Source organism: Thermobia domestica, chromosome 8 (assembly GCF_964235325.1).
Source record: "Thermobia domestica chromosome 8, izTheDome1.hap1.1, whole genome shotgun sequence".
Classification (NCBI taxonomy): domain Eukaryota; kingdom Metazoa; phylum Arthropoda; class Insecta; order Zygentoma; family Lepismatidae; genus Thermobia; species Thermobia domestica.
In genome coordinates, this window is record NC_137461.1 from 198,177,802 (window position 1) to 198,321,980 (window position 144,179).

Genomic DNA, 144,179 nt, shown 5'->3' on the forward strand with positions numbered 1-144,179 from the left:
TTGGGTCCGAATATTCGTCTCAGGATTTTGTTCTCAAACGGACTCGGACCTACAAAGCATATATCGCTTCGGGCCCGGTCTGGTCTCGGGTCATAAATTTTTAAAAGTACAACTATATTTTGGGTCTTTTTGGGCCTAACTTTGTAAATACGCTGTATTGCATCATTCTTTCTGGAGAACATTTAGAGCACAACTGCAAAATTAAGAGCCTGCCTTACTAAAAATAATACAAAATTTTCCATTTTTCTTTTGCTTGTTTATTCATCAGTGAAAGGGGATAATGAAATGCAAGTTACCACAACCATAGATAATGCTATTTTACGACAGAAGATATGAACCTGAAGAATGTTCAGTGTTGCAATCCATAGAAATTACAGTGTTGCTAGAAAACAATTCCCAAAAATCTAAGGTAAGGCAGCGAGTAGATAAACGAACTCAACTGCATTTGGTTACGTATCATATTCTTTTGGTTTCCTGTTAACTACCTTTTAAATAATAGTTGTATTTAGTTTGTAAGAAGCAAAATAGTTTTAACATACAGTTATTAAAAGTAAATAATAATGTTAATTAAAAAGTAGTTCACAAGAAACCAAAACAACATGATACGTAATCAAATGCAATTGAGTTCATTCCTCTACTCGCTGCCTTAACTTAGATTTTAGAGAAATTGTTTTTCTGGCAACACTGTAATTTCTATGGATTGCAATACTGAACATTCTTCCGGTTCATATTTTCTGTTGTAGAATAGCATTATCTATGATTGTGGTAACTTGCGTTTCATTATCTCCTTTCACTGATGAATGGCTGGGCTAAAAATTCTGGCTCGTACAGACTTCTAGTGTAGGGGGAACTGGATTCTTTTCGGTCCAAAATCTGTAGATACAGCTCTGGGAATTCAATCAGTGTGTGTCGTGCTTCAAAGAAAGAATATTTCTTTTTCTTTTTTCTTTTTTTTTTTTTTAATGAAACGAGAACAAATATTGTGGTAGCACGATTTAATCAACACTACAAATTTGCAGAAAGTGTGACGAAAATTCAGATACCATGATCGGAAGTACTATACATTTTCCGTAAATTTCTGCATGAGTCAATCGATGCCTACAAATCGGTGACGACTCCAGAGTGGAGTGCCTATTCCCAGGTGACTAACACTAGTCCCTAGATATTTTGAATTGTAATGTAGGTCAAGAAATATAAAAATATCCTTATCGTTACGTAAAAGAAAATAGCTGCCCCCCAAAAATGTATTCTTGCTCCCCAAGAAACTAGCACTCCCATATACGAGCTACCATTTAATTCCTCATGGAACATATTAGTTTACCCATTTTTAAACTTTCGTCACTATTTACGTACGATATTTTAATTCATTATATTTTTCTGTAAATAGTACATAGATCACGATGAATATCAGCTGCCGAAAGATATTCTCCTCATAGTGTTGCCATTTGGTAGACTTTAAAAAATAACAGTCTTAGATTTCACATAAAGATGTACATTACTCGAAAAATCATTTAGTGGGAGAGCCGTAGATCATTGGTAAAATGTTAAACTGTGGTGTGAGGGGTAATAAGTTCTATCCCAGGCCAAATTATTTTCTGGTGGACAACATCGTGTCCGTGAGTTTTCTAGAGATTCTGCGTTTCCCCACATTCTCATTCCACCAATTCGTCCATAATAATCCACTTTTATTACAGACGAATCTTATAGCTTATAGGGCATAAACGTAGAACACTAACAGTTATAAAATTCTTCATAGTGTAGCAGGAATTATAATTTATATACACAAACTTTTACAATAAAAATTACAGAAACATTCTTTCCTTAGCGCTTATATCGGGATGTGTCATATTTCCTGGGAAAAGTGCAATGGATCTATATTAATACTTACAAATATTTACACACGCCTATACTCCGTAGCAGTTGTCTCTAAAAAAATAATAATAAAGCTAATTTTTCGTTTTCTTAAGTACACGCCCGGATCGTTCTTAGGGTTCGAGAAAGATGTACGTCCGGGTAAACATTGGGTCTGGTAACCCTGTTTCCACATAAAGCATATTATTGTACTTTCTTCAAAATTCGGAAGATTTTCTACCTCATATTTCAGTTTGAGCAGCTTTAGCTGCCGAGTAAACTAAAACAGAACCTTATCTTTCCATTGTTCATTCCGTATTGTTCTACTGTATACGGTGTCAAAGGACTTATGACTCTATCTCACATTATCTTTTACATATGCACTAACAGAGTTTTTTCAAATTGCCTACACATTTGAGTACATTAGTCTCGTTAAACAAAATCCCGATTAACTGAATTTCCGGCTTAACAAGATCACTAAACAAATATTAGTCTAATCATAAACAAAAGAAATTACCAACTTTTTTCAGAAGTTAAATTAGACTTCATTTTTTAAGTTGTACGGTTTTAGCATAGTATTGCTCAGTTGTGAAAGCATATGTTAGAAACAAAGTCTTTTACGCTAATAATGTACCAAATATACAGTACTGTATAACAAAAGATCTTAATTGAGATTTAGCCGAATTTTCGTTTAAACGAAACGCCAAGGGTTCTATCAAATTCGATTAAACGAGACTCTAGTGTATATTTAATACAAAACCTCTGGCTGAAGATTTCAAATATTTAATTATGTTTAAGCTTATACGTAAAACTAAGCCTAATATCCTGCAAGAAATCTGTTTTACTCCAAAATGTCAAAGTATACCTACTACAAAATTTGAGTCCGTTCTGTACCAATATTAGGAACGGGTCAACAGTTATATATTTTTAATAAAGTAGTTCTGTATATTTTCATAAAGAAAAACATATTGTAGGTAGTACTTGTCAGAAACCTGAACTACAATCGTATCGATATATAAATAAAAACAATACATCATTAATGCGTGTAAACGTGGGCATGGAGCGTCCTCAGGTTGCGGATCGAGAAGGCCTCTAGATATAGAGGTTAGCTGCGAATATACTGAATAAGCAGTCGCGGACAACCGACTAGAAGTGGTCTTCCAGCTTGGGGGTTTGGGTGAGGCTAAGAACCTCCTCCTGTAACAAAAGCACTTGTTCAGAAATAGTCACAATAGCCCCGGACAGGGACTGATAACTTGGCATGACCTCAGCAAAAGAAAATGGACATGAGATTTGGAACATTAGATTGGAATATTAGATTGGAGATTTGGAATATTAGAAGTCTTTATAGGGCATGCGCTTAAAAATCCGTAATGAGTGAGTTAGAGAAATACAGGATGGACCTAGCAGGAGTTCAGGAAGTTTGGTGGGAAGGAAATAGATCTGTGAATTCCGGAAATTGTACGTTCTTTTACGGGAAGGAAATAAAAATCACCAATTAGGAACAAGGTTTCTCGTTCACAAACGAATATTACCAGCATTTAAACGAGTTGAATTTGTTACTGACAGACTTTCTTTTATTACTCTTAAGGGACGTTGGTGTGATATTGTTTTAAATGTACATGCCCCAACTGAAGATAAGGATGACGATATAAAAGACAGTTTTTTACGAAGCAGTGGAACGAATATTTAACCAACTCCCACGATATCATCTGAAAATTCTATTAGGGGATTTCAATGCGAAGATAAGACGAGAGGATATTTTCAAACCGCTTATAGGGAACGAAAGTCTGCATAAGTAATGACAACGGTGTTAGACTCGTGAACTTTGCAACATCCAAAAACCTAATCGTAAAGAGTAAAAAATTCTCGCATCGCAATGTTCATAAATATACGTGGAAATCACCAGACGGAGAAACACGTAACCAAATTGATCACGTTTCAGTAGATAGAAGAAAGCAATCTAGCATAATTGATGTCCGATCGTTTAGAGAGGGATGATTGCAACACAGATCACTACCTGGTAGCAGCGATAATACGAGAGAGATTATCGTTGAATAAAGGTAATATTCATTGTCCGAAAACGGAGAGATTCAATTTAAAGAAATTAGAAGAGAGCCAGTTAAGAGAGGAATACCAGATTGAAGTTTCGAATAGATTCTCAGCTTTAGAAAATTCGGAGTGCACTAGTGTTGAGGATACCTGGATTGAAATTAGAGATAGCATTAAAAGTTCAGCAAAAGAAAAATTGGGGACACACGGAAATACGTAGTAACAAATCATGGTTCTACCAGGAATGGTCAAAACTAGCAAAGAAGAGAAAACAGGCAAAATTATACTGGCTACAAAATCCGAATGAAATAACTACACAAAATTTCATAGACATCAGGCGGGAAACTTTAAAAACTTCTAGAACAAACAAACGCGATTTTCTGAAAGCTAAAAATTAAGGAACTTGAAGATAATAGTAAAAATAAAACATCCGGGACATGTATAATGGGATCAGCGAATTTTAAAAAGTCTTTCAACCTAGTGCTTATATATTAAAGAAATCTGACGGTACAGTTCTCACTGATACGGAAAGCATCTTAAATAGATGGAAAGATTTCTTTGACGATTTGCTTAACACGCAACCAAAAACTAGTGTGCGTGGACAAAAGGAGATACACACCGCAGAACCGTATATTCCAGAACCCAACTGAATAGAAGTAGAAATAGCTATGAAGAAATTAAAGAAACACAAATCTCTGTGTGTAGATGAAATTCCGGCGGAGTTAATTTGAGCTGGAGGCGAAAAATTGTGGAACAAGATACACAACCTCATTCTCCTTATCTGGAGCAAGGAAGAATTGTCACAAGGATGAAAAGAATGAATCATTGTTTCAATTCACAAGACGACAAAACTGACTGTAATAATTATCGAGGCATTTCCCTTCTGTGAACATCCTATAACGTCCTTTCAAATATTCTATTACCAAGATTGACCCCATACGCAGATGCAATTATTGGAGATTATCAGTGCGGATTTAGACGAAATCGATCAATTATCGATCAAATATTTACCATTCGCCAAATACTCGAAAAAAAAGTGGGAATACAATACCCCGCTACATCAACTATTTATTGATTTTAGAAAGGCGTATGACTCGGTTAGGAGAGAAACATTATACAACGTTCTTACAGAACTTGGAATACCTAGAAAGCTAATTAGATTAATTAAGATATGTTTAAATGAATCCCAAAGTAAAGTTGGTAGAAAAAATTTTGCCCACGAGCTTTCACGTCGAAAATGGCCTGAAACAAGGAGATGCGTTGTCGCCATTATTATTTAACTTTGTTCTGGAATAAGCTATAAGGAAAATCGCAACCAATCCTAGAGTTGAACGGTATTCACCAGGTTATGGCATATGCTGATGATGTAACTTTAATAGGGTATGGTAGGAGAACAATAGAAAAAATGCAGAGATGTTATTAAACGCTTTCAGGAACTTGGGTTTAGAAGTGAATGCAGAGAAAACTAAATACATTGAAGTGCGTCAGGACCGTAATACAGGAAATTATGGATGCGTTAAATTATTAAATAATACTTTTGATAAAGTGGATAGTTTCAAATATCTACGGTCAATATTAACAGATGAAAATCATATTCACGAAGTAATTAAATGTCGACTAAAAACAGGGAATTCGTGTTATTTTTCGGTTCAAAATCTCTTGCCGTCACGAATTCTGTCGAGGAATTTGAAGCTTAAAATACACTAAACGATAATCATGCCTGTTGTTCTGTATGGTTGCGAAACATGGTCACTTACTCTGAGGGAAGAACATAGACTGAAACTGTTTGAGAACAAGATCCTGAGACGAATATTCAGGACCCAAGAGGAACGGGAATGGGGAATGGCGGAAACTTCATAACGAGGAACTACATAAGTTATATGGTTTACCCAACATTGTTAGGGTCGTCAAGTGTAGGAGGCTTTGGTGGGCGGGTTATGTAGCTAGAATGGAAGAAAGTAGAAAGGCTTTCAAAGTCTTGACTGGAAGACCACTCGGAAAACGACCATTAGGAAGACATAGGCGCAGATGGGAGGATAATATTAAGATGGATCTCGCAGAGATTGGAATACAAAGTAGAAACGGGATGCAGTTAGCTAACGATAGAAGTCAGTGGAGAGCTTTTATGAACGCGGCATTGAACCTCCGGGTTCCATGGGCCATAGAGTTAGTTGGTTAGTTAGTTTTTATTACATCATTAATTAAATATAAATGATATAATTAGAACAATTTTATTAGGGCAATAGATGACATTTAAAAAAATTAAAGCCACTGATTCGTTATAAACATTTTCTTTTACTTGGCTCTCTAACATTAACTTAATTTACACTCTCGCTGCGGAGCGAGTTCAAACTGAATTTCCTTAGAAACAATATTTTTCCATGTTTACTTTTCTATAAATTATAATGATTTGTTTAAAATTTTCTCATTATTTGAGGGACACTTATACTTTTGGTTTATTATTCTGTAGTTAAAAATTGTAAAACTTTAAACCTTGTGATTTATTTGTGTATGCGAATTTTAGCAACTAACATATACTAAAACGTAGCAAGTAATATTTTTTTAGAATTAGTGAATGTTTAGTAATTGATTTGATTAGAACGGATTCATCAGAACAAAAGTTATTATTATTGAATCTACTATGTAATATGTGTATTACATTACAACAAATAACAGATATGATAATCTATTATTTCATTAAGGATAGGATTAAACGATTCAGCGATATCATTGGATGGAAGTTTAATGTGGATAGAGAATGGAGATGTCATTGTTAATAATGTATTTCTATACTTACATGTTGGCCAGATAAAGGTACTTTTAATTATTCTTTTGTATATTTACTTACTTACTAGTTGTGTATCAATATTAAAGGACATATCATAACCCTTGCGTACTACTTGTAACCTGGAGCACCTCCTCATAACATTATGAATTCATCGCTTTTAACTTATTTATTCTTATAATGTTAATATTTGAGAATCCAAATTACAATATGCGATTATTGACATTCGTGACATTTGAAATGAAACTGCTTATTGAAACGAATGAATTACAGTGCAATTATTACTCATTTAACTTTTCTTAAAATTTTGCAAGTAACCACATCTTGAATCTGTAATGTGGGAAAAGAAAGTATGTTCTAAATATATTCGCTTGCCATTAAGAATATAGACAGAAAATAATTAAAGACAGAATTGGACTAATATTCTATAAATGTGAACTTGTATTGCACGATACTTTCTCCCGTTGAATTGTATAGGTAAAATTGGTTAATTAACAATTCTAATTGTTCATATCTAATTTTCCTTTTTTACTTCTCGTTTTATTTATTTTATGAACAAACAAACATATAGTTACACAAATATTAAAGCTAGTACATGGACAAGTTAGTTTCGACTTAGATGGAATTTGTTTTCTGTACTTAATTTGCATAAATATGATCTGTAGAACATGTCTCCATGAGATTTTAAAGACTTGAAAACTGTGGAATAAGTAACTAGCAACATGTCAATTTCATATTATTATTATTATTATTATTATTATTATTATTATTATTATTATTATTATTATTATTATTATTATTATTATTATTATTATTATTATACAAGAACGCCAGAATTTTAGAAACGAATATTTTTCAATTAAAAGCCAGCTTTCTTTTAAAAGGATGTAAATTTTGCCTTTCTTTTTTTAAAAAATAACTCATATATGACCTGCTTGTTTAAGAACTACCTTCCTTCCTCTGTAGGGGATCCTATATCAAGAAAGTGCGTTTACACACCCTTCTGGATCTCATGTTCAGTTTGAGGTTGGTTGTCTTCATTGTTTTCAAACTGACGTAATTTTTCCAAACATTTGTAAGAAATTCTATTATCATATCACAAATAGTGTATTGTTTACCTAATCATCTTATCAATTTCCTGGAAGTTATACATCTTGATGTATGTTTTACTGGTTACCTAAATGGAAACTCTCAGGGAAAATAAAGGTATCATAAGGCAAAAATCAGAAATATTTTTTTTTTGTTTTTCCTCTTTCTCTTTTTAAAAATCCTATCTTCCTTACATGTCGTTCTGTGTTCGAGAAACACTTTATCCTGAGCTTCAGAGAATTTAGTTTACAATATCAAAGCTACAAACTAAAGCTTTATCTATTTTGGATTTGATGTTGGCTTAACATCATTGTTCACATAATTATTTACTGTTATATGGTGGTAAAAGATTTGAAATAAAGAATTTATGCATAGTGTTTTAAACGCCCTATCTCTGGAATTTAAGCGGAACCAATAAATGTCACATATAGTTATAATCAAATTTTAATTTATTTATACTTTTTCAATAATACTTTTTTCGCGAAACCTACTATATTTTCAAAACATTTACTTATTGCTAACACCATTAAACTTTTTAGTTAAACATTTTTGTCGTTACTTTTACCCTAATATCTCTATTGACATTTAGTTGCAATAGCAGTATATTCACCGATTTTCACTTTTTCTTTTTTATTGTATTATCGATTTTCTTTGCCTTTTGAATCACTTTTTAGGATTTCCCCTTTCAGAGTACAGTCATTAAATGTGTTTTTCGTGTTAAAATCGGAAAACTAAGTTGGAACGTACATTATCTCTGTACTGTGCTTGAATTATTTGAAAAGTATTTAAAGATATAGCCTAAAGTTTTCCAAGGATATTTCCAAATTAACAAAAAGCCACGAAATAAGACATGCGGAGGATCTGAATATAATGCACTGATATTAACAATAAGATAATACGATGACGGATTAATAAATAACGCACAACAAGTTTTTCACTCGATATCAGACCAATCTGCGATGTAAGAATTTAAAAGGAAGTACTTTAAAGTTCATGTGGTTGGCAGTTGTTCTACAACGTGTGTGCCTAACAAAAGTAATATGACTTGTGAGAGGCAATGGAACCTATTACAACCTATTTGAGGTATAGGTCGTATCTTGTGCACAAAATGAATACTCTAGAGAGAAATTCACTGGAAAATCATCCTCGTGTATGCGGAAAACTATATGGACCGTAGTATCATCTCCAGGCGATGCAAATTGTTTGAAGAAAACCGTGTGAACCATGTGGACTTGGCACGTGCCAGGAGTCCAGTAACAGCAACAAGTTAACAGAATGTCACGGTTATTGAAAAGTCAGTTTGTAACGAACGTCGAATCTATTTTCGAACATTGTTTAACATGCTCAACATTTCTAACGTTATAGTGTATAATTTGATGCATGATAAGCTGAAATTACGTAGTGAGTACTCGGTGGGTACCAAAAAACTTCACATATGTCCTTAAGGGTTAGTGAATGATGTCATAAATTCATGACGAATTCAAAAATGAAATGAAAATTTTGAGTTTTTCGTCCCACGATTATGCCGGCTAGGATAAAGGAGACTGTGAGGATGAGAAATAAGTGAAATGGTGGAATGAAGAAAGGGAGAGGAAACGGGAGAACCCTGAAGATCCCACGGACACATTGTTTTTAGACCACAAAGCTCACTTGGTGGGAGCGGGATTTGAATCCGAGATCTAATGCACCAGAGGTGAACGTTCTACCACTGAGCCACCGTGTCTCCTAAGTTAATTCATGTTTGGATGCAGTCAGTAATTTTCGTTTATATTATGTTCAATGTACATTATGTCAGTATGTACAAGTAACAATTTTAGATTCATTTTTAAAATGAGTAATTATGTTGAGTTTTGGGACTTGAAGATCAAAGACGAAACTTGTAATTTTGTCATGTTTATTTATATTTACATTCGTAAAGTGAGAAACGTGCGTCAAGCTTAAGAAATGTTGCATAAAGTTTACGGTAGTAGTGCTCTACATCAATATTCACAAACTTCTGTTGTGGTTTGTGATCTCAATAACGATGTTTAGTCAAGGGAGGCCCACTGAAGCTAATGATGACAAGACAAAAGCATTGTTGATCAAGTCAAATCTAAATTTTTCGGCACGAGAGATTGCAGAAACATTGAAAATAATTATTTTAGTGTTCACGATTGCTTTAAGAAGCATCCGAGATATGTTCATTAAACATTAGGAAACCGACTTTTTATTGACGCTGATAACTGGAGATAAGAAGTATATTGTTTACAACAATGTGGTGCCCAAAACGCCTCCGTTCCGACGTGATGATTCGACTCAAACATCAATAGTTTTACTAAATAAAAGTTATATTCGAGCGCATAGTTTTGAAAGGATGAGAGTTTCAACGAATAAATCATTTTAACATCCAGAGCACGTTAATTTAAAAGCGTTTTGTTCTATTATGGCAATGCAAAATGTGACACAAGTTTGATCACATATGAAAAATTATTAAAGCTTGAAGATATGTGTAATTCTCTCCATACTCATCTGACCTTGCGCTGTTAGATTTCCACTTGTTAAGCTATCTTTGTTTAATTCACATTAAGGATGTATCAACAACTTTTTTTTTAAGTTTTTCAACGATAAAAATAAGTTCTATGAACAAGGCATTACGGAGCTCACTGAAATATAGGAAAGATTTGAACAAAATACCATATATATCATTGATTGATTATTGTTTTTATATGTATAAATAAGTAATTGGCCATTGAAAAGTATAGATGACATACATGGTAATTTTTCCGATAATCGGGTTATTCAGACGTGCCACTGCAACAACTAGAATAACATACCTTATTATTTTACAGCTTCTAGAATGAACGTAGTTATTGCCTTTTCATTATTTGGTCTGTCCACTCGAACATTCACATCTTGAGATTCTATTACAATAAACGACCTATTAATAAATAAATAAATATCAAATTAGAAGATGGCACACATAATGATGAGAGGCTTAGTTTTTATATAAATATTTTAATAATATTTTCAGAAATCATAGAATGCACTATGTCCTAAAACCGATAGATGTATTTAACTTTATTATGTGCTTACTATGATCAACAATTTCACTGATAACATTTTTCAAACGGGTAGCTACGTTTGTCACTACGTAGTGACGTATATCCTCAGTGACCTCACTGGACGCTGAATGACTTCATTTTGATTTGTATCACATTGTCTGAGTGTTTGAATATCTCTTCCTTAAGAAATTCCAAAAGAAGGAAGTGACAAGGATTCAAATCTGGTCAGTTTGAGCTTACCATTGTCCACAATGTATTAAGTTCGGAAATATATTTAAAAACAAACATATTCTCCGAATTTTTCATAAAAAAAAAAAACAAGTACAACATGTCTCACTAAGTTTAGTAAGTTGTCTTAGTAATTTTAGGCAATACTGTAATTTTATAAGGAAGCAGATTCAAATCTAGTTGTAGGTTTGGTTACATTGAACATCTAGATATTCCTAATGCTGCAGAAAATTTCCTGGTTGACGTTATAGTACATCTTTGTCTTGATGGGTGGTCATGACGTTTTCTGGAAAGCGAAGAACTGTAGGCCGAGGATGTTTGTATTTTAACACTAAACTCTCCCTTTTGAGTGGCTCAAATGGTTTGTTTGTTGTTTTTTTTATCATCCTAAGTCCACGTTGTCCTGAAATGAGAATGAAATCAAGCTTACGTTTGCACAACACTTTGTTTTCATTGAAACTATAACACTGTTTGCCATTTTTTACTGGTTTTCTAGCTGGCATAATTCCACCGAGAACATAAAACAGACGTGTATTAACTTCTCAAGGAATACTACACATTTTACATGCATAATAGACCAACACCAATGAAGCTCAAGAAATTACTTTACCATTTAATCCTCCGATCATTTTATGTGCCACCTGGCTAGTTCCATAAATAACAACTTGTGTTTACGCACATGTAACTACCGTTATTTTAGTTCACAACTGTAAGCAAGGAGGGAATCTGAAATCTATATAATATTATATATTATGAGTAATTCCAAAGGAAATAGTTGTCGACTGATCATTATTAATTAATAGGTGTGATGTTGATAATATCTACTTTTAATTATGATAATATACGAAAGAAATAACAACGTATTTTCTTTGTTCATATAAACATGAATAATGGCAGGGGTATTACTCATGTAAATATCAGAAAACTTTGTCTTGCAAAACTATACTCAATTTGAGAGCGTTAGAAATTCATAAACAGCAAAGTTTCAAGTTTCAGTTATTAGTTCTCGTAAAGCTCTTGTAGGTAAAAGCTCTTGTAATTGAATAATGGTCAGAGTTTAGGAAAGTATGATAATGTTCACAGTAATAGTTACTAATATTTTTACTTTTTAAAGGCTCATTTCAAAGCATCCAACCAGGAATATAATTCAACTCATCTCGGTGAGTAAATAGGATCTACGTATACTCTAGTATTTTGAATTTTATATATATATATATATATATATATATATATATATATATATATATATATATATATATATGTGTGTGTGTGTGTGTGTGTGTGTGTTGTAGCCATATTAAATATCTTTTATTTTGTTTCCTTAAACAAAATGAAAATTGTCTTATGTGTAAATTTCAAAAGAATTAATTCTGTATATTTATATCTGGTAATAATATACTATAAAATTCCATCTAATAAATAAAACTTGTCATTGATATAACTCAAAACCAAACAAATAGATTGCAGTTTTCAATATTTAGGATATAAAAAATGAGGAAAATACAAACATATAATGGATATACATAATATTTTCCACTGTATAAGCTTTGATTTTAAGAGACTTAAGTCTGATTTAAAATGTTAATTGAGCAAAACAATAGTGTCTGATGAAGCCAAGTGAAAAGTTGGCGAAACTCGTAATATTTTTTCCAATAAAGGTATTGTTTTGCTCAGTGAGGAGTTTAGATCTGACTTATGGATATACTGTACGTATATGGTTGAGATACGATTGAAGTAGGACTTATGAGTCCGAGAATACATTCTCAGGGACACGTGTGTATTTTGATTTGCTTCCGGATCACATGTATGAAGAGATAGAAGAGAATAAAAATTAATATACATACCTTATCAAAAATTTACTTTAGTTTGTAGTGATCAAAGATAATCCGCTGAAAAATTGAGGAACAACACTATGTTAATAAGTTACCTTTTAAGTGACATCTAGTCTTTACTTAGTGGAAAACGAAGTAGGCGAGGATGATAAAGGATTTAGTATTCTTCGGGATGAGTTTGAAAAGGCTATATCCGAGATTAGGAATGGAAAGGCAACAGGAATAGATAACATACCAATTGAATTCATTAAAAATATAGGAGACAAGGGAAAGAAAGAATTGTGGCGACTATGCAATGAAATATATGAAACAGGAGAATGGCCAAGAGACTTTCTGAAAACGATTATGATACCGATGGCTAAGAAATCGAACCGAAAGAGATGTGAGGATTATAGAACTATTAGTCTCATATCTCATGCAGCTAAAATTCTGCTCCGAATACTGAACAGAAGGTTATATGGAAGAACAAATAAAGATGTTGAGGAAGAGCAGTTCTGGTTCAGAAGAGGCAAGGGCACAAGAGATGCTATTGGATTATTAAGGGTGATCGGTGAAAGATTTATAGAAAAAGGGAAAGAGGTGTATGTTGTATTTATTGATCTAGAAAAGGCTTTTGACCGCGTGAATTGGGAATTGTTGTTGGGAGTTCTAACAAAGATAGGGTTGGAATGGAAAGATAGAAGACTCATACGAAACTTATACATGAACCAACAAGTAAGTGTTAGGATAGGGGAAGAACTGACGGAAGAGAGTGCAATTGGAAGGGGAGTTCGACAAGGATGCTGCCTCTCGCCAACAATATTTAATGTCTATCTAGAAGAGATAGTGAAAAAGAGCCTACATGATGATGATGGCATTTCGGTAGGAGGTAGAATGATTAGATGCATAAGATTTGCAGACGATATGGCCCTTGTTGCAGAATCTGAAAAGAAAATCAATAAAATGTTAGAAAAAATGAGAAGGGGCTTTGAAGAATATGGGATGAAAATAAATGTTAGAAAGACAAAAGCCATGGTGATTGGAACAAAGGGGTCTGTGTCAAATATAAAAGTAGGAAGGGAGAAAATAGAACAAGTGAATAGTTTTCGATACCTGGATAGTGTCCTTAGTAATGATATGAAATGCGAACGTGAAATAAAAGCAAGGATAGGAATGGCGAAAGAAGCCTTTAAAAGAAAGAAAAGTCTGTTTTGTGGGACCTTGAACAAAGAGTTGAGAAAAAGACTCATAAAATGCTTCGTGTGGAGTGTTGTGCTGTATGGGGCGGAAACGTGGACATTGCGTAAGGGTGACGAAAATCGACTGGAAGCCTTCGAAATGTGGGTGTGGAGAAGAATGGAAAGAGTTAGTTGGGTCGAGCGGAAAACGAATGTTAGAAATGGTGGGTGAGAAAAGATCATTTTTAGATATTATTAGGAAGAGGAAGAGAAACTGGTTGGGACATTGCCTAAGAAGGGATTGCATCATGAGGGACGTCCTAGAGGGTATGTTGGCGGGAAAGAGAGGGAGGGGGCGAAGGAGACTACAATTAATGGATGATATTAAAACAGAAAGATCATACGTGAAGACGAAAAGGTTAGCGGAGGACCGTGGAGCATGGAAGCTTCTCAGCTGCGGCAAGTGACCTGCCAATAAAGGCAGAATACCTATGATGATGATGAGTCTTTACTTAAAGTGCTTCGGAGCAAGTTTTATAATGCTTTTCCCCATTACGTAACTTCACGTTTAAGTATGTGTGTGTTTTTAACTCAGGGTACCTTTAACATTAAAAATCTCAGGATGTATTTTTATACTGATGTTACGTTGCATCGTTATATGAATATTTCTTTTGTGTAAGTATAAGTTTCCGACGATTTTGAGAAAAGAGTAGAAAAAGTTATATTCACCAATGTTCGTTAAGTTTACAAGGGGAACTAGAGAGAATTATGATTATAAAACATTACAAATTGAAGATGCTTATGAAATACCTACACAGTAAATGTATTAGAAATGTCCTAATCGGATTTTATTAGGTATATAGTCTCAAACAGGCAACGTTCAAATGAGGCAGAAAAAGCTAAATGCTTCTTCTTTTATTGTATTTAGCATTTCAAAATCTGTGTTCTGCAAATTTTTGATACTCGACTGCCTTTGACTTGACAGTGGAAAAATGTATTTGAAACTTCTGCCATTCGTAAGATTTTCCTCGTCAGGCGAAAGGGTAGGCTTTTATTTAGACGAATATAATTCATGAATTAATGTTAATTATTTTTTTAAAAAAATATGAAAAATAGCTCATTTGAAATGCATTTAAATGTCCTTTCGTTCGGTATAAGATTTGTTTCAATATATCTCAGAAAAGGAGAAATAACACCATTTAAAAAAAACATCCGACAAAAATTTTCGTTTCCTGATTTTATTCAGTTATAACTTGTCAACACCACCTTGAAAGAATCAAAAAAGAATTGAGACACGCTGCGTTATATTTTAAATGTACTGTATAAAGATGTGTGCATTGTTGTAATCAGGGTTGCTGGAATTTTCCCCAGCCCAAACTTCCACAGTGTGTTTTATTGGGAAAAAACATATGAAAAACAATAAAACCCAAAAAAGTCCACCTCAAAAAATATATTTCAAAACATGGATTGAAACAATAACCTTAATGTGATCACAATTACTGTTTTTAATCGTACTTATTAGTATGTACCTAGTATCAGCATTGGCTTAAAATGTGTGTTTATAATCAGAAGAGAATACCATTGAAAACAAGAAAGGTTTGGTAATCATGCATATCGAATTTTGTTTGCACTGGATCAAATACTTGTAACAGTGTTCAGCTGTTATCTATTATATAAAAATGAAAAGAATCTTGTTTGTGCCCACAGTAACGGAGAAACGGTAAAGCTGTTTGGAATAATTTTCGGATGTAATTATCACGTATCTCGAACTAGGTTTTTAATCATGCTCTACCACGAGGCAGGGTGTCAAAATCTATGTGAAGAACTTATTATCTGACAGTGTTTCCAAATTAGGAAGTTGAAACTATTTCTATAAAATCCTCGTCAAAAATAAGTGGACCCTGTTCCAGCTTTATTGAAATTTTCATTTTTGTGGGGAAAGGGGAGCACTTTCTATAGTTTGAAAGCAATGCTGCCTGTTGTTTCTGTTCGCATTGCGGGAAAACAGTCAAGTGCGCATCCCAGGGGAAGATGGTTCAAAAATCACGTAAAAGATACAGTATCTCACGAGCCCGCCAAGTTAGGAAAATAAAACTCAGTATATAAACTTCTCATTGAAAATGAATGAGCATGTGTCCCAACGTTTTCGAAAAGTTTCGTTTTAAGGGGAGGGAGAATCTTCCATAATTCACTTGTTCACATTGAAAACAATGTTGCATGTTGTTTGTGGTTGCATCATGGGGAAAAGTTTGAAATGAATTACGGAACATAAGTTATAATTATTTATATATTTTGTCACCGATTTTTGAATCTCATTAATTGTTTTAATCAATAAAAGATAAACAGATATTCCAGTATCACTTCGAACCTATAAAACAAACCTCGTATGAATGGAAATTTTTAGAACTCTCTCTCACAAGCATTTACATGTGTGTTCGTCCATTTGTTTGTGCATTTGTCCTTGAGTCGGCCAAAAAGCACCTTATATGGAGGAAAAGAAAGGAAATCGCCCACTCACTGTGTTCCTCAGGACTGCCTCATTGTCGAGCTTAGCTTTTTGTTTCGGCCCGCAAGACAAGAAAATTGGGAAATGTTCCTCTCAAATGCTTTGCTACCCTGGGATTGGCAGACAAAGGACAAGTAATTCGGGCATGTGCTCCCGAACTGGTGAGAAGTGCAGTGTTGAAGCACGCTTCCCACCCTATCATCAACAGTTTAATGGGTTGAGCATCAGAAACAGTAAATTATCTTTAATCTGTATTTACCATAATATTTTGTGTGTGTGTGTGTGTGCTCGCATTTCGAGTAGAAGTCTATTGGTCAAGACATCAAAAACGAAGTTTGTACAGAATTCAGGGTGAGGACTATACCATGCCGGTGTTGAGCAATTATGGACCATAATTCACAGGACTGTTTACGGGAGCCTGCGACTGCTCGTGTTCCAACGCCTAAACAACGATAACTTCAAAGTGGACTTCCGGGACAAGTACTATTGTGAGTAAACAAACACACATTAATTTAAAAAAGCCACCAAAGTATCGTTAATAATATGTAGAAAGGCCGAGCTCATTTAAAGAAATATTAGGTTGTCTTGTGAATTGAAGGATAGTGGATTTTGAATACTATATATTGCTAATGTAGTTTGCATGTAATATAATTTACAAGCACAATTATATGCGTTAAATATTATGTAGTTGAATTTCATTTCCTTGTGAAGTCAGTTTTAACATATTGTTGATGCTGAGGTGATTCTAGCACTCGTCTTACACGTTTAACGATGCTTATATTCATTTCCATCTATACGAGCTTCGGTGGAAATTGAATATAGATGTGGTGGAAGCAATTTCGTTGTGGCAATGATGGGAAAAGAGTGAGTGAGTGTGTGTGTGTGTGTGTGTGTGTGTGAGAGAGAGAGAGAGAGAGAGAGAGAGAGAGAAATAAATAGAAAAATGGAGTAGGCAGTATAACCATATTAGTTAAAAATTTAAGTCACAACGAACAACGCGATTTCAATTTATTGTGTTATTTTGCTTCAAGGTTGCACGGTAATGGAAGTAGAAAGGGTTTTAAATTTCAACCAAAATTATAGTATCTCATGAGCATGTCATGTTAGAAAATGAAATTCGATATATCAATACCTCATTAAAAATAATCGGGCATGTGATTTCCTGTCTTTGAAGGAAACAAAGATAGCGTTTTTCTATAATTTCTTTCTTCAGACTTAAAATAACAATGCCTGTTTGTGATTGCGTCACGGGGAAATGGTTGAGAAGTTTGAAATGAGTTTTTCAACATGGTTACCTACCTCGAGTTGGGATTTCATCGTGTAAAGAGTGTATCCTAAGGGAGAAAGTGCTTCAAAATTCGCGCCAGAATAGAATGTTATGGAGTTTTTATTCCAACCCTTTCATTGAGACGCGTATCGTAAGGAAAAGAGGCGGTCAAATATTTTTTATCAACATAATTCACCCCGTGCAAAGAATGGGCATTTCAGCTACCATATAATAAGAAGTAATGGGACTATACTTCCTTTGTTTTTGTAGTACACACTTGTGTATTAATATAAAACTTAAGTATTAATATAAACAGATAATAAAATATCTTTCTCACGTATCAGTTAATTACAAATTGCAAAAGTTTCAGTTGAAAAAGAAATTATTGAAAATGTTCCTCTATCTTCTCAACACTAACGACAATCAGATCGCGGAATTCGCTAATTCTTCTTGCTTATCTGGTGGAGCACATGAAGCATATTGTAATTTATTGTATGTGACAAAAGCTCCTCAATCGTAAGATCTATTGTAAGAAACCAAATTAACAAGTTTAAATTAGAAAAAAAAAACATTTCCAACTTTTCAGTTATTAAAAAAAAAATCTTTAATTTCTTTTAGAAAAACAACATCCACCTAATAGAGCCATTTTTATCTCTATCTCCTGAACATCAGGTAATACCACAGTATTGGTCTAACGTGCTTTCAGGAAAACTAAACGTATTTTTAGTCAGGACGGCTAGCTCAAAGATTTGAATCATGAGTGTCAGAGGTGATCTTATTCTCATTCTCTATTACATAAAATTATCCACCACTTTGTTACTAGAAAATCGTGTAATTCCTTTCTTCTAGAAATCGAAATATAAGTGAGGTAGGCTAGGATTTAGATTTATGGGCTTTTGGCATCTATGGCCATGTCAGTCCGTTACGTTGTAATGGTCCTGGGTTCGTCCCAGCTGTTCAGGCGTTAATTTTGTAATATGGCGGTGTTCAGCTCCTACCATTTCCCAAAAGGTCTCATATTTACCCTCATTACCAACCACGTTATACAAACAATATATCTGTATTTCAATTACTTACCACTACTGGTCTGCTCAATGTATATCTGTGCAAACCGCATGTAGACCTCGGGATCCGAACAACAGTACCACTGGATTATTAATGTTTTCTCGGTTCAATTTTCTCATGTATGTTCCCACCGAGAATTGAACCTGAGGTCACATGAACAAATGCGAATATGTTAAATCCGGATCTCGGATCTGGGTTCGAAATTCGGATATGCATCCGAAATCCGGATCTCAGATCTTGATTCTTATCCAAACCCACATCCCACCCAAATTGTGATAAACTTGAATATGAAAAATTCATCGAAAGTAATTTCACGAAGTCCTGACAGTGAAGAAGAAAACAGAAAATTAAGACGGATATTGACAAGTCTATTTGTCTCCTTTATTCTACACTAAAGATCAAATGCTTGCCTTACTAAAAAAAAAAGACAAAGAAAAAAAAGAAAAAAGAAAAATATCTGATTTGACCCGGATGAGAACCCGAATGTCGAATCTAGGTCCACCCGGTTGCAGGACCGAGATGAAATACACACATATTTATATTTGAAACCGGAGAATATTTAAAATTTCTCAATACACCTGTTTCATTGACAGTTAAGAACACAAACAGTTAAGACAAGTATTCACTAGTTTTTACGTATATTTATCTTGCTCAGTCTGCTCTTAATATCAAATGTATACTTTACAATTAGATTTAATAATTATTTAGTAAATCACAATATGAGCACCGAGAATAAACTATGAATTTTGGTGCCCCTTATCTAGATTAAATTTCGGATTCATACATAGAATCAGGCTGAAAGATAAATATTTGAGATCTGGATACCGAAACAAGTGCTAGTACCAAGATCGTAGCCGTTTTACCTAGGTAACGCGAGCGGAAGGCGAGCACTAATTCCGCATGTATCGGTACTTCGGGGAACACGAGAAACTAAAAACAGATAAATATTCTTTTTCAGGGGCAAGTGGCGCTTTAACATGACTTTTCATGAGTGTTGTGTTCAAATACGAAAACTGTAATGGCGACTTGTTTGAAATAAATGCCTTTTCTTTTCTAGCAATAAAGTTAGGTACTTTCACATTGAATAAAAATTAGCAAAGCACATTTCACTGATTAGAGTGCTGGTTCTTATGGAAGCTTTCACACTGAACCAAAGATTTCCTCATGTGGGTATCGGATTGCCACAATTCACCTTGCTGAAAGACATGGTTTATCAGGAGGTCGGCCAAGATTCTTTTGGACTTGGAGACCTGTAGACTGCTTCTGGTCTCAATTATTCCCATATAACAAGACTAACCATATATAAAGTTGGTTCGAAATGACTTAAAATATCACTAATTGACCTTAAGGGGATAATCGCGATTTAAATATTCGTAAATCAGAAGAGATGTAAAAGTTAAGCGTTAAAATAAATCTGATAATTCCTAATGCAACCTAATGATAGCAATAAAACTCCTTATGTAACATTTTCAAAGCTAGGATTAACAGTTTTGTTCCTGAAGAGGGTTTATGGCAACACAGAATATTATAAATCCAATTATCATAAGTAGTACCTATGACAGCCCCGCATTTCACATCACCATCGCCCTTCATCCTGATAAGTGGGCAATTTACTTACCCACAATGACTTTTCAGGCATTCCAGTGACATCAATATCTCAGTTTGGGTTTGGGATCATGCTTCGGTGAACCTTGACTATCACCACCAGCAGCTATTAGAGAATCAGAACTTATTTCTCTATTAGACAATGTGGGTAACTATAGCTTTTCGTCCATAGAAAACCGAGAGCGTGCCTTAGGTGCCCGTGGTCATGGGTTCAATTGCCGGAGAAGCACTCAACAACTTCGATGTTGACCCAGCATCGTGAGGACATTTGGGGAGTTATCCTAAGTACGAGGTAGCGGACTGCAGCCTAGAAAGCCGGCATTAGGGACTTCGGGTGTCGATGCGTTGACTACACATCCCCACTTTCAACGTAAGCCCGCTGGTAGGAACCAAAGGACTGTCGTACCAAGAATTTAGTTTGTTTTAATTATAATAAATGGCTTCTTTATTATTAAATTTTATCCAATATTTTATTTTCACTAGTTTGGGAAACTCAGAGCTAGCTACTTGTTTTCTTTTTAATTCATGTTCATAGTTAGCACAACTAATCACTAAGGAAAAACAATCTTTTCACCTCGCGTCTTTGGTAGCTCTAAGTTTAGTTATTTTTAGTTTTCTTTCTTTTTTTTTTTGTCAAGTTGAAGGGCGGTTTATCATTTTCCCCTCGCTTACCCTATTCTTTTCTCTAATTTTACCTATGTTTCTTTGCATGGACATTGCGCCTATACGCACATGCTTAGTGTGTTCCTTTACAAAAGCGGGCATTTTCTTGCCACTATAGAAAGTAAGAATGCACTGTATCAGAGAAATATTAATTGATGTATGTAAGTGAATATATCTGTGACGAAGTCATAATTACTCAGTTTTTGCATCGTACATAGTTTCCTCATCCTTATTAATCTCTTCACTCCCGCTTCCTGAATTCCAGCTCTAGTATTCTTTCTTAATGGGGGACTGATGTCTCATGTAGGCTTCTTAACTATAACATCAGCAATAAAGAAAGTACGGTTTAATTTGCACTAATTTTCAAACATTACGTTAATTAAATAATAATAATAATACGGAGCGAGCTCAGGCTACTTGTTAGGATTCTGCTTCACAATTGGATAATACCGGGTTCGAATTCGGAGATAAGCCATCCAGGAATGAAAGGAGGACTTTGATGATTTTCCAGGGTTGTTCCTCAGTTATACTGGGCAAATGCTAGGTTAGTACCTTGATCTAAGGCTCTGGAGACCTTCCTTTCATTCCTTTTTTGATGTTTTCATCTGTTGATTACTACCGTGATCTGCTGTGTAAAATGGCCTCTGAGGATGTATCTGGTAGCTTATAGTAAATAAACAATAACGACGTAATATATGTTCACGAAACGTGTGGGTTAATTTAACTACAGCCCCAGTCCCAATAGATAGCTAAAGTTTTAAAATCAATTTCCTGACTTTTATATACTATTTTCATATTGTTTCAGCTTTCAATTTTCTCATGTGTGTTCCCACCGAGAATTGAACCTGAGATCACATAAACAAATGCGAATATGATAAATATTTTTGAACACTTCAATATACAGAACACAAAACGCTTCAATGATAAGATGCATGGATATGTTTTGGTTACGTCCTGCAATGTATGATTAAAGAAGCCAGAAGGGTGAAGAAAAAATAACAGAAATCTCTTTTATATATACTCCTTCAACAAATCTCCGTCCTCAGAAGGGCAACCATAAGTTAGGTAATAAAGTCATACAACGAACACAACCATATCGCTCTCCTGAAATTCTCGTGTGTATGTTTAAAAATCTACTCTTGTTCCACGCCAACCAGTCTATATTTTTTGTTGTATATACCTTCGAAGTGAAAGATATTCATTATTACATTTGTTGGTGGTTGGACTTGTGAGTCAGAAACTGGTGACACACGTATCCAATCGCTTAATCCACTTATGGAGACCTCGCTTTTAGAAGTCCACAGAGTATTCATGCCTTGACTTCAGAAGCCATGACTTGCCTTCAGAAAACAATTTCCATCAGTTTTAAAATACTTTTCTTTTGGAAAAGAATTCATGGTTAGGAAAATTAAAGTCAGAAGTTGCAAAATTAGAAGAATACAGATTCTTCTAATTTTGCAACTTCTGACTTTAATTTTCCTAACCATGGGGATGGGAAAGGATTTCAACCCGCAAAATCATAATTCTATCTGGGCAATATCGAGTTGTGATTTATAGCCTTGTCTTAAAGCATACGGTTATATTTGTCTTTCACGTTTCTTGGTTTTGTTGGAATCTCATAATTTCCGTGGGAGTAAAGTGTAATATGTTCCTGTACTTTTGGTACCCTTCGCCAGGAGATCCGTAATTATTACTCCATGCTGCTGCGCCCCCACCCCACAAAAGACTTTCACTATCACTTTCCCGTTGACACGGATATTTGGAGTTGGTGAATAAGCATGTTTTCTTTGCTTTGGCTCAGCCTTACTGTCTGGATCATAATAATGGGGATACGTTTGATCTTGAGTTATTAGTCTGTCAAATATATTCTCATTATTTCTTGGTAAGGGATCAAAAATTCCTGGGAGCAGGTAATTTATTTCTGCTTTTAAAATGCTCATGGATTATTTTTCCACAGATTCCAGATTATCCTTATTATCTTCATCTAAGTGGCGAATGGTTATGCGCCAATCCTTCAAATTGACAGCTTACGTTTCTTTAATATGGTCTTTATCAATGACAGACTGGCGTCACCCTGGAAAGGGACAATCTCTAATGAAATTTAATCAAATTTGAATTGACGATAACAGTGCTTCACAATATTATATGGTGAGGCTTTCTCTCCATAAGTTTGTTTTATCTTTCAAATGATTTATTTGCTGTACGGCTTCTCAAGCACATAAAGTTTATCCCGCTTCGGATTCAACTGGATACATCGTTACACTTTCGTTCAGTTTAGTGTCCGTAATACACATTACGTTAGAAGTACAGTATGCAGCAAAACAAACAGTACTGAAATCACATCGTTGACGTTTATTTATTGATTTGATGTAATACATAATGAAGCATAAGAAATGTTGCCAAATGGATGTCAAGTAAATGCTACTCAACACATATTGTAAATTTAAGAGGAATCGCGCCTGTACATCATGTGTTCAAAAACTTAACCATAATGTCGCATACATTCTTCATAGTGGTCCTGCAGATCGATGAACACGTTAGCGAACACAGTTTGCTGAAAAAAAATAAATGACCGAATCATCTAAACTCCGTTATAGTGGTAGGGTGTTATCTGTTCGGAAAATTGGTTCCTTCAGCATACCCAAAGTATAGGCATTTGAAGTCGTGAGGTCAGGGCAGTGGGAAGGATATGGAAAATCCATTTTACGGGAAATCGAGAGATGTCCAAACTCTTGAGAGCAGAAGGGCAAGTGACTCACTTGCAATCTAAGCAGTAGCTTCGTGCATACACTGTTGTTTGAACGACAGATTTTTGGTGTGGTGAACACCGCGCAAATCATGCAAGAATGGGTAAATAACCAACTGCCGATTGATGTAGCGATCAAGATACGGATGTTTTTCATCATTGAACCATATGTTGTTGATGAAATCTTAATCTTCATATGCCTAATTAACACTACAGAACAATGCAGTAGACGTGCACACTCATCTGCGTTGAGAGACTGCCCAACACCGTAAGAACAGAAAAAGCGCTCGACAATAAACATTTTCTCCTCTGTTGTGGGTAACATTATCTTCGCGATAATTGCACACTACGTTAGTCCACACACAACTAAACACACATGTGGTGCTCGCACCTGAAACCACTTTGCTCCTGCTTGCCATCCGTACGCGAATTTCAGTACTGTTTGTTTTGCCGCATACTGTATAAAGCTGAATTTTTTTCTTAACATCTAGAGATTTGTATCAATATACATGTAAAATTTATTTATAAACTACAATTAAGTAAGGGGAAAACCTTAATGAACGTCCCTGTGCATATGAAAATTAAATTAGACCATTGTATTCTTCTTCAGAATATTAATGCTTAGAGCTTAAGAGACTCTTAATTTTCTGTATCATTACCAGAGCCCGGATTTTGATGACCTAAAATTTTCTAGAAAGTGACCTATAAAATGACACTAAAATTCCTGTAAAATGCCCCTAAAATTCACAAAAATTGACCTTAAAAATTGCGTTTTCTTAAATGTTTATTTCGTAAAACATTGACATTTTTTAAATATCCATTGTATTTTAATTAACGTTTGTCACTCATATTCAAAAAGTTCTGTTTCAGTTAGTTGCAGTCCATTGATCATTTATGTCCGTTGATCAGTCCATTGTACGGCATTGTACGTACTGAAAGCGTCAATTCACTCCCGAGTTGAAACTAGGAAGCACTCTTAAACAATAAAAGTTCGCAAGTGTAGACTACATGAGAATAATACATAAAAACCCTGTTTAAAATCCTTGTACGCCTTCTAGTCCATTTTTAGTTATTCATATGATCACATGTTTTGTGGTCAACAATCCAAAACTATCCGTTCGGGCACCTACCAACCTCCACCTTTCGTCAACCAGCTACAGCTTAGTTTTCATTAGCTTGTTAAGAATGCAGTTTTTCCACCCCAATGGTCAGGAAGCATAAAAAGAGATTTATTTATCTTCGTCTTTTTCACATCCGTAAACAGTGTTCATTTTAAAATTTCCTTATGTAGAAGAAAAAGAATAAAAAGACCCTAAGTGACCTAAAAGTTACCTTAAAATATTAAAAAATGACCTGAAACTTCAAAACGGCAAAAAGTGATCAAAAGTTGACCCTAAAAATATATATTTTTAGCAGCTAGAGTTGATGGATAACGTTTTTATTAGAATTTGACTTGTCTTATGCGTAACAGAAAAAAGTTGACTTGTCAACAAAATCCGGGCCCTGATCATTACCTAATGAAAACTATGTGCGAGTAATTCAAAATATACGCTCGAGATACGTGTTAAATATTTCAATTATAATTTTAAAATGACAATTTTTCGTTATTTATGTAAGTTAAAAGTCAATATGTAGAATGAATCGATCTAACTTGTTTCTCAAATTTTAAATTTTCTTTACAGGTCTCCTCATAGTGAACGCTTTAAAATCAGAAATGAAAATTCCCTTCATAAATGTTATCAAGTTGATCCTAAATCAAAGATTACACGATTTATTCTTGGATGAGAGACCATCGAATGTTTTAGGGGAAAAACAGAAGCGACAGCAGCTTAGGTAATGAACTTTTATAATAATTATTATATTCCTCATTCAGCATGGTTCTAAAGAATGGTGTCTTATTTATGCTTAGCCAAACACGATTTCTTTTCCCGAGGCAAAATGTACTTATTACTAACTCGACCTTGATCAGGCGTGTTTGTCAGTATAATGTATAAAATATGAGCGAGTGCTTCTGTTTTCTCGTTGGGTTGTAAATCCCGTTGAAACTGAACACGAAATCCCGTCGAAACTTTTATGAGGAGTAAGGTATAAAATTGCTAGCTACTCCCGACGAGAGATTAATTAAACAGAGCCAATATTGATAATATGCGCCAAATTATAGCACTAGTAAGTTTGGCACAAAAGAAGCTATTATGAACTGTAACCCAGTCAAGAGTTTGAAAGGTTTTGATACATCACTGTATATGGTACAATTGGACACTATAATGAAATCAGCTGAAGAATAGCTTGTGCAATTACTGAAGCAATTAACATCTTGTAAGACATTAGGTGGGTTCAGACTCTGGAAATACATTCATGGTAAAGATATTAATGTTGAAGACTTGCCTCCGACAAATACCTGTGCTAAGGGACATATTCTTTGCACTTGCTTTCATACATATTTGCAAATTCACTGTACAGAAAAAGGACATGAAAACCTTGATCCTGAAAACTATGGTTTTGAAGTCATTGATAGTGTTCTTATGACATCCAAATACATAGATCCATTTCCAAACGACATTTCTGGTGCGTAGAAATATGTTTAAAGTGCGCAACGTCTCGGTATCAGGGTGTGAAATCTAAAATTTCGTGTTGTATGTGCTGCAAATGCCAAATTGCAGAGGCAAAAATAAATAAATAAATAAATAAATAAGACCGCAGAAATCCCTGTGATGAGTAAATAATATATATTTCTTCCTTTCAAAAATACTTTTGTTAAAAAATACTACTGTCATTTACGTTTACATATATCTAATTGGTAGTAACAGTTCAGCATGCACAAGTCATGACAGGGAGCAAATTCTATTCTTATGCTATACGTATTGAATTTATCGACATGAAAAACATACTCTTTGAACACCAATAAACTTACTATAATCTCCTAATACTCAAAACGCAAGGTGTGTCATTCTCGATGCCATTTTTCAAAATGGTGGTGATTTTCGATTCTAATGCACCTTCAACATTAATAATCTTGGTTCAGAGGACTAGGATACATAGAATTCTGATAGATTTACTTCATTTGTTGGCCGGGGCCGTGGTGGCTCAGTGGTAGAGCGTTCACCTCTGGTGCTTGAGGTCTCGGGCTCAAACCCTGTTCCCGCCAAGTGAACTTTGTGGTGGACAAACGCCGTGTGTGTGGGTTTTGCCGGGGTTCTCCCGTTTCCTCCCACTTTCTTCATTCCTACATTTCATTCATCTCTCATCATCACCTTCTCCTTTAGCCTAACCGGCATAGCCGTGGGACGTAAAACTCAAACATTTCATTTCATTTTTTCATTTGTTGGTCTCTAGGACGTTCCACTTGGATATTTTAAGCCGTATCAGGGTTATCAGGTAGCCATTTTCGATTACGTCATTTCTGAAAAAGTGTGTCGGGTAAGGAGCGTTCACCCAAGATTTTTATCCTTCTTATGCATCCAATTAAAAAATCCTACAATAATTTCCTCCCTGCAATGACTTGCATGGAGAAATGTTACTGGTCCCATGACTAATATGCTATGTATGGAGAAAGCAAACGGCGAAACTCAGTGTGAATATGAAGTTAGAAGTATTGCACTAGCATTAATATTGGAGTAATTGCTTAACTCAATATTGCATTCTCAGAGTATTCCGACTCATCAATGATGGAATTTCCAATCAAAACTTCTACATCAGAGGAAGCTAATTTCACCAAATCAAAATTGTCGCCAATCAAGCTTCTTTTTCTGTTGAGAGACGAAGAAAATAAAAAGTACTCAAACAATCCAGGTTGAGTGAAAAAGAATACAGATGTCAGAAAGAGAAAGTTAGAATTTGCTCGACTGCATGAGCATCCATTGGATGGAATATAAAATCAGAAATTAACATTAATGATAATCATATTGTTCTCTAGAATGAGATTAAATATTTAAGGGATCAACGTATAATTGTCTACTGAAAAAGGAGAAAAGGATTAGACTCTACTAACAATTTATGCTATTCTAAGGCTGGATAGGGAACGTTATTACTAGAGACCGGATGTTAGGCAAAATGCCTATTCTTTAATATTAAAGATATTATCAAAAATAACGTTTTAAAGTTTATATGGGGGTTAAAAATTTCGATTTAAGCCAATTTTATTTGGCCTATTTTGCCTATTTCGACCTTTACTGCCTAAATATATATATATATATATATATATATATATATATATATATATATATATATATATATATATATATATATATATATTAGGTGTTTGTAAACACAAGCACGTGGTACGCTACAATATATATACAGGGTGAACCTCAAAGATATGCACATACTTTGGGAGGTGATTAATGATATCAAAAGAAGACAAAAGGTCCTGTTGTATTTTGTCGAATTCTGTGTCGTGTACAAGTGACAGTGGTGCCAACTTGGAATCGAGAATCGAATCTTGACAATTGGAACGGAACAGACAGATGTGCAAATACTTCGAGAGGTGGTTCATGACATGAAAAGAAGACAAAAAGTCCTCTTGAATGTCACGAATCACGTCCCGAAGTATGTGCACACTTTTATATCTCGTTCCAATCGTCAGAATTCGATTTTCGATTGCAAGTTGGCCCCCCTGACACTCGTACACGACGCGGAATTCCACAACATGCAAGAGGACTTTTTGTCTTCTTTTGATGTCGCGAATCACCTCCTGAAGTATGTGCTAATCTTTCAGGTTCACCCAGTATATATGGTATGCATAACAAGCTTCGTTTTTATATATACAATAAAAGAAGATATTAACAAACAAGTATGTTTCTATATTCTTTGAACATTATCTATGACTTGAATCTATTTTTTAATGTTATTAAGTATTTATCTTCATTATTTGGAGATACATTTTAGTGCCTATTTTACTGCCTATTTTTTAAATTTTTAGTGCCTATTTGCCTGCCTATTTTCCAGGTTTTTAGTGCCTAAACATCCGGTCTCTAGTTATTACCATAGTGTTGAGTCAATGTCATAAGTAATACAATCTGAAAGTCGGTTCTACTATTTTTGATATCAAAGTATTTTCTTGTTGTAATTCTAATTGAATTATAGCTTTTCTACTATTTTCTTATGATGTATGTATAATCAATTCCACAGTAATGTCAAGTCATTTTTTGTAAATCTGAGGGGGTGTGCTGGCAATAATTACGGACACAATGCATTACCAAATACTTGCACATTACTCTATATTGAATGTTTGTTAGGATGGATTCTATACCAACAAATCAAGATGAATTATGAATTATAGGGCTCTTTTATATTTTCTTTAGGTGGTACCTTTAATTATATTAATAGGTATCTGGAGGCTTAGTTGGATCACAATTGGTAACGGAATCTGTTACATGGATTATGGAAGTATGGTACAATAAATATCTCATTAGTAATCAGTGTATTTATGTTTGGTCGTTGTAAGAACGCTTAAGACAAATTAGGTAATTAAGGAACGCCTTCAATTGAATGACTATCTTTCTCTGATTGATTGTGAGTGCTGGTTAATAATCAGTAACACTGTTACAGTTTATTTATATACAGATAATTTACAAATATTTGCAGTTAATTCTCAAACTAATATGGATACAGATCATATTATATAGCCCTTCATTACATAAACGTAATAATATGTTTGCCCAAATTGTCAGAACATCTCTTTTTTCTATTGAACTACGTCAACTAGATGTGTTTACGGTACACAATAGCGTAGGATTATAACGGTGCATATTAGCGTAATGCATTATATTTTATTCTAAAGCACCTGCCAGCGAACAAGTGATAAAATATTGATTCTATGTAAGTTGACAGAAGGACGATTATCTAAAAGTGGATGACTGAACCAGTCATCTCATAAGGAGAAATATAACTAAACAGTATTTCTTGTATTCTTTTCAGAAATTGGGTCTCAAACTGATATTAGAAATGTGTTGTGCTTTACGTTAACTGAATTTAGATTAAAGTATCACAATCCTGAATATTTATTATTATTTATTCATTTATTAGACTTGTCGAATTTGGTCTTGAACACATACCACTAACACCGATAACAAAATGCATTCGCATCTCAAGCATAATTAAACAAATTTATGATAATGAATTTCATAGTATTTTAGACTGGTCTGGGTTCATTAGAACAGATTTTTAGAAATAAAAATAAAGGCATGAGAATAATAAAAAGAATCTTGTTGTCATATAAGAACTTGCTGCATTTACAAACTAATGATCAGTGTACTTGCTTAGGTTGCAAAATTGTTCGTATGTAGGATATGAATAATACTTCCAGCAGTGATACAGAACAGTCAGACGAACAATTTAGGACTTTAAGATACAAAATTAACCCAATGAAAGTAATAATCCCTCCACTAAAAAGGAAACATAATAAGTCTAAGAAAATGCAGAGACAACACAGTAAAGGCCAGGAAGCTCAAAATCCTATTTTTAATGAGTACAATTCTCATTATCCTGTTCAGAAATTTAAACCACACAAAATCACGATATAGCAGTCCTTTGATGAATACGATGATTGTGTATGGTTAAATAATTGGACTGGTAAGATAGCAAAACAAATTATAATCACCGCGTTTCCAGGAAAACTAAACGAACAATTGCGAACTTTGTTAAAGAGAAAGAACATTACAGATGAAAGAACCTATGCGAATTGTAAAGCTGAATTGATTAAATTTTTCAAGAATGTTAGAGATTTGTAAAGTGTTAGAAAGATGCAGTAATCACCTTAATAACATATGTAACTATCCTAATCACCACAGAACCAAGTGGGTGGGCTGGTAGGGCTCATATAAATGATTTGTTAGGTGTATGGTATCCTACGCTCACTGTAGGTCTCGGGGTAGCTGCGCTATGGTAGACGTAGAGTCTCCAGATTTCGGCAGACTGTCAGGCACTTCCACCTCGTTACACATGGGGTCGTTAGGACTTAGGTCTAGTGAGGTACGAGACCAGATCAGAAGGCATTTTCAGAGAACAATACGCTGTGGATTTCTGGGGGCATGATGACGTTCGTTGTCGTGCTGGAACTGGCTGGTCTCATAAAATATCAAACTAAACTCAGAGGACAGGATTGGCGATGTCAAGAATATGCAAAAAAATATATATTTGCCTGTACATTTACGGAAACTGAATCTAGAGATAAAGGTTGTTTACGGTAAATAGAGATCATTACTATCGTTGAGTATCACCTCCCGCAGTTCGTCTCGCAACTACAGTCTGTCCGAATACCACCTATGGCTTCTTGGTGATGAGCAAGTAGTAACTTTGTATGAGATATGCAGTAAATAAAATTTCTTTGTGTGTGTGTTCGTCTTTGCATGTGTTGAAGTGCCAACTGTAGCTTTGATTTCAAAGTTCTCGCTACCTTCTCAATTAAAGAAGCTCAAACGAAGTCTCGAATCAAGTGCTTTTCTGTGCGTTACTTGCGACTGGGTATATATCTTAATGTGGAATCTTTTGCCTACCGTTGCTTACACCGAACTTCTGACCTGTCAGAGCCAACCTTAAGCGACAGTTCTTTGCAACGAGCACCCATCTGCCGTAGCCTCACTATACCGCCGCAGGATAGGCATGTTTTGAAATCGTTGAAGTATTCCAGACAAGACAATGTTCCACATACAGCAACTAAAGCACGCAACTACTCCCGGTGAATTATCTGGCTTCCCACAAACTGCAAGTAATATCTCTCCACAGGCACTCAACAAGCCTGGCATAAGGTGGCAACTGTACCTGGAACTTCGAACTAAGATTAATATGTCCTCTATAGAAATAAATAGTGCGAATAAATGGTGAGAATAGAAATAAATTGTGAAATTTTCATTCAAATCAACGATGTATACAGACATTTTAAAATCACATTGCATCAATATCAACATATAAATATAGATATAGATTAATAGATATCTTTGTAAATATAGATAGATAAAAATTTTAAAAGTATTGACACATGTGCGCAGACTCTTAAAATTGCTTTCATTTGCGTTGGAAGTGTGAGCGACACTGGACGAGCTGGATAATCAATATTCGTAACTAGTTCTTTTATATATAACGTTATGTATTATTTCTTATTGTTCTTTAGAATAATTCCATATAAGTCCTGTTTCTTAAAAAAAACATAATTCAAAAATACAAACGTAATATCATGAAGCAATCGCATACATATTATTATAAATCATACTACAATTATTAGTATTTAATGGAATATGTTAACATTATCAGCAATTGCAAGAACGGAGAGAAGATTAATTTTCTTATCTAATATTCATTCATTCAATGGAGATTATTTTCCGTTAATGCCTTATCATCGAAGTGAATACTTCAACATCTGAGTGTGAGTGGTTGAGAAATATTGTGCAGGTTTATTTGGAATTTGGTCATTAATTATCTTATAATCGTGAAATTAAACCATAATTCTTAGCTACTCAAAGTGTTATCAACATTGCAGCAATTATTAATACGTAAATCATTATTTTACGCTTTTACATACAGAAATGAAGGCACAGTACTTATACGTTAAAATTTCATTTATATATATAACTTTCTTAATTTACGATCATAATTCTAAATTTGAAGAGAAAAACAGAAATGAAAATATGTGCTATTAAGCAATCATCGTAAAGATTCCAAAACTACTTAACAAAGCTATTAAGTTTTTAAGCAGTAATGAATAGTTTGGGGTAGTAACGAACAGACAGAAAGATTTCTGAATCGCTTTTTTTTTCTAAAACGACACATGTCAGAAAGAAAAACAAGTTTAGAGAAGAATCAGAGTTTCTCCAAAAATGTCTATATTTTTTTTTCGAAATCTTGCTATTTACGTATTGCTGATCACCATTTAATTATTTAACATTTTTTTCTGAGAGAATACGCCAACAGTTATCTAAATAATGAAATTTAGTTTTGCAATTAAACCTATTAGTAGAGGATTCATGCAGTTTTACTCTCCAATATAGGTTGTATTAAACTTCTAATTGGTACTTATAACTTTTGATTTTTTTTTCACAGGTGTAGTGGATTATATTTCAGTTTAATACTATTTATACTAGCCCTCTTTGAGGAGGAAATATGAGCCAGTTTTGAAGTCCTAAATCTAATAACGTCCAACTCAGAGAATAGTAAGACAGTTGAAGTGCTGAAGTTCATGCTGATGTTTACTCAACACCTCCAGACCGGCCTGGCTGTGTTGTAACATGTTGTAATTTTAAAAGACTGTTGCTATGAAACAACATTTCTAGCGTAATATGCTTCTTGTAACTGAAAATATTCTCATAATCATAAGTAGTAGTACATTTTTTCAGAATAATAATGATAGCAGTGACATATCATTAAAGTGTGCCCAACCAAACAAAGAGACTAACATTTGACGGTAGGAGGAAGGATGTGCGAAGTATATCCTTCTTTTGGAATGTGCTAAGTATACCTTCAGTCTGTTGCGGGAAAGTAGGAGAAATCTGGCTCATGTGACTATAGCCTCTTCTGATCAGCTAGAGTATAATATAATCTTCAGGTTTTCATCATACTTCCGCGACACCTGCACAGTTGGCCAGATGCAGAATCTGACTTAAACAAATTAGTACTCCACCTATACATGCAATATATGATCACTATACCAGTAAAATTATTTCTCGATGCCATAAGTGACCAAAATATATTCAAAACATCTGAGAAACCATGCGTAACAGAGAAATAATGAGCTAATAGCTAAAAGATAAAAACGACGAAAATAAATTAATCAAACAGAACAATAACGTACTTTACCTGTCAGGATTGAGGGGAGAAAGCATCTAATATTGTTTCGAAGGCCAGAGCTCATCACTGTAGTCTTCGTTGTCGCCGTCTGCATTGTTATTATGATCATCATCATCATCATCATCATCATCATTATCGACGTCATCTTCACCAACATCACAGTTATCACTATCGCGATCTTCACCATGACCTACTTCACCTTCCTGAGACGCTGCACATTTAATAGCAGGTTCTGTAAGCAGGCATAACTTCCTGACATCAGGGGGGAATGAGTTTTGGTTTTTGTTTCGAAAAGAAGATTGACTTGAAATGATTGGGTGGAGCTGAGGAGGAGCATGTGTAATACAACGCGAATGTTCTCTTTTCGAGAAGTTTTTCTTGCCTGGGCTACTCTATCTGCTTTAATGTTCTTATGTGTAACTTCTTGAGCTTTCTCGGAGATCATTCCGATTGGCAAGATGGCTGTCTCTATAATTCTTCCTTCATGAATTAAAATTTTATGAACAGAAACTGGCATGAAGAACCATGAGTATAGACTCAGATACAGTCTGGTAATTTATAATGTGAATGCATCAAATCTTTCTACATTAATTGGAAAAACCACATGATATAGTTCGCAATATAATACCAAATCGCCGAATCAATTCTTCATTAATTTCTGTAATATGGGAGGATTGGGATAAATTTTGGAAGAAATGCAGTGCTCTGTTTCCATCATTCGAACTTGCTACTCCTCCAGGTTAGGCTGATATACAATTAATCCAATTTTCGTTCTTAACTCTTAAATAATTTGCTCCTTTTGTGCAGAGAATTTGACTTTGTCTTCGGGATAACTAACCTGCCATTTGTGAATGTCCAACAGATAATCTATGTGAATTACGCATTCTGTAAATCGGATCCAAGCATGTAAGGGGGATATTCCAAATCTATATCTGCTATTATCTATTGCTTTTGTTTGTAATTCAATATTGTTCATATTCTTAGGAGTAGATCCACATATATAGCACGTTTTAGAGGAAGTGTTTTAACAGAGTTTCATATCTTCCCATTCAACATTGTGAACACAAGTTCAGGGATAACATTTACTTCCTTCTCCTGAATCAGTACATAAATAGGCTTTAAATTACTTATTTCCGTTCCCATTAAACGTATCTCCTTTCTCGGCAGTTTAGTTGTCTCTTTTTGGTACAACAATTTAATGTGTCAACAAAATCTAGGCGATGATGGTCTGGGATTTTGCCAAAAAATTACTTTGTCAACCTCGCCATCTGATGTTGAATATAACTGTAAGGGGACGAAGGAAATTGCAAAATTATCTGAGTCACTATATATACTTTTCGATTCATTTTCTGTTTAAACTTTCTGTTTATATACACTATGACAACTGCTTCCATCGCAACAAAAATTACTTACACACTAATTTGATTATGTGTCCATCTCTGATACACTGTTTAATAACATCTTCCTGTAAAGTCACGATGCGCTCAATTGTCTGATCTATTATTGCTTGTGATTGAACCTCGGCTGACATGTCAATTACTATAATATTCTCTTCTCTGCGATAACACTTTAATTTGCTTTCCGCACCACATTATACGAATATTTTGCCTTAGCCCCTAGTCTCAAATTCGTATACTGTCTCTTAGATAAATTGTTATCTACAATAAGTGTCAATGCTTTATCTATAGAGTTTTGGCGAATAATAAGCATTCTTGCATTTCGTTGCTCTCTAAGGTGTCGTTTGAATGGTTTCTCCTAATACAACTGCGGCATCTCTTTTCCCAGCAGCTCTCAATGACCTTTGGGTAACTAACACTAGCTCTTTCTCAGAATGCTTTGTAACGAGTGGCTTTACAAGCTTTTTTCTTAGAATTCATTCCCGAATCTTGGAAGGGTTTACTAAATCTGACTGATTTGCTTGTCGAAGGCCTATGCTCTTGGCTTCGAGAGATCGTTTTGAAAGCAGTAAACACTTTATCAGAGATCTTAATAGCCTATGGCCTTCCAACAAATCATTATATTTGGATAAAAATCTATCAGTCATTCTATTACATATCTTCCAATGCTTCTCCAAGTCACCTTTGAAGCCACTTAAAGTCACTTTCATACTGAGAAAAACATCCGCAGAAAGGCTTTCCATTCCATATTTGTTCGTAACATAATTATGCAGTGCTTAGTTTGATGATTTAGAACACAGCACCTCGTACAAGTCCTTGCGCGTCACGACAAGCACGTCGGGCTCTCTACGCCTATATTTGATAATAAGATAAATATAAAAATCAGGCAAGAACGGGCAGTAGATCACAACTTTATTTCGAAATACATATATCAAACTACAACATGACGAAAAATCTCGCTGCAGACATAAACATACGTTTTTAAATGTCAATTCGAATTTCCAATAGCAGTTCTTTACTACACAATTACTTCCATTCTCTAGAGATACTTCTACAGAAAAGCAAAATAAACCAATCAAATAAAACTTAAGTCAAACAGCAAGTACATATATATGGGCATACCTTTACTCATAGCTTATTTCGCGAACGGTCCTTGCCTTTTCACATCTATAATTAAACCACAAACTTTAAATTTATACCACCCCAATTCAGTACGCTACAAAGCATATAATGAAGGATAAACTTTGACGTGCTGCGACCACCACTACATGCTGTTATCTGTGTTTATTGATATGCAGCAAGAAACTTTGGTTATCACTTAACACAACTATGTTGTTCGAATGTAGATTCAACATAGTTGCCAAAACTGCTTTTTTCCAGTCAGATTCTGCTTCTGGCCCACAGTGACCTGGTTGGAGCAAGAGCGGGTTTAAAAATCACAAGATCACCATGAACATTCAGGTTATCCAGATAGTTCTAAATGAGGATTGAATTCTGTAGATAGTTGAGCATTATTAGTTAATTTATACTTTATTATAATCGTATTCAAAGTTCTGCAATTTCCCTCCCTTATGACTAGCTTCCTCTCAATATCTCTTAAACTAGTTAATATCTTATTACTTATTCTGTATATCGTAATTATTCCAGACATTGTTGCTCTGGATATATTTAACATGCTTGCATACTACACTTGGTCCTAAAACAGCACACCAAAATTTTCACTGTTCAGAAATCAGAGGGATCTCCCATGTTACCTCAGTAATGTCTACATTTATTACACATGAGGATTTCTATTACAGTACCCCCGTTACTACTTAGTATCACCCAATATTATACTAAGAGAAAACAGTTGGAGTTCATAATATTCATTGTTAAAATTTCACGAATATTACGCGTTGAAGTACATGAGTATTCCCATTACTTTGGTGCATATGCAAAGGGAAAAAAAACTATCTGACTGTTTTACTCCTGATCTAACTGCTTAAGTTAAAAACTAGAAATTACGTAAGAAAGTACATACGATTTATGACGTAAGGTACCACGAAGGAACTTATTTAAATTAGACGTACAAAGGTTGAAATAGGTTTGCAAATGTAAGATGTCTATATCTCAGAATCCCTTTTGTTGAGAGACATAAAATTTGGTATATAGATTTTGCACTTAAACTAATTAAGATAATCTGTCTGGGAACAAAGAACATCATTTATTACTTTGATATAATGGGGTATGTCTAAATTTAATAGTAACCTTTCAGAACAAAGCGTTATTAATTATTATGTAAAATTAGTGACATGCTTATACATTACAGAAGATATATGTTTAACATTAACGTTTAATTATTATTATTATTTAAAATATTATCAACATTAATAAGGATGTTTCTACCAAACCTTGTCGAAATTATGTATATATTGGCGTACTAAGTAAGCCATCGTCTCACGTAACTAAATATGATATGTCATTCAATGGTAACCGGTACATACAGTTATGATAAGATTTGTCTTCTTATTTTAGGTGAAATAACAATTCTTAATTTCGCTAACCCCTATTTTTCGTGAACTAATGTCAAGACAAAAATGCTGAAATAAAACTAAAGGGAATTTTCAAAAGAGGAAGAAGAAAAAATAAAAATAAAAATTAAGAAAAGGTTCTACAATGAGAAACATTGAAAAATAACTTTGTTATTAATATTAATTTCAGGATTAGTATATTTTTTATTTTATAAAAATTGCAAGCTCTATTAGCTAAACTAGAGGAAAATGAGAGAGCAATTAAGTTTTTAATAATGAATAACCTATTTCTCATGAATAACTCTCGAACTTCAAATTAATTATTCATTTAAAAATGAACAAGTTGATTCAACAAGTACGCACCTCGCTAAACTAACCTTCCAGGCGAATGAAATATGACAGCGAACGGACCGGTGTTCACTTCTAGTGGGTGAGGTTTCTGGTTCGATACAGCTAGCGTCAAGTGGAATTTTTGGCGAACAAACACCTCGTGAGTTTATTTTCTCAGAGTTCTCCCGTTTTCACGTACTTCTTTATTTTAGCATCTCGTTCATTGTCATCTTTATCGTTTCTCTTAGCCTGGGAGCACAATTATGGAAAATTAAACGTTATAACGTAGAATGATATTGAAGTTTTCTCTGAAGCAAGGTTTTCCCACGCCTGATGCATCTTCATGCTTTAACTTGTATTTTGTGCATTCGTATGTAGTTTTAATTTCCTAGAAGGTTTGCTTCCAGAAGCTTGAGAATTTGCTGAACAAAACGGATTTTGTCTTCTTGGTTTCAAATGTACCAGGTTCAACTGGTCTGACAATTTTGCCTTAACTATTTGCAATTGTTGCTAAGGAAATTTGATAGATGTTGCTTTGTAAATAGGATTTGGAAACTTCAAGTTATGTGTGTTCAATAATTGGCGTCTGGTGTTTTCATTGATTACTCCAACGACAATTTGATTTCGTATGTTGTCTTCTAGGCAACACCAAAACCCAAAATTTGATGCCTGTTTTCTTCAATCCACACAAAGTTCTTGATGGTCTGGTGCTCTTTTTGCATAGCAAATGAACTATATCGTTCGTGATTGAATCTTAGTTTGCGAATCTAATCGTTCTTTAAATAGATGCAGTAATTGATCGAACGACTAGGAAGATGCCAAAGCTGACCAACACATATCGCGAAGTTTTTCATACGCTTCTTCTCTAACTGTACTCTAAAATGTTGGTATCTATATCGATTCTGGGATTTGTGACTGAATGTATATATGTTCTAGTCTTTCCATATAAGATTGAGTATGTTTCCCAATAATATTGAATGAAAAACATTCAAGTGTGCCATGTTTGGAGCGACCTTATGTTCTTGAGCCAACTTTACCAGATGATATCTATCTTACACCTATAATATTAGTTTCAGGTTTAGTATATCAAATTTTGAAAAGAAGGCTTTTGTAACTTCATGTTTCAAGATGAGTATTCCAGCTTCTAATACTCTTAAATGTCAACGCATCTACAAGACCTTTTATGCTTTTACCGAAACCAAAAAAGCATTTTTCCATTTAATTCTGTATTTGCATAGAATCAACGCTGTCTTTGTGTACAGTTTGTAGGTAACATTAGTTGAATACTTCTTGTCAATGTTTGCACACAATGCTCAAACTTTCTTGGCAACATTCCAACAGTTATATATCCACTACATTATAACCATTATAACCATGAATGTAACCTAGATAGTTATTACATTATAGTTTTACTGTATGTTGCAGAAAAGCAAGGATTAGTAATGACCAGGGCCGGGATTTTGTTGACCTAAGATTTTCTAAAAAGTGACCTATAAAATGACACTAAAATTCCTGAAAAATGACCCTAAAATTCACAAAAATTGACCTTAAAACTTGCGTTTCTTAAAACGTTTATTTCGTTAAACATTGTCATTTTTTGAATATCTGTTAGATTTTAATTACCATTTCTCATTCTCAAAAGATTTGTTTCAGTTAGTTGCAGTCTATTCATCAGTCCATTGTACGGCATTGTACATACTGAAAGCGTCAATTCACTGCCGAGTTGAAACTAGGAAAGACACTTAAAAAATAAGTGTTCGCAAGTGTAGACTGTATACATGAGAATAATAGATAAAAACCTCGTTTAAAATCTTTGTACTTGTTCTAATTCATTTTTAGTTACTCACGTGATCACATTCTTTGTGGTCAATAATCCAAAATCATCTGTTTGGACACCTACGAACTCCTACCCCTACTCAACCAGCTAAAGCTTAGTGTTCATTAACTTTTTAGGAATCCTGTTTTTCCACTCCAATAGTCAGGGAGCAGGAAAAGAGGAAACTTCGTATTTTTCAAATCCGTAAACAGTGTTCACTTTAAGATTTCCTTATGTAGAAGGAAAAGACTAAAATTCCATAAGTTACCTTTAAATATTAAAAAATGACCTGAAACTTCAAAACGGCAAAAAGTGACCAAAAGTTGACCCTTAAACAATATACTTTTAGAACCTTGAGTTGAAGGATAGCGTTTTTATTTGAAGTTGCCTTGTCCTATGTGTAACAGAAAAAGTTGACTTGTCAACAAGATCCGGGCACTGGTAATGACTTATAATTTTCTGGTACTCAACATACCTATATTTCTTATAGTATAATTAAAGCAGATTAACATTCAAAGTATAGCCTTTCGTATTAGACTGTCTATGATCACCTACGTGCCGGTTTCTCAATTCCACGTCGATAACAAGTCTATCCTTAGAGACAAAGAAGTTAGTTACTGTTATATCTTCCTTCGTGTAGTTGGTGAATCATCGTGGTTTATGGTAGTGCGCTACGGATCGAAACAGATATGCAATCTCAGGTGGGCATCAGTTCGATGTCATCAAGTTTCTGAACATTTTTGTTGTAATTTTTGAACCTTGTGGTTTTGTGTTATGCTATTGCAATAGGGTACATGTTTAGTTCAACACGATAGAATTTTTTGGCGTAGTGTGACAGACTTACATGCAACTGTTCGGATTGAAGGTCGGAATTGGTGGTATGACCGCTAGGAACGAACTCAAAGTGAATCACACTATCATAATTCTACCACGCACAGAACACAACTTATCGTCAAAAGAGTCTTATTTGATAACCTGCTCTGAAAGCTTACCCTTGCTCAACCATTGTTTTTGAACAGTAATAGTTCATACATCAAACGTTGTTAAACACTCATATCACTCACACTAAAAACTGAGTTAAGATACTGACGGAATGGCAGCCTTACCAGGGAAGGGTTCGAATAGGGTACTCGAGTTGCCGAACGGCATGTATCATACATGAAAGAGGGTGTGAAACTATGTACATATGCAAATTTATAGCGGCTGAGGGCAACATGGAAAAGCAGGAGAGCCGGAAGAAGTATGGCCAACCGTTGGGCCTACCAACACAGGAAGCTAAGGAATCATTTGTTCTACGCGTCAATGGCCACAGAAATTAAGGTCAAATGTTTAGTAGTATATGCATAATATCTACTATATGTAATGAACATCATTGCCGCCATATTGAGTGGTCATCTTGAATTTGGACTCGCAATGTAAAAGAAAAATTGGGTCATGTGGCATCGGAAATAACACTCTAATTTTGCCAGGAATTCATTGGTATTTACCATTTTGTAGTAACTTTATTGTGAATTGAGAAGTAACATGCAAGAAATTGGAGAGGGGATATTTGAAGAAACTTCGGAATAACCTGTCAGAATAATGTTGGCGCATGATGCACATCTAGAAAAGAATTACAAAGAGCATTTGCGCATGCAAAGAGTGGTAATATTGCAGTGTTAAAGATGGATGGTTGTTCTCACGTTAAAACACCCGACAGAAAGGAAGGCTGGAGACTACAGGTACAATTACGATGTGGTTTCTCTCAAAGTAAATAACATATCATTACATAAGCAAGTATTCTGATATTCTGATATAGGTACATACCAATCTATGAAGAACAGTTGATGTGAAGAGTATCTTTAAGAGTGCGATGAAAACAGAAGAGCTGTTCTCACCTGACACTCTATCATCTATCTCTAACGTTTGATATTCTGAGACCACTCAATCAATATTCAGTAAAAATTACATTTCTGATCTTCTGCACAGGTATTATTGTCGCACGTCACAAACTAAAACACTAATAATGACACAATTACCTGAAGATTAATATTCATTTCCACAAGCAAAATAACTTTTCCATATGATGAATTAGAATATACCTTGTCACTTTCTAGCACTTCCTCAACAGTGGCTCATCGATCAAGGGCACATTTACTTTCCCACCAACAACTCTATCTTACTTGACTACTTCACTGAAAACTCAGATAATAGCTAATGAACATTCTAGCGCATTTCTTGGCTGCAAACAGGACATACAGTAGGTGGCACGGACTCACCTTTGATCTCTTCTTTCTCTTCCGTCAATGACAATCTTTCCCTTACTCGCAACTATTCTGCATGTGAACACTCGTTTCCTTTGGATTGTATACAATCCAAGGTTATCCAAGCTCTAGCTTTTTCGTTATGGTAGTGAGACTATCCTGGGTGGATTTCATAGCTCTAGGAGCTCTGCGCACTCCCTGAAATCACCATTGCTGCATACATTAACCATATAGCCACGAGTAGTCCCTAAAATATAACACTTATATGATAAAAACTAATATGTAGCTAATAACCAACTGTTGCATTAGAATACGTATTACGATCTATAATAATTATTGCTTCAAAATACACTTATTTTTGTAAATTATTACTTTTCAATCTAATCAATGATACTCAAAGATAGACTAGTTTCTCTGTAATAACTCTAACTGACCAAAGCAGTATATATATTTTAAAAGTATATATCTGTGTTACGGTTTCGGCTATGTAACATAGCCTTCCTCAGATACAATTACCGTAAAAGGATTAACATGAGCTATTAGGACAGGTATACAATGGAGAACACCAGGTGGACAATAGTGCACAGAAAGTGTAAGTGACAAACACTTAATTAAGAGCTTAGTTCTTAAAAGTTTCATAACAGATATAAAAGGTTATAAACGATGCACAAAAAAGTTAGAAAGTGACATCTAAATAAAAATATACTTTTAGAACCAATTAAAAGTTTACGTTTTGTAAAGAGAAAGGGGGCCTGTCTTGCATTCAGATTGTAAGATGTCAAAATTGGATATTTCTCTTATAATGTTTCTGACGAAGGCTATGTTACATAGCTGAAAGTGTAACACAAATATCGACGGCTTAGGTTTTTTTTTTTTTTTTTTTTTAGATACGAACATTTCTGACATTATCAGAGTTCAAATGTTTCTTTCTGTAAAATGATTATAAGTTAAACTACGTTTTAAAATAGGGTTGATCAAATAAACATCATTTTGGATTATCAAAAACTAAAATCAAGTACAAAAAAAATCTCTTTGTGATTCTGAAAAACTTCTTGTAGATACGTACGTTCCTATGACACTAAGGCGTGCTATACACTATAGGATAGATCCTAGGAAATCTCTTACGATTTCTCCTAGACTCAAAATCTCAACGTGTATGGCATCAGATCTCATGTCATTTCCTGTGTTCTGAACGATCCTATGAGATTACTCTTGTTTAGAGCACGCTCTATTTCTGGAAGAAAATTCGTAAGATTTCGGTTTAAGCGACATCAGGTGAGAGAAAGTGAAAACAAAACAAGTGAAAACACAACTGATGAGGTATCGTCTGATCGTACAGGTTAACTTTAGATGTACCACTCGAAATAATTGTTGAAAAATTATAATTTATCACTGTTTCCTAAATGATTTACGTTAACCGACATGAAAATTATTCACATAACATAAATAAAATCTCTCAAGAGAACCATCACAAGCAATAGGTAATAAACTACAATTCTTTTACGATTTGCGTACAAATACGGGGTCCGGATATATAGCATAAAATCTATAGTGCAAAAAAACGCAAACCAAGTTGTGCTTGGTGGCCGCTGGAAACTACGAATGCTATCTAACAGTCAGGGCAGGGCGAACGTCAGTCAGGGGGTGCAAGCGAAGGAAGCTGGCGCGTCAGTTAATGTAGTGAAAACGAGTGGGTTTCGGCAATGATACGATTTTGAATAGCAATTGTCATGGTATCGTGGTGGTAGCGCTCCACTTGTAAACATAAACTATAGCTTCTGTAAACTATACAGAAATAAACCAGCGGTGGAAAATAGTATCACCGGTCATCTTTCATATGCATTCACTTAGGTAAATGTTTCGCAGAAGGGGTCCAAAAGTAGGCAAAACATACAACATTTACAGGAGAAATGGAAGATGCAAGTACTTAGACCTAACCAAATCTAACCTAATGAAATTAACTAACTTAAACTAACCTAATATTAATAGAAGTATGCGAAATTCTGTTACTTTTAGAAAATTAGCTGGAACCATATACCAATATAATCTAACGTAACATAACCGTAACTAACCTGAACCAGCCTAAACTAAACTAATGTAAATAGAAACTACCAAAATTGCAACATTTCTTAGAAAAATTAGCTGGACCCTTTCTGCTAAACATTGTCTCTCACCTATTTTATCCGTCGTTCAAACATTTATAATAGTTTTACTCTAATAACCCTACAATTGTAAATATAAAATACAGCTGTATTACTTTGTATTTAATTCTATTGTTTGCAGAAATTTGATCCTTATAAATATATCTTTCAATGCAAAGTATTAAATTTTATTTGTAAATTTTGTAACAAGTGGTACACCAAAAGTATTCCAGCGCCCTCCTGACATTTATGTTCTTTTTTTAGAGGTATCCAATGTAACAATATAACGCCTGTTATTAATATCAGTGGGATGTGCAGTATGGTTAGCATAGTAATTCTTCAATTTTGTACTTTTGTTAAATAGAACTATTTCACAATGTTGATAAACGTCATTCGGCCAGACAGGAAAACTCTTCACGTGTATGGCACAAAAAGGGTAGGATTTCCTACAAGATATGTCATAACATTTTTCCGAAGATAAATCGTAAGATATTTCCTAGAATTGATCTCGTGGTGTATAGCGCGCCTAAGCCGTCGATATATACTCTTATACAGGGGGTCACAAAATTCTCCTGACATAGGGTAACTCTGTTATTATCAGAGTTACAACAAAACGTAAGAGGGAAAACCGTCTCCAAATATGACATTTTCAATCTAAAGTGAAGGACTTTTTTTTTTAAATCGGACGAGCCATTTGGGCTGTACACTCTTTATGCGCCCAATGTTAAATGAAAATGCAACATTGATATTTACCTGGACCCACAACATAAGTAAATGGAACTACTGTTTGAAATGGGGGCTGGCCATCGAAACGTTAGCGTAAAAGATAGTAACTTCATTCACTTATATTGTAGGTCCAGGTAAACGGCAACGTTATTTTCAATAACATTGGGCTCATAAAAAGTGTTCAGTCAAAACGGTTCTTCCAATTTAAAAAATGATTCCACTTTAGATTGAAACCATCATATTTGGAGAAGGTATTCTATCTCACATTTTGTTGTAACTCTAATAATAACAGTTACCCTCTGTCAGGGGACTTTTGAGAAACCCTGTATATATACATACTGCTTGGGTCAGTTGGAGTTTTATTAGTAATCTTAAATTTTCTAAAGCTGCAATAAATAATTTAAAAGTAAAATTTCTCAATAGTGCTTTCCCTAAATGCATTATGTAGTAACGCTATTTTCCGGACGATGGCCGCCCTCAACGGGAGAATAGGAAGCAATTACCCTCTGGAATTTTGAAGAATTCTGTTCTTCGAAACATACATCAAAATACATTAGATATGCTAATCCACCCACTAGAGTATTTAATATGATATATTTACTATAATTAATTAAACTATACAGTGTGAGTAAATAATGTTTAACATGAAGTATTATGTGCATCAAGGTGTGCGTATATATAAGTAACTTTGTTCGTGTGTTTGTAGTATGCCCCCTTGAGAAAAATCCTCGGGGCTTTGTTCTTTGGGACGAAATTATTCTTTCGTTAAATATTTAAAATTTTGATTATAGTGTATTTGTTTAAACAATGTTGACAAGCGGAAGTGAAAAGCATCTAAATATCAAATTTCGGATTGCATAAAAACTTCGTGGACCTTAAAGTCGAACAGCCTTAAAATTAGTATTTCTCGTCAATTGTTCGCTCATAGTTGTTTCTTCGATTGCCAGTTACTCCCATCATAACTTATGAGGATTGTTGCATGTAAAACAGAAAGTCCCAAATTTCTCACACTTTATTTTTAGTGTTTATTATATGATTGAAAATGCACAAATTTTAATTCTGAACCATTTCTCCCAACTTCTTTATTGCCATTGCAATCAAAGACGTTATAAAATAGAGGATATGTCCATATGTACCTTCATAATATTAAAGCAATGAAGCCCAAAAAAGGCCGAGCATCGGCACGTCTGATTCGCTACTCTTCGTTTGCGCCATGAATGTTATCTCAAAACACTGCGGTCTTATTGGGTGGAGTGAGCAAAGTGATTGTGGTGAAACTGTGACGTATGGTTTCACGATTTTGTTGTATAGGCAGATCCTTTATTTTATAACATCCTTGACTGCAACTGTAATGTTTATAGTATTTGGAAATAAAATAATTATAAAATTACGCTCTACTTTTAAAAATAATTACATATAACTAGACACAATTTGTGTGATATCCATGCAGTCTATAAGTTTCTTACACTTTTAAATTTACTCTGTTTTTTTTTTTTCAGAATAGATGTAACAAACCTTAATTATAATTTACACGCATTAATAGACAACTTTGTTTTTCGAGCCAATAATGTAAGAAATCTTGATCCAATTGAAATGCTTGACCATGCAAGAGGTTTTGCAGTCACAGTAAGTAAATAATAACAACCATTGATATATTGATCTTTTTAAATAGCACTAAATATCGATATAATGACGGTAGATGTACAAAAAATTTTAAATTTAATTCCAATGTTTCAAGTTCCATACAATAATAGAATAATAGAATGTAGAATAAAAGATTTTCAATGGAAAGGCAAAAATAGGAACTGGAATTTTCTAAATAAATACTGAAGGAAATCTAATAAGCAAATCATTGAAAACTGTAATTGATTTAGACGATGCTTTTGTTATAAAATTAGGTTTCTTGTTAGTTAACACATTGTTCGAATGTAAATAAAAATTAGTAACATTCGAGTTTGTTTGAAAAGAAAGAATTTTGATTGCTTGAAAAAGAACACCACATCAATAACATCTTCATTGCAGTGCTTTTTATCGCTGGTTTGTTTAATCAGTTTGTGAGGAATTAGTTTCTACTAATACAGGCCTAGAACTATAGAAAAACATACACACAGTTCCTTTTGTAAATAAATTATACCTAGGGTCTAGGTACATTTTTAATGTAAAAAATCCTAAACATAAAGATGAGATCTCCACATGAATTGCAGCGTCCTACTTGTCATCTATTGATAACTAAGAATAAAATACATTATTCTGGAAATGTGCTTCCGAACAATAAACAATATTTGATAAATATTGTCAATTACACATACCTCGACAAAAAGAGACAGAACTTTCTTGGTTACCTTTATACATGCTGGGTGAGAGAGAAATTTGAAAATGTTCTATCATTTTGAAATGACTGAAGTAAATTCGACATTATCTCGAGTGGTGATTCAGTTTATTCATCTGCTTGTGTGTTCACGGTTATATGGGAATATATCGTTATTTCTGCCTAAGTATTAGTTTTGGTTGTATGATCTAGAAAACAATTTAAAAAAAACTAAAGGTATTCAAAAGCAGGACACAGTCTCAAGCAGAACACAAAGTGCAATTTCTTCAAACTTGCTAGTTGGAAAATCTGAAGCGAAGTCTAAACTTGAAAGGTTATATTCGTATTAATAACAGAGACTGTGGAAAAATATGTGTTCAGTGTGTAGCTAGTATTTCTTATTGTTTCATTCTCGTTACAAACTGCGGAGTGGAAGAGCATTGGAAACTGAAATCAACAAAATAGCCTACAGTAAGTATGAAGGGGAGTGGAGTCGGTGTTTGTGACTGCAGAAAAGCATCCGACGCGGCGAACTCGAAGACACATAGAAGAAAGCATGTTTGTTCCTTCTACAATCATCCCGAATTTCGCTATGTGTTCTCTGGCTTGAAACTTTTGTTGACCACAAAGGATTTAAAATGTAAAACATTATGAAATGTTTTATTTAAAAAATATAATCAAGCGTCTAAATCGTATTACTTATTTGTTATTTATACAGACAAAGTTACTTTTCAAAGTCAAAGAGGCAGTTTATAAAATGTTAAAATCGAGCTGCAGCCCTACAATTTTGGAAAATGCCTTCTAAAGAACTTTCTTTGTGTCAAAACAAAGAGTAAACCAGCACGAAAAAGTATAGTAAACCTGCAGAAAAATGTATTATTTTATGAGTGGGCTTGTTTCTATGTTTTACATACTTAAAGTGATTTCCATATGTTATGTTTTTTGCACGTGTATTTTGCGTGTCACGTTGTAAACTTTTTTGCGTGTAATTATCCAACACTGGGTGTTACAGAAGTGAAAATATAACGCTATTGCTGTTAGTAAAAATATAGTGATTACTAGATTTATTACAGTAAAACTACCAGACCTAGGGTACCAAATCTGTTCAAAATTATCATTGGATAATACAAAAGTTTATTTTATTGTTAGCCAATGCAAATTTAGGGATTCAATCATAATCAAATTTGAGGCAACCTAAGGTTGTAGTAGTTCACCCAAATCGAGCATCTATCCTTAAATTTAAGTGTTAGTATTAAACTGTGATTTTACTTTGTCTCTAGAACATCAAAGATATGCTTTCTTGTGTGAAACGAATGAGAAGAGTTAAGTTGAAATATCCACTTCATCTTAGCACTTCGGAGTTCTGTCTTAACAGAATTTTTTTCTCATGCATGAATTTTCTCAGCATTGAGACAAACATAATTTTAATTAACTTTTACACTCAATTAAATAACGATTATGAATGAAAGTTTGTTGTTTCGATAATTAAAGAGTAAGTTTAGCTTATAATAAATTCTAAGCGGGGCGATGATGGCATGATTAAAGACTCTTTGTACTAAGAAGCCTCATAGCACCACGTAGTTTCTCGTAAATGGTAGAGAAAGGAACTATTGTAACACAAAGTAAATATTGTTGACATTAAAAGGATCATATGACCACATAAAATATTCAAATCACAAAATACATGAAGCAATCAATGCCTTTTTGCCCTCGCATAGCGAAATTAAAGCTAGAAGTTTGAAACTGACGGCTGTTATTTGTTCTATTCCACATTGTCATTGCTCGAAGTGGCACACTTCTCCAAATGGTCTTTCAAATTCCACAGGCATTATACGTAGGTGGAAAATAAAGTGTTCTACAACAACTGTTCAGCAGTCGAACGAACATCCGAAGGAAAAAGAATTCATTTCAGTGATTGTTTTATTTTGGAATCAATAAGTTTTACGTCACAAAATTCAGGATAATATGGCAAAAGGGAAGTTAACTGGTAACCAAAACTTTTCAAAGCATTCAATAGTTCCTGAACTTTGTGTACAGGATCATTATCGACTAACAAGTGGGCAGCTTTGCTGAGTCTGTATCGGCGCTTTATCTTTATAGCGTCAGAAAGTTTATGAACCCGATCGCAGTCACCTTATGTCCAAAGATTTGGCAATCATTCAGGATTACATACATAGAACAAATAATTACTTTCATGGAAGAAGGCTGTACACGAACCGTTCTGGATGTAAAGAGTGGGAATGCTTGAACTGTTCATTCATAACTTAAGTCTCTGGGTTAGGGTGATGTGCCCTTCATTTGTGCATCGTCACAAAATGATCGTAAAAATCGCTCTTATTGGCTACCTAGAGGGCCAACACTTCGGATTTACAATCAATTAATTGCTGTTTGAGAAAAGGGATGAGCATAGTTCGACATTTTCGTTTATTCGAGTCATCATAATCTCGAACCTTTTCCGTATAAGAACATGAAAAATATATATTAGTATTGTAATACATAGGTACTTTTGGTACTTCAGATATATATATATATATATATATATATATATATATATATATATATATATATATATATATATATATGAGTACAACACTTTCCTTAGGAGAACAAACAATTCTAACGTCTAACGTATAATGAGTTAATGTAAAACTGTATGTCCTCTAACAGTATCTACTGTTTTTTTTCTTTATCTTCTTAAAGTAATGTCGATATTCAGTTTGAATTTGCGTTGTTGAGTATAAAGATTGTGGATGGGAAGATATGATTCGAAACTCATCTGTTAGCAACTCTACTGATCAGCAATGTGTGTCATTTCCCGTTCTTCATTATTGCCGCAATTGAAGTCCATATTCCATAATCACACAAGTCCAGCTGAAGAGATATTAAGAAAATCAGTAAAAACTCATATTTCTTGAAAATGTGAACTTAGAAATCAGATTTGTTTCATACTTACACTTCACTGAATAACAAATGTCACTAAGTATTAAAATAACTAGTATAACGAGTAATTTGTCCATAATAAAACAATGAAAATACTGTATTTGTGTTGTTATGAAACTCATTACTCTGTTACATTGGTTTTAGATACTATAACTCTGATTTGGAAAAGAAATATGCTGATGGTTAAGCAATAACGTCTAGAAATGAACGAGCAAACAGTCAGTCACTGTGCATAAACCCAGTCTCTATTTTATTGAGAGACTATGTTCTTGCTTATAAAGCTACAGTTTACATTTCTTAAGTTGTTCATTCTGTGGATATTATTCGTTGCTTTCCCTTACACTACTATTGATACAGTACGCCATGCTTATATAAGGCTTTTTCTTGTGCTACTTTTCTGAGTAAACTAATCTGAGAAAGTTGGTGTGTAAAAAGTATATTTAGGTTATAACTTGCACGATATGCCTTTTACTAAAGAAGACCCATGACACTAATATAAGTAAACAGCTAAGAAATGATTGGTGGGAAGAGAATATAAGATGCAGTGGGAAGACCTAAACTGAAACCCATCAACACGATGTAGTTCATCGCAGTCATATGGCAAAGAACCAAATAGGAGAGCTATTTCACCCAGGTGAGTCCTTTAACCTTGAGTCACCTCGCCCGTATATTACCTTATCATCCCTCAGGAAGTTACTCTTATTTTGGTTATTTTAAGTCAAAACGCCCACTAGGGAATCTTAATAAAACTTAAAATAAAAATTTGCTCTGGATATGTTGACCGATATATCCTCGAGGCGTGTGTAAATAAGACAGGATGACAGAGTTGGCGTGGGTCAATAAAAACTTGACCCACGACCCACTGACACACCAACCACCGTGACCCACTCTGACCCACGACCCACCACTCACCGTGACCCACTCTGACACATAACCCACCATGACCCACTCTGACCCACCGTGACTCACCACCAACCATGAACCACTCTTATCCACTGCGACTTTCCATCATTTCATTCATTTCTCATAATCACCGTCTCCTTTAGCCTAACCGTGGGACGTAAAACTCAAAGATTTCAATTTAAAGATTTCTGACTCACCAAATCCATCGTCTTCAACTCGGAACACGATCTACGGCCTCTTCTGTACTGACTAAAGAGTTTACACTTGTAATAATACAATGAAATTGTCACTAATCGGAGTTCGAATTTCTAGTCAATCGCTCAAGCACCACTCCGTTATAATAACGGTAGATATGTCCTTTACGAGGATGCGCGGTGGCTTAGTGGTGGAGCGTTCACCTCCGGTGCTTGGGGTCCCTGCTTTGACCCCACCTCTCGTCGTGTGGACTTTGTGGTGGACAAAGACCGTGCTGGTGGGTTTTCTCGGGGTTTTCCCGTTCCCTCCCACTTTCTTCATTACACCATTTCACTCATCTCTCATCATTAACATTGATGAACAACACGTTAGACAATGTTTGAGCACTTAGTCTATTTCTAATATCAGTTATCTGTAAATTAATAAGGGGAAATCCCCGTTCGCACTCTGTCGTGGAAATTGATAATACTTCCACCCGATTTCTGCAATTCCTCATCGGCAATCTACTTGTTAGACATAAGTCTGATAACGATTTTTCTTGGTCAGGTTTGAAATACTCAGCTAAAAGTATCATCTCTGTATCACCATACAACATCCTTTCCATATCGACCATGTCAGTTGGCAATGTCGACTCATGGAGAACAGAAACTTCATCTACCACGCCTTCGATAGGGAATCATGTGAATAAATTATCAATTAAAGCCTGATAAACTGATGTTTTCTTACTTGTTTATGAATTTAATTTTTGTAATTACACATGAAGGTTTGATGCCATTACCAAGTTCCCTCCCCAGTCTAGAAAGCGAAAGGGAACGAGGTTCCTGGAAAGTGTTCAGAGGTGAATGGGAATTTCCCTCCTTCTTCCCCTTTATTTACCACACTGCTGTTTGCCATGTGCCAAATTACGATGAATTTCAATTAAATTATCATAGTATAATTATTTCCTTGTTGAATTATCGATACTTATCAGTGGAAAAAAGGATGAAATTTGAAAGTTCCAAATCAATGTAAGTAGACCAATGTAAAGGTGAAAAAAGTAAAAAAAAAATCCATATAATTATGCGTACAATCCAAACTTAAAATTTCCGTGATATTAAGCTTACAGTATAAATTTTATGCCTACTTTTCTCACAACTTTATAGGTTGATTGCCCTATGGAGTAAGCGCTTCATATAATAAACATAAGCTTCAGCAATAATTATAGTAAAAAGCAATGGATATATGAAGCCAAGCACTGTATTTTTTGTTTCTGACTTTTATCTTAAATAACATCGATCATTTTTACAAACCACCTAACTACCAATTTTCCATGTATAGAAAATCCCCCCCCCCTCTCCATGAGGGAGAATTTTGAAAGATGGTAGGACACATTCTGTTTATTTTCAATAAAGAGTTAATACACTGAATTTCAGCTCCGTAAGTTGAACAGCTTGCGAGATACTAACTTTTTTCCCAAAAAATTCGTACCATCACTACCTGCTTAGGATATTATGTATTATAATGAAAGCAATATAACATCCCAGTTTTTATTAAGGCCTAACTATATACCGAAAGTAATTTTATATGACTTTACAATTAAACCGCGATCATCAGGTACACATAGTTATATTCATTTTTATATAATAATTTATATATTACAGTGATTCAAAAATATATTTTTTCCAGTAGTTAGCTTCTCTAAAAACTCACAAGTCTCGCACTGTAAAAACTGTATAGTTGGAATAACCCAGAATTCTGGGTTGAAAAAGTGACAACCACGCCGTATTGTCTTAGAAATCAGAAAATATGGTTATAATAACAATACGAGAAGTCAAAACTAGTAAAAAATAAAAACCTCTGGCATGACCTGGATTCGAACTCACACCGCGCGGCTGTTAAGCGCGTGCGTTATCCACCAGACCAACCTTTTTTTTTTTTTTAACACTTTATTTACATGCTTAGTACTACATAATGTTCACAGGAAGATTTAACGTTAAAAAAAAAGAAAAAAAACTCACCAAAACATATTGATAGTATATACAAAATAGCAGACGATTAAGTTAAGACAGTTAAAAAATTAGCAAAATATTTCCGCTTACGATCAATAGAAATGCTGGTAGCAGCGGATTTGAGGAAAGCAAGGTAAAGATCGGGGTGATAAGGTCCGGGGGTGGTTAACAAATAGACAATAGTGTGTGCCACAAACCAAATAACAGTATTATTCTTTGTAACAGGATAGTAATTAAAATCTGGGTAGAGTATTAAAGCAGTGGCACGAAAAGAGGAAGGATGAACACGACATATTTTGCTTAAAAGTATACATAACTGCTGCCAAATACTAGTGACTGAGGAACAAGTTTCGAATCTATGACTAAGTGAATCAGGTTGTTGGCAAATATTACACAAGTTATCAGCACCAATGTTTAAGTGATACAAACGTTCTTTTGTTTCATATGCGTTATTAACAATAACATACCAAAGAGATTTGTGGGTATAGTTCAGAAATTTAGCATGAACATTACACCAGATACGAGACCAGTTATGAGAGGGTTGCTTGACTATTATATGTGGTGTTACTGCGGGATGATTGTTTAAATAGTACCAATACAAGTCCTTAACAGACATGCATTCTATTTCACATTTTGCCAAAAGTGCATAAGCCATGTCTATTATGACGTCTTTCAGGTGAGGATATTTCCAACTCCACGGGAAGGCATTGATAGGTCCCTCAAGGTCAATACAGGCAAAACATGCGGCAAACACCGCTGCAGAGACAGTGCTGTGAGCACACCACGCGACCTGACAGCTGCGATGTAACAAGAGAGCTTTGGCTTGAATGTTTACATCTAGAAAGCCAATGCCCCCGTCCTTGGGAAGCAAACGTAACTGAGTAGACGATACACGTAATAATTTGCCGTGCCAAAGGAAAAACAACGCAGAACTATGTAAGGAGCGGGCGATATTGTGGGGGAGAGGATAAATCTGGGCGAGGTGCCAGAGTACGCTATACCCAGTCTGTTTAAGAAACAACATTCTGCCTAATAAACTAAAATGACGATGTTTATGAAAATAAAGAATATTTCTAATTTTTGCAGCAACTTGGGCGAAGTTAGTAGTAATGGTACGGGTGGTATTAGAAAACCATTCAATTCCTAGTATTTTAAGAGAGTCGACAACCGAAAAATAAACCCCATACTCTTGAGTACAATTGTCATTTAAACACATAATTTTCGTTTTACTGTCATTTAATTTTGCACCAGATACTGTTTGATACTTAGTTAATAAATGCAGAATATGTTGAATTTCTACAGGGCTGTTCACTAAGTAATGTGTGTCATCAACGTAGCTTTGTGCAACAATTTTAGTATTATATACAGGGACCCCTGGTAAAAGAGATTGAACAGAAAATAACAAAGGAGCCAGAGATAAACTAAATAAAATACTGGACATGCTATCGCCCTGAAGGATTCCGTTATTAAAAGGAATCGCTACACTTAAGCCACCATTAATCTTCATCTTAGTGATTCTCTGAGAATAGACACCTTTAATCATAGAAATAAATTTGTCACCAAAGCCAAAGCGAGTTAGCACATTAAACAAATATTGATGCTGAATTCTATCAAAAGCCTTAGAGTAGTCCGTTGAAAGAATAGCCACTGTATGATCAGTTTTACACTCATAATATGCTATAAAATCTCGAAGATTGGATAGCGCTTCATACATACGTCGAGTCTGTCCATGGCCATATTGGCAGGGGCTTAAGAGGTCTTCAATGTATGTTTTCATTCGCAGAGTTAGGCAACGAGTCAAAATTTTGAGGTCCGTACACAGTAAGCTGAGAGGTCGAAGGGCATCAACGTCATGGGCGTTTGCATGTTTGGGAACCAACACAGTGATACCCGTTCGTAAGGAGGTTCCTAAAATGCAACTATCACGATACTCGTTAAAAAGGTCAGTGAGAAAGGGAGCAAGGATGTCAAGAAAAGTGACATAGAATTCCACGGGCAAGGAGTCGACACCAGTGGATTTGCCTCGTTTACCAAGTTTAATAGATGTCATGACCTCGTCTACCGTGAAGGGCTGGCTAAGACACTCCCTGTCACCATCGGTTAAAGTATCTGGTATGTGATCAAAAATAGTATCATCACTGACAAACAAAGAAGGCTTCGCATAGAGATGTTTAAAATGTTCTATAAGATATGCAGTCACATGAGGTCCCTCATATAAATGTCCATCGGGGTCTTTAAGATGCGAAATCAGCTGTTGTTTACCTCTACTGCGTTCTCGCTGTACGTGGACAGTACTAACAGATTCTGTGGAATCGGTCGAAGGAATCTTGCTAAGAACAATATGGCCGTACATACGTCGGCGATGCATAGAGAGAAGAAAAGCCTTAATTTGATGAATTTGAGGCCGAACAGATTCGCCTTGAGCCTGCGCCTTCACATAGTCCCGTAAAAGCTTAGAATAATATGCATACTGTTCACAGAAGGCCTGATGACGATGAATACTGTATTGTTTACTAACAAAGCGAAACACAGGTTTTACACGTTTCTCCCAAAAGTTCATAAGAGTACCTTTATAGCTGCGTTTCTCCTCCATTAAGGATGCCCACTCAGCACGAATGACAGATTGGTAGTCCACTTCAGCGAGTATCGACGTATTAAAATACCACAATGAATTACTTTTAAGGAATTTAGTTACGGGTAAATTGATAGTCATAACGACACAATAATGATCACTAAAAATCACAGGTTCAATTTTGATGTCCTTGACGTAAGGCAATAAGATGCGGCTGACGTAAATTTGATCGAGTCTCGAGGATGAATGCGAAGTCCAAAAAGTATGACCCGGAACGCTGGGAAAATAGAAACGCCACACATCGACGAGGTCGTATGTTTCAATCACTTTGTGGAGGGAAGGTGAGAAGGGGTAATGAGGCTGGGCATCTATCTCGGAAAGTACTGCATTGAAGTCTCCAGCGAGGATACAGGGGTTGGACCCATTGTATAACACCTGCATGAGATCAGTTTCGAAGAAATTGTTCCGTGCCCTAGTTTGAGAGTTCCCAGCAGGAGCATAAGTGTTACATAACCGTATAGTCCGTAGTTGGCCCACAGTAAGTCTATCAGTTAGAGGAGTAGGATGTTCAATAAAGTCTATATCACTTCTATAGATAATTGCAGTTCCTAAGCCTTGGGGATTAAAATTAGAGCACCAGGAGTGAGTAAATAGATTGGAAAATTCAGGCAAAGCCACTTCCTGTGTGAAAAGAATATCTATCTCTGCTTTACGTATGAAATCACTCAAAGCATGTTGCTTAACCAAGGAACTTAAACCGTTTAAGTTTAGAGTGGCGATACGAAAACTATACATTTGGATCCACCAGAGAAAAAAAAAGTGTAAAAAAGAGAAAGAAGAGGACATTAGAGAGAGAAGGGATATTACGAAGGATCCGATGCACTGTCAATCCCTTTCCTAGGACGAGACTTTGAACGGGTACGAGTGGACTCTACAATATAACTATCTTGAGACTTTATTAATTTCAAAGAAAAATCACTGTCACCACTTTCAGTTTTCTTTTTCTTGCGCCGGGTTTGGGACAAAAACACATTTTCACTTGCACTAAGGTTACTAGCAGTAGAAACAACCACATCACTGGGCAAAACACTAGCACTAGTACGTGACTCGTTGACACTAGGTGGGGCACCAGAAGGGGACATAGAGGTAATAGTTGTCACATCAGATTGGCAGTGCACAGAGGGAACTTCATCACTGTTGAGCACACGTTGTTCAGAAAGTGAACATAAACCTGTATCAGGTTCCTTTGGAGGATCAACAATATGGTCTTCACTAATGGGAGGGGCCTCTTCAATATTCACTGTGCCGTTAGCAGGATCAATAGTATCAGAAGTCAACTGAGCTGTATGCATCATGGAATCACAAGGAAGGTGCACGGGAGGGTCAAGCGATTTGACAGAAGGAATGTCACGAGGCGAGGTCAAAATCGGGAAGGTGTTGAAATTTAGTAATTCTGGTGTGGGCGTTGCGGAAGGAAGATTAACAGGAGCAGGGCGTGACAAAGGGGAGGATCGGAGTACGGTACGAGAGGATAGGGGGAGGGTACTAGAGCGACGCTTATCACAATCTTGGAAAAAATGTAGAGGACTATCACAGAAACTGCATGTCTTGATTTGACCATTATAAGTGGCCCACAATCGTAAACCTGCAATTGTCACATAGGATGGTATGGAATGCTTAATGTTCATGTGTATCAGCTTCCTGCCAGTACGAGTTTTATAAATGTGACCTGCATCATAGTATTCGTCTTCAATATGTTGCACCTCGCCGTACTTAGAAAGCACACTGATGATTTTAGCATTATCAAGTTCACTAGGACATACATGTAGTTTAACTAATTGCGACATATTACTAGCAGAATCAAGGTCCAGAACAAATTCACTGTCATCATCTTTGTACACCACTTTACCCTGTGAATCACGTAGTATTTGCTCATAAGTAATCTGGTTTAAGAGTTTAATATACAATATTTTCCTGTTGAAGTCCATTTCTATTGAGATAACCTGGTCCGGGGATAATTTGAAGGTTGAAGCAATCCATTCATGGAGTTTAATCGACGTGGGACGATTACTAACAGGACGAAAATTAATTCGTATAGTATTCACTCGTAAACTAACCATGTCGCAAAACCGTTATCAAAAGACCAAAAGAATAGCACTGGGTCGTATTAAAGACGTTCACAGTCCAATTCTACACACAAATGTGCCAAACACGAGGAACAAAAACGAAGCGTTCGCAGCTACACACAGCTTACAAGCACACGCCCGGAATCTTAGTTCAGGCTGTGTGATAACAAGAATTACAACATACTTTGGAAGCAATTTTTAGTCACTGAATTTAAAACAAGTCAATTAAAAAAACTAAACCAAACCAAACATCACCCGGAATATTGAATCAATGCCATTAAAAGCTAGTTTAGTACAGCAGCTATTTATCAATGTTAACGTATGTTTTGAGAGAAATTTTCTTCACTCTTGGCGAAGTGCACTGCAGTTCACTCAGTACACTTTGCCAAGAGTGAAGACAATTTCTCTCAAAACATACGTTAACATTGATAAATAGCTGCTGTACTAAACTAGCTTTTAATGGCATTGATTCAATATTCCGGGTGATGTTTGGTTTGGTTTAGTTTTTTTAATTGACTTGTTTTAAATTCAGTGACTAAAAATTGCTTCCAAAGTATGCTGTAATTCTTGTTATCACAGAGCCTAAACTAAGATTCCGGTTGGTCTGGTGGATAACGCACGCGCTTAACAGCCACGCGGCGTGAGTTCGAATCCAGGTCATACCAGAGGTTTTTATTTTTTACTAGTTTTGACTTCTCGTATTGTTATTATAACCATATTTTCTGATTTCTAAGACAATACGGCGTGGTTGTCACTTTTTCAACCCAGAATTCTGGGTTATTCCAACTATACAGTTTTTACAGTGCGAAAGCCAAGAAGTACTATAAGTCCTATTGCTATTATTACAATAAAAACATCAATATCCAAAAGTGCCTGAAGTTCCTTTTTCACTTTTTTAGATATACTCACCTCAGGTAAGTAGACAGAAACAAATGGAAAAGGAAGGGAAATGAATGTCTTCAAAGTAAAACGAAGACAAATTTACCAGTCTTCAGAAGATACTGTCTACAATGCAGTGAGCAGAGTGGATCGGTAGATCAAACTGAGTCGGTGGATCGCAGTGGGTCATGGTGGGTGGTGAGTCACAGTGGGTTGTGGGTCACAGTGGGTCACATGCTGTTGACCCACGACCCACTGACAAACTCAGAAAGCTTGACTCACTTGAACCACCGACCCACTGACTCACTCCATCTTTGCAGGATGAACAAATAAATGTACCATATATTAGAGATAACCAATTCCGTAATTTTTACTTTCCGGAATCTGGAAAGTAAAATCGGAAAAATGCAGGATTTCGGAAAAATTACAGCCTTCTAAAAAATCCGAAATTCGGAAAAAAGTCCGGATTTCGGAAAATAATACGGAATTCGAAAAAGATTCCGGGATTCGGAAAAATCAGGATTTCGGAAATTATTATTATTATTATTATTGTAATCTTAATAATTTTGGTCAAATGCAAAGGAACATATTTCCTTTTCGTAATCCTAAGAATGTATGATGCAAGTTAAGCTGAAACTTGCCTCCTGAAGTATACACTACTCAATCTTTCCATGGTTAATGAGATGTAGCCCAAAAGTATGATGTACTTTTAATATATAATTTTAGTTTTACTGTGATATTGTCTAGAAATAAGACATAACATTATATCACACCCAGATAAACAAAATGACATAATGAAGATAAGTTATCATGCGTAGTTTTCGAGAAAATCGTGAGAAACGAATTTTTGTGAAGTTAAAATATGCGTCGCTTGTTGCCAATGTGATGCAATTGATAACTTTTATGCTGGAATTTATTATTATTATTATTATTATTATTATTATTATTATTATTATTATTATTATTATTATTATTATTATTATTATTATTATTATTATTTTATGTACTGTAAAAGAAAAATATTGTCCGTTAAGTAGCAGATTTTATCTATTGTTTTTGTTATCTTCTAACAGTAATGCACATACTACTTGTAAATTTGCAATGACTATCAAGGACCAGGCCCGCAGCCAGCCCAAAAATGTAGGGGGGGGGCAGATCCAACCATATTATAGTTTATTTGCAAGCCTACCGTGAAAATTTTAGGGGGCCAGCAAAAATTTAGGTTCCCCCCTATACCCCTCCTTGGATACGGGCCTGTCAAGAACAACGGTATATTAATATATGGAATAGTCTGCAGACTAGTAATAAATAACAGATAAACAATAGTTGCAAAAATGTAACTAACTTGGGCACGTCAAGCAGCATATCCACATTGCGCATTATGTTCGTGAGAAATTAGGGCTGCATTGAGACTCTAACAAAGAGCGTGGTGTTATCATGTTCGTTTGGCTAATTTTAATAAAGTGAGCCTAATGTATAAAGTTGTTAAAGTCATATTATTACTGCAAGAGCTGTACGATGGAGACATTAACGTTAATATTAATGCACTAATGAGCACTTACATTGCTCTAACGGTTAACCTCATTTTTGAGATGATTCTTAGATGTGGGCCTGTTGGCATGCAGTTAGAAGACCCATACTCATTATTTAAAAGGCACACATTATCTGTGGAGTACTAAAGATTTGCAGCACTATCGAACACTAACGTAGCACTAAGTGACATGTAAAGTCGAAATTGGGGTATGACGTAAGTGGCTTGCTAACTTCATGGACATTCCTTAGTCATGCAAGGTTTATGTCACCCAGGGCAAATATGAAATTCGGCGGCCGCTAATTTATATGTACATATATCTATCTATTGCCCTTTTAGGCGCCCCTCCATCCACACGCAAGGGGCACATTCTTTCCCCCTAATAGCGGCCTGTATTCATATATCTCAATATTTGAAAAAAAAAAGTCCTGACTTACTGACTGATTTGGACAAGACATACAGTACGTACCACTAGGAAAGGGTGTTTGGAGATTCGACGGGGTAGTAGCAGAAGAGGCAATTAGAACACTTTCTTAAAATGTTATATTAATGTTACCCACGAAACGAGACGAAACAAAAAAAAGTTTTATTGTCTCGTCTCATTTTTTGTAAAAGTGTCGCCTCGTTTCCCAAACGCTTCTCTCTCGTCTTATATCGAAGCTTTTTCGTCTCATTTCGATAATTTCTAATCTCGTGTGTCGTAAATGTATATACAGTAGACTACTGACTATACGGTCTAATGTTGCAGACGGGCAAGCCGGATAACAAAAATGACTTGTACATTGGAGTACTCTGATTCTTGCTCCATACGTACGATTAAAAACACACTTTTTACATCACATTCCGTCTTATTAAATTACATCAATACTTAGTACAGACAAGAAATTTATAAATATTTATTAATATTGTAACATACATTTAAACTGTATTACACGAAAAGGAAGTCAAAAGGAATAAAAGTAGTGTACGTATTTTAAAATAAATTTAAGTATGTCTAATTTAGTTGCAGGAAATATGAAAGAAATTTAATCAGGAGCTCTTAACTTTTGCATTGACGTATTGCCGTAAGTAGTAAGGATCACCCTTAGCTCCTCACGATCAAAACTAACTAGGCCTAAAAGAGTCTAAATATATAGTTTCTAGTTTTTGATAATGTCCTTGATCGATGACTGTCTCTTCTTGGCACAGTCGCGTTTTTATGAAAGCGTTACAAGTTTAGTAGATCGTTTACAAAACATTTGTCATTTTATTACGGAGTTTTCTCTCTCTTTCTTTTTCCTGTCTCTTAACTAGGCCAGATAGTGGAGAGTCTACTGTACTTCACTTTCGGAAATAACGCAAGCAGTAGTCTGTGTGGAATAATTTATTAATAGGACCAGTGGCGGCTCGTTTCTGAACCCAGCATGATATGCGCAATATGAAGTAGCAATTTGCTTTGAAGCTATCTGGATACAATATTCTTATGGACTCTAGGATATCCTAGTGTCCTATTCGCTTGGTATGCACAAAATTAATATAGGCATTCGGGAACTTTTATGTTGACACATTTCAGTGATAATAAAATATGTTTTGGCCCTGCGTGGCGTAGTCGCTAACACTCTTGTCTTTGGTGCGAGCGGTCCCGGATTCTATTCCCGATGAGGACACTCTGTCGAAAAAGAGTAACAGCTTTTTCAGGCCAGCCATTTTGGATGAGGTTTTACCTGAGTTTCCCTCATTCATAAAAGGTAAATGCTGGTACGATACCTAACATACAGGTCCCATGCCGCTTCCTACCTTTCCTTACACCGGATATTGTGCTCGCCGAGGGACGTCATCCTCATAAGTGGCGCGGTAAATAAGTGGCCATAGATGCCGACAGTTCAGAAATCTAATTCCTAATCCCTAATAAAATATACTGGTTGTATCATGGTAATATCGTCTGAAAGCTTATATTTAGCAGATTGTAGAAATATATGGCATAGGATATATTTTTGTTTTTATATATTTTCATGCCTGAGACAATAGAATACCAATTTTATTATACATTTTTCCAAGCTCTAATGCACTGTAACTATTTAAATTCGGTCGCAGAGGACCCAAAACAAATTGAAACATTAATGAAAGTTAAATATAAATTATAGTATTGTAAGCGAACATACAATAGAAGGTTGGTTCTAAAAATTCTGTCATGGTGACTTGGATGATAAGAAAGATCACTACGTCGTTCGGTTGTTGGACACTAGGAATTGAAGCTGATTCTCGAAACAGTTCCGCGGAAAACGTCAATACGAGAAGTTGCAAGGAAACTACGTGTTGATCATTCGATTGTAGTGTGGCTTTTTGAAAAGGTGGAAAAATGAATGAATTGACCAAGAACCAGAGAAATCAATGATTTACATCTGATTTGCATTGCTGCTACTTATGAGCGACGAAAGCGCTACATTTTTCGAACATACTCACAGAGGCAAGGGAAACTAAATATTGTACGGTAAGCGACCTCTCCTATCCATGTTTGAAGTTTTATTACTAATCAACCTTCAACTCGGTGTTGTCAAAATTCAGCATATATTAATAGGTATAATAAGTCACAGCTAGGCTTAAACAATGCATACGTATCAAACCTACCGTACTAGACTCATAACAGATCAAGTAATCAAACCTATACTACTTGACTCGTGTTTTAATATCATTCATCAACTGTTGCCTCTTTTGCCGCTCCCTGTTTTTCCTGCCACCATATGTACTAGCACGTTCATCATGAAGCAGTTCCTTTCAAGGTAATGTTCCAACCAGTTTCTCTTCCTCGTTTCTATTACACCTAAAATTGTTCTTTTCTTTAATACTATTTCTAAAACTTTCTCATTTGTTTCCCGTTTGACCCAGCTATTTCTCTACATTTTTTTTTTTTTTTTTTTTTGCCAAACACACATTTTCTAAAGCGGAAAATGACCCGTAAGTACCTAAGCTCAAAATTTTCAGCAGATGCATAAATTGAGTACCATTCTATCTACATAAAAATTATATATGTCGATTACAGGAAACCGCTTCTCGGTAACTATTACCGTGTTTACTGTATAGTGTTTAACGTTAAAACCGGAAATGGTTGATTTGTACCGCTTCCAGTTTGAATATTACATTCATTATTGAACTCGATTCTTAACTATTGACTCTGTACATCGTAACCAAAATTGATGCTAATCCATTAAATAGTTCTTAAGATTGTTTACCTGACGGACTGATGGACAGAATGAATATACAGTATAGAGTTTTGGTAAACTAAATTCGTTAATGCATGATGATAGAAGATATACAAGAAAATTAACCAACAGAACCACGGAAAAATTTGCAAACACAATATTAACCATAGAAAACCACACAAGACCTGGATTAGAATACCATAGATGAAAACTCAACCACTGAGCTATGAATCACCGGCTTATTAGTTTTATTAATTATTATAATAACATAAATTAATGAATGCTTGCTTATGTTAATTATTGAACAATTATATCATATACTTTGTAAAACCAAAAATTATAAATTTGTATTTACCGTACGTAGGTATGCTGCCAATAAGTGAACGTTATCAAAATGATTGTTGAAAGTTTGCTTGAAGATTTTCTTCATTCCCTTTCGTCTGGTTAAAAAGTAGTTTGCAGTGCTTTATAGGAGCTGAAGCAGGGAAAACGATAATGTTTCAGATATGCTAGCGCCTTTTCTGTGTGTAAAAATAACAACTTCCTCATAAAGTAGTAAATAACTGCAGTAGCAATTCTCTACCCAAGTAATAAGACATGTCTAACTACAAGAAACTAATACAAGTTATAGTATATATATTCATTGTGGTGTTTCTTGTTTTTAACAGCTGCTAGCTAGTTATGGCCAATTCCAGAATTTTTACTTTCCGGAATCCGGAAAGTAAGATCGAAAAAAATCCGGATTTCGGAATAATTCTAAAAATTTTCCGAATTACAGAAAATTTTGGACATCCATAATGTATATATATATAATAGGGTGGAGTGAAAAGAGGCCAAAATTCTTTTTTCGAAATTCGATCTTGGATATGGGGAAAAAGTTGCACCACATCGTAATACTTTACCATGGGAAATTTCAATTCTCTAAAATAATTTTTAGCCGGGGCGCAACGGGCCTTAAGTTAGTAAGATTTTGTAAATAAATACACTTTGATGTGTAATTGTGTAACTGTTAGGCAGCTCATTGCTTGAAGTAGACTGAAAACGTTGTGTTAGGTATCATTGTTGTGTCCAGATGGATTTCTAAAGCTACCGAAGTTCATATTTTGTGTTACAGGCTACATCAACCCAGAATTCACCACAAGGAGGTTGCTGCCGTCGAGTTCCATCCCACCCACCCGTCAACATTAGATTGGTTGTTTCATAAGTTTCATTTACGTCTTTGTGCAAAATACTGTGACTTTGTCTCAAAAGTAGGCATATATTTTCTCGAGTCAATTTTGGAACGAACAAAGAAATCTCTTTCTCGTGCCCCACATACAAGAAGCTTCACTAGCTATTTTCACTACTTTCTCCACTGCTTTCGCATGATATGGGAACTCAGGGATATTAATACGTGTATTTTATCGGCAGCAAGGATTCGTGTAGCTGAGGGGGCCGCGGTGACTCAGTGGTACAGCTTTCACCTCTGTTGCTTGGGGTCCCGGATTCGATCCCAGCTCCCAGCAACTGAACTTTATGGTAGACAAACACCGTGCGCGTGGATTTCCTCGGGGCTCTCCCGTTTCCTCCAACTTTCTTCATTCTACCATTTCATTCATTATTCATCATCACCGTCTCCTTTAGCCTAAGCGGCATAAGCGTGGGACGTAAAACTCAAAGATTTCATTTCATTTTTCGTGTAGCTGATCTGTCGTCACCAATCATGGCAATGAGAATTTTTTCAGGATTCGCATAAAATGCATTTCTGAAAATTACTTTATTGAATCTTATTGAACCTGTATGGTTCCTGCAAATATCGCGAAAGTCTTATGGTCAGGAAACAATGTTTAGCTCCGTATTTTACAAAAGTTTTCAGTTTGATGTTGAATCACACTGGTGCACATATTTTTACCACAAACTTTGCGAGAGTGTTGATCTCGTCTGAAGGATTTGGCGTTGATATATATAGACGCAAAAGTCTACAAGCCGTTGTTAACCAGCAAGCATGCGCAAGTTTTCCAGATTTCTTATCTGCTAGGCTTTTATCACAGTCTCCTCTTATGACAGATTTTCATATTTCATACAAGTACCTTTGGTCATAACCGAGATAACGCACATTTCCGAATGTAGGAGGTTCTGAAGAAATTTTTTCGAAACTGCACACTGGGTTTGTTTCACAGTTCACCAATGGTCTACCAATAGGACCAGAGAAAGTGTATGGCACATCAGTTAAACCATCGATTCTTTTAATAAATGATGAAGTGGTAGTTCAATGAAATGCAATAAACAAATGCACCACTGCAAGGGTTTCTCTAAATGATTTGCGAGTAGTCTAATCACTCCTCCTTTTGACCAAACATTAGTATTATTGCCATAGCAGCCAATAGCTAACACACCTGATAGATGCACATTATTTTCTTGTAATTCTCGGCAGATGGAACAAGCAATATTCTTTGCAGATGCTGATCCAGTCAAAGAGGTATGGCCGAGAAATTTACTACCCGGTTCTTCAAGGATACAATAATGTTCTTCCACCTCCATATCTCTGTGACTTCCGGACATCACGAGTGCTTGGTCACTTTATTAAGAGTCTCTTTAGTTCTTACACTTTTACAATTTTTCGCAATCTCTCCCTGTATTTTACTTCTATCAATTATGTTTTGCGGATGCTCTGGAATCACAATATTAAAATCTTCCAAAACTACAGTATCAATTGCTGCAATGTTTCTTCCTGTCACGCCGGTTTGCCCCTTCACTTTTGCTAATGATGGGAAGGATTTTCTCATTTGCGTGCATCCAATCTGTGATTGCTTTCTTGTCTTTTTCAAAGGATACTTCCAACTAAAATGAGAATCTCCTCCAGCTTCAGCGTATTCTCATTGCTTACTTTCTAGTTTCCGAAGATGACGAGGAGTCTGAAAAATCGATAATGGAACTGTTGGTGGAAAGCTTCACCGTAAGATCGGTTTTTGGCTTTTCTTCCTTCTCTTTTCCTCAATTTCTTTGTCCAGGTAATATCAATACTACCAATTAATATATTTCTACTTGTTCTTTGATGTGATAAAAATGGTCTTTCCAATTCAGGCACTTTGAATATCCTGTCACAACGACACATCGTGAAATCTGAACACTTACACTCTGCTATATCAAACAATTTATTGCAATGCTCTTTCAATTCTCATAATTTATTTCTTCTTTTATTCTCCCTTTTACTGCTCATTTTAAAAATATTTTTCAGTTTTTTGTGGTAACTATTGATCATTATTGATATACGGCGGAGCGAAACAACAGGAATTGAAGCACGTTTCCAAATGTCTTCCACCTTTTCTGCTACCTTCCTGGAAATCAAATTTTCTGCTGGTTCTTTACTTCCGCCCCCTTCATTTGCTGACGCCATATCGCTCATGCTGTTGCAAAATATTCTTGATCCAAATTGGAGTCAGCTAACGCCAGAATTTTTCACTGTTTCATGGTGTCAAGACTTCTTCGCGGAGATGGAGTCCAGAAAAGAAGTATTAAGTAAGGGCTGATCAGAAGTGTACAGAGTGCGGTCTTCGACTTCTTTGCTCATCCAATACACCAATTCCTCCGTTGGAAAGCATGTTACACCACTTGTACACCTATTTATCTGTCATCAAGTTTCCTTTATACATCCATACTAGTTTTTTTTTTTATAAGTTTCTGTAGGTTTCTACCACTTGGCACACAAGAATCTAATGACACTACACAATCCACTTTTTTGTAATGTTCTATTGGTATGCAACGATTTGACTTAGTAAGAAAAAAAGTAAGTAGAGCTGTGGTGACTGTCGGATGTACCTACTTTGACACCTACCGTAACATACTTTGATATTTTATAGCTAAATACATTCAAAACAGTGAATTTTACAGCTAAATTCATCTTACTTTTTGATTGTCCTTTGTACTTTGAAATCCCTTTACAACATATATAGGATAATAATATTGCTAAATTTCATATCTTTCAATAATACGAAACATGTTTCTGACCACTTTGTTATTAGGTGTCACTGACATTCATACTTCTTTTCTGCAACTCAAATGAATATGTAATATTAACAGAAAAATGATAATGTTTAAGTTTTTAGATAGTAAAGGTAATCCGGATACGGAAAAATATTTCGACACAATTAACTAAAATGACAGTAATATCTTGTAATTCTCCAAGTTAGTAAAATAAACATTCACAGTAAGTTTGAAATCTCTAGGATTGTTGCCTAACTCGCCTTTGGAAGCAAATTTTATTCGTTATCTTCTACCATCTTTTTTTACCTTTCATTCTAAATATATTCACGGAAGACCAATTATCTTCGAAGACTGTTTTCTTTTTATTTATTTATCTGTGGAGTTCAACTAACTTAGAAACTAGTGAGTCCAAACTGACATTATCCTGTGGAAGTGGTTTTAACTGGTGTTCATTCTTGAATTTTTACGTCATATCCTCTATATTTTCTAACATCTTTATTTCCACAAGATTCATTTGCTACTTCGCAAAGCTCTCCAATTTGTTAGATGGGTGCTTACGCAATTTGCGTTCTGTTGATAAGAATTTTGTATACTTTGGTGACATTTATGAGGACTCGATCTTAAACTTGGGTACAATTCTCATGCGTCGGGTTTGAAATACAAGTATATTGATTTTGCGACTACGTTAAATTGTTGTCGATAATGTTCTGAAACCAGAGATTGGATCTTGATCTATTTATGCGAATTTGAAACCTATTCCTCCCCTCCCCCAAAAAACTTCAAGAAGTTTTGTCATCATTTGTAATACCAAAACCAGAGTTAGGCATGTCAACTGTGAAATCCATTCTACTGTGAAAGGCGTTTGTAATACATTTCTTGTATCCTTCAAACATTTCACGGATAACATGACCTATTTTGCCACCAATCATTGATAATGTCAAGAAGTGATGTAAATCACATTGTTATTTCTTCTCTGCTTTTTAATGTATCCTCTTTCTATTTGGGTAACTAATTCCATGAATCTGGTCCTCCAGGTTGGGGGTTTGAGTAAAGCTAACAACCTCATCCTGTAAAAAAAAAAAAAAAAAAAAAAAAAAAAAAAAAAAAAAAACAAGGCACTTGTTTAGAAACGTTAACAAAATCCTTGCACAAGGACTGATAACTTGGCACGACTTCAGCAAAAGAAAATGGACATAAGATTTGGAACATGGAATATTAGAAGTCTTTATAGGGCTGGGGCATTAAAATCCGTAACGAGTGAGTTAGTGAAATACAGGATGGACTTAGTAGGAGTTTAGGAAGTTACGTGGGAAGGAAATAGATCTGTAAATTCCGGAAATTTTAAGTTCTTTTACGGGGAAGGAAATAAAAATCACCAGTTAGGAACAGGGTTTTTTGTTCACAAACGAATATTACGAGCAATTAAACGGGTTGAGTTTGTTACTAACAGACTTTCTTTTATTACCCTTAAGGGACGGTGGTGTGATATTATTGTTTTAAATGTACATGCCCCAACTGAAGATAAGAGTGACGATATAAAGGATAGTTTTTACGAAAAAGTAGAACGGATATTTGATCAACTCCCGCGATACCATATGAAAATTCTATTAGGAGATTTCAATGCAAAGGTAGGACGAGAGGATATTTTCAAACCGATTATAGGGAACGAAAGTCTGCATAAGGAAAGTAATGACAACGGTGTTAGACTCGTGAACTTTACAACATCCAAAAACCTAATCGTGAAGAGTACAAAATTCCCACATCACGACGTTCATAAATACACTTGGACATCACCAGACGGAAAAACACATAATCAAATTGATCACGTTTCAGTAGATAGAAGAAGGCAATCTAGCATAATTGATGTCCGGTCGTTTAGAAGGGCTGATTGTGATACTGATCACTGCCTGGTAGTAGCGATAATAGAGAGAGATTATCGTTCAATAAAGGCAATATTCAATGTCCGAAAACGGAGAGATTTAATTTAAAGAAATTAGAAGAGAGGAATATCAGATTGAAGTTTCGAATAGATTCTCGGTTTTAGAAGACTCGCAGTGCACTAGTGTTGAGGATACTTGGATTGAAATTAGAGATAACATTAAAAGTTCAGTAATAGAATAATTGGGACACGCGGAAATACGTAGGAACAAACAATGGTTCGACCAGGAATGCCTTAATCTAGCAGAGACGAGAAAACAGCCAAATATACGCTGGCTACAAAATCCGAATGAAATAACTACAAAAAATTTCGCAGATATCAGGCTGGAAAACTCCAAAAGTTTTAGAACAAAGATACGCGATTATTTGAAAGCTAAAATTAAAGAACTCGAAGATAATACTAAAAATAAAAATCCTCCGAAATGTATAAGCGGATCAGCGAATTTAAGAAAGGCTATCAACCTCGTGCTTATATATTAAAGAAAGCTGACGGAACAGTTCTCACTGATACAGATAGCCTCTTAAATAGATGGAAAGATTTCTTTGACGATTTTGCTGAACACGCAGCCAAAAACTAATGTACATGGAGAAAAGGTGAGACACACAGCGGAACCGTATATTCCAGTACCCAACCGAATAGAAGTAGAAACAGCTATAAAGAAATTAAAGAAACACAAATCTCCGGGTGTAGATGAAATTCCGGCTGAGGTAATTTAGCTCCAGGCGAAAAATTGTAGAACAAGATACACAAACTCATTCTCCTTATATGTAACAAGGAAGAATTGCCACAAGAATGGAAAAAATCAATCATTGTTCCAATTCACAAGAAAGGCGACAAAACTGACTGTAATAATTATCGAGGCATTTTTCTTCTGTCAACATCCTATAAAATCCTTTCAAATAATCTATTAGCAAGATTGACCCCATACGCAGATTAAATTATTGAAGATTATCAGTGCGGATTTAGACGAAATCGATCAACTATCGACCAAATATTTACCATTCACCAAATATTCCAAACGAAGAAGGAATACAATACCCAGGTACATCAATTATTTATTGACTTTAGAAAGGCGTACGACTCGGTTAGGAGAGAAACATTATACAACGTTCTTACAGAGCTTGGAATACCGAGAAAGCTAATTAGATTAATTAAGATATGTTTAATTGAATCCCAAAGTCCGGATAGGAAAATTTTTGTCCGCGAGTTTTCACCTCGAAAATGGCCTGAAACAAGGAGATGCGTTGTCGACATTATTATTTAACTTTGTGCTGGAATACGTCATAAGGAAAATCAAAGATAGCAACCAGGTCCTAGAGTTGAACGGTATTCACCAGGTTATGGCATATGCTGGTGATGTAAATTTAATAGGGGATGATAGGAGAACAATAGAAAGAAATGCAGAGATCTTATCAAACGCTTGGAGGGACATGGGTTTTTAAGTAAATGCAGAGAAAACTAAATACATTGAAGTGCGTCGGGACCGTAATACGGCAAATTGTGGATGCGTCAACATATTAAATAATACTTTTGATAAAGAGGATAGTTTCAAATATTTAGGACCAATATTAACAGACGAAAATCATGTTCACGAAGAAATTAAATGTCGATTAAAAGCAGGGAATTCGTGTTACTATTCGGTTCAAAATCTCTTGTCGTCGTGAATTATGTCGAAGAATTTGAAGCTTAAAATATATAAAACGATAATCATGCCTGTTGTTCTGTATGGTTGCGAAACATGGTCGCTTACTCTAAGGGAAGAAAATAGACTGAAAGTATTTGAGAACAAGATCCTGAGAAGAATGTTCGGAACCAAGAGAAACGGGAATGGGGAATGGCGGAAACTTTATAACGAGGAACTACATAATTTATACGGTTTACCCAACATTATTAAGGTCGTCAAGTCTAGGAGGCTTAGTTGGGCAGGTCATGTAGCTAGAATGGAAGAAAGTAGAAACGCTTTCAAAGTCTTTACTGTCTGGCCCATCGGAAAACAACCATTTGGAAGACCTAGTCGCAGATGGGAGGACAATATTAAGATGGATATCGCAGAGATAGGAATACAAAGTAGAAACTGTATCCAATAAGCTAAGGATAGAAGTCAGTGGAGAGCTTTTGTGGATCCGGCATTGAACCTCCGGGTTTCATAGGCCATAGAGTTAGTTAGTTAGTTAGTTTTATTCCATGAATCACCTGAAAATAAATAGGCCTACAGAAGGGAAGTTGATAGTGGGCGCTCATTCTACCACGCATGTCTTCCGTTTCATCATTATCCAATAGTAAAGGAACAATAGACGACTTAAATAAACTTTCTTCACTACGATCATTTTTAGCCAATATCTACCTGGTATTTATATCCAGAAGGACCACACCCACCGTTGATATTCCATTTGTAATGGAAAATACTTTGCTGCTAGTTGGTCGCTAGTTGTCTGCTACAAGTTCTAAAATTCTGTGATGTAATAAAAAAATCATTTTATTTCCCATTCATTGTCACTGTATCTTTTAAATTACTGTTATGAAGTGATTCTTACACTTTCGTAACTGTAGATGTAGGTCATGTTTTAAATTTCATTGAGAGTTTTCTAAACGCCATGCACTAATTTTTCGTTAAATTTGCTTACATAGCAGTTCATAAACCTTCCTATTGTGATAGTTTTGTTGCTTTCTTTCTTTTTCCTTCTAGTAATGATGTATTGCGAATGTTCTTGTCTCTTCTACGTGTTATTGTTGTCACTTTCTACAACTATTTTGCTGCATCTTATCGCCTTCAGTCCTCAAATTCAACATTGTGATATATTCAAGTCCAATTCCACTTCTCCAGAAAATTTTTATTTTCAATCTTTTAGGTTTGTTATTAAGTTCATGAATTTTTCGGACATGTTTGTATCTCCTTAATGAAATGGTCAGAATATATATGATTGTTAAGTCTACATGTTTACGAATACTTACCTATTCGGTGATATGACACTTGTTCCAATTTGATAGTATGGAACAGAAGAACCCATTCTCAATATATTACGTTGAGATTTCGAATTGTGACTATCTGTGTTTAGTCGAAAGTTCTTGTTACATGTTGCTCAACACCTTGTTCTTGTTCAACAGGATTCTTGTGTTTCCTTTAATTGCGCTATGAACCTCTGGGCAGGATAACTAAATACATTTTTTATGCATCAGACCACGTAGTGCACAGAGATGAACGACATAAAGCAGCTTTTCAAAAATTAAAGAACTCGAACATAATTTACTTTCATGCCTCAGATAAGTAATTTATGTTTTTCAAGGTCAAGAAACGTTATTGTCTGAAATTACATATTATGCGTACGTCTTTATACAGGAGTACAGCAAGATGTTTCCAGACCTTATTTAATATACTGTTGTTTGCCCTTGAATGAAACCCTTTGTGGTTTTCTTCTAAAGATCTACTGTTTACATTGTGTGAGTTTGGTGATATCTATTTGTATCCATGTGTTTTAGCTCTACAAATATTTGTATTTCTCCAAACTTCTGGTACTACACATTACTGTATATATACAGCAGAGGTTTAGACGCAAAAATACTGTTTTATAGCTTTATCGTGCACAATATGCTATAACCCAGATATAAAAAAATATATATACACTTTTGTAAGTACTGTATACTTGGGAAAAAATATGAAAATTAAGTTACTGAATAGCACATTTATTGAAACAGCGAGTTGAGCTAATTTGTCTTGCGTATAACTATAATAACCATTACATAACTGAAAAAAATTATTGCATTCTAGCAGAATGGCTATAGAAGATTATTTTTATAATGAAGTTGAGTTTCTAATATGCAGTACGACAGTCGATTTTTGTCCACGTTTTAAGGAATTGTTATCAGTGTCGATATTAAGATAAACAGTAAGAAATTCACATTTGATATTTTTCTTTCAGGATTTTCTCGGGATTACATGGCATGGAATGATTGAACTATTTAATGGGACTGTATATGAACTAAATATGCAGCGTCGAACTGATAATGCAATCATGTATTTCATAGATGAAGGTTTAATTGTACAAGTCGACTTACACATAGACTTACTTAGAGTAAGTGTGTACATAATCATTACTTCTGTATAGATCAATCAATTTCTAGTATGGAAAGTTAATAGCCTATATCTTAGTTCGAGTCTATCGCCAAAATAATAAACAAATCTATTTATGAACAATTGTTTTCGACTCCTGGAAAATAATTTCTAATTAAACATAATAATAAAAAAATGGTTCACTCGAGCTAAAGTATATTGTAATCGAGATTTTCATAACGAATATTTCAATAAGTAAGTGCGTCTATTTTAACATATTATTTCTTTATGGGAAGATTACTCTCTTTCGGAATTCAAGGAAATACAGCTATATTTTTGATTGGTAGTGACTAGTACCTATGTGGAACATAAAATATCACTCTAATCTACCTAAAATATTTTTGTCTTGCACGTAGCAAACCAACCTTCTTAATATAAGCTAATAAATATGAAAAAACTAACTAAATAATGACATTTTAAATTAAGACTTTATTAAGAATTTCGTTAAATAACCATTCTCCATAACTTCTTCCTTATCTAATCTAATATAAATAAAAGAAAAAGTTTCTTTGTCTTGTCTGTGTGCGGCTGAGGGACCAGACGACTGCACAGAGAGTTACCATATTTGGGTCACGGGTACTTTGGTCCAGGCCCTAGAACAAGACGAAGCATTTTTTTAAAATTTCGAACCAGGTAGATCTCAGGGAAGGGGGAGCGTTTACAGGGACATGTAAAAGTAGTAGAAAATGACCGATATTAGTGTTGAATTCATAGTTTGCGCGGTCGCTGAGATCAATGGTGAATCGCATTAACTTCCAAATTCACCTCATTCGGCTGCGGGTCGGGATCACGGGGGGATGTAAAAGTAACACAAAATGACCGATATTAGTGTCAAATCCATATTTTTCGCGGTCACTGATATCAATGGTGACACTTTCATTAGCGATGATTTTCAAATTCAGCTCCATTGTATAGTTGAGTTGATGTTAGTTTAGCGTCCCTTTCAGCAGCGAGGCTATATGAGACGTGGACCTACTGATCAACGTGGAATCCGAACCACATGAGCTCCCGCCGGGAACCGAACCCGGGTCTCCCACACCAAAGGCGCGTACGCTAACCGTTTAGCCACGGAGGAGCTCCAGCCTTATTGTATAAGGACCGGGGTTCACATGCGGGAAGGGGTTACAGAGACATGTAAAAATAATCAAAAATGACCGATATTAGTGTCAAATCCATATTTTTCGCGGTCGCTGAGATGAACGGTGATACTTACACAGGCAATGACTTCCAAATAGAGCCCCCAGGCAAAGAATGGGTATTTCAGCTAGTATGTAAAGTAAAATTGGAAACCATAAGAGCATGAGCTTCTGTATGACTTAATCACTTTGGTGAGAGACGTCTCAAGATCTGATCACATGGTATAACGTTATAGTGGTCAATGTCTTCTTGATTTTGGCACGAACCTTGGTTTACTCTCTAAACTTTAGAAACGGTAGATAGGAACCCCGTTAATTTTGGAAATTGTCAAAATTAAAAATTTTGTATGACAGTATAAAATCTGGCTATGTGCCTCTAAACATTTGGTTGGTTCTTCTTGTTCCCTTTTATGGGTAAAATGTTGCCAAGAATCCAAATTTCGAAATTTAGTTTAATCTCTCCGATTAGCTTTCTTGTGTTACATATTATGGATAAATATAGAGATGTACTGCCCTTCATAACACATGGGACATTGACGCAACTCTTTCAAAGTTTGGAGCTGTACATTGGCCACCATGAAAATTTGAATATTGTCAAAAAAGGCAATTTGGTAACTGTTCTCTAAGACTAGAGAATATAACTGTATAAATGTGCAATGTGGATGGTCTTTTTTATTAGGTTCTGTAAGCAATGTTTGCCAAATATTAGAGTTGCAATGTGTTGACCACGTGGTCGGTTATTCACCTAATTTATCTCCTTTAAAGGGTCTCTAACCCGTTATGTGATTATGTGGTTAAGTACAGGGGTAAATTCTGTTTCATAGGATATGGTTACATTGATCCTGTGTTTTCAATAGTTTGAGGGGTGATTTATCGCTCTCCTTAAATTTGGGAATTGTCAAAAAAAAGTAGCAAATGTTCTTTAAGAATCGAATATTTATTTTTATAAGTTTGGATGATCCAGCTTGTTTACTCCTATGAGTAAAAATGCCAAAATATTCGTATTAGCATGTGCTTACTATGTGGTCGTTTAATGACCTAATTTATATTCTTAGATGAGGTTCAACTTGAATTTATGGTTATGTGTTTTAATGAAGGTACCTACTCTCTTTCTTAGGACATAGATACGTTGACGCACTCCTCTTAAATTTTGGGAGGAGTTTTTTGGACACTGTCAAAAAATGTGTGTTCTCTAGAATTCGAATATGTAATTATAAATTTTGGACTTCGCCTTTTATTTGTTGCGATTAAAGAACGCTAAAACATATGCGTAGGCAGTACTTAATATTTTGACAGGAATTCTGAAGTTTGGCGGGAAATTTGAATTCGCATGAAGTAGAATTTTGAATGTAATGGTCCAGAGTCCACTAAAATCAGGCATTGTTGGAAGATAACACATGAATGAGTATATTGGTTTCTACTCTTAAGTAGAGCAAGGGGCACATGATAGACCTGTTTCAATTTTTTGGATTGTGTTTAGCATCCCTTTCAGCAGCAAGGCTATACGAGACATGGACGAACAGCTTAACCTGGGGTCCGAAGTACATTATCTCCCAGGAATTGAAGTAATGTCTCCAATGCCAAAGGCGCGTATACTAACTGCTTCGCCATGAAGGAGCTCTTTGACTTTTAGGATATGTATGTTCTACCACCCTGAAATTCTGGAAATTCTCAAAACTAAAAATTAAAAAAAAATAGCTGTAGAACGTAGGTATATATCTAGATAATGTTGTAAATTTTGACGGTTCACGTTGTTTCCTTCTATTTGTAAAAATGCCAAAAATTTACATTTCTGTGGTTTATGACCTAATTTAACCTATAAGATATGGTTTTATTGTAATATGGAATTATGGGGATGAATACAGGGTCTAATTTTGGTTCATTAAACACATAGTACCAGAACATATTTTTCTTAAGTTTCCTTAGTATCTTTCGATAATCTTCAAATTAAGGAATTGTGAAGAAAAATAAAATTTTGGTAACTGTTACTCATAGTCTGTAAATGGTCTAAAGTTATTCTTGATGCCATCTTATTGGCTTATCACTTTCAAATTTGCGTTTATTTATTCAAACGTTCTGCGTAAAGTATTCAGTTGAAAATTTTTTGAATCTTAATATTGTATTTACGATTAATCATCTAAGGTTACTAAAAGTTATCTTTCATGCAATTTTATTAATTGATCACTTTCAAATTGTTGCTTAAACCCTTAAAATGGTTTCAAAATTTTGAATAACGTTATTTAAATACTGTTTTAAAATCTTATTTTTTTTAACAAGAAACAAGATATGTAATTTTAATATTGATTAGTGGGTACCAATAAGATTTTCATACTTTAAACTATAGTCAAAATTCACAGTGTAAGGCCATTAGTGAAGAGATATCTTTGATGTAATTTGATTGGCTGATCACTTTGAAAAGATTTTTTAAATTTTGTGTTAAGAGTTGTTCACCATGTTTATTTAAAGTTTTCCACGTTTGAAAATTTTACACTCTTCGGAAGTTATAAAATATTGCATTAAACTTGAAAGTTACTTTTTAAAAAATATTATCGCTTTTAAATTATAATTTAAAATTTTAAAGTTTGTTTTTGAAATTTTTCTTTAAAATTTCTTGAGCAATGATTTTCGTAGTTTGTTTCAACATTTTTGTTCAAAAGTTTTGTACCCATTGAAAATTCTTAAAAATTTTCCACTAAAGGTTTAATTTTAAAATTGTTTGCATTTATTATAATATTTGCAATCTTTAGTTTGAACATTTTGTTGCAATGTTTTATCTGAAAGTTTGTAGCTCAGTGAAAAATATACATCCACAAAGAAAACTGAATTTAAATAATCGAAACTGTTAAAACAAAAAGATCTGACACAAGTGTACACAGCGCTTTCTGCACGAAACTAAGTGTTTACGTGACACTTCAGAACACTGAATGTTAAAGGGATCCTATAATTTTAACACTTTTTTAACTCTAGGTGATAACAGTTCATGTAGTGAAAATGGCCAAAAGTGGCGAATTTCTAGAATGGATACATGTTCTTCAACTAACTGGACCGTCCTAAATTTTAGCATGTATATGTTAGTTCATTCGTTCTCTTGGATCTGTACAAAATTGTCAAAAATATAAATTTAGTAGATTTTTGTTCTCTAAAGTAAGGTTTTGCTGTCTAAAATATATATTTGATAAGGTACTTCAAACCTCTAAAGTAATTATTTATATTCTAAAAATGGAGCAAGAAAGTTTTTGAAACCATTTAAAATATTTTGACAAAGATTTAAAAGTGATCAATCGGTCAAATTGGATAAAAAATAACTTCCACTAAAGGTATTAGACTGAGTTGTAATTACAATACTAGGCTCAAAATGTTTGAAGTTCAACAGAAAAGTTTTAACAATGTTAATCAACGAGTTGAAAGTGGCCAGCTAATCAGACTACGAAAAGTAACTTTGCGCTAATGACCTTAGAATATGAGTAGTAAACTCAAGAATAGAATTCAAAAATTTTGAAAAGAAAATTTAGAAAAAAACTCAAACAGTAATTGAAAATATTCTTAGAATAATAATTTAAACTAATGTATTTTTAAATGAGAAATTTTAAACAAAGATTTTAAAGTGATCAGGCAGTCACATTGCACCAAGAATAATATTTCACCAATAACCTTAGATTGTGAGTTGTAAGTTAACCCGATATGGACGACGAAAACAAATTTGTAACGTTTCAACGCATTGTTGTATTGCAAGCCCGAGCATTTTTGTTATTCGAAACGACGAACGTTTCATATCCGTTACGTTTCGAGGATTATATTTGACAAGTAGCGAAGCCTGGCGTCTTCAGTGTGGATCACAGCTTGATACCGAAAACAATTTTTTTTCTTCAACAGGAAAATAATTCCGTCCATAAAGGGTTAAGTTCAAAGCTTGAAATTATTGCTGTTGGAAATGAATCGTTTTTAATAAATATTTATCAGATAAAAAAACTTTCACTTTAAAATACTCAGTTACATTGTTGACATAAACACTGACAAGCTGAAATATTGCAACAAGAGAAAGCACTTCAAGATTAATTGTTAAACTTTAACCAGTTTGAAACTACGACAGCTTGAAACGGCTATATATTGATGTTTGTAATAGAAACAATTATTTTCAGTGTTTGTGGTATATATTCAAAATAAATTTTAGGAACTTTTCTAAAGTCTTACAGGAAACTAAAAGTGTCACTTGACAACTATTAAGTTTATTGGCACGTAATTTTGTATAACTCACTGTAAAGTTAAAAGTGTTTTATTTTTATTTATTTATTTCTAGATTTGTCTTATTAAGAATCATTGCAAAAACTCCAATTATGCACCATAAATGTCGACACACTGTTGTAATCTTCTGGAATCAAAAATTGCGCATTTGACGGTTTTGTCTGGGTTATTCAGAATCGCGTCTCTTCAGGTCATAAACATTAGGTGGTTTCTATTTATACATCTCTGGAAACCTTTAGATATTCCTAGAGCTCGCAGCCACAAGGTGCCAAGAATAATGTGCGGGTGCTCATTGATGTCCCATAATCTCTCAAGGTCTGGAACAAGAATTGTGTGTAGCATATTCAGTTAGCTTTTGCCATTTACTGTATCTTCTTCCAATGATGTAGCCATTGAATGTGGACCATTGGAACTGCATATCACACATTAATTTTAGGAGTACCCCTGGTACTTACCTTAAAGTTACGTGGGTTTTCGAATTGGTACTTGGGCCTGTTCACTTTCTTAAAACACAAAGCCTCGTTTCTGAGAAAAGAATCCGAGATAAGTTACCAAAAGCATGTATACAGGTGAGTATTGATTTACAAAATCTCATTCTCATATCAATCCTTATGTATAAAGTGTATCTTGTAGAGCGGACACTTCACCAACTTGCGTACACAGTTGATGCCATGGACTGTGTACCATGGACTTTGGCATTCCGTTTAAACGATTTAATTGGATTCCATTACATGTTTTGCACTGTCAGAATAACATGGTGATTTGCCCCTGTCCTTCTATTGTCTGTCATATCTCACACATTTCATTTTTCTTGAGAAGTATTTGTCTCTGCACTTACCAAACATTGTTTGGAATATTATCCATTCCTAAACTCAAGTTTGAACCCTACAAACCATAACACATACAGTGCCTTTCGGATGCCATCTTTCAACATTGAAAGCGTTATCGAGTGCTGTGTACAGAGAAAAATATCCCCCTTTTCAGCCTCAAATTTTATATTCATAAACATAACAGTTACAACTTTATTATATTTTAGTTTCCCCCAGGAAGATAAGTGCTTCGTAGAGAGAGATTATGAGATTAATGCATTGATTGGTATGTATCGCGCTGCAATTTATGAAGTTACACCTGCTTATACTATGCCTATTGCACAATAGAGAGAGTTTTGATTATACAATTTTAAAGTTTCATTTGTTTTCTGTAATAAAAAAAAGCTTACGAAACGGAACATTTACGTTAATGTTTATTTTTCATGACTAAGCGTAAGTTTAGAAAAAGTGCATTTTTCTATGTGTATTTTGCCCCATTGTTGAGGCAATATGCTCCTTTTGCAAGAATAAATTTGAACTACTGAATATTTTATACTACGTTGAATTAGTAAACAGTTCTTACATCTGCAGATAACATAATATTGGAAGCTCAGTTTCATGAATTTTAATACGAGTATTTTAGTTAAGATAGTTTGAATTTTATGTAGATGCCTGCCAAAATTGGTCATATTCCCCCAAATTATTATTCTTACAAAGAAAATTCTTAAATTATTTGAGCATAGTAGTTAATAAACAATGAAGCACAATCAGCTTTAAGATAATCCCAACAATAAAATCCGCCAAGACTCGGAAGAATAAATTATTTTATTTTTTTTGTTTCAGGTACTTTACAACTTCTTTGCTGATTACACTTTAGTTAATGCACAGGGAAGAATCTCGCTTAACATTACAAATGTAGAAATTGTGACTGCTATAAAGATAAATAGTCATTTGAAGCATGCTGAACTTGTAACGTTTAATATCAACGAAATGAGGTGAGCAAATAAATATTGGCTTAATGTTACTTCAAACCATGCGTAATTGACATATTTTGTACACATTTAAAAATCTTGCGTATGTTTATACTCTCAGATCCGTGCTTCCTTGTGTGACTTTTTTTATGGCAAAGAATGCAGCTACATGTTCTAAAAGAAAAAAAATAGAAAATGAGATAAGATTATACTTATAGAATGGCTCATAATATTTACTAAACTTTTGGATATACTAGATCTGGCTAAAAAAGAACTCGACGGATCGCCAAGAGTACAGTTTATTGTTAAAACGTTCAAATTAAAGGTGATTCCCTTGAATATACGAATTTTCTGTATAAATTATGCATACGAAGTTTTCATTGTTGTAAGCAATTGCAAAAATCTTTATGTGTCACTGTCTTGGGTACCGTTGCCGTTTTCTCCTTCACCTTTTCCAAAGTCTGAAAGTAAGTCTTCTTGTCGGCGAATTTCACTTTCGGAAAAATAAAAAAATCGCATATTTTGTGAATAAGGTGGGTGTTCCAATACTGGAGTCTTCGTTGCTGCCAAAAAACTGTTTAACGGTCATAGCACTATGAGAAGGACCATTGTCATGAACCACACTTCATTCATTATTCTTCCACAAGAAGTGTTTTTTCTTTGTCATGCATTCTCGGAAATTCACCAAAACCTTCTGATAATACTGTATATTTATTATCTAACCTGATGTGCCTATTTAATCACGAGCCGGCCATTGATATCAGAGAACAAAATATGCATGACCTTTACTTTCAATTTGTTCTTGCGTGCCTTTTTCATTTGCGGTGGCCTTTTTATTTCAGCATCATAGTGAAAGATATACATCTCTTCACTGGTGATCAGTATATGTCTTCTCAAAGGTATCAGTTTGTTTTGAGCTCATAGGCTCCCCATTACTCCACTTATGCTACTGACAGGGTTGCCATTCACGTTATCAGCGTTGCCAGATTCACAGCTCGGAATTATTCCAAAACTTGATCGAAATTATGCTAGATTCGGTCAAATTATGCTAGATCCTCATAATTACTAATTCAGGAGTTTTAAAAGAAAAAGAAACGAAGCTGAGATACGATAACATAACTTAAAAAGCGCAGAGCTCAGGAATGCGTGGATAGAACTCAATACTTCACGCACCAAAGCTTTAACTCAACTAAACTAGTGCAGTTGTTGCCAGACTCAATGGCCTATATATCGTATAAATGAATGCAGTGTTTGTTTACATATTTTGAAAGAAAATTACCTCGCAGCATAAGCGGAGTTGGGAATTGTCTGCTGGGTGGTAAATTTTTGGTCGGTCTCGGATCTTTCATTTCAGGAATAAAGATGGTCATGAAGTCAGAAATAAAGATAGTGAAGTTGTCAAAATGTTGGGGAGAGAATGCCCCCCATAGCTCCGCCTATGCCTCGTAGTTAAAGGATTAGAAAACTGTGGGTGGAGCCACAAAGAAAAGTCCAAAGCCGTTTCTAACCTACTTCGGAAAATAAGACTGCCTATATGGTTTACCGACTGTATGAATCAATGGGAGAGGATACATTTCTGCCGTTCTTTTCCTTCCAGCGACAAACTTATTTCTCATCTTCAATTTTTACAACTTTTTGATAAACTTGCTAAAATTATGCTAGATTTGGGTAGGATGCTAAAAGCAAGATGCTAGATGCTAAAGACATGCAAATTATGCTAGATCTAGCATCATTATGCTAGATCTGGCAACGCTGCACGTTATGTTTGGTCAAGTTTCGTATAATACTTAAGCAGATTATAAAATAGGACGCAATTTTGTTTCCTCTTCAGACCCAGATGCTTTCTGCAATTCTGATAATTTCTTGGCGGCGGTTTATAACATTCGAGAGATGATTGTTTAGAACCCTGTGCTAGTGTGTATAAAATTTCTCCATCACTCTTAATAATTCTTACGGTTTGAAAGTTACAGTAGTTTTGATACTTTAATTTAAGAACTTTTTTTCTCCTGCAGCTCTAGAATTATTTTTCTAAACAGATGATTTGAAATCTTAGTTTTTTTCTGGATCCCTTATAAGATATGTTGTGTGCTTCGTACCTTACATTATTTCGTAGAGTTATTGTAATCATAAGCATCCTGGACAAAAAATTACGAAGTTTGAGCATTCGCTAGGCCATGAGACAACCGACCTGATATAGCAATATGCCTGTCGATACCGCAAATTAGGGTCTTGTATGTTATTGTTGACACTGTCACGCTGGTATGACGTGTATACTAATGCGATATGTTTTCATTGTAGGGTGAAACGTGGGCGAAGGAATGATGTGACCGAGTGGCAAAAAGGAGCCATTGTGTTTGGGCGTGCACATGTATATTTTCTGCGAAATGTGGCTCAATTTGTTGGCGTGTCCTAGTCCACGATCAGTGCTGCCTATGCACAGGGGAGGGCGTCAGGCAGGAAGCAATCCTCTCGGACCAAATGTGGCCGGAAATTCATCATGGCCGAAGGCGACCATCGACGTCTGGGGAGATAAGCGACTTCTCAACGGTTTCAAATCCGACAGGAACTGCTCAGGAGTATAATCCAAGACCTAGTCGTCCAGTTTCTGAGCTAACGCTGCGCCGAGAATTGCATGGTGTAGGCATATTCAGTCGCGTTGCCCGGGTACTCCCCTGGCTGACTGCCACACAGAAGAAAAAGCGCCTAGTGTGGGAGAAACAACACCCCCACTGTACTACTGAACAGTGGCGTTGTGTCATCTGGTCCGACAAGTCACGGTTCTGCCTCTATTCCAATGACTGCTGGGCCAGGGTGATGCGGCGGAATGGAGAAGCCTACAAAGCAGAGTGTGTGCAACTGGCTGTGCAGAAGGGGGGTGGTAGTGTCATGTTTCGGGGATGTATTTCCAGTGCTGTTGTGAGCCCCTTGATAGAGGTGAGCAACGCAATGACAGCTGCGGATTACGTAACTATTCTGGACAATGAGATGGTGCCACTCTTCCAGTTTCTGCAAGGTGGCCACATCCCACTTTCAAAACGACAACTGCACCGTTCACCGAGCCAGGATTCTGCAGGATTGGTTTGCTGAGCATCACGTGGTCATCTCACATCTTTCCTGGTCCACAAATTAATCTAATCTAAACGTGATCGAGAAAATTTTGGACATGTTGGAAAGGGCGGTGAAGAAGAGACAGAGATATCTACCCATGCTGGCTGCTCTACGTGCCCAGTTGTTCCAGGAATGGACCAAACTGGACGTGAATTTCATCCTATCCGACATTGACAGTATGCCAAACAAAATCAAAGCTGTTATCGAAGGCAGTGGGGATATAACGCGATATTGACCAACAAAGTATGTACTTCATATTTTTTGTCCGGGGTGCTTATAAAATTTTGCTTCGACCTACTGATAAGGATAGTAGGATACAAGTTTCGGCTTCTTGAGATGTTTAAATTATGCTCGTTTGTTTTTCGTATTAAGTAATTTTCTTTGTGTTTCCATTTACCAGGGTAAGCCAATAAGTATCTGCAATCAATTTTTATTATTTATTAGCACAAAAGTACAATGTTTTCATATTCATATCATTTTTCAACATAGCCAACCTGCTTTCTAACGCATCTGTTCCATCGTTACAAAAGCTTTCCAATGCCTTCTCAAGAAAGGTATGTGGTTGCGCAGCTAGCCACAACTTCGTCGTTTCCTTCACCTATTAATCGAAGCGGTATCGTCGGCCTCTGACAGCATCTTTGAGTGGACCAAATACATGATAATCTGATACGGCGAGATCGAGACTATGTACACCTTGTCTCAAAAAGGTTGAGCGCATTCTTTATTGCTGTTTCGAGGCAAAAATTTTCTAAGTCCAGCTCCGGGTATCTTCGGGAAAAAGTAAACCAGGTTCGAACCTCGAAGCCAACCTTTGCAATCGGGAAAAGTCTTGCAGATGTGTTTTTCTTCTTTTAAATACAATAAGACTTGTTACCAATTATATAAAAAAAGCAACATTGATTGAAATACTTAATGATACAATATTTCGAAACTGTATTAATGCCAGCACATGCTTGTTTGTCATTTTGCTCTCCATACTTAATGGAATATTTAGATACGTAAACGAATCTTTCCATATGTAAAAGAATGGTGAAAGTTAAGACATAGAACATTATTCTCTCCTGAGTACTAAAATAAAAGTCAAAATAGAACAAAAACAGCGTTTGCAGTGGATATGACTGTAATTATTATCTTAAATACCGTTATATATCGCTAGAAGTATTATTCGAGGAATGCTTGTGGTAGCTCAGTGGTACGATGTTGGATTTCAAATCCTAAGGTCGAGGGTTCGATTCCCATCTGAGTCAATGTTTTTTATGAAATTCTATTTTCCTCAATGCATGAAAAATTATATAAAATAATTACATTAAAATACGTCAGTTGTATATATATAACATATAATCATTGCAGAACAAAGTGATTATTATGTTTAAAATATAACAGGTGTCCACAGTACGTTGGTATTCTATGATATATGTGAATGTTAAATACAAATTAAGAAAATAATATCATCGCAATAAATAAATTATGTAGTGTATTTATTTGCAGCTATTTGTCATATAGGGGTTACTTCTGAACATTCGTATTACAGCATGTCATTGATATTGTTGAAAAATTATCCGAGGCATAAAAAGAGGGTATAAACAGAGAATCCAAAGTCGGAGCGCTCGCAAGAAATTCATGAACCCCAAAGGTCACGTGAGCAGACTGGAATTGTCCTTATGAAGCATGCCACAGCAGAAGGTCTTTACATAGATTTTCAATTCAATACCTGATATATGCTTTTGCAATGTGGAAGTGGTGATGCCTTTGGTTGCTCTCTCTCACTTTCTCGCTCGCTCACTCTGTATTTATATATATAAAAGTGGATGTATGTGTGTGTTTCGACATAATTCTGATATGTCTAGAGCAATTTTAACCATATTTCTTACAATCTGGAAAAGAGTACTGTCGGGATATATATCAAAAATGCTAGAAAAGGATCGATATTAGTATCGAATCCATAGTTTCGTGGTCGCTTAGGTAAACAGTTCTACTTTCAATTCAAGTCCAATTAAGCTCCCATTAGCACCCAGGGATGTTACGTAGCAACAAAAAAAATATCGAAATCAACCAATATTAGAGTCGAAGCGTAAGTTTTCAGTGCCGCATTTCCCATTAGTCCAACTAGGCCCGTGCCTAGAGGGCAACATATTTGAAGAGCGCAAAGTTTAAAATTTTATTTTTTTTTTCGTATGAAAAAGTTAAAAAAATCGAGAGCAAATATACTATTTCATTAGCAGTCCTCTTTTACTATTCTAATATATTTAATGATAGCGTAAGAAATCTGAAAATAATTCAGAACATGTTTTCCATTTATTTTTTGTTACGTAATTGTAGCTGTAGCATCTAGTGAGTGGTATTTAACTGCAATAAATTCACTAATTAAGCATATTCGAATTAAGTTTTATTTGTAAGTTAGGGATCAAGGGACGGAGAAATGTGTAGTTATTGGGGGCTCCGAGAGCAAAAGTGCGTAGGGACGCCGAGCTTCTAAATGCAGCACTGTTCGCTAAATTAATTGGTAGAAATTTTAATGCCCTTTAAGACCAAATTTAGTCCTAGCAGTGGAAGTATCCGTTTGATGTCCTAGGAGGAAGGAAAGGGACTGACATCAAAATTATAAAAAAAAGACCTACATTAGTGTCGAATCTATAATTTTGGGGGTCTCTTAGGTAAAGATTGGAACTTCAGATGCCATGTAAGTTAAGCCCTCATTAACACAATGAAGGAGTTTGTGAAACTTGTGACATGTAGAAATAATTGAAAATAACCCATGTTAGTATACAACCCATATCTTTCGTGGTCGCCAAGTTCATTGGGAGCAGTTCTGATAACCTTTAAGTTTAAGTTCAACTTCCAGTAAGAGTAAGATCCCCCAGCACATCTAATAAGGAGAGTGTAGTTCTGGAATGTCTGGGACAACCTTTACCAAACTTGGGGGACATATTACTTTCAATCTAAGAAGAAAATATTGTAGTAGTATGAAGTTATGGAAGTTGGGAGGTGTGACATGTAAAAATAATGTAAAACTACTGATCTTAGTGTTTTATCCATAATTTTCTCGGTCGTTGAGATGGATAGTGATGCTCCCAATGAAGGTTACATCCAAATTCATCCCCATCTTCACAGGATGATGGCCTGGGAGAGCTAAAAATAAAATCTCAAAAATTACTTAAATATTTGTTGAATTCATAGTTTTCGGGGTGAGAAAGCGTTTCTAATAACTTTGGAAGGTAATTTGTACCCACGTCAAAATGGGCTTTTTAGTCGTATCAATTTCTCACCTTAAGAAGAAATTACCATTACAATTATGATATTAAGCCAACCTTCGCAATCGATGAAAAAATTGTGTGAATGTATGTTTCGTCTTTTAAATGAAACAAGACATGTTGAAATCAAAGATGGAGTGGGTCAGTGGGTCAGTTGGTAAGTGGGTGAAATGGGTCAAGATTTGTGAGTGTATCAGTGGATCGTTGGTCAAAAGGACGTGACCTACTGCGAAACACCATTCACCGTGACTCACACTGGCCTACCCGGTGGCCAGCCTTTTAGTCCAAAGATATTTCGTCTAAAGAACATTTCGTCCAGAGACATTTAATCCAAACACATTTGGTCCAAAGGACAATTCGTTCAAATGACATTTCGTCCAAAATACAATTGGTCCAAAGGACATTTCGTCCAAAGGAGAATTGGTCCAAAGGACATTTCGTCCAGGGATGTTTAGTTCAAAGCACATTTCGTTCAAAGAACATTTGGTCCGGTAACGCTTGGAGGTCAAGGGTTTGTTTCTATTAGAAGAGTAAAAGTGATTCATATAACATTATGACTCAGTAGCTTCTTATTTCTAAAGGAAATTTGAAATAGAGATTTATTCCGCAATTTTCATTTTGATAGAACAAATAGTGCTGAAATATTCAGAAAAACGTAAACGCCTGAAAACAACATGACCGAACAACAGGAGTGAGGGAAAGGTTGTATTCGTCCAGGGATGTTTAGTTCAAAGCACATTTCGTCCAAAGAACATTTGGTCCGGTAACGCTTGGGGGTCAAGGGTTTGTTTCTATTAGAAGAGTAAAAGTGATTCATATAACATTATGACTCAGTAGCTTCTTATTTCTAAAGGAAATTTGGAATAGAGATTTATTCCGCAATTTTCATTTTGATAGAACAAATAGTGCTGAAATATTCAGAAAAACGTAAACGCCTGAAAACAACATGACCGAACAACAGGAGTGAGGGAAAGGTTGTAGTGTGAAGTATATTGCTGTAATAACTGCTAACATTACATCTAAAATTTTCATGTTGTGAATGAAATAGTTCTAAAATAAGTACCGGTAACTAAAATTAATGGAGTTTAAATTTGAGTAAGTTAAATATTAGGTATTCAAATCCTTGTGTTAGAAAAGTGAAAAATTATGTGTCAAGTATCTTTGAAGAAATACTGAGAATAGAGAAATACACATGTGTGAAATATATTCTTAGTGTCCAAAGATAATACTCTTAAACAGTCACATTCTTGGCTGCAACATTGTGAAAAGTGATTGACAAATATAAGATGAAAGTTGGAACATTTCGTGTAGAATATACGTATCTTTTCAGGTTAACCACAAGTCTGGTTTCTATTTATAGACTATTGATAGTGTGTAACTTCGGCAGACGTTTCTACATAATTAGTGAGTTGTATGACAAACCAGAATTGTTAACTTGTCTTGTATTTTTATTTCAGTGTTACTCCTTATGCAAATATAGTATATACTTTTGCTTTCATATTAATTTTCTCGGTACAGCACAGTACATTTAAGATATCAATTGCAAAGTCTCGAACCAAATACAAGATTCATATGACCATGCGGAGGCAATGTTGTCCGCAAATGAAGAGGGAGTATGCTCTTCAAAGGGTTGTTTATCATTTTGGGAGGTGAATTCCTTAACCAACGAAGCTACAACTGTTCTGCGAAGCTAAAACTGCGAAGCTAAAACTGTATTTTTGTAAAATTATTAATGAAAGCAAAGAAAGGTGGCCATTTAGTTTTCAGGTGTTTACGTTTTTTCTGAATATCTCAACATATATTTGTTTTATCGAAAAGAAAATTGCGGAATAAATCTCTATTTCAAAATTTCCTTTAGAAATAAGAAGCTATACAAGTAACACTTCCCAAGTGTAACACTCCAATTTTGATAAAAATTTGGCAGGCAGATACTACACATAAAATAAGTAAATACGTGTTTTTATTTTCTGCGAAAAACGGTTTTAGGGGACAAAAGCCCCCACCCAAAATTTTGAAAGTTGTCGGCCGAAAAGCAAGAAGAAGTGGACCGAAATGAATGAAATCGTGCACAAATATTGTAGACGTAAAAAGAGGGAATACGGGTTTCGTGTTTTTCTAGAAAGAATGGTTGGGTGGGGCGCGGACCCCTCCAAACCTTTGCTCATTAAATATGAAAAGTGCTAGTAACAGTATATCAGAAGTGCCTAAATTTACATGAAGAATTGCAACGAAACTTTGTGTATGGACAATATGCAAAAAATAAATGAACACGGGTTGTTTATTTTCTGCGAAAAAAGGGTTATAGGGTGCAAAAACTCCCACGCAAAGTTTTGAAAGTTGTAGCCCGAAAGCCAAGAAGAAGTGGACCGAAGTGAATGAAATTGCATGTAGATATTGGATACGTAAAATAAGGCCTTTCGTTTTCACAAGTGTCTCCACCTGATTTCTTCAAATTTGGCAGATCAACAACAAGCACTAACAGTATAGTGTATTTTATATTATTTGGGAGGCACCTTTATCCCTTACAATGTTTTTCCGCATAAACAAAAACACGTGTCGATTAATTTCCTGTTTGCTGTTGATGTGCCAAATTTGAAGCAAAACGCATAGGGATACTTCAGAAACACGAAAGACCTTATTTTACAAAGGATCTCTAAAATATCTACCCACAATTTCATTTGCTTTGGTCCACTACTTCCTGCGCTATTACGGTAATATTTACTTTTTTTCGGAGAAGGCCTAGGCCCCAACACTGTTTTCCGCACAAATTAAAACACGTTTCGTTTGTTGTTTTGCGAATTGTCCCTATACGAGGTTTCGTTGCAATTCTCCATACTCTTTAAGAACATCTGACGTATAATTATTTGCACTTTTGACATTTCGTAATCAACAGTTTAAATGGTCCGTGATATACGCAACCGTTTTTTTAAAGGAAAATACGAAACCCAATTACCTCAATTTACGTCTACAATATCTGTGCACAGTTTCATTCAATTCTGTACACTTCTTCTTGCCTTTTAGGCCTCAAATTTCAAAATTTTTGGTGGGGGATTTTGTCCCTTAAAACCGTTTTTCCTCAGAAAATAAACTCGCATTCGTTTATTTTTTGCGTATTGTCCCTACACAATATGTCGTTCCAATTCTTCATGTCCTTTAAGCACTTCTGACATACTGTTATTCGCACTTTTGATGTTTCACGATCAAAGTTTTGTAGGGGTCTGTGTCCCACCCAAATCTTTTTCTTTTTTTCAGGAAAATACGAAACCAGTATTCCCTCATTTTATGTCTACAATATCTCTGCAAAATTTCATTCACTTTGGTTCATTTCTTGTGACCTTTCGGGCCTCAAGTTTCAAACTTTTGGATGGGGGCTTTTGCCCCCTAAAACTGTTCTTTCGCAGAAAATAAAGAAACGTATTTATTTATTTTTTGCGTATTGTCCTTACTCAAAGTTTCGTTGCAATTCTTCATGTTGTTTACACACATCTGACATACTGTTATTAGTACCTTTGATATTTCGTGATCAAAGGTTTGGAGGGGTCTGTGCCCCACGTAACCATTTTTTCCAATAAAATACGAAACACGTATTCCCTCATTTTACGTCTGCAATATCTGTACACAATTTCGTTCACTTCGGTCCACCTCTTCTTGCCTTTCGGGCGTCAACTTTCAAAATTTTGAGTAGGTGCTTTTGCCCTCCTAAAACCACTTTTCCGCAGAAAAACACGTATTCGTTTATTTTGTGTGTAGTATCTACCTTCCTATTTTTTTCAAAATCGGAGTGTTACACTTGGGAGGTATTACTTGTGAGTCATAATGTTAAATACATCACTTTTACTCTTCTAATAGAAGCAAACCCTTGACCCCCAAGCCTTACCGGACCAAATGTTCTTTGGACGAAATGTGCTTTGAACTGAACATCCCTGGACGAAATGTCCCTTGGACCAATTGTCTTTTGGACGAAATGCCCTTTGGACCAAATATGTTTTGGACCAACTGTGTTTTGGACGAAATGTCCTTTGGACCAATTGTCTTTTGCACCAATTGTGTTTTGGACGAAATGTCCTTTGGACGAAATGTCCCTGGACCAAATGTGTTTGGACTAAATGTCTCTGGACGAAAATCCTTTGGACGAAATGTTCTTTGGCCCAATTGGCTTTTGGACGAAATGTCCTTTGGACCAATTGGCTTTTGGACGAAATGTCCTTTGGACGAAATGTTCTTTAAACCAATTGTGTTTTGGAGAAATGTCCTTTGGACCAAATGTCTTTTGGACGAAATGTCCTTTGGAGCAATTGTTTTTTGGACAAAATGTTCTTTGGAGAAATTGCCCTTTGGATCAAATGTCCCTAGACCAAATGTGTTTAAGCTAAATGTCTCTGTACGAAAATCCTTTGGACGAAATATCTTTGGACGAAACGACCCCCAACTACCCACCGTTCCATTCTGTTCTGCGCATTGTAGACAGCATCTTCTGAACACTGGTTAGCTTGTCTACGTTTTACTTTTAATATATCCATTTTTCTTCTTCTGAATCTCCATTTCTAATGAAAACAGCTCAGGCATTTTTGGATTTTGATATTTGCAATTGTAAGAGTGGCAATAGCAATAGGAGTTCAATTTTGAGATAGAGCTTGTGAGCTTTTAGAGGAGCTAACTGCTGGAAAAAAAATTTTGAATCACCTGTAATATATGAATTATTATACCTAGTATAAAAAACTGAAAGTAACTATGTCTGCATGATTATCACGGTCAAATTGCAAAGTCAAATGAAATGACATTTGGTATATAGTCAGGCCCCAATCCCAACTGGGAAGTTATCATACGCATATCACTTTCATTATAACACATAACCTTAGTGAGGAGTAGGTGTCCGAATTTTTGCAAAAAACTGAGTATCTTAAAAGCCGTTCAACTTAGAGAGCTTAAGTTCAGTATATAACTCTTTACTAAAAATAAACAGAACGTGTCCTGGCATTTTTAAAAATGTGTTTTGCGAGCGGGGGGGGAGGGGATTTTCTATATATTGGAAATTGGTAGTGTGTTGATTTGTAAAAATTATCGATAACGATTGATATTAGTTGAGAAACTAATTGAGGAATGAAAACTACAGTCCTTTGCATTTTATACCCACTGCTTTCTAATGTAATAATTGCTGAAGCTGGTGTTTAATATATGGATCGTTCAGAGCATAAGGCAATCAAACCATAAAGTTGTGAGGAAAATAGACATAACACTTGTATTCCAAGCTTAATTTCATGAGCATTTTAACTTAGTACGGCATGCTTAATTATATGGAAAACTAGTTTTTCTTTCTTTTTTCTTACGTTGGTCTACTTTATCTTGATTTGATACTTTCAAATTTCATCCTGTTTTCTACTGGAATGTATATGTAAGCCAAGAAAGAAATAATTATATATGATAAATTTAAATTTACCTTAATTTGGAAGATGAGAAACACTTTACCATTGTATATCGTAAAGGTTAGATCCACAGGTATTGTAACAGAGCGGTGCTTGAGCGATTGACGGTAGGAATTCAAACTCCGATAAGTGAAAATTTTACAGTCTTGTTTTATTTCAAGTGTAACCTCTTTAGTCAATGGAGAGAAGGACGTGGATCATGGGTCAGAGTTGATTACGTTGGTGGGTCCGAGTTGGTCACAATGGTTCAGAGTGGTTCATAGTTGGTTGTGGGTCAATTCTGTATTCTACCATTAATTTCATAATTCGCAATCACCCTATCCTTTAGCTTAAAGACACAATTGTGGAACGTAGAATTTAATATTAGTGATGTAATAAACCCATAATGGGTCGCTTCTTGTTTTACCTTGGTGCATTATACTTTTGCAATGGTAAGACAAGTGTTTACCTCTTCTGGGTAGTTTCACAGTTTCACATTTGTAGAGTTGGTCAAGGAGTTTTCAATGAAGGATTTATTACCATCTTGAACGCTCGGTATTTTGCACAAGTTAGCATAAAGACTCGGGACTCTTACCATTTTTTTCAAATTTTAGTAATACTTTTAAATGACATACTACTTGATTCCCCTTACCATTTTCAAAATTTTGAGTTGCACCCCTCCTGAGACCCACCGGGGAACCTTGGGGAAAATCTTTTTCCTACACACGGGGTACCTTTGAAATTATAAAATACATGTATTCCGGTGTTGACATCTGTTTCATCGTTTCAGAATTTTATTAGTGTCAACGGGCTTCATGGATACCATGCTTCTTTATTCTCTCAGTTTTCAGATACAAGCCCCCATGTCGTAAGCGTCAGTGGACCACCGATGCGCAACTGGCGACATTTCGCCAAAAGTTGGTGATCCCGCAGCTACGATCCGTGGTGGCCCCACTTCGGTTTTGAAAATTATACCACCAGCGGCAGAGACTCAACGAAACGCCAACGAATCACAAAATTTCTCCCCCAAAATATGTTAAATCGAACATATGCTTGATTTGTTTATATTCAGGTGAGTGTAAAAAACACTAGGGGAAAAAAGCAAGTATCCCAAGGTGGACGCGAACCTTCAACCTTAAGTTTACTTGCCGCATATTCTTCTGACTTCGCCACGGAAACGATGAAGAAAATCTCGCTTGTAGAAGGATAAATTATTGAGGTCTTAATTTAGCCAATCAAACAAATCCCTCTATCTCGAGTTCTGTGAGATGGTACTGTGAACCGTTTCGAGATTTATTGCTTTCTGGTGGGGTACTATCTATGTGCAAAATTTGAGAAAATCGCCGACGCGCACCTTCGGAAACTCTCCTCTTTAGTGCAATGTTGACAAGAGATGGTGTGGGTCATTGAAACCTTGATCCACAAAATACTGACCCACTACACATCGTGACCCACAATGACTCAGCACCCAACGTGACCCATTCACCCACCATGACCCACTCTGACCCACCAACAACTATAAACAACTCTGAACCATTGTGACCAACTCCGATCCACTAAAATACATCGTCATTAAGTTTGATCCATTATCCACGCCATCCTCTCTATTGACTTAAGAGGTTATATTTGTAATAAACCATTTTTTCCAGTAGTTAGCTCCTCTAAAAACTCATAGCCTGCATCTCAAAAGCCAAGCAGTAAGTCCTATTGCCATTGTTACAACTGGAAATATCAAAATCCAAAAGAGCCTGAACTTCTTTCTTCATTACAACCAAATGAAAAAAAGAAGAAAAATGGAGGTCTTGAAAGTAAAACGTAGACAAAGTTGCCAATGTTCAGAAAATGCTATCTAGAAGGCACTGAGCAGTATGGGTTGGTGGGTCAATGGGTCAGTGAGAGTCACAGTGATGGTGTTTCGCAGTGGGTCACGCCTTGCTCATAAATCTTGACCCATTTGACCCACCGACCAACTCAATCTCTGATTTTACATTTAGTATATCATTTAAAAGACGAAACATACATCTACACATTTTTTCTCGATTGCAAAGGCTAGCTTGATACATATACTAGTTGAGATGGTAATTACTTCTTAAGGTGAGAAATTGATATGATTAAAGAGCCCATCTTGAAGTGGTTACAAACTACATTCCAAAGTTATTAGAAACGCTTTCGCGACCCCAGAAAACTATTACTTCGACAAATATTTAAGTAAGTTTTTACATTTTATTAATCATATCTCCAAGCCCCTCATCCTGTAAAGATGGGGATGAATTTGGATATAACGCCATTGAGTGCCTCACTACTCATCTCAACGACCGAGAAAACAATGGATAACACTCTACAGTCATTTTACACTATTTTTACATGCCACTCTTCCCAACTTCAATCCCTTGAGGTATCTGAATTCCACAGTATTTTTTCCTAGATTGAAAGTAATATGTCTCCCATGTTAGGTAAAAGTTGCTCCAGACATTCCGGAGTTTCGCTGGAATATACACGTATACATACATCAAAACATTTAGAGCTGCGTGAGCAAAGCTTTTGATGTTGCTCCTGTAAATTCAAAATCCAGGAGGCATAGTCGCTCATACCAAAACGTGGCATTAAATGACATTGTGTTTGTAACAATGTCACGAACTCAAACTATGGATTTGACAGTAATCTCAGTCACTTGAGACATTTTATTTTTCATCCTTTATCGCCCGCCATAATAATGGGTATTGAATCAATTGAATTTATTTTGAGTTTAACGTCCCGTCAGCAGTGAGGCTATATGAGACGTAGACCTACTAATTAACGCGAACTACATGAGCTCTCGCTGGGGGCCGAATCTGGGTCTCCCACACAGAAAGCGTGTACGCTATACGCTTAACCACAAAGGAGCTTTACGATGAGAGTTAAATTTGGACTTTAACGCTTTCGGAGTTGTAATTATTAATTTCTGCAAGAACGAGAACTATGGATTCGACACAAATATCGATCGCTTTTACTTTATATATATTGGCGGAGAGAAAGGGACCACATCCACATTCAAAAGCCTTGCAGATTATTGAACTGAAATCCTTTGGAAAGAAATCCTATTCTACCTTCTTTCTCGAGTATAAATAAGTCTCTTACAAGGAACCCTAGGTATCTATCAGAGCGCGATTTTCACGAAACTTTGTATATAGAGAGAGTACCTCGGGAAACTCGCATAGCCAAAATTGTAGCTGCAGAGTCCAAGGCGTTGGGACACTAGGGCCCAAGAAAGATCAAAAGTGGAACCTCAGTACATTAAGGACATGGTGAGAAAATACACGTTTTTCTTTAAAACTAACTATTGTAGCAACACGAAATGAGCATACATGGGTACGAGATCGTCGATATGATCTGTTAAAAGTTATAAAAAGAATATCCGCCATCTTGAAAGGGGCCATGTTGAAACTGGTGTGATTGGTGTAAGTGAGAAGAGGGTCATCCAATGCATTAATTTTAACGTAAATAGTCACAAAATCTGTTGTTCTGTTGTTTATCGTTTCTTAGTAGTCATTTTTCTTAACAGAATTGCATATATAATTTGAAAGAACCTTTAAAACAGCATGCTAGATTATTTTCTTGTATGATTCATAAAATCAAACTGAAACAGTAACTGAACTTGATTTGATTGTTAACAATATTATTTCTTTCCTCTATCTGTACCTATATACTCGTAAAATGATGTAGGGAACATATGCTCGTAGACATCTTAATGAAAAGAAACTGTTTTACAAATTATAAAAGTCTGAGATCCATTTTATACCTATTGAAATATTAGTGCTATTTATGTCGAAAAGTTGTTATATTTGTTATTTTAAGAACTCTTTATTGCCAAAATTATACATATGATTTTGCGTTTGTTTAAATATTTGTTTTGATGCATTCTTAGAAAGTTTAGTAGTGTCCTTAAGACACAGTAATATATACTATGTTTTATAAGTTAACTAATGTACATCAAAATCCTGTGTTGATGTATTTTTAAGAATCATAATCTCAATAATTATGTTTATAAACGACCCTTATATATATATATATATATATATATATATATATATATATATATATATATATATATATATATATATATATATATATATATTTAATATATAAAGGGGTAGGACAAAAAAATCTAAAAACACTTCATACAGGACGCGTAGGTTTGGCCCTCCACTGTACAACACGTGTTGCGGTTGCCGATTGTTTTTGCTTTCAATGTGTCATGTGGACCTTCCTCTTCGGTCAGCAATAATCAGTTCACCTGTGAATGTCGTGGTGTGAAAGTGGTGCGGTAAAGTGAGCGACCTGACAGACTTCCAAAGAGGCATGATCGTTGCCCGTCTGGTTGGAGCTTCAGTGGCAACACTGGCGAACGTTGTGGGGGTATCGAAAGGCACTATGTTTAATGTCACGAGGCCATACACAATTCATAAGGAGGATGACCCATCACAGCAATGTTTATGCTGGTCAGAAAGTGCTTGACGGATAGGGCCGTGTGAGTGGTGCATTGTCTTTGTGTGGAAGAATCATCCATCACTCCACAACTGTGGCCTTTTTTCCCTAGTTTTTTCACGAAGTCTTTTTAGTACTTCAATGTCGTAGTGTTGATTAAGAGTCTGACCACTGGGAACCCACTCAGTCATTACAATTACCGGTACATTAATGTCGAAGAAGACAATTATTTATAACATTGCCATGAAATTGGATTTTGACATTTCATGGCAATGTTTGGGTCTTTTGGATCCTGGAGACTTCCACTGCATCAACTGGTTCTTTCTTTCTGGGTCATAGGTAAAAAATCCATGTTTCATCACATGTTACAACAGATTCCAACAAATTTGGGTCGTTTGCAATCCATTCTAACATGTCTGTACATGCGTCTTTACGGCACTTTTTTTGTCATCGGATAGAACTTATAGAACAACCATCGCACAAATCTTCCTCATGGTAATTCGTCAGTTAAGATGCGTCGAACAGCTTTTCTGTCCAAGTTAACGAACTTCACCACTGCACCAACACTTAATCTTCGGTCACCTCGGATCACACCATGAACTTAGGCAATGTATTGCCATGTAATCGCTGAATATATATATCCAGTCATTAGAAATTTGACGCTTATAGCACAGCACCATGTCTCTGTAGGGCATTCTCATTACTGGCGGCGAAACAGGGGGTGAGGAGGGATTACCGCCACCCCAAAATTCTTTCTCGCCCATCCTATGCCCCCATTTTTCTATGTACAACCGGTGAAGATTGATAATAATAATAATAATAATAATAATAATAATAATAATAATAATAATAATAATATGTAGAACCGATAATAATAAGATTCAAAGCAAAACAAGTGTGACTGCCCCGCCTCCCCAATTTTTCTCCTCCCCTCTTGCATCCCTACTATTACGAATCTAGCCTCGCTACTGATTCTCATATGACATATAACTTCTCACGTTGAATACTATGAGTGGGTACTTGATAGAAAGAGAAACTTCATACATCATTTGTATGATGGTCGTTTTCCAACATTAAAAGCAACTTTCTTATAAGATGTAGGTTGTCAATCGCATGCAAGTTTTCCTTTCTCTGAACCTCGAATAGCTTACACAAACTTTTAACTATTGATACCGACAAACCTCTGAACATCTCGTTATTCTTAGAGTTTTGCATATATAGGTGTGGATTTGCAGAACATTCTTTGGTGCAAGGTATGTTTAATTACTATGAGTAAAACAGAGTAAACGTTAGTATTAATTATTATTCTTCTAGTTCACTTCAACCATAGGTTGGTGGGCAACATGGAAATTTTAAAACCCTTCTCTCCCTTACGAGAGCTGTTTTATAGTTTGATAAAGTCTCTTCCTCCTAACTGCATCTAGATATTCGATCCTTGGTCTTCCTCTTATTGGCTATCTTTCGGGCTTTCCCTCTATCAGCACGATCATCCAATCGGAGTACCGAATGAAGATGGCCAAGCATGTCGTTTCTTCTTTTTCACATTATCTTCATAATCTGTCGCCCTTCATTAGCTTCTTTTAATACATCTGCATTCCTTTTCATTAAGACATAAAGGTATTTTAATCATTTATGTCATCTTTATTTTCATAATATATCTTTACAGAAATGTTTACGTTGATATAAGTGGCATACCTGGAATTTTGAACTTCATCATAGATCCTTTGAAGGAATATATGTGTGCGCTTACAAGACAACAAATAAGATTTAACATTGAAGCAAAACTAGCATCTATAATGGCTAAAATGATTTCAGAAGTTGATCTAAATGTCCTTGATAAACCATACAATGAAGGAGTAGGAAGTAATCAGAATGAAGGAGAGCAAACACAAACTGCTTTAGAAAATCCAGTTTATAGACCATATTTCAACCTTTACAACTAAAAGGTCCATACTTCGCCTAAATTATCAGAAGGTAAAATTATATTCATCAAGCACTTCGCACCTCAATTAAAACAATTAATTTTTCATCAAATTCAACTGTACAATGAAATTATGAAGAACACGATATGTAACTTGTAACACATTTGTTAAAAAAAAAATCATGTAAGAGGACTTTCATAAAATACTAAAATATAATTTTCAGAAATCCAATTATTGTTATCTGTCATTTAAATAAAAATATATACTCTGTAAGTTGTCATTTTTGATTCCTCCTTATTGGTTTCTATATTGCAGATATAATTTGCATATTTATGTATTATTACTTACATATAAGTGTGTGTGTAAATATATTAACTTGTTTTAATTAATTTACTACATACCTTCTCTCTTTCTCTCTTTCTCTCTCTCTCTCTCTCTCTCTCTCTCTATATATATATATATATATATATATATATATATATATATATAGATAGATAGATAGATAGATAGATAGATAGATAGATATAGATATGTGTGTGTGTGTGTGTATGTGTGTGTGTGTGTCTTGTATCTACATTTTATATATTAAAATTGATAGCAGTTATTTAAGTTGTTGTGTATGCTAGTTGAGCTATGTTGTGTATGATTGGTTGGGTAGATAGGTTTTGGTGAAGGCCAAAATTAAAGTTTCTATGTTTAAATGAATTAGACTATTTTTCGTCTCTGGTATCCCCTGCACTTTATGTCAGAGACCTGAGGAATTACTCTAGTATATTTTTTCGTTTGGTATGAAATTATGTTTTTATAGTTTTGATGTAAGAATTTAGTAAGGTCTTCTTTTTGCAAAAGTTTTGCAATCCTACTCCATGAACAGATATTGGATTTTATTTGGTTATATGGGATTCTGGTTGGGCTCCAGTAAAGTTTAATCTCTTTACGGGTTAATGACATTCTAGTCTGTGTTCGGTCTTTAGTAGCACTTTTGTTTTGTATGTCGAACTTACAAAATAAAGGTCTGAGTCCCTGAGGGCTAAATTCTAGAGAGACTTTTAAATTAAGTTTGGTCTGCCTCTTAAAAGCCGGAGTGATTTGACCAGCTGATATTTGTTTGTATTAACTAATCTTTGGTTTACCGTATCTATATTACAGATCATCTTTTGCCTCAAATGGGAGAGAATCCATCTTTTTGGTCCCCTGATACCTTGTTGAGTCAATAAGCTAGAATTCTTTTTATTGTAAATTCTTCCGCATTCGGAACTTACGTGTAGATAAGGTCATACACGGATTTAATGACTGAAAGCGCTTTTGGAAATTAAGACTAGATTCAACTGAGTTTTTTCTACAATACTGCAGCATTTATTATTTGATACTGTATAACACAAAATTCTGCTATATAAGTTTGAGGAATGAAGCTATTTAGCTAACATAAAATATACTGTCCAAAATTGGAAACTTTCGAAGTGAATGCCACAATGAAAGATCCTAGGGCCAATTACATTTTAAATATTTTAAATATATGAAAATGGTTGATTATTCGTCTAGTAGCAATTGAGAGAGAAGAATGATTATAGTACAAAAGGAAGATTTCGTCCAAAGCTTTTTCCGGAGGGAGAGTTCCTAGCATCGTTGCTACGTTAACTGATTGTACACGGACTCATGCAAAGATACTCAACCCGCAACCCTTAATTTTTGAGGATAACTAGAGATTGAAGTAAGTTCTTATACTTTTGTTAAGGTTTCTTTTTCAAACAAAAGTGCAACCGGCTTAGGATACCGGTTCTTGCACTTGTTTTGTTGTCAGTAACAAATCAGATAATTGTATACAAACACATATTGCCACCAACAATTTTTAAGAAACAAATTGCTGAGAACAGAATTTCCTGGAATTTTGACTTTAAACAAAAATCCCTGAATTCGACTCCAAATTTATAGAAGGCTACTTTACATTTAGTCAAGCAGAATTTTTCTTTTAAAAAATATTTTATATCTCAATCAAAAAATATTAGATTTTATTATTCAAATATTTAGTATTTGATATCTATAATTTTTCTATTTCTATTGTCTTTGTTTTAAATAAGGCTGAATTGCCAAGTATTCCCAGTATTTACACACACACTCGTATCATACATTCATATTACATCAGAACTCTTATTAATTATTATTTATTTATTTTTAATTATCACTATGCCTTCAATTGTCCTCTTTAAATAAGACCACAGAATTTTAGTTGCAGAATGCTAATTTTCATAAAATATTGAATGGTGTTACCTCTCCCTAAACCGGAGCCACGGTTGTAGGGAGTTTCTTTTGCAATATAATTATATCGAACTTTAAAGTATTCCAGCATATTTTACAATAACAATTGAAGATTTTGGAGCAAAAAACTTTAAGCCCAAAAAGTGAAAGTGTAAGGAGATAGATTCACAAGCGTTTCTCGTCATCCAATTTTCTTCAAACTTGGCACCTATATACTAGATCCAAAATAAAACTGACACGTATTTTTGTTTCTTTCGGAAAATGGGTTAGGGGGGCAAAGGACCCATTTTCGAAAGAGGGTACTCTTGATTAAAAGAGCTACTTTATAGAAGCGACATTCTGCCGACGCAAAGATGATTTCAAAGTAGGAAATACGGATTTTGACGTTTTTGCGAGAAAAGGGTTGAAGGGGGCAATGGGCACTTTCGAAATGACAAAGGACTCCACACAATCCTCACGAAAATTGGATTTCGGTGGAATTTCATGAAACCGTGACATGGAGTGGATATTCTGTTCCTAAGAAAAAGTTCCAACTTTCACGGACACAAATCACTGACCGTTTGGCCACTACAGGGCCACTTTTTTTTAACAGGCGAAGATAACGACATTCTGGATTTCGGTAAAAATGACTAAAGCGATGATATGTTGTAGATATTGTGATCCTCAGAAAAAATCGTAATGGGCATAACCACCAATCACAGATCGTTTGGCCACTACAAAAATACTTTTTTGAAAGCAGCCGAAGATAAGCAGCAGTCGAATATTCTAAATTTCGATTAAAATGACTGAAACTGTGATATGTTGTAGATGTTGTGATGCTGCGAAAAAGTCTGAATAAGCACCACCACCAATCACTGACCATTTGACCATTACAGGGCCACATTTTTGAAAACAGCAGAAGGTAACGTTATTCTGGATTTCGGTGGAATTGCTTGAAACCGTGATACGTTGTAGATATTGTGATACTGAGAAAAAAATCTCAATTTGCACAAGCATCCATCACCGACAGGCCACTACACCACAAGACCACTTTTCTTAAAAGAGCTGAAGGTAACGGTATTCTGGATTTCGGTGGAATTGTTGAAACCGTGATATGTTGTAGATATTGTAATCGTGAAAAAAAGTCACAACAGGCCTAGCCATAAATCAGTGATCGTTTGACCACTTTAAAAAAAGGAGAAGGTATTGAACGGTATTTGGATTTCGATGGAATTACTTGAGACAGTGATATGAAGTTGGGTTTGGGTCTAGATATTGTGATCCTGAAGAAAAGTCTTAATGGGGACAACTACCACTCACTGATCGTTTGGCCAATACGAGGCCACGTTTTAGAATGCAGTCGAGAAGGCGATACTGATATTCTGCATTTCGGTCAAAATGACAGAAACCGTGATATGTTGTAGATATTGTAATCCTGAGAAAAAGTCTCAATGGACACAACTACAAATCACTAATCATTTGGTCACTACAGGACTACTTTCTTGAAAACAGCAGAGTAAAATGATGTTCTGGATTTCGGTAAGATTGAGTAAAACGAAGATATGTTGAAGATCTTCACATCATGAGAGAAGGTCTTAATGGACACAACCATCGAATTATCGAGTTGAGTTGATTTTGAGTTTAACGTCCCTTTCAAAATCAACTCAACTCGATAATTGGATGGTGATCGTTTGGCCACTACAGGTCCAGATTTTAAAAAAAACAGCCGGATATGACGATATTTCTGATTTCGGTGTAAATAAACGAAATTGCGTTATGTTGTAGATGTAGTGATCCTTAGAAAAATTGTCTAGGTCTCTCCATGGTATTCCTTTGTCCAGCAAGATGAAAACCTGAGTGTTGTCTATGCTTAAATGATGTTGGCCTCTACTCTCCCCATTCTTTTTCCGGGTTGTGGGATAGCACCTTTAATGTTTCATACAATTCTATCAAAATTCCAGAGTATCCTTACCTTCTGCTGTTTTATAAAATGTGGCAAAATGGTCACGGATTGGTGGTTGTGATCACCTAGAATTTTTGTCAGGATCACAATATCTACAAAATATCACAATTTCAAGCAATTAAACCTAAATCCAGAATACCGTTATCTCCTGCTCGTTTAAAAGAAGTGGTCCTATAGTGGCCAAATGGTCAGTGATGGCTGGCTGTGCAAATTGAGACTTATTCTCAGGATCAAAATATCTACAACACATCACGGTTTCAAGCAATTCCACCGAAATTCAGAATAATGTTATCTTCTGTTGTTTAAGATATATATACATATATATACACCTATATATATGTAAGATGTAAATACAGACATGTGAATGTGCAATGTTTTGATGACGAATGACAACAAAGAAGTAATGCAGAGTAAGAACTATTGTGAGAGTCGTTGTAAAATTTATTTTGTTATTTGTTATTTGTTAACATCAACACAAATGTTAGGATGTGACAAAACTGTCAGATTATGGAGATAGACGTCTGGAGATTTTGTCTATTTGATGATCATTGCAGAAATGTGAATTTCGGCAATGAGATAAGCAAGCACGTGGAGTGACGTGAAGCAAAGGTGGCAGTTTGGAAATTGACGTATTCGAAATAAATACCGTACCAAGATTGGAAGGAGATCATTCCAAGAAGAGCCTTCCGAGAAGTTCATTCGAGGAAGAGAATTCTAAGATGAGTATCATTCAACGAGATTTATTTCTAGAGAGTCAGTCGTTAGAGAACAGTCACTAGCCATGGTGAACTAGTCTTCAGTATAATTTCTATAACTATTCAACATTCTAAACTCTTGGAAGCATCATCGTTACAAGTGGTTGGAGTTAGTTCTGCTGCACCTTGCTTCCTGAGGACCATCATCAACATCGAGTCAGAAGGTATGTGTTTGCTATTTGGTCATCGTTGTCAAATAGAGAAAATAGTCAGACTTCGCGGATTGTGATCTGATAATGGTTTACACATTCTCTACACAACACACAGTACACTTTAATAACGAAGTTCTTTACTGAAAATACAAATGTTTATTAATGAAACTTGGCATGTGTTTATTTTCTTGAAATTAGTTACTGAATTTTCCCGGACATTATAGAGAATATTCTGAGGACAATCTCCCTGCGTTTTGAGCTATGCATTTGCGATAGAAGGCACACGAAGGTGGGTTGACAATATATATATATATATATATACAGACTGTTCCATAATTCGTGTTATTTTCTACAGCGCTGGGAGAAGATGAAGTTTATACACTATTAATGTAAAATTTGGCACTCTTATTGAGAAGTATCTGAATTTTTCGAATTTCTAAAGAAAATAAGAGAAAATTGCTGTTTAGCCCCCCTTTTAGGGGTGTAAACACGAAAGTTCATTTTCCTTATGGGAGATTCAATGTTAAATTTTAGAAGCAGTTTTCTCCAATAATTATTCGTGAAGATTTTTGAGCAAATGAGTTGTATTTGTTACAAAATGCAAAAACACTCATTCACAAAGCTAGTAAAGCCGTTTCAAACATTATTTTGCGAAGGTCCCCCTATTGGGGGGCAAGGGGCGTAAAAAGGTGGTGGGTGATATGTTACCAAAATCCCAAAATTTATTTTCGGAATGCCAGTAAGCGTGAGATTAATCACAAATGTCACAGAATTAATGCTCCAATGTCCTTACATGTAAGAGTGACTGATAATGGGGCTACAGCCCCCTTTCAAAAATAAAAAAATAACCATAAATATCCTTGGTAGGGACATACGAGAGAAAGGTATTTTTGTTAATTAATGTGAAATTTGGCGCCATTGTATCAAATGAGTATGCGTTTTTTTTTCAAATCTCGAATGTTATTTTGATAACGCACCGCCTTAGTGGAGCACAGGGGGCGAAGCACTCGATGATGGATCTTAATAAAAATTCAAAATTTTGTTCCGGAAATGCCAGTGAGGGTCAGATTAATCACAAATGTCACAGAATTAATATTCCGATGCTCCTTGCATGTGCCAGTGATTGATGTGGGGCTACAGCCCTCTTCCACAAATCACGATAAATATCCTTAACAGGGACACACCGGAAAAAGCTATTTTTTTAAAAATCAAGTAATGTGAAATTTGGCGCTGGCGTTTTTTTTTAATTCGGTATAATTTTGATAACGCACCACCTTTAGCGGCAAAGGGGGCGAAGCATAAGATTGTGGATCTTTATGAAAATTCGAAATTTTATTTTGAAAATTCTAATGAGCGTGAGATTAGTCACAAATATCACAGAATTAATATTCCGATGCTCTTTGCATGTCGCAGTGACTTATATGGGCTACAATCCGCTTCCAAAAATCACAAAAATTCACAATAAATATGTCATAATTAATATGTAAGTTGTCATTATTGCAAAACAAAAAATATATACAATAAACCTGGAAATTACTGTAAATGAATAACGTCTGTCAGTGTAACTGATTATGCATATAGCTTTGTTGTTATGGTGTCACTAGAATATAATCAAAGAATTTTATATTTTTAAAAATCAATTAGGGCTCTTTTATAGCAGAAAATCTCACACACAAATCACCTACGTATTTTCTACACATTTAAGCAGAACCATCTCGAAATAGAACACAAAATGACAATGGAAAACGTAGCAGGAAAAAAAATCTTAATGAAAAGTAAGATCTTAAAAATTAAAAGTGAGCTTTAAGTTTCAATATTGTTTGCTTGATTCGTAAAAAGAAAAAGCATGTATTTTCATTACTTCTTACACAATAACCGTTTTTTTTTTTTTTTTTTTTTTTTTTTTTTTTTTTTGCTCAGATCGCGCCTTTTAGTTTCGGCACCTGAAAGTTTAACCGAAACAGAGCTATCATCATTGCAATCTTTTTGCTTTATTATTTTTTCATCATTCATTTGTTTTTCTATTTGGACAAGGGTGGACAGGGACGAGGAATAGGAAAAATGGACGAAACCACAACACTAAGGAAGAACAAAAGATAAATTTAGACAAAATCAACAAAGAAAAAAAAAGAAAAAAGAAAAAAATATTTTTTTTAAAAAAAAATATAAACTCCTAACTAGCTAATATTTGTTCGTCTTCTAATTTTCCTATTCTATTCTATTCTCGACTCAAGTTTAGCTTACTCTAGTCTTCAATTTTTTTTATCCTCGTTCTTTTATCATACTTAGCCTTTCTCGTATATTTATCATCATCTTCATAGGTCTAGGTTTTATCTGTATGATAGGCTTTCCACCTAGGTTTTATGATCATCTTCCTCATTGAATCAGGTTTCTCCTGTATGATTAGCTTTCCACCTATATAATATCCTTTTCATCTATTTTTGTATTATCATCATCTTCATTAGATTTAGATTTCACCTGTGATGGCCTTCCACCTGTATAATAGGCTTTCCACCTATATAATAACCTTCCACCTATTTTTTGTATCATCTTCATTGGATTTAGGTTTCACCTGTATGATAGGCTTTAAACCTATTTTATTTTGTTCTTTTTTTGACATTTTTTAAATTTAGGTTTCCTCCTGTGTGATTTTTTAAAAATAAATTTTTACTACATTCTTCTAATAGAGGATGATAATATTTGCACTACTGAACTCAGCATCATTATTATACACTTACATTTAAATATTGCACGCTTAAATAAGCACTACACACTCCTGTGTGTGAAAACACAACTTTTCCGTAATAAAAAGAACATACCACTATCACCACACTGCACACTACAACACCCATTCACTTTTCTGCGATCGCGTAAACTTTGATTTCCTTATTGATCCTAAGCGAAGTTAGTCATTTCAGTTTTCCACAATTGACTTCTATGGTTCTGGACTTCTATGGTACCATAGAATAACCGTATTATTCAACTTTCCATATAACAACTTACTCGTATGTACTGCAGACGTAATACACACGGACACACGGTTGTAATAGAAACAAATGTTTCCCGAGGAATAAGAATCAGTTGCTGGAAATTGTTCTTTGTTGAAAACAACTCTTTTTTTCTCTACTATCACTAATTGTTTAAAAAGAACATTAACCTAAGCGTAAAACCCATAAAATCAACTTACTTTTATTCGGCATGCCCTCCTGAACGAGAAAGACATAAATTAATGCGATTTACTAAAGAAACTGTGAACACCTTCTCCAACATATCTGGAGTGATCATCTCTATACTGTGGACAATCCTGTTTCAAGTCCTCTACACTGTTATATGATTTTTGGTAGACAATCAGGCGTAAGATCCGGACTTCTTGGTGGCCATTCGACACTTGACCCCATAGAAATAATCCGTTCCCCAAATTTCTCTCTCAAAAGATTTACAGTCGTATTTGAGCGATGCGCTAGCGCTCCATCTTGCATAAACCATAATTCATCACTTTGACCTAAATTTAAACGATCAAGTTCAGCAAATATTTTTCTCTTAATAGCTTTTGGTATGATGACGTTGTTACATTTTCATAAAAAAAGAAAGGTGCTATCACCTGAGTCGCAGTTATACCACACCAAACCATTATTCCTTGTTTGTCCATTGACACTTCTGATCTCACGTTCGGCTGTATCGATGACCAATATCTTGCATGTGATGAGGACACAGAACCATTTAAGAAGAATTTTGCTTCATCGGAAAACATCACTTGAAATAAGAACATAGGGTTTTCATTTAACTTCCCGATAAACCAGTTACAGAAATAAACACGATCACCATAATCACTTGCACACAATTCAGAAACTATTCGGACCTTGTATGGTTTTACCTTCAAGTTTCTTAAAAATTCTTTGTAGCGTAGTTTATTTAAGCCTAAGCTTTGACGAGCAAGGGATTTCCGCGGTGAACTAGTAACAGATAACAACACCTGTCTTTTTGTTTCTTCTGTAGATACACTTGGAGATCTTCCTGCACTTTTTCTAGATGCAAGATGGGCAGTGTGAAAACAATTGCTGCGGAACTGTTTGTACAAACGTTGAATTTGCATATCGTGTACTTTTAATCCGAGCTCTTTAACTGTACGGGATCTTGTTGCTCTTGCAGATTTTTCTGATAAAATGTACCATTCAATTATATTAGCACGCTGATCCTGAGTTAAAGACTGCATGATCGAAGGACACTACAGTATGAATGCACTCTTAAAGTATACTGGAAACGACAAGTAATTATCAAATGATTAAGCCAGTCTATCCCCGAGATTCACCTACTATGTAATGTTCATTTCCGAAGAAGTCAATCTAACCCAGGTGTTGATTACAGACACGAAATCCTATTGAACTGTCAACACGTTAACTCGTAAATCGTTGGTGTATTGCGATAAGAAGAGGTCTGAAACTGTTGTCAGCACACATGAACAAGAAGTTGAGTCAGGAATTAGAGGGTGTTTTATAAACAAAAGTTTGTTGATATTGCTTAAAATCAGCTTACAGTGGGACGCCAACAAATGATTCGGACGTGCTCCAGTGCTTCTTAAACACACATCTCTTAGCATGCATTCTGAATAGGCCAGAGAGAAGCATGGAAGATAATAAAACAAAGTGGTGTGGTTCTTTAAATGGTTTTGGGACCCTGAAGGGGGAATTGAATCACTAAAGTGGTAGCTGGCACATAGAGGTAGCTTCTAAGCATTAATTTTGGTATATTTCCAAATATTTTGACGCTCACGGGAAATAACGAAAAGTTTGAATTTTTCTTATTGCCTATCTTCCCCAATTTGGAGGTTTGGCGTAATAAAACTAGAAACGCATGTACCATCATAGATGAAAGGGGAGGAAGAAGAGGAATGGTATCGTATTTTCTACCTAAAACTGCTAATTTACAGCAAAATTCGTATAAATATAGAGCTAACTGCTTTCCGCATTTTACATTGAAACTCCAGTTAGGCCAATCAAATTTTGAGTTGACGCCACTAAAAGAGATCAACACATGACCATTATCATATTGTCGCTTTAGCTCTTTTTCTAAACAAACATTTTTCGACAATAATTCTAAATTTCACTTTAATAATAAAAAATATTTACCTTCTGCCAGTAGGTCCTTGCGTATAAGGACATTCATCATGAATTTCTATTGTTTTATGAAAGGGGATTGTAGCCTAATATCAGTCACTGGTACAGTCCGCAGCAAGAAAAAAAACCTGCAACATGAGCATATATGTTTATTGTGAAACGACGAAGTCTTTTGCTCCAAAATAAGTGTGCAGGGGAGGACGCCGAGGTTTCTCCTGGTGTGATTCATGCCACTTAGACGTTATGTTGATTTTCTGTGCTGTTAGTCGGAGTTTCACAATAAACTTACATGCTCATGTTGCAGGTTCTTTGTTGCGGATTGTACATGGAAATAGCATAGGAGCATTAATTCTGTGCGCCTTGCAATTAATTTCATGCTCATTGGCACTATCAAAATAAAATTTGGAATTTTTATACTTCGGCCCCTGTGCCCTCTAAAGCCAAAAATTACCAACCGCGCCCTTTGTCCCCTGTTACCAAAATAACATTTCAGATTTGGAAAATACACAACTTTTTATTACAATAACGCCAAATTTCACATTAATCGACCAATAGAAAAAAGGCTTCTTCTGGTATGTCCCTGTTAAGGATATTTTTCGTGATTTTCGGTGATTTGTGGAAGGTGGCTGTAGCACCACATCAATCACTGGCACATGCAAGGAGCATCGGAATATTAATTCTGTGTCATTTGTGATTAATCTAATACTCATTCACGCTTCCAGAATAAAATTTGGAATTTTTATAAACATCCATCATTTTATGTTTCGCCCCCTGTACCCCCCTAAAGCGGTGCGTTATCAAAATAACATTTCAGATGTGAAAAACTCACACCTTTGTGCTACAACGACACCAAATTACACATTAATTGACAAAAAGTATCTTCTTTTCGTATGTCACTACTAAGAATATTTATGGTGATTTTTTTGAGAGGGGCCTATAGCCCCATATCAGTCACTGACACATGCAAGGAGCATTAGAATATTAATTCTGTGACAGTAGTGAAAAATCTGACGCTCACTGGCATTTCCGGAACAAAATTTTGAATTTTTATAAGGATCCATCATCGAGTACTTCGCCACCTGTGCCCCCCTAAGGCCGTGTGTTATCAAAATAAAATTCGAGATTTGAAAAACGCATACTCATTTGATACAATGGCGCCAAATTTCACATTAATTAACAAAAATACCTTTCTCTCGTATGTCCCTACTAAGGATATTTATGGTTATTTTTTTTTTATTTTTGAAAGGGGGCTAGCCCCATTATCAGTCACTCTTACATGTAAGGACATTGGAGCATTAATTCTGTGACATTTGTGACTAATCTCACGCTTACTGGCATTCCGAAAATAAATTTTGGGATTTTGGTAACATATCACCCACCACCTTTTTACGCCCCTTGCCCCCCAATAGGGGGACCTTAACAAAATAATGTTTGAAACGGCTTTACTAGCTTTGTGAATGAGTGTTTTTGCATTTTGTAACAAATACAACTCATTTGCTCCAAAATCTTCACGAATAATTATTGGAGAAAACTGCTTCTAAAATTTAACATTGAATCTCCCATAAGGAAAATGAACTTTCGTGTTTACACCCCTAAAAGGGGGGCTAAACAGCAATTTTCTCTTATTTTCTTTAGAAATTCGGAAAATTCAGATACTTCTCAATAAGAGTGACAAATTTTACATTAATAGTGTATAAACTTCATCTTCTCCCAGCGCTGTAGAAAATAACACGAATTATGGAACAGTCTATATATATATATATATATATATACTGACCAAACGGTCAGTGATTTATGGTTGTGCCCATTGAGACTTTTTCTCAGCAACAACATATCCCCTTTCAAGCAATGTCACCGAAAACAATTTCCGTAAGGATTTTACAATATCCTTTGTCATTTTGAAGGAGGCATTGCCCCTGCAACCCTTTTCTCGCAAAAACGACAAAACCCGTATTTCCTACTTTGAAGTCATCTTTCCATCGGCAGAGTTTCGTTTCCTTAAAGTGGCCCTTTTAATCAAGGAGACCCATTTCTGGAAAGGGAACTTTACTCCCCTTAACCTATTTTCTGAAAGAAAAAAATATGCGTGTATTTATTTTGGGTCTAGTATATAGGAGACAAGTTTGAATAAAATCCGATGACGAGAAACCCTTGTGAAGCTATCTCCTTTATACTTTCACTTTTTGGACTTGACGAGTTTTTGCTCCAGTCTTGAATTGTTTATCACTATTTTCAGTATATATCCATAAACACTGGAAGTGAACCGATATAAATACATTGAGGTACATTGGGAAAACAACGAGATACAGTATGTAAATGTTCCAAAACAGGACTATCTAAAGTTATACAGTAGTAAATACAATACAATAACTGAAAGATCGTTTGTAACACTTTTGCACTGTGAGCTCGTTCGTGGCTAAGCGGTTAGCGTACCCGCCTTTGAAGTGGGAGACCCGGGTTCGGTTCCCGGCGGGAGCTCATGTGGTTCGGATTCCATGTTAATCAGTAGGTTCACGTCTCATATAGCCTCACTGCTGAACGGGACGCTAAACTAAAATCAACTCAACTCAACTTTTGCATTGCATCTGTTGCTTCATATTCATCTCGTATATAACTAACATCATAGGCTCATTTCTACGTGGGGCTTTGTAGACTAAACAATAAATAATATGCCCTTCTACTGATTATAGAAAAGCAAAACGTAGGCTTCAGAACTTCTTTTTCGCAGCTACATAATATACGACAGTACTTAAAACCATATGCCAATGACTTCCGATATTTGAACATTATATTAAATAAATTATTTAAAATATCTGACAGAAAACATGAGGTAGAAAAAGAAAATTTCAGATAGTACATTTTTTGAAGTTAAGGATTCTACCTTATTAATTAGTGTGAGTCTATCTCTTGTGGGTTAAATGTTTTGACTAAGTACTAACATTGGGATCTTATTAGAAACAATATTTGAGGAGTAACGAAAATCTTGATATTCTTTAAGACAAAAGTTCTCTATATATTTCTTGGAAGAATTTGAAATTGACAGTGAATGAGTACAAATTTCATCTTAAAATTAATCTAATGAGTTTTAGAACATTTTGGTTTGCAAGAATGAGATTTTATTCTGTATTTGAGATTTCAGTATTTAGAGATGACTAAATATCCACTTAAATATATTTACTGTATTTTCTGGATTCGATTTTGTCGCTTATAGCTTTAAATGAGTTACTGAGTGCAAAATGTCTTAGTTTGTGTACATAAACATAGTATACACACCTTCAAGTCAGAAGTGGAAGAGGCATTTCACAATTTAAGATGAATTTTTAGAGAGAGCATTATGACATCTACGTGATTCTCAGTGGAACAAAAATAAGATGCAATGATGTCTGAAACAAAAGGACTTTTGTTTACACCCAGGTGAAAATATATTCCGGTTACTTTGTGTTGAATATTTCCAACAAGCACTATACTAGTTTAGCTGGTTGATTTCGAAGAAAGACTGTTGGAAAAAGCACTACACGCTATTCCTTAGACCTAACAACATCAATCATGCAAATAAACATCTCACAATTTCTTCAAGAATATAATTAAAATTAATATAGATATCGCGCTCTTAGGTAATCAATATATTCATTAAATTTTCAATATCGGGTATTCAAAATTACTTTGTGCACTACATAGACCGACGTAAATAGTTACAAATACAATACAATTTTGTAGAAACATTGAACGAATGCTAAGGGACGAATGGTACTATGACTCTCACAAATGGCTGTCAGAGCTGAAGGAGTTTAGCCATAGCCGCATAAGTTGGTGTTACCTATACAGTTAAGAACTATCAATAGGATTCTACTGTAGTTCAAACAGGGAAGAAAGACATACGTTGACTCAAGATCGAGTCGCAGCAACCAACGAACAAATAAATGATATGGACATAAGGACTACAAGGAGCTTGTTATCTAAATCCGCCACTGATATATCAGACAAAGTTGATATATGTTCTGATGAACCGTCCCATGAACCATGTTCGAAGTGGTATTTACGTAGAGCTAGAATGTATTGATCATCGGCAAAAAATAATCTTTGCTTACAAAGTAGCAAATGAAATAAAATTTGTGTACCGACAAGTTCAAAAAGACAGGACACTTTAGAAACAAGCCATTTTCTCTAATGAAGTTTGATTTTGCGAATGCTCAGGCAGAGGTCTCCAGTATGTATAGAAGCGTTCGAAATATGAGATATAATTACTTACCATAATTCAACGATTTTACGATGAAATATATGTGTAATCATGTGGCATACAATTTGGGAGGATGGAGTGGTAACTTTATTTTCTTTAGATATACATATTTATACTACGACATACATTGAGATACAGAAGGTTTAGTCGCGTATTTGTGTCCAACTTCGAACTGAATATTGTCTTTTAAAAAAATCACTGTGCCAAATATATTGACCTCAATTTAATCCACATGGTCTCAACTATTACCCCACAAGGCAACTTAAGTTATAGATGATTTCTACGGAGTAACGTGAAGCGAAATTTTAGCTATTCAGCTTTATTGACCTTCTAAATGCCCCGGAAAATGAAATAAAATTTTTAAGTTTTACGTCCCACGATTATGCCGGTTAGGCTAAAGAAGACGGAGATGATGCGAAATGAATGAAATGGTGGATTGAAAAAAGTGGAAGGAAACGGTACAATCCCGAAAAACCCACTAGCACGGTGTGTGTTTACCACAAAGTCCATACGGCGCGAGCTGGGATCCAACCAGGACCCTAAATAACGGAGGTAAACGCTTTACCACTTAGCTACCGCTCCCACCTCGTTTGACCTCAATTTGAACTCTTATAGCATACAAGCCCTTATGATGCTATGCGGAGGTCCCAAGTTCACGGTGAACTGAACTGCCACAACCAAATAGTATGTTGGATATACCCACACCAACAACTGACCTTCGCCTTATCAACATTTGCACTCAATTCACAGTGTGAGGGTGAATTGAACACACACCTCCACAAAAAGCGACACAACTTTCTTGGATACCGTTATAAATGATTTGACTGATCAAGCTGAAATTTTCTCATGAGGAACATAACTAACTAACTAACTCTATGGCCTATGGAACCCGGAGGTTCACTGCCTCGTTCACTAAAGCTCTCCTCTGACTTCTATCCTTAGCTAACTGCATCCAGTTTCTACTTTGTATTCCAATCGCTGCGAGATCCATCTTAATATTGTCCTCCCATCTGCACCTAGGTCTTCCTAATGGTCGCTTTACGATGGGTCTGCCAGTCAAGACTTTGAAAGTGTTTCTACTTTCTTCCATTCTAGCTACATGACCTGCCCATCTAAGCCACCTAGACTTGACGACCCTAACAACGTTGGGTAAACCTATAAATTATGAAGTTCCTCGTTATGAAGTTTCAGCCATTCCCCATTCCCGTCCCTATTTTAAGCTTCAAATTCTTCGACAGAATTCGCGACAACAAGAGACTTTGAACCGAATAGTAACATGAATTCCCTGCTTTTAGTCCACATTTAATTTCTTCGAAGAATATGATTTACGTATAATACAATGAAAGGAAACATTGATCCTAGATATTTGAAAGTATCCACTTTATCAAAAGTATTATTTAATATTTTAACGCATCCATAATTTGCCGTATTACGGTCCCGACGCACTTCCATGTATTTAGTTTTCTCTGCATTTACTTCTAAACCCATGTCCCTGCAAGCGTTTAATAAGTTCTCTGCATTCTTTCTATTGTTCTCCTATCATCCCCTATTAAATTTACATCACCAGCATATGCCACAACCTGGTGAATACCGTTCAACTCTAGGACCTGGTTGCTATCTTTGATTTTCCTTATAGCGTATTCAAGAACAAAGTTAAATAATAATGGCGAAAACGCATCTCCTAGTTTCGGGCCATTTTTGACGTGAAAGCTCGTGAACAAACATTTTCCTACCCGGACTTTACTTTGGGATTCATTTTAAACATATCTTAATTAATCTAAGTAGCTTTCTTGGTATTCCAAATTCTGTAAGAACGTTGTATAATGTTTCTCTCCTAACCGAGTCATACGCCTTTCTAAAATCGACAAATAATTGATGTACCGGGGTATTGTATTCCCACTCTTTTTCGAGTATTTGGCCAATGGTAAATATTTGGTCGATAGTTGATCGATTTAGTCTAAATCCACACTGATAATCTCCAATAATTTCATCTGCGTATGGGGTCAATCTTGCTAATAGATTATTTGAAAGTAATAGTAATAGTAAATAGCTTATTCTTTTCCCTTACAAGTATATTTTCTAAAACATTCTTTTAAATTTAGCCTGTAGGTGATACCTGAAGAAATTGATAAATCGATCTGCAATTTCTCACGATATATGTGTTCTAATTTGCAAGAAAATATCACTGAATTTTTCTTGAAATTCGATGCAGCCTACGGTACCTGTTCGAGTAAAAAGTCTTAGAAACTGTTATTTGTTTAAATATTTAACTGGGTATATTCGTCAAATGTGCCTGTGCCTTTATTCCAGACTAGTTTAAGAGATTTCAAGCAGTTCACATCAAGTGACTGTAGTTTGTGGCTTGAATGGGAGGATGGTATTGGTATGGATGGGATATTGGTAACGAATGTGTAAGATTGTATTGTATGCATTACACAATTTTAATTGATCATAATTGTATTCCATACTAATGAAAGGAAACGTATATTCATTATCACTTGAAGTTTTAAAGTGCTGCTCGGTGACAACCTATGAGGGGCAATGGGGAAGGCAATAGTAAGTGCAATTTTCTAGCTTTGTAGTAAAGTGGGAAAGAAAGTTCAAGACTCGCATGCAATGCGAAGCAATAGCACATACCAAACTACTTTCTTATTCTATCTATAGGTACATTTTGAATTTAAACTGCCTACATAATGTTCTTTGATCCAGTCCTAACCCATTCTACCTAATAAATCAATTTTGCTGGAAGTGCCACTTATCATTGTCTTCCTCCAAGTAATTCATATGTTGAAGAATTGTGTGTACAGAACAAAAGATAACATGAGAGTACCTACAAAATATATCTGAAAATTGACGAGTTTTGACTTCATTAACTTACATATAGGTAGATAAATAAATATTATTGGTTGAATGTTGAATCATGTCCTTTCTCATGGTTATTAATGAAATTTTAAATGTTAAAATATATATTCTCATCATTTCACAAGTTCATGATATCTAAGTTATTTTATATTAGCTGTAAGAAGAAATATATATATATTATACTTACGCCCTGTACAAGTCTACACGAAAGAGGACTGATAAAACTACGTAATTTGTAATACTCAATTTAAGTATCTGTAAAATTGTCTACGGTACATAATTGTATTGGTAATATTTACTGCACGGCCTCATTTTGTTAAGTGCAGGGCGTCCGGAATGGCACTGACGGTTTTTAAAAGTGTATAGTTTTAATATGGTCAGAGATACAGAAGAAAGAAAAAAACATTTACATTAAAGGAAATCTCAAAAAAATTTGTTGAGCACATTTTCATACTTGAACAACTACTGGTAACGGCGCTAGTATCGCCGAAAAACAGAAATGGCGTCGGCAGTCGAGAAGGCACAATGCGTGTGGTGATTTGCAGAGACACCTGGACTTCTTCCTTGGTGAAATTGCCCTTCTGGTGAAAAGGTGCGTAACCGTGATGAACTGGAGAACCGTATTAGGAATTCGATTGCATCAGTAACATCTTAGATGTTACAGAATACATGGAGAGAGATTGAGATCAGGCTAGATATTGTAAGGCTAGTTTTAGACGGAAGCATTTATCGTAGCATTTATCGTAGCAAAACTCGTATCATCGATATTCTACCGTGTAAAGTAGCAAATGCTATAGCATTTCCCATGCCATGGCATATCCTATGGCATTTCTTGTCGATAGAATCTGCTCTATTTCGTAGTATTTTCTCCAGCATTTCTGCTCCGATTGCAGCGAAGTGGTGTGTTAAAACCACCGCCTCCTCGATTCACTTACCTGCCTGTTCATTCTTTTCAAAAACCATTGCCTCCCGCGTGAACGCTTGTTTTCTAATTTCGACGCTAGAGTGCAGCACGTACTGCCCATTTCTTGTGAGTAAATCTTTATGGTTTGCATAGGAATGACCACGCTTTTTCTATAGTTTAGAAAAGAAAATGGTCTTATATTGTTGGATATCATTCTGCAAAGCAAGAAAAGGCAAGTTGGAATGCATTGGAGTTTTATTTCATGAAATACCATCCGATAATGAACTACGTAAGAACATTAATAGGTGTATACATGAGGGATACTAGATTTTCCGTTTTTTCCTCAAGCCTTTGGCAGTTGCATATAGGAAACTCTCTAAGTCAATAAACTAACTGTATACTCCACATTTGATGAGTTCAACAATGGGGTATATTGACGAGGAATTATAAAATGAAAAAGATCTCCAGTATTAGACTTCCAAACTATACTATGCGTAAGTGTTGGCAGTCTTATAGAACGGCTATGTCCTTCGCTTGACAGGTATCAGAGCGAAAACGGCAAGAGCTATCGTCATGCAGTTTTCGGGAATCGATTCAGTGTCCCAGAATATTTTCCATCTCCTTGGACTACCTTCTACTTAAGCCGGAATGGTTGAAATCGACCACTTCCAGTTTCAGCAGTAAAGGTTATAACTCAAAACGGTGATAGATAGCCACAAACTGTTTTCGGAAATTAATTTATGGTCTCAGGGAAATAACCCATCTGCACTCCTATATTTTAGTAAAACTGGAAGTTGAAGAAATTCAGTACTATGTCCAGTTTCAATGTTTATTTTCATATAGCAAAAACGGTAAGAGATTTTGCGAAAGGTTTCTCAGAAATCGATTCAATTCCAAGAATGTACTCCATGTCTTCAATATAGTATTCAATTTGCATAGCTTGGAAGTCTACTGTAATTTCACAGTCAGAAACGATACTCGCTTGTATATATTGGATATTGTTGCTCTCGAGACAAGATTTAAGCTACTTCATCTCAAGAGGCTGTTGCTATATTGTGAGACAGCTTTTCATCTCGTTTCTCATAGACATTTGCTGTTTCGTATCGTGGGCAACACTAATTTTAATACTAAAACAATGTATAATTTGGCTTAGAGTAAGAAAAATCTATATAACATGTTGTGGTGTGGTTTGCGATAGCCCAAAGTCTGGTTAGAAAAGGTACAATTCTTTGTGTTTCACATTTGTATTAGTAATGACTATTATTGGGGTTTAAACTTCCTTATTATATACATATGGTGGCCTAAAAGTAGGTATACAGTAACTTACTGACCAGCCCATTGCTTTTTATATAATTTCTTATTGCTATCCATAAGGTAGACTTAGTTTCTTTATTATTTATTGTTAATGTCTTTATACTTATATCTTAAGCTCGGAACAGCCGAAACAAATGAACCCATAAGCTAGAATGATATACCTGATCGATGCAGGGATGTAGGCGTATACCTACTTTTGTGCCACTCTGTATAATTACAATTATAGTTAATGGTGCCGATTTCTCAGTAAATTTGGGAGGGGGGCATTCAGATGCAGAAGATATATGAGGATTTTAAGACAAATTGCATTCAAATTATACCAAATATCACATATTCATAAGTACAATGCGGGGGGCCGGGGCCCCCGTCCCCCAGGATCGGCACGCTTGCTTATAGCATCACAGTTCCTTCACACGAGAACATAAAATTATATATATAGTATAGCGTCGGTCAACCGAACGACCGCTTAACCGAACTGTGTACTCGCTCGCTTAAAGGATTTTTTAAACGTTAATTTTGTGTACTATGTGTATTGTTCATGCAAAATGAGTATGTAATATGTACATATTTTTTGTTTAATAAACTGTACCACACTATATACATCCTACTAAAGTTGCCTTTGTACGTTACTTTGTAATACTTAAAGAGATGCCTGTTTTTATGAATAAATTTACTGTACAGTACTTCTTTTTGGCAAATAAACATGTACAGTTCGATTATCCGAACAAACCAGTTTTCCGAACACCCATGTCCCCCAATTTCTTCGGATAATCTTCGCTCTACTGTATTCTATTTAGGCCAATATATGATTGTGCGTATTCTTTCATTTTTGTGTCTAAGCCGTAACATCAACAAATGTGTTTCTATTTGAACATTTTCTTTTTGTACTTCTTCTTCAATGACTACCGCATATTATATCCTTTACGCAAACCATTTAGATTTCTTTACATTATTTCTATTAACATGTATTTTATACGTACAAATGTCAAACTGAATCGCTACAGGGTTGACTGTCAAACGGTAGGATGCCATGGTAGGACCTGCCATCTAGTGGCGAATTCGTGATGAAATGTACACGCATTTTTTGGCTGATTGAGCAGGCAGTTAGAGGGAGCGAATGGATGTAGAAGGCAGTGGTTAAAACGAAGCGAAATATTTTGTGTCAAATATCCATGCTCTTTGTTTTATGTGGGAAATTGAATTGTAGGAAAGAAAAATGGGTTGGAGTAGGGATACTAGTATTATGTTGATTAAAAAATATGAGGAACATCCTTGTGTGTACAAAGTTAAAAGCGTGCAGTTTGACTATACGGATCCACACAGAAATTCATTAAAAAAAAAAAAAAAAACTTCTTCGTTTCATTTATTGTACCTTCAGCAATCATTTCTGAGGTGGGCTCTTGCATTCTCCGGTGCAGGTTCACTTTAACAGGTGGCAACGTGTAGTTTTACTATACGGATCCATAGTATAAGTAGTAGTAGTAGTAGTAGGAGGAGGAGGAGTAAGTAGTAGTAGTAGTAGTAGGAGGAGGAGTAGAAGTAGTAGTAGTAGTAAGGGTAATAGTAGTAGTAGGAGAAAGAGTAAGTAGTAGTAAGAGTAGAAGTAGGAGTACTTAGCAATAGTAACATGAGCAGTAGGTGTAGTAATAGTAAGAGTAGTAGTAGTAGGAGGAGGAGGAGTAGGAACGGGTAGTAGTAGTTGGAATAGGAGTAAGAGTAGTAGTGGTAGTAGTAGTAGTAGTACCAGTAGTGGGAACGGGTTAGATGCCCCAAAGGGGTTGGTTGGGTTCTGTTCTCGATACAAAACGGAGAAATTACAGACTTGCCAAAATTTTATGGCAGCTTATTGAAGATTACGTGCATTTCAGATTCGACTTTAATTTCTATATTTCCACGTAAATACGCATTTCAGATGTAAGTGCACACTATATTTACATTACTTATACACTACTCTATTAAAATATTAGAAATTTCTTCTGTAAATTTTAAAATGTATGGTTCTGTATAGTATAACTGTATAGTATATGGTTCTGTATAGTATAAAATGCTTGTCAAAATGCTACCGTGTAAAAGCACAATATACTTTTGATGCCATAGAATATTATACGAGATTTTTGGCAACACATCTGCTACGAGAAATGCTACGATAAATGCTTTCGTCTAAAACTAGCCTAAGAGTTACAAATGGAGTTCACGTGGAGTTACACTGAGTTAGAATGACTTGTAGGTAAGACCAAATAACTTTTTGAGTTCTCCTTTAAAACGCATGTTTTTTTTTCTTCTGTATCTCTGACCATATTAAAACTATACACTATTAAAAACTGTCAGTCCCATTCTCGACACCCTGTATAAAGAATATGTTTAATAGTGTAAACCTCACTACTAAAAACCCTCCAGCCCAAAACATTACTTAGAAAAACTTCACGGGACAAAATCTCATTAACAGTTTACTTAATGAGATTCTGAAAACAAAATAATAATAATAATAATAATAATAATAATAATAATAATAATAATAATAATAATAATAATAATAATAATAATAATAATACAAAGAAAAAGAAGCAAGAGTTATGATCATGGAACCTTCAATGCTTAGTTTAAACACTAGCCCATTTAAATAATGGCTTTTTGTGATAATTATAGACTTTCATTCAAGCGGCGACAGCATCATACCTATTTATCCTAGGATCATCTTTCGTACCTCACTCTCTTCAGAATAGAACAGCCTTTCAAACGGAATCATTGACATGTCCCTGTGGTGGAAAACTTTGAGAGAAATCTGAATTTTTTCTTTAAAAATCAAACTTTTGAGCCCCTCTAGACCCCAACTATGTTAACATACAGATCTCAAACTCAACTGAAAAATACTAAGGGATTCACTAAATGTGTGTGCAAAGTTTCAAGCTTTTATCTTGAACAGTAACGGCGGAGAAAAATATTTACCAATGAGCCCCACAATGCCCTAGATAACTCAAAAAGACCCGGATGTAATATAAAAAATTCTTGTGACAACCCTATTTATCGTAGGGTCATGATTCGTACATTATTCTCTTCAGAATAGAAGAGAATTTCAAACAGTATCATTCACATGTTTCCAATGTATGTGAGACGGGAAAATAGCGAAAAACAGTCTTTTTGTTAAAAATATTTCTTCTTTTTACCTTTTTGCCTCTCTGGACCCTGCTGTTTTAACACAGAGATATGGAAAGAATCTGAAAAATACTAAGGGGTGCGCAAAATGCGAGAGCTAAATTTCAATCTTCTAGCTGCAAAAGTAAACCAGCCAAAATATAATAAAAACAGGCAAAACAAAAATTTTTTTTTACAGTAATGAATTTATCATACACTATGTCTCGACACAGAAAGACGTGAAACCATACGTAGCGTGTCCCACAATGAAAATATGAAAGCATGAATGTCCTCCATGGTTGCAAAAAGAAAAAGAAAACCGGAGTAATAAGCTTTATCAGTACTTGTTTAATCAGATAATGAAGACGTGAATAGGTACTAAGACTTGAAATGGCTAGAGGCGTAAAAAATTATAAGTTCAAAATGAATGAAAATATAATCTTAAAATAAACCTAAAAGAAGATAAATATAGGGTTATTCAAAAAATGCGCCGGTTTTGTTACATCAAATTAGGAATTTTATTTTCTGAAACCACACTAGCAAAATTCGTAAACATGTTCCCACATATTCCGATTTCAGTTGTGGTCAATGATGTCAGGCATATTACCATTTCTACTGTGCTGGCATGCTCTGTTCGTGAAATTTGCTCTGACTGACTGACACCGCAATGTTTTGCTCACAACGACCATTACGACGACACCCAGGACTTTCAATGTTCCCTGCTGAACCCGTTTCAATGAACTTTTACATAAGTCTGCGAACTGTTGATTCGCTCGATGCCTCATTAAGCCCTGGTCACTTGACTAAGCAGAAATCTCCTGAAAGTTCCTGCCTAACTTTCTCCGTTCTGATAAAAACTTTTCACAATTAGCATACGTTGCCCTATAGTCAACTGCTCCATCGCTAGACACAGACAAGAAATGCGAAAACTTCAGACTAATGCGACAATCGCAATGTATGTGGGTAGAGCAACAATACAAAACTATGACGGCAATCGTGAAACAAAAAATTGCCAGACGATCCAAAACCGGGCTTTTTAAATATCCCTATATTATCTATTGAATCTAGTTTCTTGTTTTCTTCCGAAAAATTAAGGACATTATAAATTGTAGAAGTTCAATCAAACGTATCCGATCAGGATCAAAGTTAATATGGTGATAGACCTTGACATGCTATATAAGAAAAAACTTAAATCTTTAAGTTTTATGTCCCATGTTTATGCCGGCTAGGCTAAAGGAGACGGTGGTGATGAGAAATGAATGAAATGGTGGAATGGAGAAAGTGGGAGGAAACGAAAGAACCCCGAGAAAACACCACGCACTGTGTTTGTACACCACAAAGTTCACTTAGCGCGAGCTGGGATCGAACTTGGACCTCTGACACCAGAAGTGAATGCTCTACCATTGAACCATCGTGTGCCCCCTGCTATATAAGGGTATGAAATATTATCTTCTGTGGGCTTACGGTTTGTGAGTCATGGGCGGTCAAATTCTAAGTCATGTATCTCAAGACAAAAACCCATATACCTAACTCATGCAATTTGTATTCATCTTGCTTTCATGGTACACTTTCATCTGCTTATTTGCACATGAAATATTACATAGTGCAGGCTTTATGCACAAGCGATTTTCTAAAACATAGGACAAAATGAAATGATAATAAGTACTGTTTATATAGGAAGGTGAAAGAAAGATAGAAAGAAAGGTGAGTTTTGGTTAGGAAAATTTTAAAAAAAAACTATTCGTATTTCACTTGTAATATAATTATCTAATTGTTATATTTTAAGTCTATAGATATAACTATATATTTAAAAACACTAAACTGCAGAAATCATTCTGGCGGGATTTTATTCTGACGGAAATATTTCCTAGATGAGGTTACATCCTGTCAGGTTCCAAGCAGCCGAGTTTCTGTGCCGCCAGATTTTGGTTATACAAGGTTTGGGCCAGGAGAAAATTTGGTCTGCAAAAACTTGATCATGGGAGGTTTTGATCAGGCGAAATTTAGTTACGTGAGTTTTGGACACTTGAGGTTTTAGCTAGTCGAGAGTTTGAGTAGCGAAACGAAAGTTATTGTGGATCAAAAGTTATTGTTTAAAATCAACTTCTGTATACTTTATTGATTTTAATTTCATGCAATAGGAATCATTAGGAAAGCTCCAAAGGAAATATGCACTATATTCCTTCAAAATCAAGTTGTTTTAAGCTAGGAAGGGTGGTAAATTCACTCTAAAATCTTAACAGGATCCCAGTCAGTGAAGATCATTGGAAAGGCCCACAGAAAATATAGGCCATATCGTATTAAAATAGAAAGTTGTCGAGCAAAATTACTGTTTTTTTTTATCAGATTATTTAAAAATTAGAACTTCGATTACCTCCTCGGTATTTCTTGGCTGACTTAGGCAACAACCAATAAGCTCCTACTGGTGTGTATTTGGATTGTACGGTTGAAAGCTTTTAATAATGTGTTCAATTGTAATTAGTTACTGCAAATGAAATTAACCCTAAACTATAATTTTAATTGCATTTCTTCTGGCTATATTAAAATGTGTTGTTTAATAGGTTGTAAATATAATATATTTACGTCGAATTTTATTAAATAATCATAGCAGGAAGGCTACCTGCCCAAAAGGTTAATTACTATATATATATATATATATATATATATATATATATATATATATATATATATATATATATATATACCGGGTGCACCATTTATAATGTCCCACCTTTATAGCAGAGGAACTAAGAGAGAGAGAGAAGCGAAACTTTGCACAAAGCAACTACAGGAAGGGGGACATCTATCCGTGTAGTGGGTAACATCACTAGGTGAACAGTGTTGCCAACCCAATATCCCAAGTAGCACAGTCACGTCATAAACACGTCTTTTTTTGGGGTTCGAATTCAAAATGACGTCTTTTGAAAATTTGGAACGTCTTTATCACGTACTAAAATGGTAACAAAAATGACGTGTCAAACATGACCTAAATTGTACGTGTTTATCACGTGCCAGAATGGTAGAAAAGAATCACGTGTCGAACATCACCTAAAATAGACGTCTTTTTTAGGTGCTAAAAAGCGCGGACGTTCCCCGTACTGTAACTGCAGTTTGAGCAGTGCATGCTGGGAATCGTGAGCCATTTGCGGAATCGTGTTTTGATTTATTTTGTGTAAATATAAATAATGTGCTTTGTTAAAGGCACCTGTGATAAAGGTCAGCTTTAAGACAAGTAAGTATAATTCCTATCCTATTCCTATCTAGGTGCATTCTGTGTAAAATTCAGCAGATTGAGTATTGCAATTGTGAAGATTAGCTCCTCATACAGCGTTGCCTACGGTTTCTTATTACAGTGTATTAAAATACCGTAGAAAGAACGAGGATACCTACATTAGGTTAACATTTGCAGACGCATGTATCAAATTAAATATTTTAGGTAGAATACTATATAAAATATTAATAGTGAAGGTAGTAAAATGATAATGTGTGTGTTTTTATTCTCAATAAACCGTATATGGGAGTGAGTATGCATGGGAAAGTATGTCATTCTGTGGTGCAGTTTTACTATACAGATCCATAGATTGTAAAATGTACGAAAAAAATTGGGCAAGTCTTTAATTTGCCTATTTCATGTCGAGAACAGGACCAACCAACCTCCGCGGGGCTTCTAACCCGTTCCTACTACTACTACTTATACTATGAATCCGTATAATAAGAGCTGCACGCATTGTGGTATTATTTGCCAAGGCGAAAGACTGCTAAATACAAGCAAGCAACGAGATGACAGTAAGTGTATGCTTTTGGAGGCATTACTGGAACAGAGGCATTACTAAATTTTGATACATTTCTTACATTTTCAGGTTAGGTTAGAGCATTGTATTTCCTATAGCAGAATATGCACTAAATGAGGAGCTCCATTACTACTTGCAGATTGACTTCACGGGGGTTAGTATAAATATAGAGTAGACGCATGGGGCAAGGTTCTAGAACACAGGTCCCCCTTCCCACTTAATTGTAACAAAGACAGAAAACAACGTGCCGTGCGGGGCTCTAACCCGCCTTCACTCGCTGACGCTCGCTCAACAATACTATGTGAATTAAATGTTAAACTTTGGTACAGAAAAGAACCAATCTAGCTGTTAACCTATATGGGGGGACTTGTGTTCTAGAACCTTCCCGACGCGTGGCATATTAAGTACAGTGCATAAAACACGAAACAATTTTTGCTAGGTGCCCACTAAAAAGCACAAATGCATTCTATTGGAATCAGTGCAGGAACACGGCAAGAGGGCCCGAGCGGCAACGAGGGGGTGCGTTCGTAGGGAACAGGCACGTCAGCGACGGGGACTATGCGCGTAAAGAAGGATAATGGAAAAGCACACTTACGCTTACAATGATTTCACTATCACTCAAAATGCGGCTTCACTCGAGCAGCCGGTTCTACCAAATAGAAAATTTATAGATAAAATATTATAAGAAACATTTTTCGTGAAGGAATGAGAGTGTGAATATAAGTCATTACTGTCAGTGTACAGCACATTGAAATTAATTTTAAGTGATCAGTGAAAGTATTGCATATGTAAGTGTGGTCTTCCACTATTCTCTTTTAGACGTATATTCCCCGTCGCTGACGCGCCTGCTCCCTACGGACGCATCCCGTCGCTGCCACTCGGACCCTGTTGCTGTGCTCCTACCCTGACTCGCTGCTTTTTAGTGGGGAGCGGATATAAATTGGTTCGTGTTTAATTCACTGAAATTGTTACGCTTTACGTCCACGCTGTATTTGTACTGAGGCCTGAAGTCAATCTGCAAGCACTAATGGAGCTTCTGATTTAGTTCATGCTCTGCTAAAAGAAATGCAATGTTCTAACCTGATATGAAACTGTAAGAAATATGTCAAAATTTGGTAGAACCGTCTGCTCGAATAATGCCCAAAATTCATTTCAATTTGCTGTGTACTGACATTAATTACTTACATTCATAATCAGTGGGAGGATATTACCCCAGTTTATTTATTTATTTATTTATTTATTTATTTAACACACACCTATTACAGAGCCAATTGCTCCAATTACGACAGGTGAATACAAATTCAAATATACAATTGTGAAATTGCTAATAATCTATTAGATTAAAATAAATATTAGAAAAAGAACAGAAAAAAAGAAAAAAGTCTAAAATAGCAACATTCATGCAGGCTACTTTTTTCTTTTTTGAATGCAATAACATAATCATTGCATTACATAAACAGGGTTCAAAAACAATTGAATCAATTTTATATACTTTTCCAAAGACATCGTAAAATCCACGATTATTCCAGATTTTATAATATCACTCGCTAAAGCTCCCTGGGGGCTCTGCCCCCAGACCCCCGGTCATGGCTTTGCCATAAGGTGTCAAGTTCTAAAAATCTAGTCCTTGAGGAATTCACTTCCCTTTACAACACACACCTGTTACCAACACATACTTCAATTGAACCGGTATTATTTCTTCCATTTAACTTTCGACGGCAAACACACAATTTATAAGAAAGAACTCTATTACAACTTCTATTCTGGCAATCATGTACATGGCTAATTATATACAGTTTGCGCACATCTATACATGTTAGAGACAATAACAGAAATTATTTCCTGAAACATAAACAGCGGAAACTGTCTTGCAATAGCCTACCAATTAAACCTTTCATTTTCCGAAAACACTTACTGTTTACAAATGTGAATTTTTCCACCCTTTTAAATATTATGTTTTGCAGTGTAATTTAGTACGTACAATGTATTATAATAGTGTCCCTGTTGTTAATTGTACATATTACCTGCACTAAAAGTAATTCACATCTGTAATATAAGAGTGCGAAAATATTTCAGGCTTCCTGCATATTTATTCTTGTATTTACAATGAAGACTACAATTTACTAGGTAATTTACAAATATGAATATTGTTGGAAAATATTTAATTTTTTTTCATAGCATTTGAGTGAAAACTACTTTTATACTGTAATGTAGTACAGTGGATTATAATGGAAACCTTGAGCATAGTTGTACATATTACCAGCAGCAAGACTTTTTCAAATATTTCATATTTACTGGACAATTTCTTGCAGTCAACCTGTATCTCTCGTCTTGTATTTTCAATAAAGACTACAATTTGTAGGTAATTTATAAAAATGAATTTTGTTAAGGCTTTTTAAACATTAGTTCATAACATTTGATTCAACACTAGTTTTTGCAGTGTAACGTAGTACATCTTATTATAATGGTGTCCTTTGGTAAAAAATGTACTTACTGGGCAGCAAGACTTCTTGAAATGTTTATATACACTGGGCAATTACATAGAGTCTTCGTGTATCTTTACTCCCATATTTTCAATGAAGACGATTATTAACTAAGTAATTTAGAATATGAATATCATTAGAGGCTTTTGAAAATTTGTTTATAGCATTTTAAACAAACCACATTTGCATAGTAGTATAACAGTGTATTAGAATGGTGTCTTTCTCATTTCTAATTACAATTAAATGACAAGACATCATTTCCTTAATGATACTAAAAAACGCATATATAACCCAATTACTATTCCGATTTTAGAGGTGTAATTCCCCACAGACGCCGGCCGCAACATACCAGTACTATGTGAGCAGTAAGAACGAAGTCGAAAATCTAAGGAAATCGGTAGTGTAGGGGATTGACGTCAGCCTACTGGACAGGAGACCTGGGTTCGATTTCTAACAATCTTTTTCTCACTTTTTCTTTCTTTGAAAGTTTATTTTTATAGCATATATTGTTTGCCTATAAGGTTGAGTCTATTATAAAACGCATTTCACTCCAACCGGTCCTGTAAACAAACTACTGAACCGAAAGAGGCACTTTTCCACGTATCCCGTATATTATAACTATATACGCTGCCAACGAGAAAATTGTCAAAAGGTGTGTGTGTCTGTGTGAGTGTGTATTTCCTTAAAAGTTATAATCCTATACTTTTTCAGTTGCGGTATAGACTTCAAACTTGGTATACGCATCTATCTAAACGACCAGTATAAAAAGGGAGATTGTTTGCAATTATTTCCGGTTCGAAGCACACACTATCCTCGCGAGACAAAATGTATTTTTGTCTCGTCTGTATACTATATCGTGGAAATGATGCTCATTGTTTTTTTTCCAAAATGTTTTTGGGGGGTACACTGCCTCCTTGGGGCTCTTAGAGTACCCCCGCAGGAGACCAAATAATACGTGGATAATAGAATAATAAATAGAATACTATGAGCAGTGCCCCTGGGAATACTAACTGTGATCCTCAGGAACATTGTTTCTGAAAGAAACACTGGTGTTGCCCCATCTCTAAACCTACATATGTTTCTTTCTAAATAGTTGAGTATCGTCTCGAAGCTTCACACGAACATACTGCCTAGTTTCGAGACGATATCAACAGTTAGTGTATAAATATATTCTTTTCGTCTATGTCTGGAATAACGAAAATATTTTGTTCACGCAATGCCAACAGAAACTATTTTGATAAAACGCAGCAACGTGATAAGAAAAAAAACGTAAGATAAAACAAGGTTCGGCGGGGAATAGAACCCAGACCTGCTACTCAGAAAGCAAACACTTTACCGCGGAACTAACTTACTACGTTGAATTCTGTTTGTTTTATTCTCCTCAATATACCACATAAGAGTCCAAATGAAGGCAATTCAAAAATATGGCAATTTTGCATTCAAGATGGCGACTTCTCCAATGATTTGTTTCTTCACTTAAACTGAACTACGTCCTTAATAACATAGCGAAACCTGGCTTACCTACCAAGAGCACAACTTACAATTTTCATGGTTACAAATTTTTGAGCCGCCATTTTGAATCGAAGATGACGACTTTTCCAACACGTCGGAATTTTCCCCTCACATGCGCTGTAATCTACACACTTGAACGCAATTTCGTGATTCCACCATATCTACAAGTTGTGTAGAATTAGACGCCCCCTTATAACATTCCTTGCACTTTCTTACACCGAACATGACTATTTTTTTCAAGTTTAAGGGCGCATTCGCAAACTACGCATCAGAATAAACATCACCTCGAAATTTCAACGTCCTACATACAGAAATTACAAATTTCACATTTTTTCGATTTGCGCCTCGAAACGAAAACGAATTTTAATGCTCTTTTTTCTATCATAAACTATGTTCCTAGCTTCACTGCCTGACAAAATATGACGTTTCTATGGTGTGCGGAACTACTCTAAAAACCAGCATTTCGAAACGACGAAAAACTTCGACACTTCATTTACATGGAAAATGTCGCCTTTTTCGTGATATCGGAATTTTCCCATTACTCACATCCCATGACGAACAAGTATGCAAAATTTGGTGTTTGTATGTTTTGTGGAAGTATGCAAACAATTAAGTGTGTTTCCGATTATAGAGGTATATAATTCAACACAGACGCCGGCCGCAACATACCAGTACTATGTGAGCAGTAAGAACGAAGTCGAAAATCTAAGGAAATCGGTAGTGTAGGGGATTGACGTCAGCCTACTGGACAGGAGACCTGGGTTCGATTTCTAACAATCTTTTTCTCACTTTTTCTTTCTTTGAAAATTTATTTTTATAGCATATATTGTTTGCCTATAAGGTTGAGTCTATTATAAAACGCATTTCACTCCAACCGGTCCTGTAAACAAACTACTGAACCGAAAGAGGCACTTTTCCACGTATCCCGTATATTATAACTATATACTCTGCCAACGAGAAAATTGTCAAAAGGTGTGTGTGTCTGTATGTGTGTGTATTTCCTTAAAAGTTATAATCCTATACTTTTTCAGTTGCGGTATAGACTTCAAACTTGGTATACGCATCTATCTAAACGACCAGTATAAAAAGGGAGATTGTTTGCAATTATTTCCGGTTCGAAGCACACACTATCCTCGCGAGACAAAATGTATTTTTGTCTCGTCTGTATACTATATCGTGGAAATGATGCTCATTGTTTTTTTCCAAAATGTTTTTGGGGGGTACACTGCCTCCTTGGGACTCTTAGAGTACCCCCGCAGGAGACCAAATAATACGTGTATAATAGAATAATAAATAGAATACTATGAGCAGTGCCCCTGGGAATACTAACTGTGATCCTCAGGAACATTGTTTCTGAAAGAAACACTGGTGTTGCCCCATCTCTAAAGCTTCATATGTTTCTTTCTAAATAGTTGAGTATCGTCTCGAAGCTTCACACGAACATACTGCCTAGTTTCGAGACGATATCAACAGTTAGTGTATAAATATATTCTTTTCGTCTATGTCTGGAATAACGAAAATATTTTGTTCACGCAATGCCAACAGAAACTAATTTGATAAAACGCAGCAACGTGGTAAGAAAAAAAATAAGATAAAACAAGGTTCGGCGGGGAATAGAACCCAGACCTGCTACTCAGAAAGCAAACACTTTACCGCGGAGCTAACTTACTACGTTGAATTCTGTTTGTTTTATTCTCCTTAATATACCACATAAGAGTCCAAATGAAGGCAATTCAAAAATATGCCAATTTTGCATTCAGGATGGCGACTTCTCCAATGATTTGTTTCTTCACTTAAACTGAACTACGTCCTTAGTAACATAGCGAAACCTGGCTTACCTACCAAGAGCACAACTTACAATTTTCATGGTTACAAATTTTTGAGCCGCCATTTTGAATCGAAGATGACGACTTTTCCAACATGTCGGAATTTTCCCCTCATACGCGCTGTAATCTACACACTTGAACGCAATTTCGTGATTCCACCATATCTACAAGTTGTGTAGAATTAGACGCCCCCTTATAACATTCCTAGCACTTTCTTACACCAAACATGACTATTTTTTTCAAGTTTAAGGGCGCATTCGCAAACTACGCATCAGAATAAACATCACCTCGAAATTTCAACGTCCTACATACAGCCATTACAAATTTCACACTTTTTCGATTTGCGCCGCGAAGCGAAAACGAATTTTAATGCTCTTTTTTCTATCATAAACTATGTTCCTAGCTTCACTGCCTGACATAATATGACGTTTCTGTGGTGTGCGGAACTACTCTAAAAACCAGCATTTCGAAACGACGAAAAATTTCGACACTTCGTTTACATGGAAAATGTCGCCTTTTTCGTGATATCGGAATTTTCCCATTACTCACATCCCATGACGAACAAGTATGCAAAATTTGGTGTTTGTATGTTTTGTGGAAGTATGCAAACAATTAAGTGTGTTTCCGATTATAGAGGTATATAATTCAACACAGACGCCGGCCGCAACATACCAGTACTATGTGAGCAGTAAGAACGAAGTTGAAAATCTAAGGAAATCGGTAGTGTACGGGACTGACGTGAGCCTACTGGACAGGAGACCTGGGTTCGATTTCTAACAATCTTTTTCTCACTTTTTCTTTCTTTGAAAGTTTATTTTTATAGCATATATTGTTTGCCTATAAGGTTGAGTCTATTATAAAACGCATTTCACTCCAACCGGTCCTGTAAACAAACTACTGAACCGAAAGAGGCACTTTTCCACGTATCCCGTATATTATAACTATATACGCTGCCAACGAGAAAATTGTCAAAAGGTGTGTGTGTCTGTGTGTGTGTGTATTTCCTTAAAAGTTATAATCCTATACTTTTTCAGTTGCGGTATAGACTTCAAACTTGGTATACGCATCTATCTAAACGACCAGTATAAAAAGGGAGATTGTTTGCAATTATTTCCGGTTCGAAGCACACACTATCCTCGCGAGACAAAATGTATTTTTGTCTCGTCTGTATACTATATCGTGGAAATGATGCTCATTGTTTTTTTCCAAAATGATTTGGGGGGTACACTGCCTCCTTGGGGCTCTTAGAGTACCCCCGCAGGAGACCAAATAATACGTGTATAATAGAATAATAAATAGAATACTATGAGCAGTGCCCCTGGGAATACTAACTGTGATCCTCAGGAACATTGTTTCTGAAAGAAACACTGGTGTTGCCCCATCTCTAAAGCTACATGTGTTTCTTTCTAAATAGTTGAGTATCGTCTCGAAGCTTCACACGAACATACTGCCTAGTTTCGAGACGATATCAACAGTTAGTGTATAAATATATTCTTTTCGTCTATGTCTGGAATAACGAAAATATTTTGTTCACGCAATGCCAACAGAAACTATATTGATAAAACGCAGCAACGTGTTAAGAAAAAAAACGTAAGATAAAACAAGGTTCGGCGGTGAATAGAATCCAGACCTGCTACTCAGAAAGCAAACACTTTACCGCGGAGCTAACTTACTACTTTGAAATCTGTTTGTTTTATTCGCCTTAATATACCACATAAGAGTCCAAATGAAGGCAATTCAAAAATATGCCAATTTTGCATTCAAGATGGCGACTTCTCCAATGATTTGTTTCTTCACTTAAACTGAACTACGTCCTTAATAACATAGCGAAACCTGGCTTACCTACCAAGAGCACAACTTACAATTTTCATGGTTACAAATTTTTGAGCCGCCATTTTGAATCGAAGATGACGACTTTTCCAACATGTCGGAATTTTCTCCTCACATGCGCTGTAATCTACACACTTGAATGCAATTTCGTGATTCCACCATATCTACAACTTGTGTAGAATTAGACGCACCCTTATAACCTTCCTAGCACTTTCTTACACCGAACATGACTATTTTTTTCAAGTTTAAGGGCGCAATCGCAAACTACGCATCAGAATAAACATCACCTCGAAATTTCAACGTCCTACATACAGCCATTACAAATTTCACATTTTTTCGATTTGCGCCGCGAAACGAAAACGAATTTTAATGCTCTTTTTTCTATCATAAACTATGTTCCTAGCTTCACTGCCTGACAAAATATGACGTTTCTATGGTGTGCGGAACTACTCTAAAAACCAGCATTTCGAAACGACGAAAAATTTCGACACTTCATTTACATGGAAAATGTCGCATTTTTCGTGATATCGGAATTTTCCCATTACTCACATCCCATGACGAACAAGTATGCAAAATTTGGTGTTTGTATGTTTTGTGATAGTATGCAAACAATTAAGTGTGTTTCCGATTATAGAGGTATATAATTCCCCACAGACGCCGGCCGCAACATACCAGTACTATGTGAGCAGTAAGAACGAAAGCGAAAATCTAAGGAAATCGGTAGTGTAGGTGATTGACGTGAGCCTACTGCACAGGAGACCTGGGTTCGATTTCTAACAATCTTTTTCTCACTTTTTCTTTCTTTGAAAGTTTATTTTTATAGCATATATTGTTTGCCTATAAGGTTGAGTCTATTATAAAACGCATTTCACTCCAACCGGTCCTGTAAACAAACTACTGAACCGAAAGAGGCACTTTTCCACGTATCCCGTATATTATAACTATATACGCTGCCAACGAGAAAATTGTCAAAAAGGTCTGTGTGTTTTTGTGTGTGTGTGTATTTCCTTAAAAGTTATAATCCTATACTTTTTCAGTTGCGGTATAGACTTCAAACTTGGTATACGCATCTATCTAAACGACCAGTATAAAAAGGGAGATTGTTTGCAATTATTTCCGGTTCGAAGCACACACTATCCTCGCGAGACAAAATGTATTTTTGTCTCGTCTGTATACTATATCGTGGAAATGATGCTCATTGTTTTTTTCCAAAATGTTTTTGGGGGGTACACTGCCTCCTTGGGGCTCTTAGAGTACCCCCGCAGGAGACCAAATAATACGTGGATAATAGAATAATAAATAGAATACTATGAGCAGTGCCCCTGGGAATACTAACTGTGATCCTCAGGAACATTGTTTCTGAAAGAAACACTGGTGTTGCCCCATCTCTAAAGCTACATATGTTTCTTTCTAAATAGTTGAGTATCGTCTCGAAGCTTCACACGAACATACTGCCTAGTTTCGAGACGATATCAACAGTTAGTGTATAAATATATTCTTTTCGTCTATGTCTGGAATAACGAAAATATTTTGTTCACGCAATGCCAACAGAAACTATTTTGATAAAACGCAGCAACGTGGTAAGAAAAAGAAAAACGTAAGATAAAACAAGGCTCGGCGGGGAATAGAATCCAGACCTGCTATTCAGAAAGCAAACACTTTACCGCGGAGCTAACTTACTACGTTGAATTCTGTTTGTTTTATTCGCCTTAATATACCACATAAGAGTCCAAATGAAGGCAATTCAAAAATATGCCAATTTTGCATTCAAGATGGCGACTTCTCCAATGATTTGTTTCTTCACTTAAACTGAACTACGTCCTTAGTAACATAGCGAAACCTGGCTTACCTACCAAGAGCACAACTTACAATTTTCATGGTTACAAATTTTTGAGCCGCCATTTTGAATCGAAGATGACGACTTTTCCAACATGTCGGAATTTTCCCCTCATACGCGCTGTAATCTACACACTTGAACTCAATTTCGTGATTCCACCATATCTACAAGTTGTGTAGAATTAGACGCCCCCTTATAACATTCCTAGCACTTTCTTACACCGAACATGACTATTTTTTTCAAGTTTAAGGGCGCAATCGCAAACTACGCATCAGAATAAACATCACCTCGAAATTTCAACGTCCTACATACAGCCATTACAAATTTTACATTTTTTCGATTTGCGCCGCGAAACGAAAACGAATTTTAATGCTCTTTTTTCTATCATAAACTATGTTCCTAGCTTCACTGCCTGACAAAATATGACGTTTCTATGGTGTGCGGAACTACTCTAAAAACCAGCATTTCGAAACGACGAAAAATTTCGACACTTCATTTACATGGAAAATGTCGCCTTTTTCGTGATATCGGAATTTTCCCATTACTCACATCCCATGACGAACAAGTATGCAAAATTTGGTGTTTGTATGTTTTGTGGAAGTATGCAAACAATTAAGTGTGTTTCCGATTATAGAGGTATATAATTCCCCACAGACGCCGGCCGCAACATACCAGTACTATGTGAGCAGTAAGAACGAAAGCGAAAACCTAAGGAAATCGGTAGTGTAGGTGATTGACGTGAGCCTACTGCACAGGAGACCTGGGTTCGATTTCTAACAATCTTTTTCTCACTTTTTCTTTCTTTGAAAGTTTATTTTTATAGCATATATTGTTTGCCTATAAGGTTGAGTCTATTATAAAACGCATTTCACTCCAACCGGTCCTGTAAACAAACTACTGAACCGAAAGAGGCACTTTTCCACGTATCCCGTATATTATAACTATATACGCTGCCAACGAGAAAATTGTCAAAAAGGTCTGTGTGTTTTTGTGTGTGTGTGTATTTCCTTAAAAGTTATAATCCTATACTTTTTCAGTTGCGGTATAGACTTCAAGCTTGGTATACGCATCTATCTAAACGACCAGTATAAAAAGGGAGATTGTTTGCAATTATTTCCGGTTCGAAGCACACACTATCCTCGCGAGACAAAATGTATTTTTGTCTCGTCTGTATACTATATCGTGGAAATGATGCTCATTGTTTTTTTCCAAAATGTTTTTGGGGGGTACACTGCCTCCTTGGGGCTCTTAGAGTACCCCCGCAGGAGACCAAATAATACGTGGATAATAGAATAATAAATAGAATACTATGAGCAGTGCCCCTGGGAATACTAACTGTGATCCTCAGGAACATTGTTTCTGAAAGAAACACTGGTGTTGCCCCATCTCTAAAGCTACATATGTTTCTTTCTAAATAGTTGAGTATCGTCTCGAAGCTTCACACCAACATACTGCCTAGTTTCGAGACGATATCAACAGTTAGTGTATAAATATATTCTTTTCGTCTATGTCTGGAATAACGAAAATATTTTGTTCACGCAATGCCAACAGAAACTATTTTGATAAAACGCAGCAACGTGGTAAGAAAAAGAAAAACGTAAGATAAAACAAGGCTCGGCGGGGAATAGAACCCAGACCTGCTATTCAGAAAGCAAACACTTTACCGCGGAGCTAACTTACTACGTTGAATTCTGTTTGTTTTATTCTCCTTAATATACCACATAAGAGTCCAAATGAAGGCAATTCAAAAATATGCCAATTTTGCATTCAAGATGGCGACTTCTCCAATGATTTGTTTCTTCACTTAAACTGAACTACGTCCTTAGTAACATAGCGAAACCTGGCTTACCTACCAAGAGCACAACTTACAATTTTCATGGTTACAAATTTTTGAGCCGCCATTTTGAATCGAAGATGACGACTTTTCCAACATGTCGGAATTTTCCCCTCATACGCGCTGTAATCTACACACTTGAACGCAATTTCGTGATTCCACCATATCTACAAGTTGTGTAGAATTAGACGCCCCCTTATAACCTTCCTAGCACTTTCTTACACCAAACATGACTATTTTTTTCAATTTTAAGGGCGCATTCGCAAACTACGCATCAGAATAAACATCACCTCGAAATTTCAACGTCCTACATACAGCCATTACAAATTTCACATTTTTTCGATTTGCGCCGCGAAACGAAAACGAATTTTAATGCTCTTTTTTCTATCATAAACTATGTTCCTAGCTTCACTGCCTGACAAAATATGACGTTTCTATGGTGTGCGGAACTACTCTAAAAACCAGCATTTCGAAACGACGAAAAATTTCGACACTTCATTTACATGGAAAATGTCGCCTTTTTCGTGATATCGGAATTTTCCCATTACTCACATCCCATGACGAACAAGTATGCAAAATTTGGTGTTTGTATGTTTTGTGGAAGTATGCAAACAATTAAGTGTGTTTCCGATTATAGAGGTGTATAATTCGCCACAGACGTCGGCCGCAACATACCAGTACTATGTGAGCAGTAAGAACGAAGTCGAAAATCTAAGGAAATCGGTAGTGTAGGGGATTGACGTGAGCCTACTGGACAGGAGACCTGGGTTCGATTTCTAACAATCTTTTTCTCACTTTTTCTTTCTTTGAAAGTTTATTTTTATAGCATGTATTGTTTGCCTATAAGGTTGAGTCTATTATAAAACGCATTTCACTCCAACCGGTCCTGTAAACAAACTACTGACCCGAAAGAGGCACTTTTCCACGTATCCCGTATATTATAACTATATACGCTGCCAACGAAAAAATTGTCAAAAAGGTCTGTGTGTTTTTGTGTGTGTGTGTATTTCCTTAAAAGTTATAATCCTATACTTTTCAGTTGCGGTATAGACTTCAAACTTGGTATACGCATCTATCTAAACGACCAGTATAAAAAGGGAGATTGTTTGCAATTATTTCCGGTTCGAAGCACACACTATCCTCGCGAGACAAAATGTATTTTTGTCTCGTCTGTATACTATATCGTGGAAATGATGCTCATTGTTTTTTTCCAAAATGTTTTTGGGGGGTACACTGCCTCCTTGGGGCTCTTAGAGTACCCCCGCAGGAGACCAAATAATACGTGGATAATAGAATAATAAATAGAATACTATGAGCAGTGCCCCTGGGAATACTAACTGTGATCCTCAGGAACATTGTTTCTGAAAGAAACACTGGTGTTGCCCCATCTCTAAAGCTACATATGTTTCTTTCTAAATAGTTGAGTATCGTCTCGAAGCTTCACACGAACATACTGCCTAGTTTCGAGACGATATCAACAGTTAGTGTATAAATATATTCTTTTCGTCTATGTCTGGAATAACGAAAATATTTTGTTCACGCAATGCCAACAGAAACTATTTTGATAAAACGCAGCAACGTGGTAAGAAAAAGAAAAACGTAAGATAAAACAAGGCTCGGCGGGGAATAGAACCCAGACCTGCTATTCAGAAACCAAACACTTTACCGCGGAGCTAACTTACTACGTTGAATTCTGTTTGTTTTATTCTCCTTAATATACCACATAAGAGTCCAAATGAAGGCAATTCAAAAATATGCCAATTTTGCATTCAAGATGGCGACTTCTCCAATGATTTGTTTCTTCTCTTAAACTGAACTACGTCCTTAATAACATAGCGAAACCTGGCTTACCTACCAAGAGCACAACTTACAATTTTCATGGTTACAAAATTTTGAGCCACCATTTTGAATCGAAGATGACGACTTTTCCAACATGTCGGAATTTTCCCCTCACATGCGCTGTAATCTACACACTTGAACGCAATTTCGTGATTCCACCATATCTACAAGTTGTGTAGAATTAGACGCCCCCTTATAACATTCCTAGCACTTTCTTACACCAAACATGACTATTTTTTTCAAGTTTAAGGGCGCATTCGCAAACTACGCATCAGAATAAACATCACCTCGAAATTTCAACGTCCTACATACAGCCACTACAAATTTCACATTTTTTCGATTTGCGCCGCGAAACGAAAACGAATTTTAATGCTCTTTTTTCTATCATAAACTATGTTCCTAGCTTCACTGCCTGACAAAATATGACGTTTCTATGGTATGCGGAACTACTCTAAAAACCAGCATTTCGAAACGACGAAAAATTTCGACACTTCATTTACATGGAAAATGTCGCCTTTTTCGTGATATCGGAATTTTCCCATTACTCACATCCCATGACGAACAAGTATGCAAAATTTGGTGTTTGTATGTTTTGTGGAAGTATGCAAACAATTAAGTGTGTTTCCGATTATAGAGGTATATAATTTGCCACAGACGCCGGCCGCAACATACCAGTACTATGTGAGCAGTAAGAACGAAGTCGAAAATCTAAGGAAATCGGTAGTGTAGGGGATTGACGTGAGCCTACTGGACAGGAGACCTGGGTTCGATTTCTAACAATCTTTTTCTCACTTTTTCTTTCTTTGAAAGTTTATTTTTATAGCATATATTGTTTGCCTATAAGGTTGAGTCTATTATAAAACGCATTTCACTCCAACCGGTCCTGTAAACAAACTACTGAACCGAAAGAGGCACTTTTCCACGTATCCCGTATATTATAACTATATACGCTGCCAACGAGAAAATTCTCAAAAGGTGTGTGTGTCTGTGTGTGTGTGTATTTCCTTAAAAGTTATAATCCTATACTTTTTCAGTTGCGGTATAGACTTCAAACTTGGTATACGCATCTATCTAAACGACCAGTATAAAAAGGGAGATTGTTTGCAATTATTTCCGGTTCGAAGCACACACTATCCTCGCGAGACAAAATGTATTTTTGTCTCGTCTGTATACTATATCGTGGAAATGATGCTCATTGTTTTTTTCCAAAATGTTTTTGGGGGGTACACTGCCTCCTTGGGGCTCTTAGAGTACCCCCGCAGGAGACCAAATAATACGTGGATAATAGAATAATAAATAGAATACTATGAGCAGTGCCCCTGGGAATACTAACTGTGATCCTCAGGAACATTGTTTCTGAAAGAAACACTGGTGTTGCCCCATCTCTAAAGCTACATATGTTTCTTTCTAAATAGTTGAGTATCGTCTCGAAGCTTCACACGAACATACTGCCTAGTTTCGAGACGATATCAACAGTTAGTGTATAAATATATTCTTTTCGTCTATGTCTGGAATAACGAAAATATTTTGTTCACGCAATGCCAACAGAAACTATTTTGATAAAACGCAACAACGTGATAAGAAAAAAAAAACGTAAGATAAAACAAGGTTCGGCGGGGAATAGAACCCAGACCTGCTACTCAGAAAGCAAACACTTTACCGCGGAGCTAACTTACTACGTTGAATTCTGTTTGTTTTATTCTCCTCAATATACCACATAAGAGTCCAAATGAAGGCAATTCAAAAATATGGCAATTTTGCATTCAAGATGGCGACTTCTCCAATGATTTGTTTCTTCACTTAAACTGAACTACGTCCTTAATAACATAGCGAAACCTGGCTTACCTACCAAGAGCACAACTTACAATTTTCATGGTTACAAATTTTTGAGCCGCCATTTTGAATCGAAGATGACGACTTTTCCAACATGTCGGAATTTTCCCCTCACACGCGCTGTAATCTACACACTTGAACGCAATTTCGTGATTCCACCATATCTACAAGTTGTGTAGAATTAGACGCCCCCTTATAACATTCCTAGCACTTTCTTACACCGAACATGACTATTTTTTTCAAGTTTAAGGGCGCATTCGCAAACTACGCATCAGAATAAACGTCAACTCGAAATTTCAACGTCCTACATACAGCCATTACAAATTTCACATTTTTTCGATTTGCGCCGCGAAACGAAAACGAATTTTAATGCTCTTTTTCCTATCATAAACTATGTTCCTAGCTTTACTGCCTGACAAAATATGACGTTTCTATGGTGTGCTTAATTACTCTAAAAACCAGCATTTCGAAACGACGAAAAATTTCGACACTTCATTTACATGGAAAATGTCGCCTTTTTCGTAATATCGGAATTTTCCCATTACTCACATCCCATGACGAACAAGTATGCAAAATTTGGTGTTTGTATGTTTTGTGGAAGTATGCAAACAATTAAGTGTGTTTCCGATTATAGAGGTATATAATTCCCCACAGACGCCGGCCGCAACATACCAGTAATATGTGAGCAGTAAGAACGAAGTCGAAAATCTAAGGAAATCGGTAGTGTAGGGGATTGACGTGAGCCTACTGGACAGGAGACCTGGGTTCGATTTCTAACAATCTTTTCTCACTTTTTCTTTCTTTGAAAGTTTATTTTTATAGCATATATTGTTTGCCTATAAGGTTGAGTCTATTATAAAACGCATTTCACTCCAACCGGTCCTGTAAACAAACTACTGAACCGAAAGAGGCACTTTTCCACGTATCCCGTATATTATAACTATATACGCTGCCAACGAGAAAATTGTCAAAAGGTGTGTGTGTCTGTATGTGTGTGTATTTCCTTAAAAGTTATAATCCTATACTTTTTCAGTTGCGGTATAGACTTCAAACTTGGTATACGCATCTATCTAAACGACCAGTATAAAAAGGGAGATTGTTTGCAATTATTTCCGGTTCGAAGCACACACTATCCTAGCGAGACAAAATGTATTTTTGTCTCGTCTGTATACTATATCGTGGAAATGATGCTCATTGTTTTTTTCCAAAATGTTTTTGGGGGGTACACTGCCTCCTTGGGGCTCTTAGAGTACCCCCGCAGGAGACCAAATAATACGTGTATAATAGAATAATAAATAGAATACTATGAGCAGTGCCCCTGGGAATACTAACTGTGATCCTCAGGAACATTGTTTCTGAAAGAAACACTGGTGTTGCCCCATCTCTAAAGCTACATATGTTTCTTTCTAAATAGTTGAGTATCGTCTCGAAGCTTCACACGAACATACTGCCTAGTTTCGAGACGATATCAACAGTTAGTGTATAAATATATTCTTTTCGTCTATGTCTGGAATAACGAAAATATTTTGTTCACGCAATGCCAACAGAAACTATTTTGATAAAACGCAGCAAAGTGATAAGAAAAAAAACGTAAGATAAAACAAGGTTCGGCGGGGAATAGAACCCAGACCTGCTATTCAGAAAGCAAACATTTTACCGCGGGGCTAACTTACTACGTTGAATTCTGTTTGTTTTATTCTTCTTAATATACCACATAAGAGTCCAAATGAAGGCAATCCAAAAATATGGCAATTTTGCGTTCAAGATGGCGACTTCTCCAATGATTTGTTTCTTCACTTAAACTAAACTACGTCCTTAATAACATAGCGAAACCTGGCTTACCTACCAAGAGCACAACTTACAATTTTCATGGTTACAAATTTTTGAGCCGCCATTTTGAATCGAAGATGACGACTTTTCCAACATGTCGGAATTTTCCCCTCACATGCGCTGTAATCTACACACTTGAATGCAATTTCGTGATTCCACCATATCTACAAGTTGTGTAGAATTAGACGCACCCTTATAACCTTCCTAGCACTTTCTTACACCGAACATGACTATTTTTTTCAAGTTTAAGGGCGCAATCGCAAACTACGCATCAGAATAAACATCACCTCGAAATTTCAACGTCCTACATACAGCCATTACAAATTTTACATTTTTTCGATTTGCGCCGCGAAACGAAAACGAATTTTAATGCTCTTTTTCTATCATAAACTATGTTCCTTGCTTCACTGCCTGACAAAATATGACGTTTCTATGGTGTGCGGAACTACTCTAAAAACCAGCATTTCGAAACGACGAAAAATTTCGACACTTCATTTACATGGAAAATGTCGCATTTTTCGTGATATCGGAATTTTCCCATTACTCACATCCCATGACGAACAAGTATGCAAAATTTGGTGTTTGTATGTTTTGTGGAAGTATGCAAACAATTAAGTGTGTTTCCGATTATAGAGGTATATAATTCCCCACAGACGCCGGCCGCAACATACCAGTACTATGTGAGCAGTAAGAACGAAAGCGAAAATCTAAGGAAATCGGTAGTGTAGGTGATTGACGTGAGCCTACTGCACAGGAGACCTGGGTTCGATTTCTAACAATCTTTTTCTCACTTTTTCTTTCTTTGAAAGTTTATTTTTATAGCATATATTGTTTGCCTATAAGGTTGAGTCTATTATAAAACGCATTTCACTCCAACCGGTCCTGTAAACAAACTACTGACACGAAAGAGGCACTTTTCCACGTATCCCGTATATTATAACTATATAGGCTGCCAACGAGAAAATTGTCAAAAAGGTCTGTGTGTTTTTGTGTGTGTGTGTATTTCCTTAAAAGTTATAATCCTATACTTTTTCAGTTGCGGTATAGACTTCAAACTTGGTATACGCATCTATCTAAACGACCAGTATAAAAAGGGAGATTGTTTGCAATTATTTCCGGTTCGAAGCACACACTATCCTCGCGAGACAAAATGTATTTTTGTCTCGTCTGTATACTATATCGTGGAAATGATGCTCATTGTTTTTTTCCAAAATGTTTTTGGGGGGTACACTGCCTCCTTGGGGCTCTTAGAGTACCCCCGCAGGAGACCAAATAATACGTGTATAATAGAATAATAAATAGAATACTATGAGCAGTGCCCCTGCGAATACTAACTGTGATCCTCAGGAACATTGTTTCTGAAAGAAACACTGGTGTTGCCCCATCTCTAAAGCTACATATGTTTCTTTCTAAATAGTTGAGTATCGTCTCGAAGCTTCACACCAACATACTGCCTAGTATCGAGACGATATCAACAGTTAGTGTATAAATATATTCTTTTCGTCTATGTCTGGAATAACGAAAATATTTTGTTCACGCAATGCCAACAGAAACTATTTTGATAAAACGCAGTAACGTGATAAGAAAAAAAACGTAAGATAAAACAAGGTTCGGCGGGGAATAGAACCCAGACCTGCTACTCAAAAAGCAAACACTTTACCGCGGAGCTAACTCACTACGTTGAATTCTGTTTGTTTTATTCTCCTCAATATACCACATAAGAGTCCAAATGAAGGCAATTCAAAAATATGGCAATTTTGCATTCAAGATGGCGACTTCTGCAATGATTTGTTTCTTCACTTAAACTGAACTACGTCCTTAGTAACATAGCGAAAGCTGGCTTACCTACCAAGAGCACAACTTACAATTTTCATGGTTACAAATTTTTGAGCCGCCATTTTGAATCGAAGATGACGACTTTTCCAACATGTCGGAATTTTCCCCTCACATGCGCTGTAATCTACACACTTGAACGCAATTTCGTGATTCCACAATATCTACAAGTTGTGTAGAATTAGACGCCCCCTTATAACATTCCTAGCACTTTCTTACACCGAACATGACTATTTTTTTCAAGTTTAAGGGCGCATTCGCAAACTACGCATCAGAATAAACATCACCTCGAAATTTCAA

At 35.6% G+C, this 144,179-nt stretch overlaps 1 protein-coding gene across 1 annotated transcript; it reads left to right on the forward strand.

Moving 5' to 3' along the window:
- Positions 1–6,639: 6,639 nt before the first annotated feature.
- On the forward strand, positions 6,640–98,933 carry LOC145691917 (uncharacterized). The gene is made up of 7 exons (XM_081767225.1): positions 6,640–6,717; positions 12,161–12,206; positions 25,570–25,720; positions 46,327–46,453; positions 73,268–73,420; positions 80,489–80,640; positions 98,508–98,933. Exons 1-7 carry the CDS (start codon positions 6,649–6,651, stop codon positions 98,782–98,784), a joined length of 975 nt encoding a protein of 324 aa, XP_081623351.1. The 5' UTR covers positions 6,640–6,648; the 3' UTR covers positions 98,785–98,933.
- The last annotated feature ends 45,246 nt before the right edge of the window (positions 98,934–144,179 follow it).

Coding starts and splice junctions, on each gene's coding strand:
- LOC145691917 (XM_081767225.1), top strand. CDS start 6,649: ATGTGGATAGAGAATGGAGATGTCATTGTTAATAATGTATTTCTATAC. Junction 73,421..80,488: donor TACACATAGACTTACTTAGA/GTAAGTGTGTAC, acceptor TTTTTGTTTCAG/GTACTTTACAACTTCTTTGC. Junction 80,641..98,507: donor TTTAATATCAACGAAATGAG/GTGAGCAAATAA, acceptor ATATCTTTACAG/AAATGTTTACGTTGATATAA.